At 33.1% G+C, this 138,389-nt stretch overlaps 21 protein-coding genes, 2 long non-coding RNA genes and 1 other non-coding gene across 42 annotated transcripts in view; 11 read left to right on the forward strand and 13 right to left on the reverse strand.

Moving 5' to 3' along the window:
• Positions 1-2,122: 2,122 nt before the first annotated feature.
• LOC106408839 lies at positions 2,123-6,723 on the reverse strand. Its single transcript, XM_022708204.2, has 3 exons — positions 3,491-6,723; positions 2,652-3,394; positions 2,123-2,562 (listed from the first exon to the last, which is right to left on the reverse strand). Exons 1-3 carry the CDS (start codon positions 3,524-3,526, stop codon positions 2,220-2,222), a joined length of 1,122 nt encoding a protein of 373 aa, XP_022563925.2. The 5' UTR covers positions 3,527-6,723; the 3' UTR covers positions 2,123-2,219.
• A 1,545-nt stretch (positions 6,724-8,268) lies between these two features.
• Positions 8,269-12,905, forward strand: LOC106383346 (crooked neck-like protein 1). Of its 8 annotated transcripts, XR_007321037.1 has the most exons (10): positions 8,272-9,081; positions 9,197-10,368; positions 10,626-10,679; positions 10,738-10,875; positions 10,961-11,187; positions 11,692-11,757; positions 11,931-12,012; positions 12,101-12,319; positions 12,417-12,638; positions 12,722-12,905. XR_007321037.1 is itself a non-coding variant. In XM_048751757.1 (7 exons), the coding sequence occupies exons 3-6, from the start codon at positions 11,118-11,120 to the stop codon at positions 12,305-12,307; spliced, it is 396 nt and encodes a 131-aa protein (XP_048607714.1). In that variant the 5' UTR covers positions 10,177-10,368; positions 10,626-10,679; positions 10,745-11,117; the 3' UTR covers positions 12,308-12,319; positions 12,417-12,905. The 8 variants fall into 8 exon arrangements, 4 of the variants coding, with proteins under 4 accessions (XP_048607714.1, XP_048607720.1, XP_048607718.1 ...); XR_007321038.1 differs by having other exon boundaries at positions 8,269-9,081; positions 11,960-12,012; positions 12,417-12,905; XR_007321036.1 differs by having other exon boundaries at positions 12,417-12,905.
• Positions 12,906-17,889: 4,984 nt separating this feature from the next.
• On the forward strand, positions 17,890-18,734 carry LOC106390697 (NDR1/HIN1-like protein 26). The gene has a single exon (XM_013831226.3). The coding sequence runs from the start codon at positions 17,955-17,957 to the stop codon at positions 18,594-18,596; it is 642 nt and encodes a 213-aa protein (XP_013686680.1). The 5' UTR covers positions 17,890-17,954; the 3' UTR covers positions 18,597-18,734.
• A 409-nt stretch (positions 18,735-19,143) lies between these two features.
• On the reverse strand, positions 19,144-20,257 carry LOC106390707 (RNA-binding protein 38). Its single transcript, XM_013831236.3, has 4 exons — positions 19,828-20,257; positions 19,609-19,741; positions 19,500-19,527; positions 19,144-19,351 (listed from the first exon to the last, which is right to left on the reverse strand). Exons 1-4 carry the CDS (start codon positions 19,987-19,989, stop codon positions 19,273-19,275), a joined length of 402 nt encoding a protein of 133 aa, XP_013686690.1. The 5' UTR covers positions 19,990-20,257; the 3' UTR covers positions 19,144-19,272.
• A 229-nt stretch (positions 20,258-20,486) lies between these two features.
• Positions 20,487-22,050, reverse strand: LOC106418874 (growth-regulating factor 7). The gene is made up of 2 exons (XM_013859616.3): positions 21,606-22,050; positions 20,487-21,519 (listed from the first exon to the last, which is right to left on the reverse strand). The coding sequence occupies exons 1-2, from the start codon at positions 21,730-21,732 to the stop codon at positions 20,603-20,605; spliced, it is 1,044 nt and encodes a 347-aa protein (XP_013715070.2). The 5' UTR covers positions 21,733-22,050; the 3' UTR covers positions 20,487-20,602.
• A 4,353-nt stretch (positions 22,051-26,403) lies between these two features.
• BNAA02G10160D lies at positions 26,404-27,165 on the reverse strand. Its single transcript, XM_048751784.1, has 2 exons — positions 26,956-27,165; positions 26,404-26,704 (listed from the first exon to the last, which is right to left on the reverse strand). The coding sequence occupies exons 1-2, from the start codon at positions 27,076-27,078 to the stop codon at positions 26,606-26,608; spliced, it is 222 nt and encodes a 73-aa protein (XP_048607741.1). The 5' UTR covers positions 27,079-27,165; the 3' UTR covers positions 26,404-26,605.
• Positions 27,166-29,192: 2,027 nt separating this feature from the next.
• Positions 29,193-31,952, forward strand: LOC106426494 (putative FBD-associated F-box protein At5g53635). The gene is made up of 4 exons (XM_048751786.1): positions 29,193-29,248; positions 29,519-30,498; positions 30,629-30,769; positions 30,875-31,952. Exons 2-4 carry the CDS (start codon positions 29,545-29,547, stop codon positions 31,154-31,156), a joined length of 1,377 nt encoding a protein of 458 aa, XP_048607743.1. The 5' UTR covers positions 29,193-29,248; positions 29,519-29,544; the 3' UTR covers positions 31,157-31,952.
• Positions 31,953-31,962: 10 nt separating this feature from the next.
• LOC111202556 lies at positions 31,963-36,992 on the forward strand. Its single transcript, XR_007321041.1, has 3 exons — positions 31,963-34,816; positions 34,926-34,978; positions 35,068-36,992. It is a non-coding gene; the product is annotated as an uncharacterized LOC111202556 (long non-coding RNA).
• Positions 36,993-37,762: 770 nt separating this feature from the next.
• On the reverse strand, positions 37,763-38,711 carry LOC106380960 (auxin-responsive protein SAUR32-like). The gene has a single exon (XM_013820808.3). It carries the CDS (start codon positions 38,436-38,438, stop codon positions 38,052-38,054), a length of 387 nt encoding a protein of 128 aa, XP_013676262.2. The 5' UTR covers positions 38,439-38,711; the 3' UTR covers positions 37,763-38,051.
• A 4,456-nt stretch (positions 38,712-43,167) lies between these two features.
• Positions 43,168-45,132, reverse strand: LOC111202416 (peptidyl-prolyl cis-trans isomerase-like). Its single transcript, XM_048761422.1, has 4 exons — positions 44,940-45,132; positions 43,543-43,682; positions 43,300-43,495; positions 43,168-43,235 (listed from the first exon to the last, which is right to left on the reverse strand). Exons 1-4 carry the CDS (start codon positions 45,130-45,132, stop codon positions 43,168-43,170), a joined length of 597 nt encoding a protein of 198 aa, XP_048617379.1.
• A 2,106-nt stretch (positions 45,133-47,238) lies between these two features.
• Positions 47,239-49,927, forward strand: LOC106390675 (rab GTPase-activating protein 22). 5 transcript variants are annotated; one of them, XM_013831207.3, is made up of 5 exons: positions 47,239-47,859; positions 48,000-48,132; positions 48,224-48,273; positions 48,350-48,403; positions 48,487-49,927. In XM_013831207.3, exons 1-5 carry the CDS (start codon positions 47,669-47,671, stop codon positions 49,613-49,615), a joined length of 1,557 nt encoding a protein of 518 aa, XP_013686661.2. In that variant the 5' UTR covers positions 47,239-47,668; the 3' UTR covers positions 49,616-49,927. The 5 variants fall into 5 exon arrangements, with proteins under 5 accessions (XP_013686661.2, XP_048607763.1, XP_048607757.1 ...); XM_048751806.1 differs by having other exon boundaries at positions 47,264-47,859; positions 47,997-48,132; positions 48,365-48,403; XM_048751800.1 differs by having other exon boundaries at positions 47,265-47,859; positions 47,997-48,132.
• Positions 49,928-50,314: 387 nt separating this feature from the next.
• Positions 50,315-51,481, reverse strand: LOC106390655 (cytochrome b5-like). Of its 2 annotated transcripts, none has more exons than XM_013831165.3 (4): positions 51,351-51,481; positions 51,127-51,225; positions 50,827-50,893; positions 50,315-50,743 (listed from the first exon to the last, which is right to left on the reverse strand). In XM_013831165.3, exons 2-4 carry the CDS (start codon positions 51,211-51,213, stop codon positions 50,493-50,495), a joined length of 405 nt encoding a protein of 134 aa, XP_013686619.1. In that variant the 5' UTR covers positions 51,214-51,225; positions 51,351-51,481; the 3' UTR covers positions 50,315-50,492. The 2 variants fall into 2 exon arrangements, with proteins under 2 accessions (XP_013686619.1, XP_048607765.1); XM_048751808.1 differs by having other exon boundaries at positions 51,329-51,389.
• A 2,267-nt stretch (positions 51,482-53,748) lies between these two features.
• LOC106390638 (vacuolar protein sorting-associated protein 26A) lies at positions 53,749-56,173 on the forward strand. 3 transcript variants are annotated; one of them, XM_013831149.3, is made up of 12 exons: positions 53,749-53,867; positions 54,112-54,147; positions 54,252-54,326; positions 54,409-54,483; positions 54,579-54,651; positions 54,739-54,783; positions 54,876-54,987; positions 55,066-55,132; positions 55,230-55,274; positions 55,398-55,453; positions 55,543-55,718; positions 55,801-56,173. In XM_013831149.3, exons 2-12 carry the CDS (start codon positions 54,145-54,147, stop codon positions 55,980-55,982), a joined length of 909 nt encoding a protein of 302 aa, XP_013686603.1. In that variant the 5' UTR covers positions 53,749-53,867; positions 54,112-54,144; the 3' UTR covers positions 55,983-56,173. The 3 variants fall into 3 exon arrangements, with proteins under 3 accessions (XP_013686603.1, XP_013686611.1, XP_048607773.1); XM_013831157.3 differs by having other exon boundaries at positions 53,798-53,854; positions 54,110-54,147; XM_048751816.1 differs by having other exon boundaries at positions 53,809-53,867; positions 54,042-54,147.
• A 65-nt stretch (positions 56,174-56,238) lies between these two features.
• LOC106418847 (oligopeptide transporter 8-like) lies at positions 56,239-59,463 on the reverse strand. The gene is made up of 5 exons (XM_048751810.1): positions 58,744-59,463; positions 58,553-58,650; positions 57,645-58,476; positions 57,391-57,573; positions 56,239-56,948 (listed from the first exon to the last, which is right to left on the reverse strand). The coding sequence occupies exons 1-5, from the start codon at positions 59,236-59,238 to the stop codon at positions 56,334-56,336; spliced, it is 2,223 nt and encodes a 740-aa protein (XP_048607767.1). The 5' UTR covers positions 59,239-59,463; the 3' UTR covers positions 56,239-56,333.
• An 8,954-nt stretch (positions 59,464-68,417) lies between these two features.
• On the forward strand, positions 68,418-69,582 carry LOC125584038. The gene is made up of 2 exons (XR_007321050.1): positions 68,418-68,994; positions 69,111-69,582. It is a non-coding gene; the product is annotated as an uncharacterized LOC125584038 (long non-coding RNA).
• A 2,829-nt stretch (positions 69,583-72,411) lies between these two features.
• LOC106390623 (WD repeat-containing protein 44) lies at positions 72,412-76,079 on the forward strand. Its single transcript, XM_013831131.3, has 6 exons — positions 72,412-72,743; positions 73,124-74,129; positions 74,199-74,289; positions 74,374-74,663; positions 74,758-74,851; positions 74,927-76,079. Exons 2-6 carry the CDS (start codon positions 73,197-73,199, stop codon positions 75,418-75,420), a joined length of 1,902 nt encoding a protein of 633 aa, XP_013686585.1. The 5' UTR covers positions 72,412-72,743; positions 73,124-73,196; the 3' UTR covers positions 75,421-76,079.
• A 650-nt stretch (positions 76,080-76,729) lies between these two features.
• On the forward strand, positions 76,730-76,800 carry TRNAG-CCC. The gene has a single exon. It is a non-coding gene; the product is annotated as a tRNA-Gly (tRNA).
• Positions 76,801-77,319: 519 nt separating this feature from the next.
• LOC106418837 lies at positions 77,320-78,399 on the reverse strand. The gene is made up of 3 exons (XM_013859587.3): positions 78,190-78,399; positions 77,779-77,837; positions 77,320-77,673 (listed from the first exon to the last, which is right to left on the reverse strand). Exons 1-3 carry the CDS (start codon positions 78,254-78,256, stop codon positions 77,545-77,547), a joined length of 255 nt encoding a protein of 84 aa, XP_013715041.2. The 5' UTR covers positions 78,257-78,399; the 3' UTR covers positions 77,320-77,544.
• A 5,778-nt stretch (positions 78,400-84,177) lies between these two features.
• Positions 84,178-86,394, reverse strand: LOC106390614 (acyl-CoA-binding domain-containing protein 1). The gene is made up of 6 exons (XM_013831120.3): positions 85,788-86,394; positions 85,299-85,401; positions 85,073-85,176; positions 84,824-84,915; positions 84,636-84,733; positions 84,178-84,564 (listed from the first exon to the last, which is right to left on the reverse strand). Exons 1-6 carry the CDS (start codon positions 86,237-86,239, stop codon positions 84,388-84,390), a joined length of 1,026 nt encoding a protein of 341 aa, XP_013686574.1. The 5' UTR covers positions 86,240-86,394; the 3' UTR covers positions 84,178-84,387.
• Positions 86,395-91,094: 4,700 nt separating this feature from the next.
• LOC106390599 (zinc finger protein CONSTANS-LIKE 10-like) lies at positions 91,095-93,323 on the reverse strand. 5 transcript variants are annotated; one of them, XM_013831103.3, is made up of 4 exons: positions 93,028-93,323; positions 91,792-92,298; positions 91,568-91,699; positions 91,095-91,478 (listed from the first exon to the last, which is right to left on the reverse strand). In XM_013831103.3, the coding sequence occupies exons 1-4, from the start codon at positions 93,205-93,207 to the stop codon at positions 91,401-91,403; spliced, it is 897 nt and encodes a 298-aa protein (XP_013686557.1). In that variant the 5' UTR covers positions 93,208-93,323; the 3' UTR covers positions 91,095-91,400. The 5 variants fall into 5 exon arrangements, with proteins under 5 accessions (XP_013686557.1, XP_013686562.1, XP_022557014.1 ...); XM_013831108.3 differs by lacking the exon at positions 93,028-93,323 and adding an exon at positions 92,459-92,666; XM_022701293.2 differs by lacking the exon at positions 93,028-93,323 and adding an exon at positions 92,389-92,659.
• Positions 93,324-99,133: 5,810 nt separating this feature from the next.
• On the reverse strand, positions 99,134-103,274 carry LOC125584049. Its single transcript, XM_048751846.1, has 5 exons — positions 101,587-103,274; positions 100,811-101,515; positions 100,220-100,605; positions 100,060-100,141; positions 99,134-99,977 (listed from the first exon to the last, which is right to left on the reverse strand). Exons 1-5 carry the CDS (start codon positions 102,463-102,465, stop codon positions 99,285-99,287), a joined length of 2,745 nt encoding a protein of 914 aa, XP_048607803.1. The 5' UTR covers positions 102,466-103,274; the 3' UTR covers positions 99,134-99,284.
• Positions 103,275-114,001: 10,727 nt separating this feature from the next.
• Positions 114,002-115,492, reverse strand: LOC106390591 (protein BOBBER 1). Its single transcript, XM_013831090.3, has 6 exons — positions 115,104-115,492; positions 114,851-115,023; positions 114,728-114,776; positions 114,481-114,647; positions 114,306-114,389; positions 114,002-114,214 (listed from the first exon to the last, which is right to left on the reverse strand). Exons 1-6 carry the CDS (start codon positions 115,408-115,410, stop codon positions 114,176-114,178), a joined length of 819 nt encoding a protein of 272 aa, XP_013686544.2. The 5' UTR covers positions 115,411-115,492; the 3' UTR covers positions 114,002-114,175.
• Positions 115,493-122,952: 7,460 nt separating this feature from the next.
• LOC106418823 (wax ester synthase/diacylglycerol acyltransferase 11-like) lies at positions 122,953-127,609 on the forward strand. The gene is made up of 7 exons (XM_013859576.3): positions 122,953-123,234; positions 123,904-124,494; positions 124,584-124,650; positions 124,748-124,842; positions 124,916-125,125; positions 125,231-125,368; positions 125,476-127,609. Exons 1-7 carry the CDS (start codon positions 123,031-123,033, stop codon positions 125,641-125,643), a joined length of 1,473 nt encoding a protein of 490 aa, XP_013715030.2. The 5' UTR covers positions 122,953-123,030; the 3' UTR covers positions 125,644-127,609.
• Positions 127,610-138,219: 10,610 nt separating this feature from the next.
• The window catches only part of LOC106390581 (probable pectinesterase/pectinesterase inhibitor 61), a 2,111-nt gene continuing 1,941 nt past the window's right edge, over positions 138,220-138,389 (forward strand). Inside the window, exon 1 of the mRNA XM_013831082.3 lies at positions 138,220-138,389. This exon is cut by the window's right edge and continues 1,041 nt beyond it. Coding sequence (XP_013686536.2) covers positions 138,368-138,389 — 22 coding nt within the window. The 5' untranslated portion in view covers positions 138,220-138,367.

Genomic DNA, 138,389 nt, shown 5'->3' on the forward strand with positions numbered 1-138,389 from the left:
CTCAAAAACTAAAGAAGCACATACAAGGCGTCCGAGTCAATGAAGAACCACAAAGCTCTAGATAGAAGAGACCAAAGCTCTAAAAGACTAACACCGCTCACATGTGCAAAGTGAAACATGGTAAAAAGAGAAACAACCTGAGAAAGAGATAATGGAAGCCAATCACCAAAAAAAACAGATCCCAAGCTTGAGACCCGAAACAACGATGAAAGCTGTAATGAGATGAGAGAATAGAGAGAATGAAGACAAAACAAAATCAGCAAACCGTGGAACCGTGCTTAAGCTATGAAAGAAAGCATAGAAGTTAAATCACCAAAAACCAGATCTTGAAAACCAAGACGAGCATGAACTATCAATGACAAGCCAACGACAAAAAAGACAATATCAAAGATTACTAACTCTGACCCAACCCAAGGAGATGCAGTCCTAACATCAACCAAAATCCAAGAAAGAAGAAGAGCAACCAATATTGAACAGAACAGCCTACAACGCCGTGAGAAACAATCACACAACTGGGAACTAATAAACACTATTTACAACAAATATCAAATAATTTCACAGGAGAAGAAGGTGAGGAAGAACAAGAGCACATACGTGAATCTTTTTTTGGTGATGGTGAGATGTACCACATACAGGAAAGGTAACAAAATACATAGATGATGACCGCTTAAAGTCAAAATATGTGGAGAGGACAAAAAACATCTTAAAAGAATAATGTTCAAAAAAATTAAAATATAAAATATAATTTTGGCGATGAAATCGTAAACCTTAGAACCAATAAATGCCTAAATGCAAAGTTATTGAAATACATGATACTTTACATTAGAGACTCATTTCACCATTAATAAGTACTACTATACACATAAAAATACATTATAAAAAAACAAACACATAATATATATGGGATAGTGGTGAAAAATATGCCAATTAAATGTATGTGTACACTGAACTGAAACCGGAATTTGGGTTTGGTAGTGGAATTGGAATTGAGATTGTAATTTGGTAGCAGATTATATGTCTAATACACTATTAATTTTTGGGTCAAATGCAAATCAATTTTGTGGTTAATTTGAATTTATTTAACTATTAAATAAATCATAAAATATGTTTTTACTAATGTCAAAATAAACATTATCATTAAGTGTCCCACAACTCTTCACTTACTCTCTCTCTTTCTCTCTCTCTCTCATGGTAGACGAAGCGAAACCGCTAATTCAGCAGTGACACATAAAAACTGCTTGGGAGACATTACCATGACAAACTAGGAAAGGTGGCTATAATTGGAGGTGGGCTTGAGAAGCCCCTCGAGTTGGCCTGGCCAGAGACAATCGCATGCCTATTGGGAAAAAATCTCTCGATCCATCTTCGAAGAAAAGATGCTTTCCATTCACTTCCAAACACATGCCTCTGACAACACGAAAATGGGACGGATCGATCTGGGCAGAAACACAGTTACACAGAAAGTATAGACACAGCGTCACCGAACGTAGCTGTCACTCTACCACCAATGAGTATAGGAACTGGATATGCTGATGGCCTGCAATTTGCTATTCGGTCCTTGAAGGATAAAATTACAAACAATTCTAAGCTACACGACGACATGTTCCTTTTATTTATTTTTTATCTTCATTTTCGTTACAAAATTCGTCATTGTACATACACTTCATCATAAAAGAAATCTCTGGTCCCCCTCTTTCAGTTATAATATCTTGTTATTATGTTGGAACCGATTTCCACCTTCAACAATATTCATGAGAAAACTTCATAGCCTTGGGTACTTGTCTAGAGATTATGGAAGAGCTGATGATCATAGAGTGTGGACTTCTTTTTCTTTTTGGTCAAAAGAGTGTGGACTTCTAAGTTTCTTTTGGTCGTCGGAATTATTACCTAGAGAAATTACTCATCCTCAAGCAAAGAATAAAAGTTTTCAAAAAACAAAAAAAGAATAAAAGTTTTCCTGTAAATCTCTCATTGTGTTGCCATTTCCTCTCCGCATACACTCAGATTGTTCAATCTTTGCCTTTTCAAGTCATGATCCTAAATTTATAATTGCAATGAAACTCTCATCTCCTATGATCTTTAGTTCAATGTAGTATATGAGCATTTAAAACATTGGTAAAGGCTTGAAAAGAAAAATCATACTAAACATCAAACACAATTTTATTATGATAATAATATAGTGACATAACTAGTGTTGGGAGATCACCATTTTATTTTAGCTAATGGAGAGGGGACAGAAATAAAGTTCTTCCTTGAATACAAGGAAAACCATTTAGATCATATTCACGGCTGCTTTTCTTACCAATATCGTAAACACCAAAGCCATAGCGAACATAATATATAGAGTTCGGCCTGAGTCCAGGAAACTTGCTTGCCTCTAAACAGAATGTCTCATTTTCTCCAATGAAAATGCAAAGATCCCCAATGTTTTCTGTGTAGTTAGCAATGATTCTTGTTCCTTGGTATAATTGACCACCGTCATCTTCTATCCTAAACACCATGAATCGCTTGGTACTTTCTTTTAATTTTTCTCTGTTCGAGAGTTTAACTGTCACAACATACCTGCAAAGCATAGTACTATAAACATATTTTTTTTGTTACTTAGCTAAAAAACATATCTAGTTATTACATGGATCATTTTTGGGTGTTACCATTGAACAATGAAACGTTCACCAGAAGACGACTCTGCAATATAACCACTCTGTAAACATGAAGCCAATATCTCCCACTCGTACTGTGGTATCAAAGGGAAGTTCTCAAACTGAAGCCTCATAAATTTGGGCTTCTTCTTATTGTTTTTGAGATCCAAGGCAGCCATGTAGGCACATCCTGTAGCGAGGAGGTAGAACATCTGATCTTTCTGAGAATAAATGACATTGGAGTCAATGTCGTAGGAGAAAGGAATGTCGATGGTGGCCCAGTCCGAATCTCGATTAGGCATACAATAACAAAGTTTAGATCCAAAGATGGTGAAACACACTATATAATCATCGTCCTGGTTGGGAAAATAAGTGGACAGCGAAACATTTCCATTCATTTCGACATGAGGAACAAGGTGATCAGTTAATGGAGGCAGAGTAATAGTTTTGGGAGACGACTCTGTGCACCAAGGATTAAACACTTGGCTGAGATGTATGGTGTAATCAGGGTAGCTCATGAAAATTGCCCAGCCACGTGATCCTCCCAGGAGTAAGCCTCCTCCCGACAACACTTTTGGGAATTTCTTTCCAGTAATATTGATAATTTTTTCACTCCTTGGATTGTATACCCAATAATCTGTAATTTTGTTTTCTTCATCGGTTGACGATTCGTCTTCTCCAACAGTAACATCAACCAGCATGTAGGGGGTTTTTCGTGGACATGTGAAGAAACGGTCCTTGTCCCCTTCTTGAACCTATGAATGATTGTGACAACGAAAAACATAGACATTTCAATTAGGTTGATAGCCAAACTTACAGATTAGAAAGGTTAAAAAAACACTTGAACTTACGAAGAGTTTTTCAACTATGTTGAAAAGCAGAGACATGTTTTACTCTAACGCTTTGTTTACAATCCCCACTGTATATTTTGTTATGTGAAATTCATATAATTGCTTGTAACGTAATTTTCAAAACCATGGACTATGAAATACTATGTGCTTGTTTAATTGTATCGTGACATATATACAGAAATATTTACAAAATATATATACTACATAAGGAATTTAAATATACAGTAGACTACACATCCAAAGAGAAAACTAAATGAGAAACAAATATTATGTAGTATATCCAAAACTTAACAAAATGAGATTTGATAACAAAACTTACCATGGACTATGAAATACTATGTGCTTGTTTAATTGTATTGTGACATATATAAATATTTACAAAATATATATACTACATAAGGAATTTAAATATACAGTAGACTACACATCCAAAGAGAAAACTAAATGAGAAACAAATATTATGTAGTATATCCAAAACTTAACAAAATGAGATTTGATAACAAAACTTACAAAGGGTTTGGCAACTAGTTTGAAAAGCAGAGACATTTCTTACTCTTAACGCTTTTTTTACACGCCTCATCATATATATTATATATGTTACATAAAAAATAATCGATATAACGTAATTTTAAAATCGTAGGAGTACAAATGTACGAAATACTATATGCTTGTTTAAATGTACTGTGACATACACATAAATACTAAAATAAAATAAAACATATATATTACATAAGGAACTTGAATATACCATAGAATATACATCCAAGAGAAAACAAAATGAGAAACAAATATTTATGCATTCAAAAGCAATTAATAAAATAACTAATAAGATTCATGTACTTGCTTGTGGTGTAATTTAAAAATCTTAGGACTATCAAAGATAAGTATGTGGGTCGTTTTTTTGGTTGGTTCGGAATTTAGTTAGTTCACTCGGTCAAAATCTCACACAAGTTAACCGAAAAGAAATTCAGTTTGGTACGGTTCGTTTTTTTATTAGTTCGGTTTCAAAATTTTCTATACAAATTTCTTTTGTTTTAATTAAATTTTAGGTTTAAATTGAAAACATTCAAAATATTTCTTTCGTTCAGTTATTTCGGTTTGTTTAGTTAGTTTGGTTTATAATTTGACTTTGGTTTGAAATTTTGGTTAAAACTGGTATTGTTTGGTAAAATTGTTTATAGAAAACTGAACTAACCTACTCCCAAACCGAACTTAACCAAAAAACCGGTTTTGTTTTATAGAGTGTTAATGGTTTGTATATTTTAATGAAATTTTACATTCAAACCAAATCTAGTGTTATTGGTTTTATGATTTGAAAATCTTTATTCACATCTAGTGTTACTTGTTTTATGATTTTAAAATCCATATTCAAATCTAATGTTATTGTTTTTTTACTTTAAAATGGATTTTGAAATCAAGTGTTATTCAATTGCAAGAATTTGTTTAATATAAAGGTGAATCTTGTTATTTTTATTGGATTTGTATTATTGGTTTATTATCTTCAAATTTCATAAAATAACAGATTACACGTGCACGAGAACAAACATGAACTACATCACCTAGAGCTACAACTTGAATCATCCAGATTTACCGTAACATTACAAATAGAAAGGACCAGAGCATCTTCACACTTTCCTACCACTTGTCACGGAAATTCCTCTCCACCTACTCTATGTTTACACTATCTCGTTATTTTCTTCAGAAACACTTCAATCCAATTCCATAACAATAAAAACAAAAGAAACTCAAATTCTCCTTTGTTTTTAGTGGCGCTCGAGGCTCTCAGCTCACTGAGACTAGATTCTCCGGTTCCCCCTCTGTTCGAAGACTCTTCAAGATTCCATGGCATCGAACGCTGGATCAAAGGTAAAAGATCGAAATGTTCAAGATCCGATTTTCACCATCAGAACCTCACTTAAGAAGAGTATCTCGATTTCTACCTTATGCTCCTAATTTGATAAAATTAATGATTTAAAAATAAATAAAGCTAAAGAACAAAAGATAAAATCCAACCAATTACTTATGATTGTGTGTTGTCTATGTAATTATCTATTATCTATTATACTGCATATAGACTTATAGTGTCCTCTATATTTTTTTTTGATGAAATGTTTAATTTATAGATAATTTAGAAAAGAATGTTTATATACATAAAAATGCTTAATGAAATGAAATAGCTTGCCCGAACTAGGCCTGACCAATATGACCTCCAAACCAACATTGCAGCAACCTCTTCAGCTTCAGTTTCTCAGTATAACCTGTTGGGATTTATTAAATTCATGTCCATCTTTTATTGTTTGATTAGTATGATATTGTCCACTTTGGGCCTTAGACAAGTCCGCATGGATTTACTTTTGGTTTCCTTCCCAAAAGGCCTCGTACTAATTAGAGTTAGACATTTTTTTATATATTAGACATTCTTTGTCTAATTCTCCAATGTGGGACTTAGTTTTATATCTCACATTCTTCCCCTCAAATTAAGGACCATATTCATCTCGTGTCCCACAACTGACTTTCAGGATCTTCTGACTTGTTCTCTACTACATACCTCACAATCCTAACTCGATGGATCTCGTTCCTACTTGAAGGGTATTTTGGTTTTCTTGCAGATTTCTTGTCAACCGCTTTGATACCAATTGTTGAGATTTATTAAATTCATGTCCAACTCTATATTGTTTGATTAATAGGATATCGTCCACTTTGGGCCTTAGGCAAGCCCACATGGATTTACTTTTGGTTTCCTTCCCAAAAGGCCTCGTACTAATTAGAGTTGGACATCTTTTTATATATTAGATATTCCTTGTCTAATTTTCCAATGTGTGATTTAGTTTGATATCTCACATAACCAGTAGATAAAATTATCTGCCTTATTGTTTTGTCTATGATCCTTGCTAGTTGACCAACCGGACGAGCAGTTTGAGAATGCCTTCTATCATTTCTCTGAGCAGTTTGAGAATGCCTTCCATCATTTCTCTCACGCCATGACATATGTAGTATACTGAAACTTGAAAAGATAGTCTCAGAAGAATTGAGGGTAACAGACCATGAGTGCCTGTCATAATAGCATGAACATTCTCCTCCCAATCTGGGGAAGGAGCAGGCTGCAGCAGAGTGCCTATCACCTGTAACCAAAGAGTATAGGTGTATGGACACTCGAAATATAGTGTCCTGTATTTTCTCTATTAATAAACTTTTCATAACTATAAAATTTGTATTTCTCCAATTTTATATTGAGTTTATGGAACTAACTAAGTCATGATTACTTTATAATTCTTTTAGGTAAATCTAAATTGTGGCACAATCATGATTACTTTATAATTCTTTGGACAGCTATTTGTTGAAAAGATAATGATCAGTGGCACAATCTTAAGATCTCCCAGATGAATTTTGTAGAACAAATTGGTATTTATTACTTGTTCGAGTCAAAACTTTGTTACTTTTATAACACCAGAGTATCTCTTACTGGAGTTGTAAATTTTGTTTTCTTTTTAAATGGTTTTTAAATATATGAAAGTTGTAAGATTTGCCAGAAACTCAAGATTTCAAAATATTAGTGTAGATTATAAAACCTAAAGCAAACATAATACATGGAACTCTTAATTGTGATTGTGACCTTGCATTCCTAGAGGAGACAGTTGGAGAAACCGGGAAAGCCAGAGAATTTACCATCTAATTCACTTCAAACGTAGATGGACCGTTCGGCTTAAATAAATGATTTTCTAACCAATTTTTGTTACAACGTAATGGAGAAATAAAGTTATATAGATGAGCTTTATACAAATGAACGGGCTTTCGTCCATAACCTATATCTGGTAAAAAATCTCGTGGATAACTCCCACATCAGTACATCACTGGTTTAGTTAAGAACCTTTTGTATATAATTCAGAGAAGGCAACGAGAATCACGACCTTACTTGAAAGGATCTGTTCTATAGGCTCAGACCCTAAATCCTGGTGGATGATGATTCATGTCCGTGCGATTAGAGAGTGGTTAACGGCCACGATCATTTCTAGATGTGTCTGGTTCTGTAGAGGATCGTTACTCGGCTCAGTTCTATCCTTCCCGGGGTGGTCGCACAGCGGCCTGATAGATTTCCTTTTTGTGCTGAACGAACAAAAATGAATTGAACATAGCCTGTTCGACGGAATATCCCAGCGAGAATAGTTCATTTATTAATGTACTTACCAACAGTCCTCGAGTGTTGGTTTACGTTCCCGATCAAAGACTACTACCAATATCTTCCGAGAGTTACACTTTTGACTTAAATTTTCTGAATATTTTTAATAGATACTAGTTTCAGTTATGTGAGGGAAGAGCTGCAGTGATGCTAGAGCAATCACGCTTGTAAAAAGAGGGAACAATGGATTCAAATGGGAACATTTATGGCCATCACTTTGTTTTCACATAAACGATATGCAGTGACCAAAATATTGTGAGATCAACATGAAAAAAACATGTAATTGTCAGTTCCTACTAAACAAGGTCAATTCTCCTGAAAACATACACAAAAAGTTTTTATCACAAAAATACCAGACAAAAAAAAAGATCAAAATAACATATATTAAAGAGTCAAAAGACTAATTTACTTTTAATACATAATATATTTAATGTACATAAATATTTTACAATATTTATTAAAAATATGATTATTAAAATTATATACTCTAAACATTTAATTATAGGGCTATTCAATCTGGATTTCGGTTTCATTTCGCTATTTATTATACATCTTTATATATATAAAAGGGTTTGAATCCCTCCTAGGGTGTCCACCTAGGATTCCACCTCACTAATTCGTGCATCCTGGAGCTGCCATGTGTCTCTCTCCTAAATACGCTGCGTTTCATTAATTGTTGCATGATATGACTGGGCTTAATTTGGTTTGTGGGCTTCATTTGTTGCTTAATCAACTTAGCCGATCGCGAGAAACCTAAGCCTCTCAATCCGGGTCGCATCAAATTTTAGGGGTTCACTGTATTCTTTCTTCTTCGTTATCTAAACCGCCATTGGAGTACCCAGGAGATTTCTGCGAAATGAATCTTTATGGCGACTCTCTGGATCGAGCAGATTTTGTGACGTTTAGTATGAGTTTCTTCTTCTCTAACCCGTTACGAACTTCAAAAGGGTTAATGGTCCGTAATAAACATTGCTTCATTCGTTTATTTTGTTTGAGGTGGCCTCCTTCACTAACCATCAATCTATAGTTGTAAACCCTATCTTTTCGCCAACTACCTACGGCCTTCGTCTACCTCTAACTTCTCGGTGTTGCTACCGATTCCGATTCTCTTATGCGTCAACTACTTCCCACCTCTAAAGAGTCATAAAGTTTATCTATTTACTGCAACAATCCAACGACATGAATTTATTTCAATGACATCACCTCCACCCTATATATATCATTCATTGTTGCTTCTCACCTTACCGAATCACGCTAAGCAAATTATCAGAGGAAACGATGGAAACCAGATCGGCAAAATCTCCCGGAAATGTACTTAAACCTCTGTTCTTCAGTGATGTTATGCTGGTTTGGGACCGTCTGAGCTACGCTTTTGATTGAAATATGTTCTGGGAAGCAAGGAAAACAACAAAAGGTGGCTTCCTAATAGAACTGGATCTGCTTCTTATAGATGAACAAATATTCGATTTTCTCTGTAACGAGAATTGTGTTCGTTAATATTCAATTTCGCTTAAACTATTCTACTACAGGTTGTGTTGTCCAGCGTTTCATTTCTTCAAACCGTGTAGCCCGTTACGAAGATCACTTAAAGCGTGGAAAGACCTACAGTCGTTGCTTCAGGGTGTATCAAGAAAGTTGTCTGGTGATATTTATATGATCGACGGTGAAGAGTTTTGGCTTGGATGATTTCTGCCCAGGTTTGACTCGGAACGAGTTTGATCTCTATATGAAGGAATAAGACAAATTTTATATCAATTTGAGTGGTGCTAATTATCTATAATATTAAAATATATTGGTGGGCTTGAATCAGCTGTTGAGATAACGCACTGAGACGAACTAGACACGAGGCTACGAAGGAGAAGGAGATGGCGGTTAAAAGGTGGGGTGGTGTGAGTTGTTCTACCGAGTCATGAGTCATCCCGATTGGAATTTGAGTTCAAGACTGAAATCTGTAAATGTAAATAAGGAGAAGAACATTTTGTCTGATGAAAAGAAAGATAATGTGAGCTGACTTTTTGACTCAAGAAAAAATGAAATTCATGGAATAATATAACTCATAATATATATATATATATATATATTTTTTCTATAAATAGTTAAAAAATAATAAGCAGAAAAATAGTGATATCTGCTATGATTTTTTAACGTATAACAAAGTCAACGAAAAAAACAAGGTCAATGAAAACTATGATACGCTTTGTTAAATATATAATTAATTAATCAAATATAAGAAAACTAATGTTAAATATATATATTAACAATCCCTACTATTTAAAATCTTTAATGGGTTATTCGGATAACATGATTATTTAGTATTAAATGTTATAACATCTAATTATATAAAAGAGAGTTTACTCTCTCCTGGGCGTGCCACGTCAGCATCCAGCTAGGAAATTCGTTGCACGAGAGGACGACACGTGTCCGACCAATGAAACACATCGTTTCATTTAATCCAATTCGGGATGGGCTTTCATTGTTTATTGCGTGTTGGGCTGTTAATTTGGATCCTGTAGCCGGCCCTGGTAAATGACGACCGTCTCTCTTCTTCGTGCGACGGAAAGACGATGTCTGAACTTCCTTACGCTATCTAAAACGGTCCGACTAATCGAATCGAAATCTCATCTTCTTCTTTTGTTTTCTCTTCTCTTCCCTCTACAGTTTCAGAAAATTTCTCTTTCGCCTCCCTTCGTCGCCTTAAGAGGTTCTCAGTTTGATTAATTTCAAAATTATTATCCCGAAATGTGTCTGTGCTGGGCATATCAATGTTATTTCTTCTCAATCATGTGATTTAACCTTTTAGGTTTACGATTCATAGAGCTTAATTAATATTTATTTCACTGGTAGATTGCCTTTGTTGAGTTTGTGTAATCTATCATTAATTGGGTTAACATTACTCTCTTTGCCGTTTCTTTCACTTAAAAATCTGAACTTTGAGAGCCTTTGTGACTGTTTGTGCAGGTTTTTAGTTGGGTTCAGAACATCAGATATTTTGGTTCTAGATGGATGATTAGGGTAAGATGTATACATTAACTGTTCTTTATATATATAGATACTGATTACTTTCGGTTAGTAATCAGCCCTCTTGGAGCGAGCAGTACGTGTACGAACGCCGCGCCACTGAGAAGCTTGCGGACGATGAAGAAGCCGAGACACTCTTTGTGGCGTTAGCTGAGTTTGAAGAGCGATGCAAGGAGCCGGAACGTGCTAGGTTTATCTACAAGTTTGCTTTTGATCATATTCCTACAGGGAGAGTTTAGGATTTTTATAAAAATTTTGTGGCGTTTGAGAAACAGTATGGTGATAAGGAAGGGATTGAGGACGCCATTGCTGGGAATAGGAGGTTTCAGTATGAAGATGAAGTGAGGAAGAACCCTTTGAACTATGATTCTTGGTTTGATTACGCTATGCTTGAAGAAACTGTGGGGAACAAATATAGGATAAGAGAGATCTATGAGATGGCTATTGCTAATATTCCATCTCCTGAAGAGAAACGATACTGGCAAACACACATCTATCTCTGGTGAGTTTATTCTTTTTCAGTTTGGTTTTGGAAATAATGCATAATTGATTTAGCTAGAATTAGAATGTTTACTTATTACGTAGTTATGTGAATCATGCGTTGAATAAGAAGGTTAATTCTTTAAACTGAGTTGTTAGAGTTTGATCATGGTTTGCATAATTAGTTTCTTTAACAGTGAAAGCTATTATTATTTGTCTTTTATTAGCATATTTGGTTCTGCGATTTTGACAATAATGCAGAATTATTTTAGAATGTTGGGTTCATGGTTTGCGTAAGATGTCGACCATGCTACGCATAAGAAGGTTAATATGGGGTTTGGGTTTGGTTGACTTAGTCAGTATTAGCTCTTATTGAGTTTTAAGCTGCACATTCATGTCACAATTAATCTTTTGAAATAGATTGTTGCACTATGTGGAAAGCTATTGTTGGTTGTTTGTCTTTTATTAGCATATTTTGATCTGCGATTTACTGAAACAGTGACACTGATATAACTAATTGGTGTAGGATTAACTATGCATTGTATAAAGAGATTAAGACGGAAGATGTGGAGCGTACACGAGATGTATACAGGTACGCCAAAGCCTACCTATTCTGAAACTTGTGAAGTTACTTTCATTTGTGTTTCACCCTAGCAGTTTAGTCTGGCTGTCTGTATTCATCTTACCAAACATTACATAGAATGTCTTAAGCTTATCCCACACTCCAAATTTTCCTTTGCCAAAATATGGTTGCTTGCTGCTCAGTTTGAAATCTGGCTATTGAATCTCGCCAGTGCTCGGCATATATGAGGAAACAAACGCTATTGGGAAAGCTCCAAAAGATAAAGTAAGCATGAAATGTGTTTGAACGTTATATGTTTCATTGCTTTCATTTAATGTACTTATTTTTGGTTATATTTTTCTTCCGTAAACAGATATTCAAGAACTACATTGAGATTGAGCTCCAGCTGGGAAACATAGATAGATGTAGAAAGCTTTATGAGCTTTATCTTGAGTGGTCTCCAGAGAATTGCTATGCTTGGAGCAAATACGCTGAGCTAGAGAGGTCTCTTGATGAGACTGAACTAGCTAGAACTACCTTTGAGCTTGCAATATCTCAGCCAGCACTTGACATGCCTTAACTGCTATGGATGGTAAAATATTCAGTCCAATAGATTCAAAAAAGTAAAATATTCCTCGGACTTGAATCGCTTGGATCATTGAAATTTTAATTTTTTTTTGGTGTGGAAGGCGTACATAGATTTTGAGATATCAGAAGGAGAATCAGAGAGGACACGAGCTTTATATGATCGACTATTGGACCGCACAAAGCATTACATGGTGTGGCGGTGTGGGTTAGTTTTGCAAAGTGTGAAGCTTCTGCTGCGGAACAAGAAGAAGACGAGGAAGAGGAAGACCAAGAAGAAATAGATGCTATTGAACTCAACAAAGAGTGCATCAGACGTACCTGAGGTTACTTTATAACTACATGTTATATGAATTTTGATTACAACCTTGAGACATGTATTAACTGTAAGAGGGAAGATTCAATGCAGAAAAATGTATCAATGGATCAGCTGCAATCACAAAATGAACAGGAGAGGAGCTTGATATTTTTTTGTAAACGATGGATAATCGGGGATGGTCTCTGAAGTGGTATATGGCTACACAATGTCTTTATAATTAATCCAACTCTCAGACCAGATTTTATTTTATCAATTTCAAAATTTTTATCATGTCTTTTTCTCTGTTTTCCAATAAATGTTGATAGCTCTGCACATCTGTCAAGAACACTTAGCAATTGTAAAGGAGAGTCCTCTTATTCACATTTGATATCGTGACAGCATTTTTATGTAACAACATAGTATGTAACCTACATCTATACGCATTAAGTTACAGAACGTAACCAATCTATATATGGCCAAATACTATCAAGTTTACAAACATCCAACTTGAATAGAAAACACTTAACCCAAGATTTGTAAACTTGAATACAAAACACTTAACTCAAGATTTGTATTTATACAAAAATGTAAATAATTTAAAAAGCTTCAATTTATAAACCACTTTCTGCTAATAAATTCATGATAAAGTACAAGATGTATCTTTTTTTTTTGACAACAAGACATTCACAAACTCATATTAACTCTGTAAACCAAATCGATAACTCAAGTACAAGATGTATCATGAATGATTATTCGATTTTTTCTTATAAACTTTGAGATCTGAGATTAATATGTAGTGTACAAAATAAATAGGATAATAGTAATAACTGTTTTGTTAAAATGTATGAAAAAAAAAAAAACATATAACTGTAGGATTCTATTGATGCTATGTTGAATGTATTATTAAAATTTCTAAAATGAATAATAAAATAAATAGATAAAATTGTTGTAAAATAATTATGAATCTTAATGCTATTTTTAGTTAAAATAAATTAAAAATTAATACATAATTTTTTTATTAGTTTATTCACACGCCCGCCCGTAGGGCGGGTTTGCTCTAGTAAGTACATATTAAAATCATATCTATTTTAGTTTGATTTGGTTTACATACTTTTAGTTTTTGGTTTATTCAATTATATACTGAAAATCATAAATAATAGAAATTGAGTTTATATAAATAGAAATTGAGTTTATATAAATAGAAATTGAATTTATTAAAACATATATATTTTTTCAGTATTCTATCTATTATAAAAATATTTTTTTCTAATTATTTAACTATTATTTAGTCATTTCATAAAATTCAAATAATAAAAAGTTAGTAATATCATAATATTATTAAATAACTAAAATTTAGCTTAAATATGTGTCACCAATATATATAATTGAATTAATAAAAATGAAAGAAAAATACTTTTATTTAAGGAAAGATAATAAATTATTAAAATTAGCATTTTAAATATTAAATTATTTCTATAAAATAAATCATATATATATGCTTATTTTATTCTGTAATTTACATATAACTATACTATTATATTATTTAATTGATTTTGGTTTACTCAGTTTGATCGAGTTATATACTAAGCATATACCGCCAGATTTTAAAAACAACATTTATTCTATTTATTCAGTTACCAAATCCAAACCACTTTTCAATTATGTTTGGTTTTCTCTTTTAATTTGTACCATAGGCTTAGACGATCATATAATGAAGGCTATATACATCCTATGAAGCTTATCATTTGCATGTAAAGATTTGATTTGGGCTATGAAGTACATGAAGACCATACAAATCACATAGGTATTTTTGTAATAAATTATTCTCAATTGATGGAGATGGTGTCGACACCAGAAGAATGACCAGCTTTTGCTACTCATATGGACGAATTTTGGCGATGTAAGAAATTTTTTCTTTAATTTCTCGATCAAGCATATATCAAGAGCAAATAATACAATGACAGACAATCTTGCACGCGGTTTTAAGAGTTATCTTTCTGTTATGCTATATGCTGATTTATTACCTCCGATTTGGTTATCTGAATCGGCGAATATGTCTACTTAGTTGTAGTTATTGTTGTAAAAAAATGCGTTCAGTTTTACTGGATTAAACACCTTACTAAATCTTCACCCCCAAAAATCTAAACTCTAATTTTTTACTTTATGTGCTAGTTTTATGATAAAAACTATTTTATGCTAGTATATGGTATTTCTCTTTAAAATCTCATACGAGATGTACTGTTTGTATTTATATCATTCGATGAGTACTACTGTTTGTTTTATTATCCTAAAAATATCTGTACTTTTTCCTTCTTCCATGAGGAATGGTTTAAGTAGAGCGATGCAATGAAGATTCTAAATCGCACAAACGTTCATTTAGCTTCGCAACATATTCACGCCGTTCACATCATGCTGCCCCATTCAGTTGGCTGCCAAAAGGGCGCATCCACAAATTATTTAAATATGGACAAACGAAACAAATATCTTAAGATTTTAAAACAATTATCGAAATATTTTAGCTAAGTTCAATACCTCAAATATATGACTAGGGAATTTAGTGTCTAATCTTCAAAACATATAAGGAATTTATGGTGACAACTCCTTCAACCTTTTTTATGGAAAACTATATTTGAATATTTATCAAAAAATAATAATATTAGAAACACATACTAATCGCAATTAAGCATGTCGAATATTACATATTGGCAAACACCGATCGAGCCAAGTTTATTTGTTTTCTTTCTTTAGTGTTCTTTTTTCGTTAACTTCAGTTAAAAAAGTGTTCTTTTTCGTAAACTGAAACCTGACGAATAAACAATGTGGAAACGGGCTGGTTATACTGATTTTTGAATGCGCGCAAGACTTACTTTTGTACTTTTGAAAATGTTCAGTTCAACTTGTCCCGGTGTTTAGGTTGCATTTAAGTCTTCTAAACAACCATACAGGAAATAACATTACTCTCATATATTTTTTCAGTTATTTAAAATACAAAAGGTTGAATCTGTGTGGGAAAAATCAACAAAAAGTGACTTTTAAATACCAAACGAAGAAAAAACATAGTCTCTTTTTCCAACTTCATTGTTTGATTAATTAAATCGTAATACACCAAAAGCTAGGTCCAAAGCAAGAATATCATGATGATAACAATGAGCAATTTTGAGAAAGTATTTCAAAAGAAGTGGAGAAAATTACAAATCGCACACCACCAAAGTCATATGGGGTCATTTCTTATAAGTTTATTTAATTTTTGCACCAAAAAGCATAGTATAATATAACCCGTAGATTGATCAAAAAAAAAAAATATAACCCGTAGATCAATTCACACAGTAATCTGAGCTGAGAATTGTCAATATAGATAACAGAAGATGCTAAAATTTAATACTGATTATATTTAGCCACTTAGGGCTAGTATGCATGAGAGAATCCTATATGGTTCCTCGAAGTTCCATTACTTTGAAATATACGTCTCTTCAATTTAGAGCATGATTAATCGGGAAAACCCTATTTAAAGTTTTTAGAGCATAATTTGATACTTTTCTGCTAAGATACATTTCTTATATGTTTTATAAAATTCTTAGTTAAAAAGTAAAAAACATATTTTATATTACATTAAAAACCTCGTTCTAAAAACATGCATCGATCGTGGTCTTAGTTCTACATAGAATTGTAATAACTTGGTGAACAATGTTTTCATAAGTATATGTCTAAGAGAGTAATAGAAACCTTTATTTAAAAACTAAAAGGTAACTGTGACATGACATCTAAAGAAATTTGGATGCATACACGAGTTGCTCTATCTTTCCTTAACGTAAAAGGCACGACTACATAAAGACACAGAAAGCCTCCATGAAATGATTGAGACTGTTTACAAAAAAAAAAAAATTAAATGATTGAGATGCTCCCACGGCTTTTATTTCCTTCCTTTTCTCTCTACAAATTAAAACTTTCTTCTCTTAAAAGGCCAATTATATATTTGATTCTTCATGTCGTCTATGACATTAACACATGTAGACAGTTTTTCTACTCTGCTTATCCAGTAGTAGTCTTTTATTACAACTCACAGACCACATTCTCCTAGTTTTTAATTTGAATGATGATACAGATTTATACCACTAAAACTTTGGTTAGTCTCCAATCTTTCACATAATAACCAAAAATATATATTTATAACACTCTATGAAACTTAAACTAAGAAATAAGTAAGGGATATTGTTCAATACATTCCTCTAGTTTGATGCTCTTTTTATTTATATAATAAAAGATGTCCAACTATTATAAAATAAATGTGGAAAAGCTGCTTTTGTGGAAGGAAAACAACTAAGCTTTTCAAAGGATTAAAGTTTATAAAGCAATTTGGAGGTGTTGATTCTTGTACTCGTACTAGTTTTATAGTATATAAATTTAAAATAAGAAAATAATACGTGGCGCCTGTTTCATGCAAATACTACAAACCGATTGGGCAAACAAAAAAACACTGCAAACCGAGCAGGATAAGTATATAACGGTTTATTCCAAGGAAAGGATCTTCGACGCGGTCATTCACATACTATAAATAAGTAACATAAGGCACGCTCTTCTTATGTGTATATTCATGTGAATAAGAATATTTAATAAAGAGTTCTTGTTTTATTAAATTAAAAAACGTTACTATTGTTTACAATATTGCCATGGAAGTTTGGACCAGATTTCTATAAGATTTCAAGGCGCTTTTTACCGGTTGTGGAGCTAAAGTCTAAATCACATTATTATTGTAGTGTACTGTAATTTTTCTTTTCTCTAAAGAAAGACTAAAACAAAGACATTTTAAAGATAATAAGTCAAATAAAAATAGATTTTATACTTTATGTACAGCTTAGCTAGGTCTTTTGGATTTATTATATATGTTTCTTATTTTTTCACGAGGCTTTTTCTTTTAACTTTGCATGATCTCACAAATTTTACCATTCATATATCCCAAAAAGAAGAAAAAAGTTACCATGCACTCACCCAAGTGTGCAAGAAAAAGAAAACGTTTTAAAGTCACAATGTGTTAGTGTGTTACCTTCATTGATAATTTGCTTGTTTGCCTTAACTAGTCCAGCATGTTTAATAATATAAGTAACTAAAACGTTCACGCAAATATATTAAAAAGGAAAAAGAAAACACAGTCCATTCATCTGTTACTCCAAAGGTTAATATTTTCACACCATCACAGGTCACAAGTAACCTCTCAAGTCAAAAAAGCATTTTAAAGACAAAGATAATTGCGGCTTAAGTGCTATAGCTTTCTATTCCATTACTTCTCTCTTTATTTAACACCTTCACCTCCTCTCTTTCTTTATTCTATCCCTCTCTCCCTCATAAAATGTCTAAAATATCTGAAACTTCTCCAAAACATTGCGCCAAGAAAGGAGGGATTAACATCAACAACCGTCGCAAGAAACTATTCTTCACGTTCTCTACTTTCTTCAGCGGCCTTCTCCTCATCATCTTCCTCATCTGGCTCATCCTCCATCCCGCGAAACCCGAGTTCTCCCTCACGGAAGCCGATATCTACACCCTCAATGTCTCCTCCTCCACCACTCATCCCCTTAACTCCTCAATCCAGCTCACTATCTTCTCCAAAAACCCTAACAAAAAAGTAGGAATATACTACGACAAGCTACTCGTATACGCAGCATATAGAGGACAACAAATAACATCGGAGGCTTCTCTACCGCCTTTCTATCAATCTCATGAGGAAATCAATCTTTTAACAGCGTTTCTCCAAGGGACTGAGCTTCCGGTTGCTCAGTCCTTTGGTTATCAAATGGTTCGTGATCGGTCAGCCGGTAGAGTAATCATCGGTATGAAGATGGACGGGAAGCTAAGGTGGAAGATTGGGACATTTGTCTCTGGCGCATACCGGTTTAATGTGAATTGTGTTGCACTAGTGGCTTTTGGACCGAACATGACCACTTCTCCATTAGGTTCAATACAGGGGACTCGTTGCTCTACAGATATATGAGATCTATATTGAATAATCAACCATAGATATACACTATAGTTTCTTTCACTGTATTTTGATGATATTTTTGTGCTGGTCATTAGTACTACTTGTAAAGATATATTAAACTGTTTATCTATAATTATATAAACTATACTCTTTTGATGCGTACTAACAAAAACAGAGCACATCTTTGGTTGAAATGTAATTGCCCAATTGACCAAGCAATTCACCTGATTAATTTCCCACTTTTCTTCAATAATGCATGGTGGTTGAATCTTTTTCGAGCTTGACGCATAGTTTTAAATATATCGACTCTACTTTCCCGAAGAATCTAATAAAGCGCTTTTCCCTCTTCTAGTCTATATTTTTTTAACAGATACGAGGAAGCCACGCAATAGATTCATGGATTCATCGAGACTCGAATAAAAGCATATTGCAGTTTAAGGAAGGCGTTCTTTTTTTTTTTTTTGCAACTTAAGGAAGGCGTTCTTGCAAGAATAAATTCTTTTATGCTCTTAAAAGAGTCTTTTTATGGCATAAATTATATTATGTTTCAGCTGAAAAAGAGGAGAAACAATTCTGCAGATGCATAATAAATAAATTTACCAATATAAAGTCAGAAAAATTAAACCAAATTGACTATGATAATGTAACAGAACAAGAAGCTCTATGTATCTCATGGTTGAGATTGCGTTTAATACGGATAGATGCTAAACCAAGGGTAATATTCGTAATACTGCTGATAATACTGCCAGTGGCAATGATACTGGTTCCTGAATATGGAAAAACCATAAACTTATATTAGTTTCATGTTAATACCACACAATATCATGCAAAAAATACACACAAATTCCTGAAATAATGATCAATTTTGGTTGTTAAAAGAACAATTTTGACAGATGAAGAAGAATGAGCAAATACCAGTAGGGTTCTACGCAAATAGCTAGACCTGCGGTTACGAGAACAACAATTATAACGTGAAAGTATCACCGTAAACAATTAATCAAATAGGGGAAAATTGAGACTAAACCGTTTTCGTTTGATTGGTTATTGTGAACCCTAGCACCAAGATAAGCAAGTTTGCAACTGGTCTTTCGTCCGTCTATAGTTGGATTCGGATCCTCGCAAGCTCTATTTGCAGATTCAGCTTCTTTAAATGTGATCTGAGAATATCAACTCAAACTCATGATTAAACAATAATTTCTAACAGTTAAATTACTCTACATGTTACATAATGTTTGATACTTACAAACCCGAAACCCTTTGATCGTTTGGTTGCTCTATCACAAACAACATTAGCATAAACAATTTCTCCAAATTGTTCAAAGTAATTCCGAAGGCTTTCAGTTTTTGTGATCCAAGGCAAACCTGCAACATATATCTTTGTCTCTATATCGTTTGGTAGAGACATGGCTAGAAAAAATAGTGGAGAGTCGTAGAAGAGATTAGAGAATGTGACAAGTTTTTGTAACACAAATCTCTTTATAAAAAGAAATAGGCAAAAATAATGATGCGGATAAGCATGTATGAAGAGATAGCAACATATTGTTAAATTACATGTATACCATACTATAAAATATATAAATATTGAAAAACTAAACTGAATAAGTTTTAAAAGTTTTTTGTTACTAAAATATATAACCTTGTTAGTTAACCAAAAGTCTGAATTTCAGAATAATATAATAGACTTTTGGGATTTATTTATATAGATAAAATAAAGATATATCATGATTATATCTTAATTTGACAGTTAGACAAATAAAACTTAATTTGATAATATAATAATCATAGAATTGTCGATATTAAATTCTTAATTTTATTCTTTTACTCTTTATTCAATAATATGGTAAATTCTAATTAAAAATAGCATTGACCGATTAAAGTCCATCTTTATTTTGGGATTAAAGGTCAAAGAAAGCCCATAATTAATTAAAAGTAACTGCTTGTTACAGTTTACAAGTACAAGATTTAAATAGTAAGAAAGAGGCAAACGAAGACAAAACAAAGTCGTCATCACCAAACTCCTAAATCTTGCTGCTATCATCAGACACTGAACCAGTCACTTTCTTCACCACTCTAGACGGCGACGAGCTCGGAGTAGGAGTCGCCGTCAAGCTATTCCCTTCCATTTCGCCAGAAAACGCTGAACTCGGGTTCGGCCTCAGTATCTCCGCTAATGGTCCCCCGGGCGTGGCGGAAGTGGAAGCAAGCCATCTCGACATCTCATCAAGTGAAGAAGACACGACACCGCCATATGGACCATACCCGTGAGGTTCATCACGGCCCGGCCCAATTACCCTTAAGCCCATTTCATCGTGGCCCATTAAGCTGTTTCCTCCCATGGAAAGATCAAGCGAGTAAAGAGAAGGATTGCCATTGGGAGAAGAAGAAGCAGGGGTGCTCTGTTTCTCAGATGATCTTACTCCATCGGACCAGACATCTATGAAGTTCAGATACTTGTTTTCTTGCTCGTTTGACGCCGATGCAGGAAAGATCTCGAGTCCTCTGTAGTTTGAGAGGGCTGATGAAACCTCCTTTGGCTCGACGACTGTTGTGTCTTTTATAGAACTAAGAACTCTGTTTTTCTCGGAACCACCACCGATGTTGATAGGGCGAGAGTAAGGAAGTTCCACATGCTTTCTTGAACGAGGACGGCCTCTGTGCAAGTGTCTCTCACAGTATTTGTGATTAGAGACTACTTCTTTCGAGCATCTCCATTTCTTCCCGTCTGTTCTCCGACATCTCCCCGGCTCTAAGTCTCCGACAGCGTTTTTATTATTACAGGGAGGTGCATAGGATGATGATGAGACAAGGAGATCGAAAGGAACGGGAATGGATGCGATCATGTACTTGTAGATCATAGCTTGTCTCTCGAGCTCCTTTAGTTGCGCGTTTGTGAAAGGGTAATAATAGTAACATCCCATAACTCCATTTCCTGCATCTGTTACAAATCATGAGAGGAACATTCGTTAGTCTATGTTTTGAGAATCAAATCAAATGAAGAGAACATAGAAGAGAGGTTGTTACGAGGAGTAATGACATGAGGATGAGGATGAGGATGAGGATGAATCTCCATGTGTTGTTGACTCAAACCAAATAGAGAGTTATTTCTATATGGAGTTGTTGTCTTGTCAGAAACTTTGAGAAAGTCCATGAGGATTTGAAGTTTAAAAGCTAATGTAAAGAGTATGGGAATATTTTCACTTTTCTATCTTGTTGGGAATAGACTGAAGGATCTGAAGGTTGTGAAGATCAGTTTATTTCAACATGTGGCTTTTTTCAAAAGAAAGAAAGTGAAGATTGCAGACTTGCAGGATGTGTGGGATATAAAAATTGGTGAGAAATGGAGATGATGATTAAATGTTCCTTGCCTTTACTCCTTATCATAGTAATGTAACATATATATACATTGAAGAGAGAGGGAGAGAGGGAATGGGTTGGATGCAATGGATGAGTAGTGATGGGTTGCCGCCAAGATTGTCCTATAGTATGCCTCCATGCTTCCGACATTTGGATCGATCCTTAAAAGACAGACCCATCTTGAGACCATTATCAATTAGGGGGATGTAACGATCTTACGGTGGAGAAGTTTTCTCTTGAATCTCTAGTATGTAGATGGATAAAAAGTTTAAAGATTAAAAAAGATAATTAAGATCATATAAAAATAATAAATGGTTGGTTATTAGGAACGTTTGGTCTCTAATGGATATGGTGGACTTTTAACTCATTGCATATGCTAAATTCTGAGATGTTGTGGTGGACCAAAACCCTGCGGACTGGTCCGGTCTAGTCTGAAAAAAATCGGTAAATAAATGACCCATCAAGCCAGGCCAAAAAAAACATCATATTTCTCATTTTTTGTGTTTGCATTTGGCTACTAAACGCAAACCAACCTGTAGATCCCATGGTCGACAAAGTTGATTAGTGTACTAGCTAGGGGAGCTCATAATCATGTTCAATATAAAGAGAAGATGAATTTGTCAACATCCTGAGCTTAATAGCGTATACAATATTAATTCTAATATACACTACCCGTCTGTATCAAATTGCTGAACTATCTTTTCTCTTTGTTGTAGTTTCTCAAAAGGAATCATGATACGTTGGATGATAAGAAAAATGGGCTTGAGATTGTGACAAGAGCACAGAAAGTGAAGTTGTTGGGTAGCCAAGTAATGTATTTCCGTTTGTCTCAAGCTTTGAATCCAAAGAAGCACAAAGCCACCAGACAAAATAAGATGGTAAAAGTTGATGTGTACACTCTCTTCTTCAGGACCCATGTCCCCATTTATTGTCTTTTTATTCTGACTTCTCAGTCTTTTCCCATTTCAATATTGATGTTCTGTCCTTTCACATCCAATTAAAAGTTGATCTTTTATTTTAAATGCATATGTTGTTGGCTCTGTGAAAGCAGACTTTTTTAAATAATTTTTTTTTTTGTTAACATGGGGTATTCCGTTTTATGAAAAGGTTCAGACTAATTCTTTAAAAGAGATGCAGCTCTCGAATGAATTTTTATCTGGATTTTCAAATGAAGTTCAAAATATGGTCTTATATCCGGGCAGCCACACAAATTTAGTGTCGTAAAAAACTTTCAAACCTAATTCTCTCCAAAACTAGACCATTCCCATCAGAGGCGAACCTATTAGTGAAATGGGATGTCATATAACACGTTTTAAATCTTGAAAAACTGATGTATGCTAGAACAATATGAAATTGGTAGCAGTTTTGGTAACATATACTAAGAACTTATATAGCAACTATTGCTCCATCAAAATAGTTCTTACCATATATTTAAGGTCTTCAAATTCATAATTTCTCATAGTATTTGAAATCAACTTTTAAATATTCCACCATCTATTTTAAAAGGGATTAAATATAATAATAAACAAAAACGGTCCTTTGTAAAATAGAACATATTAATAATATTATTGAAAAAGTAGTAATATAATATATCGTAAGTATTATTTAAAATTTTTCAAACAACCATTTAATTATTTTTTTATAAAAAAATTTTATTTTATTTTTGATATATTTTGTAGAAAATTTTATTTTTGATATAACATTCTATATTTTTTATTTCTGATAAAACATTTTTCTTTTGCTATATTTTGATTTTCTGGAAAATCAGTTGGACAATCCGTCATTCATTTTAAGCTACATTGGAATTTATTTAAAATGTAGCTTGAATTTTATATAAAATTATAAATATTCCGTTCAAACCAATTGCTATTGCTACTTAGTTGTGACTCTAACTTTTTCCTATAGTGAAATTTCTTTAGTTCAGTGATTTAACTATTAATAATTGTACACAAAAATCGAGTTTGAATTTTAGATAAAGCGAATGATATAAGATTAATGGATAAATTGTTTACATAAAAAATTGACGTAAAGAATACAGTTAGTAGAGCGATTCAAAATGGTACATATAAACATAAATTTCGTAAAACAGAATAAAAGGTTTTGTTTTTAAAATGGTTTACACAATATTTTGTAATTTATAATAGTACAATTAATTAGTATCAAAACAATATGAAGTGTTCGAATTTTTAATTCGAATCAAATAGATGGGTGCGATCCCAAAGTCTCATCAAACATTTACGTTTTCGATAATGTTTTATTTCAGGAAAATGATGGAACAACAAAACCATCCATCTTGAAGTGTCGTATATATCTGCATGACGAGATGTGTATATAGTTATGAAGAGGAGGTGTCGGGTGATAACGAAGCCACCTTACCACCGCCAAGGAGACAAAGGCATATTGCTCTCTCTCCCATATCATTATTTCTACTTTTCTTGGAATTTGTCACTAAGCGAAACACCATGTGCTCTCGACATGTCCTTCCATTATGATTTATTCGTTATTTTCTTTATTCATTGTGTTTCTTTAATCATGTGAGTGAAACTACTTTTAGTTTCTAAGCTGAATTGGTAATGAACCAAAAGATCTTTGTAATGTAGAAATGGCATTGAATTGAAATATAATTGTTGTTATATTTGCCTTAAGCTCAGTTTTTTTAAATCATCTATTAAATTGATATTATTTTGAATGTTACCTTACACAGAATCGAAAAGGATGAACAACCTTACCGAAACCATAAGCAGACGAGATAAGTTACCACCCGGATTCAAGGACTGGAGCAAACGCTTATCCCCATTAACTAATTTGGACTAAGGAAATAAAGATACATAACCAAAGCCAAAAAACAACAACAAATCCAAGGAAGACAGAGCCTACAGCTTGGTTTTACAATTGCGTTGTACACATATTAGTATTTACATATTTTTCTAAATAAAGCTACAGCCTCAAATGTTGAAAAAAAAATAAACAAACCACAAATTAAACATTTTAGGAAAAAAAATTTTTGTTCAAACATTTTAGGAACTTTGCATTTTGCAAACAATACTTTGAAAGTCATCTTGTTCCTTATGTATAAATGCATAAGTATATATGTAACAAGGTTTCAGATATGTGATTGCGGTACGAAGAGTCTTGGTAATATTTAAGTGTTTTTAACTATTAAATTTACTTATTTTGATCCAAAAAAGACTAATTAATTTATCAAGACTTTTCAAATTTTTTGTTTGGTGCAAAACCAGAAACTTCAAACTAAGTATGGGTATTTGGATCTTCTGGTCGGATTTGGACATGTTTTTTTCGGGTCTGGATCCTTTGGATCCTAAACATTTGGATCCAATAGGTACTTGTAAATTTTCGGTTCGGGTTTGGTTAGTTCCTCTTGGGGCCAGGTCGGTTCAGCTATATAATTAAAATACTTATAAAATACCCATAATTTCGGGTCCATATCAAATCGGATTCGGGTATTTAGACCATCTCCAATGGCTTATTCTATTTTTTACTCTAAAATAGAGTAACTCTATAATAGAATTTGATTTTGCTCCAAATGTACTTTATTTTAGAGTAGAAAATAGAGTGATGAACAAAGAAAAAACAAATTACTCTATATTTGGAGTAAACCTATTTTTCACTCTATTATAGAGTGAGAAATAGAATACCATTGGAGCATTTTTTACTCTAAACTCTATTTTAGAGTAAAAAATAGAGTGGGGTTGGAGATGCTCTGATCTAAAGAGAACATGGCATACCTAAACTCCATAAAAATTTAGTCGATATTTGTCATATATTAAAATTTTACAATTTTTTTTTTGAACACAACAAAATAACTTATATTAAACTATTAATAATTAAAATACAATATTTTTAAACTTTAAACTTCACATTTTAAATCTTCATATTATTTAAAAATATTACAAAATAATAACAAATATTGTAAAAAAAAGATATTTCAATTAAATCATAAAATTATATATATAAAATAGAACACAAATAATTATAGTTTTGGATATACATGTTTTTAAGTCGGGTACAAATCAGTTCTTATTAGGCTAGGTCTATCCGGATCGGTTTTTCGGGTTTAGGTCTATTCGGACCGGTTTCTTCGGGTTCTAGTTCTTTCGGGTAAAAAAATTTAGATCTAAAAAATACTTGTAAATTGTCGGTTCGATTTCGATCAGTTATTTTCGGGTTTTCAGATCCAGGTTAAAATGCGCAAGCCTACTCCAAACGCCATGAGTCTGAGATTGCGGAACTTCTGCTCAGGTTAATTGGGTCTTAACCCACCAAGATACTAGGCTCCTTGGTTCGGCCCATACTTGATTTTTCACGAGATACCAGATCAGTATTCTTATGGTCTTGCTTATTAAGGTACTACGGTACTACCTGTAGATCCAAGCTTAAAGGGTGGCCTCGATCAAATTTGATCTGACCAAAGATCAGGATTCCACCGACTTAAGATCGAAAACAATAAACTGAAACATAATTTTTTATAATGGCAAAAGTATTACAGCAAGTTTCAATCCATTGTAGACTACATTAACTTCATTGTTTGATAACAGTAGTCATACAGGAACTTTCAAGTTTATTCATAAACGCGAAAAAGATAAACGCGAAAAAGAGCAACTCAAGTAAACAACATCATCAGCACGACAGAGAGTACGAAACATATACTAATCAGTTGTTGTCTGAGGAAGCTGAGGAGCTTCACTTTGTCTCAAGCTCTCAAGAGTAGAGATCCTTGTATCCAGAGAGTCATGAAAAGCCTTTGCCTGTGAGAAACAGAGATCATATTATGAAATACTCAAGCATGTTCATGTATACAACCAAAAACCCTAATTCCTAATTCATATATGAATATCAAAATTAAGTGATTTACTAAAACAAAAAAGAATAAATATATATATATATATATATATATGAAACCTGGAAGCTATTCGCAGATAAAATCTAGGGAGGAATAACTTCTACGAAAGAAATGGATCCGAAATGAGTGAAACATAAATCGAATTCGATTGCAAACCTGGTGAGAAATCGATTCGTGAGCGACTTTGTAATCCTTGTACAGAACAGAGAAGCCGATCAAAGACGCGGTCGCAGCTCCGGCGAAGAAAGATGCCATTCTCACCCTCAACACGTACCCCATCTCCTTCTTCTTCTTCTTCCTCTTCCTTTCTCAAATCTCTCCGATTCTACAATTTTAATAAGCGACCAGCACAGACCCGAAACGACATCGTTCTATGCAGAAGTAATGATCCCTCAGCTACTACTAAAACGGCGTCGTTGAGTCGTTATAATCTTTCTACTTCATCGCCAGACTTACGAGTGTGTATTATGATCACGCTTCACGCATCAGAGTGTAACACAGTTTGGAGTCCAGTGCCAAGTTAGATCTCTTCTATTTGGTCCGTACGATGAAGCAAGTATTACAACTCTCTTCGAATGGTTAAAGCCATTGGCGTAGGCTTCATAAAAAAACAATGTAAAAACGGACGGTTATGAACTTCCATGGCCGTCTCTTACCAGGTCAAACCAAAACATTTATGAAAATTTTCTATGGTATAAAAACTCATTTGATTTTAGTTTATCGTATCCAGACATGACAAAGACAAATCTTCAAGTAGTAAACTAAATATCTGAAATTTTACCAAACGGATTGGTGGGTCCAAAATAGCCTCCATTCCACAACCGGCTTAAGAGAAACGGTATCGAACCAAAAAACTAGCATATAAAACGCTGTCGTTGATATCCTATTTTTACGCACCGATTAGTAGTATTTTAGAGCAACCTTAGAGCAACATTATCAAGACATTTGAACACTTCTTATGAGTGATCCTTACCCAATATTGGTCCAAAATTAAATATAAAGTCCAGTTAAATGAAGGAGACGATTTTTAGGTAAGAAGTTTTTTAACTTCGTTCTTCTGTCACGTGTCATTCAATGATACGTTTTGTGAAGCGGTAGAGGGTCTCGTCGTTTTGCTCTAGATCTATTCTCTCCGTCTCCATCTTCTCTCTCTCTCTCTCTCTCTCGATCCGTAGACGGCGATTCGCTGGAAGTGAAGAATCATCGGTCCACATCGATCGATCGTTTAATTTCGGCATCGAATCTGCACCAGGTTCATATTATACTCTCTCTCCGTCTCCCTCTTCTCTGTCTCTCTCTCTCGTATCGATTTTGTGGATATAATTCTGGGATTATCGATTATGTGTTTCTAATATTTTGCATGCTTTGGGTTTGATCAAGGTCCGCAGAGTTTGGGTTTAGGGTTTCATCGTCTCTTCCTTTTCTCGCTGTCGACGGGTACTTCCGCCGCCGTCGTCTATTCTCGTCCATCTCGCCTTTTTAACCTAAGAACCTTCGAAAAATTCTATTGATAATGTAGTATTTTAGTTAAGTATCTTACAAAATTTCTTAGACTAAAAATAGTCATTAAATATTCTAAGATGTTTGCTAAGAGTTGCCATTGATAATGTTGCTCTTAGATCAATGTTTAATGGAGTTTTTAGGGTGAGGTTCTTAGTAGAATATAAGAATCCGTGTTTTAACTTTTAACAAAAAAAAATAAGAATCGGTTCTTAAACATCCTAAGAACCTCCATTAAACATACTCTAATGAATAGTATCTTCGAATAGATATTTCAAATACAAAATAATATTATTTTAATACATCAGGCAATTCTCTCAAGTAATTCTTTTTAAATTTTATCACAAAAATAGTTTTTAAAAATGACCAAAATAACCATTTTTTATTTTTTATTTTTTAAAATTTAAAACTCTATCCTCAAAATTTCATTTCTTAACTCTAAACTTTTTGTATAGGTTAGTTAACCTACTAAAAATATATTTTTACATTTTAATAAAATTTATTTTTGTCAATTTCTTCTATATATTTTTGTGACAAATTGTTAAAAAAAAAAGGCTATCAAAAGGAATTTCTCTAATACATTTGTAAAACATAATTAGCTTTTTTAGTTGTCAAAAAAGTTAAGTTTTTTTCTAACATAATTAGTTTTTATTTTATATAAAACGATGCAATCAATTATATGTTGACTCATAGTTCAATTTTTGTTCAGAGAATATCTCAAAAGTTCTCATTGGATATATTCTACAAACAAAAAAATATTCTCTTTCATTCTTTTTCATTTTATTTACTTTTTGAGATATCTTCACAATTTTACCATTGGAATTAATTTATCTTATAAATACAGCCTCGATTACTTTGATTAGCTCTAGTAGCAAAAAGACAATCAATCGCACACGACGAAGTCGATTCGTTCGTGGTAGTCAGATTCCACCCCTTCGGGAAAATCACGGTTAGTTCGTGTTCTTCTTCTTTGCCGTCTTCTTTTACCGTTGGTTTCGTTCTAAATAACCACATCAGAAAACATAAAACATCGAAAACCCTAGCTCCTTATTATTATGTATTCAACCGAATATTTGATGTATGTTATAAGTTTGATCTGGTTCGATGGAGCTTTAAAAACCTCTCTTCACTTGTTAGAGATTTTTTTTATTACGTTAGGTTAGTTAAGTCAAACTAATACTCTCTCTGAAACTTGTATTTTCAATATTTTGTTATGCAGAATAGTTTTGTTTAGATCGAAAAAACATGGTTCGTAAACTGAAAGCGAGTCAGGCTCGTCCCACGTTGACAAAAGATGCGATAAGCCAATTACCTAATGATTTGACATGCCAGATACTTTCTCTTCTCTCCACAAAGGAAGCTGTTAAGACTAGTGTTTTGTCTACTAGATGGAGACATCTTTGGCTTTCGCTTCCTTGTTTGGAGTTAAAATCCAGGGAGTTTTTAGATCTCAAAAACTTTACGAGTTTCGGCGACAGATTCTTCGATTCCACTAGGGTTTCATGCATACAGGAAGTCAAGTTAACGATTCATAAAAAAGACGTTAGTGATGGTTATTTTCTCACGTCATGGTTTGATGCTGCGGTTAAGCGTAAGATCCAACATCTACATGTTGGTTCTTACTCTTACGCAGACCGTCGGTTTAACAAGATGCCGCAGAGAGTTTATAACTGTGAAACACTGGTATGCTTAAAGCTTTTTCAAGTGACCTTGTCTGATGCTGAGTTTGTTTCCTTACCTAGCCTGAAGACTATGCATTTAGAATATATCGAGTTTCCTAATGAGGCAACTTTTGAGACGCTTGTCTTATGCTCCCCCGTGCTGGAATGTTTAAAGATTGTCGTGGCTAGTGACGATGAAAAAGTATTTCGGGTGCACTCTCGGTCATTGAAGAGGCTCACTTTCGAACGAGTTTCTCCTTTCCTGTTTGATTCAGCAGGAGTTGTTATTGATGCTCCTCGTCTATGCTTTTTGAACATCAACGATAACATATCAAAAAGTGTCATAATACACAAATTGGAGTCAAACGCCGTCTTACAAATATCTCTCCTCGGTATCGTCCGTTTGGAAGAATTTGATGATGAGTTTTTCGACGATATTTATGAAGTAATCGTTTCATCGAAGATAAGTAACATCCACAAGTTTCTTCATGGGATCTCGATGGCTAGGAGTATGAAAATATGTAGAGGCACCTTAAAGGTATACACAATTTTTTTTTTGTTACTGAGGTATACACTGATACACATATGTTAAATGTTGGTATAGGACATGTGCATTTTCTATCATGAAATCTTCTCACCCACGTTATTTTTATTCATTTTGGTTCCAGATTATGTGTCACTACTCGAAACTCGAACCGTTTCCTCAGTTTAGTAACATGTCCTACCTGGATATCACTCTTTATCCACGCGAATTTAAATGGTTACCAGCCTTTCTTGAGAGCTTCCCAAACTTGAAGTACCTCGCCTTGGTGATGGTTTGCTAAACCCTATGTTATTTTTTTTGGAGGAAAATCTCTATAAAACTTGCGCATATTTCTTAAGTTTTAACCCTCTCTTTTTTTTTCTCTCTCTAGGTATGCGATGACAGAAAGGGTGGTTTTAGTGAGGACATTGATCAAGTGAGTTTCTCATCTGTGCCTGAGTGTTTGCTATCGTCTCTCGAGTTTGTTGAGTTGATAGCACCAGTCCAGTATGATGTTGAATTGAAGCTGGTGAAGTACTTGTTAAAGAATTCGGCTGTCCTCGAGAAACTCATTCTACGTTTGGCTTCTTATAATTCAAGAAGAGACTATATGTTGAAGAAACTACTCAAAATACCAAGAGTCTCTACCAAATGTAAAGTCGTCATCCTCTGATTTGTAGTGAGAGTATCGTGAGGTTTGTCTCTGACATGGTTATTTTTTAATTTTTTTGAAACATGCTACATGGTTATTCAACCATCAATAAGACACCTAAAGAACATTTGCCAAACAAATTTCTTTTGTATGACAAAGCTTTATGAGTTCTTTTCTTTTGTATTTGTAATTTCTATTTCACTAGACGCATGAGTTCTAATTTATTCTGGTTTTGAGATTGCTTGATTACATAGAGAGGAATACTTTGTAGGTTGTATATGTGGAATACTTTGTAGGTTGTAGGAAAAAAAAAGAGGAAGACCATCTAAAGAGAAGCAGCAACCAGCAAAGAAAGCTGGCAGTTCTGCTCCTAAGAAACCAAAACTCAAGAAATGAGGTAATGATTTCGATTCTGTTTTTTTTTAAACACGTTAAGACAACAATTACATATATGAAACAGAGTAGTTTTGCTTATACGAGTTGGGTAATGTAAGGCCTTTGATAAATAGATTTCAGGATCTCTAGGAAGACACTAAACATGGCCTGGTTACTACTTCCTTCTTCACAGTTATGTATAAACTCTCATTAGAAAATATAAATAGAATAATGATGATTCATGTTGTGCATGATTTGCCTTTAAGCAGTTATGCTGAAACAGAGTAAAATTATAGTCAAGACTGAAGAAGACTGAAGAAGATATCAAACATCAAGACTGAAGAAGAAGAAGAAGTAGAAGCAAGTTCCTTACTCTGTTTTACGTAAATGCGAAAGCATTAAGATCATTAAGATCAAGAACAGAGCAGTAAAATTATAGTCTCTTAACCCCCCGTTTCCCCGGGAAACATAATTATCTACTTATCTGCTTCAGAGGTAAAATCGTCACTTTAACAAAAGTGGAGAGGGGCAGGGGGGGTATAGTATAATATGTCCACCAGTCTCTCTTTGATTTATAATCTCATCTCTGAGACTCTGACCAAAAGCGTGTCACATTTCTAACAAAGGTAAAATGTTACCAATATGCGAGCAAGGGTCCAAGTATACTTCATGCAAATGTGTAACCGGACTAGTAAATGCATCCTTAGAAGGAAGAGTGACCAATGGCTTTTTGGAAGTTGGCTCTGGATGATCTACAGTGTAGATTCTACACGAGATGTGGACGAATTTTGCAGCAGCTTAATAATGTCCACCATTGGGATCTCTCGTTTGTGACATGAGGCTCTTTTGTAATAGGAACAGAATCTTGTGCCTGAGGTGGTAATAAGCACCTCTTCTCCTTGTGACCAAGTGCACCGTACCTTTCACATGCACTAGGAATCTAAGAGTACTCAACTTCTACCAAATAGATATTAACTTGCTTGTCATCAAGTGCAATGAACTTCGAAAATGGTATATCCAATTCCACCTGAACTAGTATTTTTTGCTTCTCTCATGTTTGTTGGATCTAAACGGGGCTTGTGTGTAAGCATAGGCTCTTCCAAACCCGATGCTATGTGGCTGATTCCTAATCTAAAGAAGCAAGAAGCAAGAATCTTGAATATTCTTTAGAATTTTTTTTTTTTTGAATTGAATGTTAAATTTAATTCAAAAGAAAAAACCTTATTACAACTATGTGTGTCCTTTCCTAATTTTATATACACATTTGGGAATTTAAACAAAAAGAAACTCTTTCTTCAACTCATTCTACCTCCTCCACCATTGTCAACCTTCTCAATTCTACCTAGCTCTCACTCCTACTAGGCAGCCAGCTCTCACTCCTACTGGATAGTCAGCTCTCACTCCTACTGGATAGCTAACTCTTACTGCAGTCCTATCTTGTAGAAAACCAAAATTACATCCCATTTCCAATTACTTTATCTCCCTTCCTCTGTATCAATGTGAGTTTGTTCCTCATATTTTTATCAAGCAATTTGATCAACAATTCTGCTGGCGCAGTAGCCTCCCGATGCCTTTGTCTATTACGCTCTCGCCATAACATATAGACTGTAGCTTGAAACATATATTTTACGAGGAAACTCTGCATCTTACATCCCATTGAGCCTCTCATGAGTCTTTTTATTTCCTCCCATCTCACCGTAAATTGCCCCCTCAAGATACCCTTCATTAGAGCTTCCCATACCCGAGTAGAGTAACTGCACTCAAAGAATAAATGTTCAAGAGTTTCCAATGGCGCATTACACAAGATACAATCCTCCCTTGCACTACACTGCCAAGCTCTCATCCTGTCCCCAGTTGCAAGTCTCCCCCTCATAGCCAACCATAAGATAAATGAGTATTTAGGGGTTGAGTACTTAAACCACACAATATCTGCCCAGTCAATAAGGATCTTCCTTTCTCTAATAAACTCCCAAGTTTCTGTAGAGGAGAAACTTCTCTTGCACACCCCCTTACCATTTAGCCATAGCGAAACATCCTCATCATCAACTCTATTACCTCGACTTTTTTCAATTTCTTCCTCCACTTTGTTTAGGAGCAATTTCGATTATTCTTTAGAATTACCCACACCGGCAGGATTCTAAGGAGTCACAAAGAGTAAACAATCATCAACATGCCACACGCTTCTTTGAATAACCCCTTTACGAGTATTTTCATGGGGATATGGAATAAATATGACGAATTTCCCAACTTTCGGCAGGAAATTTACATTTACGACCCCATAACCTATTCAAAACTGCATGGATAAGACCTCCATGCGGATTTGAACACATATGAAACTGTCCAACTACATATTCTTCTTTGTTCTCCGGTCCTAAACTAAGTACCTTTGCGGGAATTGTGTCACTTGAGGTGTACCGTCCAGACGATAAGTTGGTTCAGTAGCACGGAAAAGGTTTCTAGAAAACTGGTTCATGCATGCAGCCCATGAGAAACGAAGACTACCATCTTCCTTAAGAGCTGGAGGCGGAATTGTTTTTACCGGTATTTAAGGCTTTGCTTGCTCAGGAAACAACATTTGTCCTTTCTTGGTCTTGGGACCATTTACGATAGCCTCACCCATCGTCCAGAGATAATTGAGGCAAGGCCAAGTAGGATCTTGAGTCGTAGCTTGTTTTTCATCAGTCAACTACGTTGCGAGAGCTAGGTGGTATGTTTGCATCAACTCTTGTCGTCGAAGCTTCAATGGTCGTCTCCATGGTTGAAACAACTGAGCTTAGAGACGACACAAAAGTTCTGGAGTAGAGCACAGAACTAGCCGGCTATGATATCTCGACGCCGATTGAGATCGGGATATAAATGAAATATTAAAATATTAGCCAATTTCAATTTAAAGTTCATTAAAAAAAAACAGGAGTTGAAGATTATAAACATCGCTTTAGGCCCAAATCACTTGTATATACACACGCAGCTAAGGTTTCAACATTGCAACACCGTGAAAAGTTTTTGGGAGGAGGCAGAGCGATGTTTAACGAGAGGAATATATGGAGTCGACGTCGTCCCAGTACTACTCGGCCTGAAAAGTATAAGAAGCTGCGTGATATGGAGCGCGTGCCCGACAAGCCCGATTTAACAGAAGTTGGAGGAAGGTTATTATTATATACTTTTAATATATTTTCATATAGTATATCTCTGTAAAACGCGATTGAGAAAATTTCGGCTTTTGATTTTGATTCTCAATTACAGAAAAAGTCATCACTTGCTACTACCAATTCCACCATGCCCTGTCTGGATGCTCCTTTGGTGAAGGTTATTTACTTTAGTATTTGAGAAATTTATATGTCATCTACGGCTTTTGTTATTCACTGATTTTGATTCTTAAATTATTGTTATTCATTGATTTGATTCTTAATTACAGAAAATGTCATCACTTACTACTACTTCCACCATGCCTGTCTTGATGCTCCTTTGGTAAAGTTTATTTACTTTAGTATTCAGAAAATTTATATGGCATCTTAAAGGCCTTTGTTGTTATTCATGGATTTGACTCTTAATTACAGAAAATGTCATCACCTCACGATGTCACTACTACTACCACCACCATGCCTCGGTCGCCATCAAGGTATATATATATACATTCATGTTATCATCTCTCTAATATTGTGCGTCTTATATATCAATTAATTAGCAGTAGTTATGTGGATTGTTGCCTTGCTCATATATATATACGCTGTAATGTTTTTGCACCTGACACACCGTAGCTGAGCTCAGCTCCGATCAAGTTTAAAGATGTGATTCCTCCATAAGCGGCATCGTGATGATCAACTCAACCGCAAAGCCTTTATCCACCACCTAAGTCCGTATAACTATATTATATTCCAATGTTTTAAAACTATATTATATTCCATAACTTTTGAGCTTTATCTGGACTTGAAAAAATTAAATGTAGTGTAAACCCTTTTCCTAAGTGATATTGAGAAATCGTTTGCCATGATTTAAGTCGTTTTCTTGTATTACATTATATAATCTGTTGGCTATTTTGCATCGTAATCAAAACATAAAGCAAGATAGGCGGTTCTTCTAATTAACACATGGTACAATGGAAATGAAGTAAGCTAACCATCAACAGGACTCATGAGTAAGTGGTGCTTTTGAAATGTTTGTAAACAATACCTACCTACGATTAAAACATTCTCATCACACTAAATTTTAAAAACTGTTGGCCTATAAAATGCAGCTCCTTCTTGCACTGTTTAATGGCAATTCTACTATCCAGCTCTGAAGGAAGGAGGTATGTACCTGAGAAGCCCACCAAAGGTCCTAGGCAACAATTTGCTTGAAGCCCCTGTCTATTAGCTTCTGTAATCTATCTTCTGATACCATTACACTCTAGTTCCAGATCACAATATTCTAACAAACTCCATGTCTAGTTCCCACTATTTGCTCATACGGACACCACACACATACCTAACGCATATATCAGCATGCAGATGAGAATTGGCTATACACATAATAAGATCAGGATGCACCATTTTAGATGAGATTCAGTAACTAAATTCTTGTTTCCATATATGTATATATTTCATCTGTAATATATAGAGAGAGGCATCAACTGAGGTTTGCAGAGACCTAAATTACATAGACAACAACAAGTAAACCAAGCGTTACTTCGAAATTTGACATTACCAATGATAAGACCTTCTTGAACAATGAAGTTTTTTTCTTCCAATAAAATGAAATATTCAAACTAAAACGCCAATTCCTCGAAGTCCCTTCAATGTTCCAACGCGAATTTGAGGATAGAGCCAGACAAACCATTAGACTGTGTCGACTACACCATTGTCATGTTTACTAAATCGTATCTAGTCATTTGTATAATTGTAAATGAAAAGAACTATCATTAGTAAGCCTTACAAGGGGGCTGGTAATGTTGATGTATCGATCATCTGATGGATGGAAGGAATACTCTAATCAGCTCTTTTGCAGTCACCTTTTTCCTACAAGTAGAACATTTGTTTTTGCGAGATATTGCCATCTTTATACATCCCTTCCAGAAGATGTGATGGTTGGCATCTCCTCAGTAAACGGGCATGAAACTTTTGCATTTACTTTTTGAGACATGATCTTGTTCTTGATCAAAACAAGGTAGTCTTCTTGAACAAAAAAAAACGTTGGATTTGAGGGCGGGTAGGGTTATGCTTTGTCTCATCTCGGGATTATAGATTAACATTTTTCTGCAAACAATGTATAAAAACCCAGCCCCGAAGAATAACCATTCTGCGTCCTCCCATCCATGACAGACCCAATCCAAGTATTTTATGAGCCTTGTACTGAGATAGAAAAAAAACTTTTTTGTATATTGTAGTTATATTAGTGTAAATTTGAAAGCGTATATTTTTAGCAATTCAAGACCATATTTTCTTAAAGAAAGTTATCAAAAAGGAAAAAAGATACAATGCAAATGTATCACGAGCACCTGTTCTAAGCTGGTCCATGGCTTTGGACGAATACAACAAGATACTGTGAAACTCCGATGAAACCCTGATGTACCTGCAGTTAGAGTAAAAAAAAAATAGTTTCTCAGATTGTAGTAAATCTTTGGATGCTCAGTCCCACAAACTTCATGGTTTATAAGTTTTGAGATTGTTTATTACATGGTAGTTTAAATATTTGAATTTCTCGGTTGTAGTCTATCTTTGGATGTTCAGTCCAGTTTATATGTCTAATCATGAAAATGAAGGGTGTATTAAATTTTGACTTCGAAAGTTAAACGCAAATAGCAATAAATATATATAAGTGTATGTATAAAATCTTCGGCTGTTAAACTAGCTTTTGAGTGTTTAAAATTACTCCCTCTTTATCACTTTAATGATGTTTTAAGAGAAAAAAATTGTTTCAGATGTTTCCAAAATAGTGTCTGCTATTTATTATATTTTGATTTTCGTCAGTTATTATTTTGGGGTCAATAAATGCAAAATCAATATAGATACGCAATTATGTAAGTATCACAATGATTAGCCGTGGTAAGCGCACTAATTAGTTGACTAAATTAAATGTAAATATAATTTATGAGGATCCCAATCAAAGTTACCATACAATGCTTTTTTTTCTTCTAATTCTAGGATTTTGTTGAATTTGTCACTTTTGAAATAATAAAAAAGTAGAATATATTCGGGACACTTGGCGTGGTGGATGTAATCCTAACGAACAAAGCAATTTCTATAAGAAAAAGAACAACAAAAGCAACATGGTCCATGGCCAAACGCGTTAGAATCAATTACATAATTAAAAAATATTCCAAATAATAAATACAAATGGAACGTTATTCCAATCAGGCAATAACACATTGAAATTCCTTATTCCTCACGATTACATTAGTAAAAGATGAGAGAAGCATTCACATTCAATTGCACTCTGTATTTTTCATCATCATCACTAAGCAAACTAAACCAATCTCAAAAGAGAAGTCAAACCAAACCAAACCAATCAATTACATGTCAAACCAAACCAAACCAAACCAAACCAATGCCAAACACAGAGATCTTCAGAAACATCGCAGATGGTTGTTGTGGTGGTGGTGGCTATGGTTGTTGTGTCCGTTACCGTGACTATGACGGCGATGAATCTCCTCATCGATAATCTCCTGAACATGCTTAAACTTATCGACACGGCAAGGAATCGTAATCGGACCAGCGTGTTTGAAACCGTACTCTTCTTCAGCTTCTTTCAAGAGCCTCAAGAACAGAGGATGGTTCAAGAACATCAACGGAACAATGAATCTGTGTAGACCTTCTGTATCTCCTTCGTGGCCCACCATGATCGCAACACAGCCTTTAGGAACATGATGATGGTTATGATGATGGAGTATGTGGAGATGAGGAAAGTGAAACTTGAACACCATCTGTTTATGCACGTGTTCTTCAAAACCCATCAAAGAGATAGAGTCTCTCTTACCAAAACACTTATCGAGAAACACGAAGATTGATTGAAAAACGATTAACGACGGAGAAGAGCAGCTGGTGTTAAAAGACGGTGATAGAAAAGGGCCAAGGATCGACGGCAGAAGAGATAGTGAGAAGAAATATAGAGAGAGATGAGTCGGTGAGAGATCTAGGGATGTTACTCATGATAGGCTAAGCATACATGTATAGGTTTGATAAAATGTTTTTTTTTTGTGAGGAAGTTGCGAGGATAATGGAGATGTAAGCTTGTATATATATACATATTACCCATCGGTTTAGGGCTTTGCTTTCACGCGCACACCGCTAAGGCTTTTTCTCCTATTTTGTTTTTTCTTTTTTGTGTGTGTTTTTAATTGATTAATGAGCTGGAAATTGACGTGGTAAAAGTTGCAGCGTAGTTAGGAAGGATTAGGGTTTACCGACTAAGCAGGCTTGTTAATTGTTTTAATGGTCAAAAACGTTTTTCCTTTTATTTTTTTATCTAGTAAAAGATTATCTTGGGTGGAAACATAATATTCATTTTAGTGAGAAATTTAACATTAGAATTGAATGGTGCTTTTTTGATCAACTAGATTTAAACTGAATGATGTTATAAAATAAACAGTATAAAATTATATTTTTTGAAACACTTTGATGATAAATTATATACTTATAACTTATTTTTGAAATTAAGGTTCTTAATTTACTTTTTATAAAAATGATTAGGTTCATTTATTTTACGATGTGGTGAGATTTGTAATAAATATTAGATTTACATACAAAGTTAAATTGTTTTGTCAAATAACATAATTAACTTATTAGATAAATATAATATTATTTGTAAATATTTATTTTCAACCAGTCATCAAAAGAAAACAATCAATCATTTACGTTTGGCGGATGCATAACGTTACTTTATATAGTAAAGCTATAACTTGGAATATATCTCCAAAAATATTGTAAATATAATTGTTCAAAAAAAATATTGTAAATATAATTTAATGTGTCACATATTCATTGCCCTCAACTTTCTAAATAAAATCATTGTTATCTAAGGATTGGGGATAACGATTTTAACATTATTACCTTCTAAGCTAAGTTCAAATCGTAATAATTAATCAAATATTGGTCGCTACTCTAATCTGTTCAGTTGGCTCAACAATGCCCTTTTGACACATCAAAAAGCCAACGACCCGGTAATTTCAATTGATAAAGTAGCATATACTTCAATACGAAAATATTTCGGGGTTTTCTCGAACGTTAAGGAAAATCGGAATTGAGATCGAAATTAACTAATGTTTATTAGTTGCAAAAAAAAAATTAACTAATGTTTATTTTACTAGTTCATTGCTCTCACCGTGATTGAAGGTAAATGGATAAACATGATTACATGTCAAACTAATCCGATATTAGTAGTGATAAAACAACCTTTTCGTCTCCGATGACTACACGCTCTGACGACACAAAAAAGGATAACTACGATCTATCTAAATTCGCTTCCGTCATTCCAAGAGGTGCATGGATGGGAAATTACATCCCTCGTCATTTTTTATGTATACGTAATCATCTTCGTTCCTTTTTGTATAATATATTTGACTTTTAAAAATTTAAGAAGTCGTACGGGATCAAACAACACAAACCCGTATACCTAACGTGTTAGATATATATACGATCCGTTATTCTGTTCGAGAATATGCTTTATAGATCATTCACATTCTTTTTTTTTACTCAGATCATTCACATTCACCCAAAATTCATTCGATAGGCAGTTATATAAATATATATATTTGAAAAGGGTCATGTTCTTTTTCTTTTTCAAAAAAAAAAAGAAAAGGGTCATGTTTGAGTGACCAATGGGACTAAAGTGCTTTCGGGCCCGGGGATTAGGGGTTCGGTGACTTCGGTCAGAACCTCCTCATGTAATTCAAAAAGAAAAAAAATATGTATATATATATATTTATGTGCCATATATAAGAATTATATATATAAAACAGTATAAATCATATATATATATATATATATATATACATTTCAAAAAATAAATTCATATCTAGGATTTATAAACAAAAGTATGGGTTCTGATTATATACTATTTTGTATATAAGTGTTATGGTATTATTTTATAGAATCCTAATTAATTAAACAAAAAAATGGAATTATGTTAAAAGAAAAGAAAAATTGATTCCAAGTTTCTATGGCCCTGGAAAATCCTGGCTTGCTTTTAACCACAAGCAAGAAACATGTGGCCTGGAGGTTTGAGATGAGAATGCGAGGTGGAAGGGCAATATTCATTGGAACATGCCCCTCGTGAAAATTTCAAATTCCATCTTAGTGGGAGATGTTTGAAGCTTAGTGGTTATAAGGACAATGCCACATCAGCAAACATGGGCCCAAGACTATTCATGAACTGGCTGTCATTACACGTCAGCAAAACCCACAGGATGACGCGCAAATGATAAAAATGTCCTTTTGCCCGAGTAAGCGGCGGATGAAAGGGCGCCGATCAATCATATGTCCAGTTACTAGATGACACGTGTTGATTACTTGGTTTATTTGGGATCACTTTGGTTTGCCTCTTATCCCGGTTCATTTGGTTTTTATACTATTATAATTAGGTTTAATAAATTTAAACAAGATTTGTTCAATTTTATCACGGTTTGAGTTTCTTCATACAGTTGAAGTGATGAATTTTAATTCAATAAGCCAAAATCTGAGACCGGGTTTGGTATGTTTACGTTTGCTCGGTTTAGTTTGGTTGTGTTGCATTGTAATTGTATAAGAAGGTTCGAAAGTTTTGCGGACCAACCATCAATATCATGTTGGCACGACATCATAGTGGACCTTACGGATGACTAAGAGCCGTTGGATTACCAAGAAAGTTGGAATCATGTGCTCTTCTAGTCTGTTTTTCTTAATACAAAAGCGAACGACTTTTTTTCAAAGAGACCATATACGCCAGAGAGGACATCGCTAAATGCAATTTAAAAATCCAAGTATCGTTAGATTTAAGATTATATAAAGACTAGTTTACTTGTTAAATACGGATTGACCTTTGAATAGAATCAAATTTAAATAAAACCGCAGCAATGTTCACAATAAACCAAACCTTTTTTTTGGTAAAATGTAATAAACCTAACTTGTCTTGGATTGTAATGAAAACGAACAAAAAAATACATCAAACTGTACTTGATAAAACTGGATTAATATCTCTAATCAAAACCGAATAACAGATTAGCTATCCCTACTTTTATAATAAAAAGGAGGGTGTTTTTGGTTATCATAACAAATCCATATGAATTAGAAAACAAGAGAAAATTACAAAGGTCGAATCATATTCGTACTGTAGTTAATAGAATATGATCAAAGCGTCCTCAAGGTTTATGGGCCACAGCATCCCACAAGTTTTTAAAATTTGTCCTTCGAGTGGCTCAAAGTGTCAAACTCTCATCCAAACATATATATTCTTAAAGTTATCTGACTCAAAAATCTATGTCAAATAGTTAACTAAATGGCATGTGTATGTTTCTACAAAGAGAGGTTTTCCACTCGTACACTCCAAAGCTCTCTAGTTTCAAGTTTTCAACTACTATGAAAATAGTAAGCGACCAACATTTTATATTTCTGTGCATCCTCGAGTCGCCAATAAAATTATATATATTATTTTTTGAATAGGAATATCTTCTATATATTACAAGTTTACAGTATGTTAAACCAAGTGGTATTTGTCTAGTTGTAAAAGGTATACAACTTTGATTATCGTCATGGGTTCAATTTCTTTTGGTCACACCGGACACTTTAAGTGGAAAGATAACGCGGATCATGCATGACTTCTGATGATTAGTATTTGGGGCAAGAAAATATTTGAGATCACAATGGTTATAATAATAAAAACTAATTTAATTACAATATATACACAAAAAAAGAAAGTTCACAATATGGAAACTCCTTTTTTATGACCTGAAAGTGAAACCTAAATCTAAATTGAATGTAGATGTCGTTTATTAAAGTTCACAATATAACGCATGAGCTCGTCATGTTAAATTTCTGAACTTTTTTTTTTATTTTGTTCATACTATGCGTTTTGTTTTATGATAACATCCTTTTGACTATGCGTTAAGAGCACCAGCATTAATGAATCCCCGGTTGGGGTTCATAATTTGAATTTTTTATTATTTCTTTTATTATTTTTCGTTTGATTTTTTTTTCTAAAAAAAAAAAATTGATCAATAGCGGGCCGCCACGTGCCATGGAGCCCGCTGAACAGTAACGATTCGGGTTCATCCAGAAGGAACGTGGCGAGACAGGGTCATTACTGTAGCATATTATAATTTTTTTTTTCGGGACGCGTGTGAACTCCTCTTATGATTTCCTGATGCGCATGGTCTAAAGTCTTATGGAAAAGTAATACACTGTGGTGAAAACGACCAGCACGTAGCTAAACTAATGCAAAAAATAAGCGACGTCGATGGAAATACGACTGTTATCGGTTTTGACCCACGATCTATGCTTAGCATTATTTAATGGTATCACTTTAAAACTAGAACGCAAACATACAAAACTACGATCCAACAAGGAAAAAAAACGAAGAAACGACACAACAAATATTAAAAGCTAGTTAACGTGACGAGGGCTTTGTACTTTAATTTATATGTGCCACCGAGTACTCTGCTACGTAGCCATGGCCAGCGCCTCAGTGCCTCGGCTCTGTCATCTTCACTTTCATATGCAATCTTTTGCTTTGCCTATGCTATCTCCGTCTCCCCCATCTTCAGTTGCGCAGCTCGCAACTGATTCAACAAACTTCTCATAGATTACCCGGATAGAGTCTGAAATGAACCCGGACTAACCTACCATTGTCGACACACACATACTCGGGAAAAGAATCTGACCGCAGACAACGATTGACACTGGCAAAGAAGGGAACAAATTCATTTCCGACCATCCGCTCAACGAGCCTGATCACATCAAACCCACTCACAACTTGTCCGAACGCAAAGTGCGGCGGTTCTTCGTCGTAATCCGGGGCCTCCTTCGTGTGGGGGAGGAACTGAGATCTGTTTGGTTGTTCAACATGATTGCCCATTGAGAGGATACCTGGATCCGGTCGTGCTTCCTCATGCATTCCTCGTCCGGGAACTCATCGCCGTAGATCCATTCGCCTCCAAAACCGTTTCCCTGAGTCATATACCCGCCAAACCAAACGTGATCTGGATCAATGCCGTGGATGATGGATCCTGTAGATGTATGTCATCCAATCTACTGAGAATGCTCAAGTAAATGAAGACTCTCATTCAAAGGGAAGGTTTCACTCAAGCTCATACGACTTTCACCTGAGCTGGATTCTTTGGAAATAAGGAAGTGATGTCAGAAGAGTAATTAACTAGAGGAGCTGAAGATATTTTATCAACATTCGTCATCTTCTTCAACGTAACAACTAACAAGACGTAAGGTCTGTAACAGAATCTGAGAGAGAGAGTGACCTAGCTTGAGACGAAGAGAGAGAGCTCGAGACTGAGATCTCAAAGCAGAGAGTGAGAGAGCTAGTAAGAGAAGGAGATTCTCTGTGTATCTAGGCTCAGTCTCTTGTAGTTTCTTCCTCTATTCCATTTGTATCTTGAGTTGATTGTAACCAAGAGAGGAAGAATGCAAGTATAACCTCCGGTCATTGTAGTCTTCTCAGTTCATCTATTGGAAAGGTTGAGAGACCTAAATCTCTCCGCTTCTCCACATCGTGCGGTGAATACCGGGTTACCAAAATTCTTGTGTCTAAGAGCGTTCTTGGACAAAACACATGAAACCTAGGCCTTGGGCCCCCATTTTAAAAAAAAACTAAGCAGTTAATGTTTTTTTTATCACAATTTACAGTTACATACTTACATATAAGGGAAATGTGCAAATGAAGAACCAAAAAAGATAACAACAACACAAAATTAAAATGGGACCTACAATTAATATTAAAAACAAAATTTATTCTTTTAATTTTTTTCATTGACTCTGGCTCTCTTTTTCTTTTTCCATTACTCTTAGGGTCTGACTGGTGACCATTCGGTAAACAAGAAAAACGAATAAAAAAAAATATACGGAAATAAAATAGCAGGAATGAAAAAAAATTGTTGTTCCTTATCAAATTTAAAAAGAAATAATCTTATTCTTTAATCCTCTACAAAAAGAGGAATGAAAGGGAATGAGAAATGAGAAGAACTATTATTCCTTGTAAATGGTGATTTTTTTTTAAGGAACGTTAGGGAATGCATTATTCCTAGCCGTTCCCTGGTCACAATTCTTAAGCTTTTTTTTTTAAATCTCCTAAGCATTTTTATGTTCTACAATAATGTGTAGGCCCCCTTTTTTTTTTTCTTGCCTATGGTCTCACGTATTACAGGGACGCCTCTGCTTGTGTCGTTTACTCTCTCACTTGATTCGATTCCACACTGAAATTGATTGTTTGCGATTAGATTGCGATTTGAGGTACATTGAAGCTTGCAGGAAACTGATAGAATCCTCAACAGATCCTTTATAGTGGAGTGGTATATCAGACTCCCCTATGCCTTTCTCGCCGGTACAAAGAGCTCGGAAGTTCTCCACCGTCAAAGGGTTCGTGTAGGCGAAGTGTTCTATCACGATCTGACCAACCGCTATAGAGCTAACGGCAATATCGAGGAAAACTCTTGGGTTATTCGCCATCGGAGATTGATCACAGGTTTAGGGTTCTGCTACGATACGACGCGAGGCGTATGGAACCACATTTTTTTTATTTTCCACTCGTCGGTATTTATAGTTAACGGCTTAATGTTATGTAATTTGGGCCTTTTTGGGCCGACAAAAATAGTTAAAAATAAACTCGTACCATAACGATTTGTAGTTTCTTAAAGGCATTCTACTCTTCGTCGGCGACCACTAGCCAAATGAGTTAATATTGTGCAGTAGCATATTCGAATTTTACCAAATTTGTTTGATTTTGTGTTTTGACGATCAAACATAGAAGTGGACTGACTTCTAAGTTGGGATTATAGCCCGACCTTTATGACAACGCACAACAGTCACATAACCCAAATGCTTGATATATTATTTTGTGATTTTAAGATGTTTATTTTTTTTAGTACCTTATTTTTCCTTTTTGGTTAAGTTGCTCAATAAAAAGATGTTTATTGTTTCCCTTTTTGGTTAATGTGTTGTTAAACCTTATTTTACGGACTACTTTGTTGTTCATTGAAGATCAAGTTTTTTTTTTTTCCTCTCAATGAAGATCAAGTTTTAAAATGACAAAAATGTACGAAATGCTTATCATAAACTGTACATGTCATGGAACTTAGCATAAAGATCTAAAATCATTGTGTTTCTCATGAGTGATTTTTTTTGGGCCACGCACTGAGAAATGAGGGTTCAGAGCCTTTCTTCTCCACTCTCTTACTATATAATGGTCTTCTTCTACTTAGGATTTTTTTTTTGGCTTTCTATAATGATCTTTTGCAATGCAGCAATTAAATTTGAAACTATAATATTCCTATCTACGTCGATGGATATGGACATCATCGATATTGTTTTGAGGGAAACATGAACAAGGTTATCGGTAGTTGTGTTTTCTGCTCTTTTAATCTCCCTATCCGTATAGTGACCATACTTTTTTTTTTGAACTACAAAATCTGTTGTTTGTCTCTATTATTGCAATTAAAATATGTATTTACGTAGACATAGCTTGTCTTTCAAGCAATCAAATGTTTGTTTGTCCCTAATAATAATGTTATTTTACACCTGCAACTTGCCTATCCACTAGTCTTGCAGTCTTCTCTATTCAACGAACTTAAACACCTCTTTTAAATCTCATTAACTTCTCTTCTTTGTTTAATCCGAATTATTCCAAGAACATGCAAGTATATTTCATAATCATTTAAATAAAATACTACTAGTATACTGTGAGAATAATTCCTTTGCATATGCTTTGTAATTTAATACCAACTATATATTCCATATCTGCTTAATGACATACGCGGCTACAATAACTTTAATCAACATTAACATATCTTCCGCGCCCTTTATGCCAGTCAAAAAAGTATAGCTATTTTCTCTTTATTCCGTTCACTTTAGCGACTCACAAGTCACAGCAAAATACACAATAAACATCATATTAGCTTAGATCAAAGGTTTGATTTGACTTGGTCCATAGATATATTTACTAACCAATTTTAACTTGATCCATATTATATGAGAAATATATATATCATATGAAAATTTTGTCTTCTTTAATCGTCAAATGATTTATTTGAGACTGTATTTTAGCTCAAATTTGATGTTAGACAAGTCTGAAGCATCAGCATGTAACAAGGCATATTATTAAGTTAGAGCTAACTTGCTAATTGCTATTATAAAGTTGCGACATATTTTCAACATCCACCAAACAAAAACTATTTAGAAATAGAATATTTTGTATAACACACCACCATACATAGTCATGGTGCTAATCTGAAGATTACGATTTAGTAAACGTAGGTCCATCAGGTCAAACATTCTATGATTACATTTGTTTTCAGCAAGAGATAGATAGATGTTTACTTTGAAGATCTACAAATTACTAATCATGATTATGTTCCATTCAAAGCCGCGGTAAAGCTGAGAGACGCAATGAAATCTTTAGCTTTTGACTTTGTTTTACAACAGTCGAGACGTGTTCGGTTTTCATTGGTCACTCTTGATTTTGATATATTTATTGTTATCGCGTAAAAAATCCACGAACGAAGACTAAAACGAAAACGACGCCGTTATATCACTTACAAGCACCAACCATGATATCGCGTGAAATTTAAAGCGAACGCGCTAGTCCACGCGCCGAAAGTAAAAAAAAAAAAAAAAGACAAGAACTGAAAAGAAAAAGAAAGATCAAAGTGGTTAAGATGGGCTTCAGTTGTTTTATGCTTTAGCTTTTGTTCTTCTGCTCTTCTTCAGTTTCGGCGTGGTGAAGAAAACGCTCGAGTGATAGATAGATAGAGATCGTTTGGGGGAAAACCGTTAAACTCTCATGCCGGATTCCCACTGCCGTTTCTCACACGGCGGAATCCTTCTTTCCGTTAACCACCGGCGGAGTTACGATTCGCCGTCGCTGATGCTTTGTATCGAAGAATGACGTTCGTAGATCTCTTATGAAAGACGGAGGAGACTATTCGATTTTTGTCTATTTGATTGGTGTTTACGGGATTTAGATTTTAAGCTTTTGTCGGAGAATCAGATGAAGTCGTTACGGCGAAGCCATACTTCAACTTCGTCGGCAAATTCGTCTTCCACTTCGTTACCATCTTCTTCATCTTCTTCTACGACTTCTACTTCACCTCCTTCGTCTTCGTCCTCGTGGATCCATCTCCGATCGGTTCTCTTTGTGGCTAATCCTTCATCTCCATCTTCTGTAACTTCTTCCGATCGGTGAGTGTCCTAAAGCTCTTAGATTTGGAATATGCCAATGGGATCTTTAGATTCTCTTCTTCAGATCAAAAAATGTTTCTTAATCTGTTCGCTATTACCTTGTAAAATCTTTTGATTTTGAGTTTAAATTGTAGAAGCAGCCGACGGAAGTCACCGTGGTCTCGCCGGAAAAGAAAACGGCCCTTGACGCCGCATCAGTGGAGGAGTTTATTTACTACGGAAGGGAAACTTCGTGATGGCGGGGTTAGGTTTCTGAAGAGAGTTAGAAGCCGAGTGAGTCTTTTAGAACGAGCAAGCAACTATGTCTTTGATTCTTACTTGACCCTTTTATGGTTCTGACATGCTTTTAATTGTGTTCTTGTAGGGTGTTGATCCAAGTATTCGTGGAGAAGTGTGGCTCTTCTTGCTCGGAGTGTGAGTTTTCTTTTTTTGTTATTGTTTCGTCTTTGTTTCTTCTTCTTTCTCAACTTTTTTTCCTCTTATATTGCAGCTATGATTTGAATAGTACTAGTGAAGAAAGGGAAGCTGTTAAAACTCAAAAAAGGTTAGCAAAGATGGTTATAGTTTTGATGTACATATATAGTCGTATTTGTATGTAGATACTGACAAGTATATATCTGAATATAGAAACGCGTATGAGAAACTACAGAGACGGTGCAAGTTGCTTCTCAAGCGTAGCGATGATCTTGAGGAGGAAGTAACTTCCGAGGAGGCAGACGATCAGTGTGTTAGATTTATGGATGATTACAAGACTACCAAACAAATAATAAACCAACAAGTGGTCTCTGCTGTGAACACTGATTCTTCTGATACTGACTCTTGCGAAGACGACGATGAAGATGTCCAGCTGCTTCCTTCTGATGTATACAGTAATAACTCTGAAGAGAATACTACTTCTCTTTTTGGTGAGATTCAAGTCGAAGACACTGTACACGAAGACTTCTCTACATGGCAACGTATCATCCGTCTCGATGCTTTACGTGCTGATTCAGACTGGGCCACTTACTCCTCATCCTCGACCACAATCACAGAAACCAAAGCTCGCGGTCTAGCCGAGTCCGTCGCCTTAAAAGACTACGACCACTTAGAAACCTGCCGGCTCCACCACGCCGCGCGCCTCGTATCCATTCTCGAAGCCTACGCTCTCTACGACCCCGAGATAGGCTACTGCCAAGGAATGAGCGACCTCTTATCCCCCATCCTCGCCGTCATCTCCGAAGACCACGAGGCCTTCTGGTCCTTCGTCGGTTTCATGAAGAAAGCTCGCCACAACTTCAGGCTCGACGAGGCAGGGATCCAGAGACAGCTCCGCATCGTGTCCAAGATCATCAAATCCAAAGACTCTCAGCTCTACAAACACTTGGAGAATCTCCAGGCGGAGGATTGTAGCTTCGTCTACAGGATGGTGCTTGTGATGTTTAGGAGGGAGTTGAGCTTTGAGCAGACGCTTTGTCTGTGGGAAGTCATGTGGGCTGATCAGGCTGCTATTAGAGCTGGCGTTGGGAAGTCGCCGTGGAGTAGGATCAGGCAGCAAGCTCCTCCGACGGATGATCTGTTGCTGTACGCGATCGCGGCGCTAGTGCTGAGGAGGAAGCTGATCATACAGAGGTACAGTAGTATGGATGAGATTGTGGAGGAGTGTAATAGCATGGCGGGTCAGCTTGATGTGTGGAAGCTTCTGGATGATGCGCATCACCTTGTGGTGACGCTTCATGATAAGATTGAAACTCTTTCTTCTCGGTCTCTCAGTGTTTGATGAAAGTGATAAGCCAGAAACGAAGTGTTCTTTACTACACAAAAAGCCCTTGCACTCGTTTGGCTGCGTTTTGTCAAAAGGTTTGGTTCTTACCGTTTTACTTTGTCCCTCAGGTTTTTCTTTCCTTTTTTGTTTTGCTCATATCACACAAACAACAACACTATACTATCTATATATCATGTTTATTATAGTACTAATGAAAGAACAAGACATTATTACCCTGTTGAAGAAACATGTAAGGGATGAGTCTACTGTCTTTTTTCCACAGTTGTATGAATCATATATGTTCGATTATATCAATTCAGTTTCTTATTTCTAAGTAGACACCTGCGAGTTTGGTTTATACATTTAGTTTGGTTAATTCGGTTTGGTTTGATTTAAAATTTCTACCAAAATGAATTGAAATTCTAAATTTTTGATTTGATTCTAGTGTAATTTGGTTAAGCATTCGGGTAATTTTGGTTAAATTCGATTAGTTTGATGCGAAATTTGGATATGGTTTTGGTTTGGTATAAATTGGTATGATTTATTTACAATTTTTCTACCAAACTAAACCGAACCTGAACCTAATTTCCACATGCTTATTCTAAGTTTAGACTTTAGAGTAGCTGAAAAACAGAAGCACCCTTTTTATTTGATCATCAGAGTTGAAAACATCTCAATCAACACAAAGAAAGAAACCAAACATACGATCACAAAGAGACTAGCAAACAAATTGATTATTGGTTCGTAGTAGTTTCAACAAGAATCATTAAAAAGGACATAGATGAAGTCTTAGGACCAACCAACAGTAACTGTTTTTTTTTTTTTGCAAATACAGAGAGAAATCAGAAAGAGTTATCCAGTGGCAAGCAAAAAATGCAAAAGCCTCTGTTTTCTACTCTTTCTTGGTATATTGACGGACAACAAGAGCGAGACCCAAGATCAAGATCGGGACAAGGAACTGCAGAATCTTGATGATGAACTCTGGTGTCTTGTCTTGGTTGTAAGCGGGTTGAGCAGGTGCAACGTATGTCCTTGTTTTTGGAACGCTAGACGAATCGATCTCGCCGATGTAGTACTTCTCCATCATGTCCCTTGCGGTGTCGCTGTGTCCAACGTCTTCAAAGTCATTCGTAGCATCTTTCCCTGTTACAACAACAGAAACATATCACTGGAGGGATTCAACTGGATCAGAGAGAAACTCATTAAGATTAATTTTGTTGAAAAACCTGTTGAGGACAACAAGACTTCATCGCCTCCAGGATGATCATCCATGAACGGGGTCACATCATACACCTAACGATATGCTCAAGTAATTGTAAAAATCACTAAACCAATATCTGTTTCGCTTATAACAAACCTAAAAACACTGAAGATTGAGATTCTAAATCCAGAGTGATGTCATAAAAGCTTCTAAGCTGTAAAGACCCTATGTTCATCTAACTCTTCAATTTGTGGATAATCCATTTAGAGTTTAGACCGAGATTTCTCAGACAAAGTCACAAAAAGACACAAGAGATCTAGCTAACCTTGCCGGAGATAATAAGCCAACAGTCTTTGGTTTTGTTGTGTTGTGAAACTTCTTCGAAACCTAGAACCTTCTTGTCTGAAGCCATCTCTCCTTAAATCTACAAACAAGAACATATCAGAGCGAATCAAAATCTACGATAAGCAAGATTAGTAGATACAAAATGAATATGATAGATTCAAATCGAAGAAAAGGAAACAGACGATGATGATCGTAATAGTTTACTTTTAGATTCAGTTTCGATAGCTTCGAGGGGCTCTGTAATCAGCAAAAGACGGAAGAAACAGGTGTTCCTCACCTACTTAATTGTGTTCTACTTCTGAGCGTAGTTACTAAACTACCCTTGATTTTTGCTTAAGGGTTTGGCTTGTTTTAGATTTGACCAGGGGTAGTATTGGTCAATTTGGGCTTTGACTTTTTAAGCAAACCAATTTGGAATTTGATTTTACTTCTTTGGCGAGATCTTGTTTTACGGTACAGTTTATGACGGGGAAAACGGCTAATTCATACATCAACACAGTCCAGCGGTCCCGATCAGTACATAAACACATAAGCTGTACAAATACATACATGAACACGTAGTTAATTCAAATTTCATACACGAATTAACAAAATTTGGTTTTTGTATACGTTGACCAATTATCCGTTAGTCAAACGTAACGGAATCTGAGTTGTCCGTTATATATTGCTTACGTGGCTTTTTACAGTTTTAAATAATGAATAAATTAATAAAAAAATTAAAAGATGGTTAGAGGGGGGAATCGAACCTGGGTCTAAGCAATATCCAACACATGCTAAACTACTGTGCCAAGGCAGACTTATTATTTGTACTCCCAATGATTTCCTATTTATACCTAATGAATATTTCATTCACATATATATATATATATATATATTTTTGTGGTAGACCTTATCATCCAAATTGTTCAGAAAATAGACTTATCATCCAAACAAAATGAAAAAATATTCAAATATTTTTTTGTTTTTTGTGTGGAAGAAATAACCTTTTTATATATTCAAAAAAATAAAATAATAATATATATTATTAAAAAGGGGTCACATACATTGAAGTTATTTCTAGCTTTACTATATTTTTGTGAGAAAGAGATCGAAAGATCGTTCTCTTGCTGAAATTTTTTTATTTCCTCTTGTTTGAATTTGAGTTTATTTGCAAACCCTTATGTTTCTAACGTTCTCTTACAATTACTGGAAACTGAAAAAAAATTTACTCAAAATTTAAACAAAAGCAAATTAAAGATTTCAACAAGAGAATGAACTAGTTCAAAAAGGGAATTGATTTTACTAAGGATTATAGATCGGTTTAGCGGAACGCGCCGGTGTGGTAGTTGAACGAAATTAGACGTGCAATATTTGAATTAGTTTTGTTTTGTTCAAGTTAAGCTTGTAATGGACATTTGAAATTTTGTTTATCGGGTTGATTATTAAAAGTAAATATTATCTTTTAAAAATAGAAATTCACAAAGAGATAATAAAGGTAGAAGACAATTCCAACATACGTAATCCTTTTTAATAATATATATTATTTTATTTTATTGTTTTGAATATACAAAAAATGATTTTTTCCACAAGAAAAGGAAAAAGAGAACAAAAAAGTATTTGAATTTGTTTTGGAACAATTTGGATGATAAGTCAAACATGGAAAGAAAAAAAAAAGAAATATGTGAATGAAATATTTGTATAAATACGAAACAAGTGGGACTATAAACAGTAGGTTGGGTCTGGCACTAGGGCACAATGGTTTCTTCTTGTGATGGGTATATCTCAAACCAGGGTTCGACTCCCCCTTGTAACCATCTTTTATTTTATTTTTATTAATTTATTCATTATTTAAAAACGTAAAAAGCCACGTAATGGTATATAACGGACAGCTCAGATTCCGTTACGTTTGACTAACGGATAATTGGTCAATGTATGCAAAAACCGAATTTTGTTAGTTCGTGTATGATATTTGAATTAACTACGTGTTCATGTATGTATTTGCACAGCTTATGTGTTTATGTACTGATCGGGACCGCTGGACTGTGTTGATGTAGGAATTAGCCGATTTCCCGTTTATGACGTGTGGTTTCAGTGCGCTGTTTCCAAAATTTTGACGACAAAAAAGAAATAAAAGTTTTGCGAATTTGAGGAAATGGCGAAACAGATCATAATTTGCCAACATACTCGTATAGTCGTATATATGAAATTTTAATAAAATTTTAAATGAAAATATATATTTAGTTAAGCTATATGTATATATAATTAATATTTTTATGTATTCGAGTATCCGATTGATTCTCAGTTCGGTTTTGGCTCGATTTGGTTATTTCAGATATAGAAATATAGAAACCATTTAGATATTTAAAAATTTTGGTTACTTCAGTTTGGTTCTGATTCGGTTCTTCTGTTCCGGTTCTTTGGCCTCGACCTATTGAAGGGTTTCTTCTTCTTTTCGTATAAAAATGGCATATTTAGAATAATGTTAGTCTCGTCGCACAAAAAAAAAAAGAATAATGTTAGTCTCATAATGTTAACCAGGTTGTATTGTTCATATCAATGTCACATCTGGCCTTTGATGAGTAATAATACCACTGGGCTTTCTGGCCCAACGTGAGATAAAAGCCTTTTTTTTAATAGAATTTTTTTTTTGGTTCGTTTTGTTCCGTGACTCTGTCTGTCTGTCAGTCGTCTTCAACCCCCAAACAACTGTCAGAATCTTCGCCGGCTTGATCGATTCTTAAGGTACGTGATTCCTAAGCTTTCAATCGAATCTAATTTCTTGAATCAAGTCTCGCTCTCATCATTGTAGCATCACATGTGATCTGGTCTGCCTTCCCATTTGATTGCTTTCGTACGAATTGAGATTAGGGTTTATCTCTATCCTCCATTGATCTTAACTTAATCGTGACCCTAAAGCTCGAGCTTCAAAAAGCTAAGCTCTTTCGAGTTTACTCTTGTGTGATTGGATTCTTATGCTCCTGAACAGGGTCATTGTGATTGGAATCGAATCTTCTGAATCATGGTTAGTGCTCGTTAATAGTTTTCTCGACCCTTGTTTGATTTCTCTAGCCGCCTTAGTAAAATCAACTCAAGTTTAGCACTTTGTTTTTGTGATTAAAATCACAGAATTATCTTCGTGGAGCTTTCAAGCCTGCTTGTAATATCTCAATCACGTTTACTGATGGCAAAAATCGTAAACAGGTACACACTTCCCTCTTTTTAAGTTTATCTATTTTGCTTCTCTTTTTTTTTGTCTTACTTGATCTATCTTGTGCTATTATAGGTTCCGGTTAAGAAAGATAATGGACAAATGGTTATGAACCCACTTTTCCATAGTCAAGAAACTATTGCTGGCAATGTAATTTATTATCTTGTCATCTCTAGTCATCATCAGGATGTTTAGTTATTCAGGGTTTATGGAATTGGTTTAATTTAGTTTTTTTTTTCCTTTAGGTTTGTATTGAACCATATCAAGGGAAGAAAGTGGAGCACAATGGTGTTAAAGTCGAGCTTCTTGGTCAAATAGGTCTGCAATTATTCTGTCAGTTATCTCGGTTCTGTTATATGTTTCTAACTTAGTCTGTACTGACGACATTCATATTGTTTTTGACAGAAATGTACTTTGACAGAGGGAACTTCTATGACTTCACTTCCCTGGGTGAGTTACTCTTAGGGTTCTATTATGATATGGTTATGTTATTATGTGAAATAGTCTATTAACTATTAGTAGCTGACTCCTTCTCGTATCAGTGCGTGAGCTTGATGTACCTGGAGAAATATATGAAAACAAGGCGTACCCTTTTGAATTTCCTACCGTTGAGATGCCATATGAGACATACAATGGCGTGAATGTGCGGCTAAGGTATTTAATCATGTTCGTATTTGGCATCATATCAGAAACAATTTTAAATTTTGCATCATTTGTTTTTGTTATCTTCAGGTATGTCCTGAAAGTAACAGTTACTCGTGGTTATGCTGGAAGCATCGTGGAGTACCAGGACTTTGTGGTATGCTTCTTCAAAATTTCTGCTATGTCTTTGACTTGTGACGCATAGTATTTAAGATAAAACTTATAGCTTGTTCTCTCGTATGAATGTGAAACAGGTGCGTAACTATTCCCCATTACCACCAATCAATAACAGCATCAAGGTGAGGTCCAAACTCTCTCAGTTTCCTGGTTCTTTATCGCTGTTCATACTGAATCCATTTGCTCTTAAACCCTTATTAGCATCAGATATGCTTAATTCCTTTGGACCCTTACTCGATGTACAGATGGAAGTTGGAATCGAGGACTGCCTGCATATCGAGTTTGAGTACAATAAAAGCAAGTAAGACAGTCTCATATTCATTTATTTCAAGCTCTACTTATAAGGAAAAAACTTAAAAACAATATTTAATTCCTATGCTATGGATGCAGGTATCACCTGAAAGATGTTATCCTCGGGAAAGTATACTTTCTTCTGGTGAGAATCAAGATAAAGAATATGGATCTTGAGATCAGACGGCGAGAATCAACAGGAGCAGGAGCTAATACTCACGTCGAGACAGAAACATTAGCCAAGTTTGAGTTAATGGATGGTGCTCCCGTTAGAGGTATATGCCTAAATAATTTCCTCACATGTTCTCAAATTCATTGCTAGTTTCATAACCAAGAAAGTGTTGAGTCATTGTGCAGGCGAGTCGATACCTGTAAGACTGTTCTTGACACCTTACGATCTGACGCCAACGCATAAGAACATAAACAACAAATTCAGTGTCAAGTATTATCTGAATCTTGTGCTGGTTGACGAAGAGGATCGCCGTTACTTCAAGCAGCAAGAAATCACCTTGTACAGGCTCAAGGATGAGTCATCTTGATGTTTACAAAAGGAAAGAAAAGAGAGCAATGAGATTTTTTTTCAGAACTTTGTAAAGCCTTTTTCTAACACTTTCTGTATGCAATTGGTTGGGGACTTGGTGGAGTTATGAAGTTAAGTCATGTAAGTTTGTTCATTGACCCATTAATGTTGTTTGGATTCCATGTAAGAAAACTAGCAACTCTTTTCCAATCTATCATCCACAAATAAGCAATTTTATTTATAGAAACAATACAGAAATATAAAAAAACATATAACCAACACTGTAATGGAAAATGTATTAAAAAGAATACTTTAACAAAACATAACCAAATTAAACTTAAGACTGCACTTAAGTACAAACCTAAATGGTCTAGAAAACAGGACACCCATGAACAACCACACCTTTAGCAGTTGGGCATTTAGCAACAGGACAGCCTTCACCAGTGTTTCCCCACCAATCAAGCATTATGTCACTACGCTGCAACGCAAGAAACAAAAGCACAGACATGAACCCAGTCCCTGCATCCATCCCTCCAGACAGAACATAGTTGTACCTCTGCCACCATTCTGTTTTGTACTTGAACAAAAAGTGTCCAAACACAAACGCCATAACGAGCCAGCTAGTGAAGTTAACCGCAGTAGCTGGTGGCATAATAGCAGTAGCTCCAATCAGAACTGGCATGTGAATGCTTGAGATCCATTTCTTGTTTGGGAAGACTCTAGTGGCTAGGTAGACCAGTGTTGGAGCTATTGCACCTCCTAGGAAGAACCAGTTTATGCTTGAATATTCTCCAAGATCACCAAACATTCTTCTTGGTCCTACAAGTCCCCATATTACTGATGCGTCGAAGAAGACTCTATCCGTTGGGCACGTCCATTGACTTTCTGGTGGAAGGAGAGATGTGTCGCAGAGGTTTGGGATCTCGGCCATTAGCCACCATGCTGTCAATGCGTAGACGAACACTGCTACTAAAGTTCCTACAACCTGTGAAACACAACAGCAATAAATTTGTCAAAATGTTATGCTTTTGAGAAAACCAATCCATGGCCTGGACCGTTTGGCCCTGAAATTAATGGGGGCTAGAAACAATACTAATAAATGTTTTTCATTTGACCAAAATAAAATAAAATATATATATGCTTTTCTTAATCATTCCGAGATCTAAAGATATATACATATTAATTACTAATATTTTAGAGGTCATAGGCGAATGTTTTATCTCGCTATGACTACGGCCCCTGCCGTGGGCTAAACTAAACCCACCACTGTACAGACCGTTCGAACTCGTCAGGCCTCGCCACTTTTATTTGGTTAGATTATATTTATACCACAGGTTCGTTTATGGACAAGGCTTAAACCCTAAAGATCAAAAGTGACAGTTCTAGTAAGATTACAACATATTGTATGTTGGAATATTAAAACTAACCTGTGCCATAAACATGGTTCTTGGTGGGATCTTCATGTAAGAACCAAGCTTCAAATCAGCGAGGAACGTCAAAGACTGGGACATGCTGATGTATCCGTAAGTCTTGAAGCATATGTTAGCAACAGGTCTCTCTGGATATGCATACCCAATGATGTATTCAGTAATAATATTCAAACCTGGAGCCTACAACAAAAGAAAAACTCCGGTTTAATATCACCATAACCGGTTGTTAAAAATAAAGATAAAAACCTTACCTGGTTAGTAGTGGCCATGATCACACCAACAAGAGGAGTGAAGAATAAAGCTATCAAACAAGCCAAGAAAGCTCCCCACCAGGGAAGCTGAATCTGTTTCTCATAGAAAACACATATGAAGACAATCACAGCAATATTCACTACGAAAATCGACAGAAACCACCATAGCGGAACCTCCTTGTAGTTTCTCTTCATGATCTTTGTATGTATATCCATTTTCTTGTCCTTACGTAGAGCTCCTTTGGTTTGGTTCCAAAGATCTTTTCCGTAGAAAAGAAAAACATGGACAACACTAGCAGTCAAGGTAGCGAAACCTAACCCGTAGGTAACAGCAAAGAAAGTGCTCATGTGGACTGGTCCTGTCTCCGCGTAAGCCTTGTGATCAAGGCGGAACTCGTCATTGATGATGCTCGTCACGTTGTATTCTTGCCCGTTTGCTACAAAGAGTTTACCTGAGTAGATTGGGAAGGTCTTGGCGTCGAAGAAGTCCAGATAGTAGCATAGAGGTGTGATTACGTACATCACAATAAAGTATCCGACCGCGATGTTTGCTGTGGCAAAGAACGGGCTAGCGAGTGGACTTCCAAGGTAAGAAGCGATGGTTGACCAGTCTAAACCAAAGGAACCGATACCAAGACCAGCTGACCCTGAACCGAGCTGGTTTACTAAAATAGATTTAGGGCTAATCCAACATAACCAAGAGATGGTGGTCAAGAGAGTGAAGAGATAGCCTGGGAGAAGATAGTAGGAGAAGCTGGCGATTAGTGTGATAACGAAGAACTGGTTTCTAGTAACTCCCCATTCTGATCTCTTCTCCTTCTCATGCAAGGCTCTGCATATGATCAAAGTTAAATTCTGATGCTTATATATAAAAGATAGCGTGATTGACAAGGAATCATTATCGCTACCTGAAGAGAGACACTTGAACGAGATTGCTTGGCCACCACATCTCACCAGGTTCAACTAGATGCTTCCTATACAAACCAGCCCAACCAAATCCCAATACCTTGCACGTCAAGAAACATAATAAACACTTAGTTGTTTTTTCTTCAGATCATTAAATTTTAAAACATAGAAATTAATTATTAATTTTTTTTACCTGAGTTGTGATCATAACGAGTAAAGCAGGAATGAAATCAAGCCGTCTCTTGTAATAAAGCTTAACAGCACTAAGAATGTGACTGGCGTAAACAGCTCCTGAGCCTGAGTTTGCGAACACGGTTATAAGAACATGTTCTTTTGTACTAAACGGGCCAGGATTCATAGTGAAAGACCACCGCGTCCCTTCGAAGAATATCCTTGTCGGAAGAACCCTAGCCATGAGATGACCAATGGGAACAACAGCAATCTGAGCCGACACAGATGAGATGGTCAAAGGATTGGTTCTGTACCAAAAGAACTGGTTGAGAAATGACAAGAGGACACAAGCGGTTATGCCCAAAACCCACATCCTGAATGTAACCGTCGGTGAAGTTGGATCGTCTGTTTTAGGCACCGTTAGTTCCACTTGTGGAACTATACTCATCTCATCGTCGCCGTAAGGATCATAGTCCGATTCAGAATCAGATCTCATCTCTGTGATGTTGTCTCTCATTGGTCTTCAAGAACAGAAAAACTAGTATGCTGGTTTGTCTATCTGCTATGCATAAGATAAGATAAAGCGGAAGTTAAGTGGTTGTGTGATTGTGTTTATTTATGTAACTGTTCTTGAGGTTCTCTTTTAAATATGCAAATACGTACACACACGCTCACATTCATGAATATCATCATATACATAGAGGAGATACCTATAAATTAGTTAATGAAACATATTCACATACAGAAGAGCTGTCTTCCTCAAGTTGTGTCTGATTTGGGATCCTGATTGAGTTAGAGATTTGTTTGAAATTAATGTTTTGCATTAACTTTGGTATTATATCTTTAGTGATATTTCCACTAAAGGAAGTATGATTCGGAATTAGGATTACATTCCAATTTGGCCTTTGATTATCATTGACTATAACATAAAATATAAGGAAATATATCCCTGAATTTGCTGAGGGAAAATGTTTAGTTTTGGTTAAAAAGTCTTAAATTATATGTTTCATATGTGCCAAATTATTAAATAAGCTGCAGAGATAGACGTATAAAAGCTTAGTTTTAGTTCGAAAATTTGTGATGATCCAAATATTGATTTACATGTAGCTTTCATCGAATCTTAAATATTGATTCATTTTATTGAACTAAATATTTGAATTTTTATCATATTAAATATTTAATTCTTTGTATAGAATCATAAATGTTTGATTCTTTGTAAGAGAATCTTAAAATTTTGATCCAGTGACTCTTTAGGACAAGTACATGTTTCTAGGAGATGAGGTCTTGGACGAATGTGAGAGCCTGAGGCCCCGAGTCATGCTGATGCATCCGGGAGTATGGCTTATTCGTTTCCGCATTATAGGTCACTGAGAAAATGAATGCACAAACTATATCAACCTAATACCTAGTACCTACTAAAACATTTATACACTAATAAGTAATCTTTTTTCGAACAACCAGATATATTTTAATAAATAATCTAAATTGCATAACCAGATATATTTTAAATGTGGAAGAGCTGTAATCTACTGTTAAAGTTTAAATGTTTTTACACCCATGTTTGGAGTTTGAATTCTAGATTATACAATTTTTTGCAGATGATATAATGCGAAGCTTATCGTAGGTTGCAGAGGCCGTTCGTTGTGGTCATTTGCTGCAAAGAGAGCATGTTCATCGAGGATGTCGTACATACAAGTGTTTCAGGTAGAGCTTTATCGTAGAATCTTTATTTGTGGAGTTGTTCATCAATATCGCATATGTTGCAGGTAATTGATCATCAACGTGAACGCGTAATTAAAGATTATATAATAATGTAATGTGTTACCTAGTATTAAAGAAAAGAGATATTTAAATATTTTTAACATGCTTTGAACCGAAATGGTGTCAGTTAACAGTGAAATTTACCAATGACATGTTCAGATGGACTGATTAGTTCTTAAAATTATATTTTTCACGTTGTTTTCTATGGACAATTTCTTCAGAAAAAATAATTCACGGCGAATTTCTGACAAAAATATTTGTCAATTTTAACAAGTTGGGAATTTTTTTGTCAAGATTTCGTCGGACCATTATACGAACTTCAACTGACACATCCTCGTGAAATACCGACGAAAACAGTTGTCAAAAATATATTTCAATGAAATTTTGGGATATTATTTCTACAAATGAAGTGTATGTTAGGGCTGGGCAAATAAACCGAACCCGAAAATCCGAACCGAACCCGATCCGATAAAAATGAATCCGAACCGATCCGAACCCGACATAAATACCGAATGGATCCTGTTTTTTGGTATTTTGGGTTATGGGTATTATCCGAACCGAACCCGGACCTAAATGGATATCCGATAGAACCCGAAACATTTAAAATCACAAAAAAACTTCTACCAAATATGATCTTAATTCTTAATATGTATCCAAAATACTTTAAGATATTATTGAACTTCTAAAATAATTATCTGTTACATCAAATGAAGGTTGATGGTGGAATGTGGCGGTTGATGCCTGAAGTTTTTAGATTTTGGTTTTGTTTTTATTGAATAATGTTTCTCATTTCATGAGAACTTATTTTTTGTTTTATGATTTCATTTATATGGTTTTCTTTATATCACTAACTATGTTTATCTTTCGCTTGATTTTGAATGATCACGTTTGATGTTTTTTCTTATTTTTGAATCAATTTTACTTATGTTTTGGCTATTAAAATATGTACAAATCATGTATTTTAAATTCGAAAAACCGATTTTATTTATGTTTTAGTTACAAAATAGGTACAAATCAGGTATTTTTAAACCGAAGAACCGATTGGGACCCGAACCCGAAAGTACAATGGGTTATACCGGTTCTTTGAAGATTTACTAACCCCGACCCGAACCCGATAGAACCCGAACCGGTCCCGAACCGAACTTTTATATAACCCGAATGGGGTTGATTTTGATAAACCCAAAAAACCGAAACCCGAATGGATAAAACCGAAACCCGATTGGGACCCCGAATGCCCATGCCTAGTGTATGTCAAAAAAATTCCTAACAAACAGTTTTCATTGGTAAAAAATGTTCCGACAGGTAAAATTTGCCAGGAATTTTCCAATGTATGTTTAAAAAAAAATAGAAACCTAAAATAATTTTTTTTTAAAAAAATCTAAACTTGAAATTAATATTATAAATTTAAAATACTACATAAAGTTTTATAAAAGAAAAAAAATATTTAAAAGTTTTAAAAGTTAGAAAAACCTAAAGTTATTTGGAAACAATTGCTTCATCTTGCCCATCATAATCTGGTTCATCTTCTTAATTTTTGCCACTTGAACCTGATTTGCCGCCATTTGAACTTGGGCTTCCCATTTAGGGTCTCCAAATCTGCAATCCTCTCATCCTTGTTCCTCAATTACTTCACAATCTTGAGATCAACATACGAAGCTGTGAAGAAGAAGAGTTGGATGGATGGGCTAACCCGACCAAATGACATTTTTTTTTTAACTGGGGCTTCTAGCTCTAGTGGTAAAGGGTTTACAGCTGTGAGTACCGTCACCTGGGTTCGAATCCCGGTCACTGGGGAATTAACATTTCGGCATCGCCAGGGACAGAGGACCGACACGTGGCAACACAAAAAAAAGACATTTGTTTTTTTGATACCGCCCCACAAAAGTTAATCAAAATGTTAATAAAATTAATAAATTTAAATTTATCCCAAAGACAAGATTGTTAATTCGTTCTTGGATCAAGCTGTTGGAAGCTGAATAAATCATCTTCAATGATTCCGTCTGAATTTCTACCAAGTGAATGATCTTTCTCTTAAAAGAATCTTTAGTTTCATCTGTTCTTTTCTTGGTATATGGCTATATGCCGCTTTCACCAGAATAAGATTATCGATGGTCCATGATGGACATATACAATCATACGTAAATTTTTGACCCAATTTTCCGGGTAAGGGTCGCATATTATCTTATATATTAAAACAGAAGTCACAACCTTGATTCATGTGTGATTTTTTAAAAAAATGGACCTAATGGACCTATTCATAAAAATTCATACTATATTTTAATTCAGACTAATAATAAATATAATTTTTAAAATATTTTAATCATAGTATCTTTTGATATCTTTTCATTTTAAATATAAATATATTTATTTTAAAATTCTAACAAATCTGTTTAAAAAGATTTTTACAAGATCTTCATTTTCGAAATTATATTTAAATATTTTCACTAATTTCGAAATTAGTTTAAAATATTATTATACATTAATATATTCAGTTATATAAAATGAAAAATAAAAAAAACTATAATATTTTAGTTATTATATAATCATAATCAATCATATTAAAATAAAATTACTATATTGAGCTGAATATAATAAAATTGTATTAAATTTATATATTTATATATTTTATTTTCGTAATTATAAAATATTTATGTTCCAAAATAAAATCTAATATGTTGGTAAGATGGGTTAACATTATCAAACTATATAATACATGTATAAAAATTAACATGTATTTCTTTAAAGTTAATAATATAAAATCTTTGTAACTACTTTAATCATAATATATTTTCATTTTAAATATAATATGTATTTATATATTATATTTTAAAAATTCTAATAAATCTATGTAATATTTAAACAATAACTTAATGTATTTTAAGTTATCGTTTAGAACTGAAAATAAATAAATTATATCATATTTTATCTACTTTTATAGTCATTATCATGTTAAAATATAATTAATATACTAAAATAAATATGAAAAAATTATATTCAATTGATAAATTTATAAATTTTATTTTCATAAATATAAACTATTTATTTAAAATATAATATGATGATAGAACGGCTTAAAATTAACAAACTATATAATACATGTCTAAAATTAACATATCTTACACTTTTATATATACAATAATAATTATCTAAAATGAATAAGCATAAAAATATTGGTAAAAAGAAATCCAGTTTTGAAATACGGGTCAGAATTTAGCATAAATTAAATACAAAATATTTTTTAAATATATTTTCTCATGAATATATTAATTTGCTTAATAACTAAATGCAAATACAATAAGATAAATATATAATAAGAAGTGGCAAATACATAAGGTTTAAACAATTAATTAATTATAACATATAAATTATAAAATTATTGTATTTGAAATAGTTATATAAATATTTAAGTATATGATTAACATTAAAATATATACCACTTATGTTCTAAAACAATAATTTATGTATAGAAAAGTGAAAACAAACACCCGTGCGGTTGCACGGGTCAAAATCTAGTTTTATAATTAATTATGTTCACACAACAAGAGAATATATTAATTAATTTATAATTACGTACTAATAACATAATTTGCCTAACTATCTCTAGATAATTTAAAATATTATTTTCTAGTTTGAAAGAATATACATCTTGTTTATAAACAAGTATAAAAACATTAATATAAAGCGGTGGCCAGATAATTAAGCATATCACTTAATATTTTATTAGTTTTATTAAAATGTCGGCAGAGTGAATTACGGTTAATCACCCCTAGACTCATTTCGTTTATAAGATTTTAAAGACAGAAACTCCGAACTACAGTTTCATTACATCTTTGATCGCAACATTACGCTTCCTTCTATATATATTTGCTATGATAAACATATATATAGATCTCTATATCTATATCTGCTTGACTATTAGATCATGCATCTCGTACATATTAATTGAAAAACATTACAACTTTTTTTTTTGTCACGTGTCATCATTAGGTTAATTCTTAAATCACTAGAGAAATACATTGGTACATCTAATTATATAATAAACTTATATAATAAACTTTTTATTAAACTAACCATAAATTCATTATTAATGTTCTTTCTTATTTTTTTAAATAAAAGTTATGAAATTACCTAATATAGTTAAAGTATATATATTGCAATTAATAATTTTGAATAATAAATAATTTAATAAAAATTAGTTTATCTTCTATCATATTTGTTTAATTTTATACTATTAAAATAAATTAAACAACCACATTAACCATATAATAAAAATTAGATTTTTCTATATATGTTATATTTTAAATTTTTTTAAATCACAATAAATTACTAAAACTGTTAAAAGTCTCACATTCAAATTTTGTGATCCATGGTTTAAAATTTGTGTTATGATAAAATAAAAATGATTACAAAATCATATAAGTTAAAAGTCTAATTTAATTAATTATTAAGAGTAATATATATATATATAATTTTAAATTAAACTATATACCATATAAAATACATAAATATTTAAATTCCAAAATTTACTTTTTATTTTGTTTTTGATAAAAGCTTTGAACAAACATTGACAACTTAATTTGTAAAAAAAAATATAAATTACTAAAACTGTTAATCCCACAATAAACTTTTTGTTATCAGTAATTTAAAATTTTTGTTATAAAAGATACAAATGATCAAAAAATCATTGAATAGAAAAAATTATTTAATAAACATTAATATTAAAAATATACTATGTATGCTAATATCATTTAAATTTAATTATATATCCTATCAAATAAAAATAATTATTGTTTGGATTAATAAAATTAATTTATATGTTTGCATCAATTTAATTATCTGTAATAGTTACTGACTTTTAGTTATTGATATATATTTATTATTTCATAATATGTAAAAATATATAATACATACAAATTTTTTTATATATAATGTTAATCCCGCGGAAGACGCAGATATTAATCTAGTACACTATGATTCTTGTATCTCTATTAAACGCTGCAATGAAGGTTCATCTGAACTATCAAAATGCCACTTAAAATCACTGACCATTAAATGCCACACTTCCGACAAGTATTAAATTGTTACTCATTGTACCAAAAGAAAATAAAAAGCATTAAGTTATTACTTAATTCGTTTCAATTTAATTGTCATTGTAAATTATGTTTTTCCTTCAAAATAAGTGTCGTTCTCTATTTTTGATGCAAATTTATTAACTTAATATTTGAACTTATTTTAATATTGGTTGAAATGTGGTTATATATATAGGTAATAATGTTTCTATTTAGAAATATATAAAATTAAATATATATATTTTTTAGTATGTGTGTACAAGTCTAAAACGACAACTAAAATAAAACAGAGGGAGTAGTTACTAGCTACAGTTAAACCACAATGCTATTTTTTCTTGTCTATAAAAACTAAATTTGTCACCAACAAAAAATACTTAGACATGATCTTTCTTAGAAATAGAAGACAAATTGGAAACTATATATTGTTTAAAAATTTATTTGAAATACCATAAGTTAGCTATCGCTTTTTAAAAATATTCAATCAAAAAATATAATTTAGATTTAGAGTTTAGTGATTATCGTTTAGGGTTTAATATTTAAAGGGTGGGTTGGATTATAGACTTTTATAAATGATTATTAAATATTTATAAATGATTTAAAATGTTACTTGAATTTGCTTTCATCACAAATTTATTGTATTTATGAAAATGATTGTTTTTAAGGTAAATCTGAAAAAATGATATCAAATTTGTGGTATAATTAGAATTATCCGATATTGTTTTATAAATTACTCACGTTGATAAATCATATGCCATGATCTTAACTAAAAATATTTTAGTCGTTCTAGCGAAATAAATAAAATTTTAAATTGGAAGTGAAACTAATTAGATTAGACAGAACTATGATGAGGTAATAATGAAGCTGGTAAGATTAGGAGAATCTGGTTGGGTTTGACGAACATGTTCGAAAAATATCAACGTTTCAACAACCAAAGCAATGAAGTGCGTCCACTCTATGAAAGCTTTTGGACCAAAAAGAAGAAGAAGATTCTTAACCAAAAAAAAAGATTCTTAACTCGATATACCTATATAAAAAGGTAGTATCATGAGTATATAATTCCTATGATTATAGATGACAAAAAGTCCTATGATTATAAATATAAATATACGATCACTGGTCGTGCGTTATTAACATATAATTTAACCTGTTGTTTTTTTTGCAAAAAGAAAAAAAAACATGACTCCTTATTTGCAATTGAATTAATTATTTATAGTATACCTATCTGTCAAGCCACCTCTGCACATTATAGATGCTACATCTTGTTAATTATTACTTTTGATGAAATAGTTATGTTGAAAAACTTCCACTACGGATATCTTAAGAAGTAAAAACAATGGTTTAGAGTATCTCGAAATATATATTTGGTTTGGGCCGGGTTGACGAACCAAACCGCGTCAACAATTGAAATGATGAAAACTAACATGTCAACTATTTAAGATGATACGCCAACATGACCGATCATGCTGATTTGTTAATGGTGATCGATCTGCTCCACAGCTCATTTGTTCTGGCCAGGTTAAATTCTTGATCTTGGATCACTAATTGGTTCAGATAACCGATCAATATATCTTACTTATCCTCCATATTTGATGCTTCTTTGTTTTCTCATTGGTTCAATCATCGTGCCAACTGCCAGATATCAAGTGCATTGACTCAACATGAAAAAGAACTACTAGGAAAACAAAACTATTCAAACTACAAAACATATACTATATAATAAGGTACTTGCAACTTGTCCCTTCGGGACCTATAGCAAAGCCTTTGCTCAAAGATGACACGCACAAATTGAAAAATAGTTCAATTTTTCTAAACCCTTTAACAAAAAGGTACTTGCAAGGAAAAATCAATATATATGTTTTAGGTCAGAAATTTTTATTATATTTAATACAGTAATCCCGGAAGAGCTCTGCTTGGAGGACGATGAAGGAGAAAACCAAGTTGCCCATATGGCCCTATGTGTATTATAATATATTGATGCATGTATAATAACATCATTATTATCAAAAAATCTTGAAGATCTCTTGTTTAACCAAGATAAGTAACAATAACAACAACAACAACAATAATAAAAATAATAACAATAATAATAATAATAATAATAGTTTACCAAAAAAAACAATAATAATAGTAATAAGAGTTGAAATAAATAATTACAAAATATGTAAACGGGACAACAGACCTGCTTGAACCCAGGTAACCTGCCTTTGCAACTATATAGGTAGTACGTTTCCAAATAAAAAGAAAAACTTTATAGGTAGTATTTTATCACAGTACTACTATTAATTATTGCATTAATACTCATTTCTACTTGTTTGCTTTTGCTTAAACATGAAGACATGCATGCTTTGCTCAGCCATGACGGCCTTCAGTAGCCAATCATGTTGATGATATTACTATGATCTTTTTATTTAATAAAAAGAAAACCTTAATTGAAAACTTAAATATATTTTGGTTAATCTGTAGTACAATTCGTTTCAATCTTGTCGGCCTATAGGATGTTATCCTAGTAAAAAGGTATCCTATAGGATGGATCAACATGTAAGTTGGAGTTTGTTTAGTTCTTCTCTTGAAATTGCGATTATCGGCAGTAGCGGAGCCTGCTCAACTTTTTACAGGGGTTAAATGCATAATAAACATATGTTATACAAGTCAATAAATTAATTTTTCAGTAACTGTTCTGTAAAATACAATAAAGTTATTATTTTGATATTCATATGGATTATATGACAATTCCCACCAAGCGGCAGCTCCGCCACTGAATATCGGTGCCGGATTCACGAAATTGAAGTCTAAGACCACCTCCATCGGAGGTTTTAGGAAAGGGTTCTAAAAAAAAAACAAAATAAAAATAAATAAAAAATGAGTTAAACACATAGAACCGGTGTTAAATATGGCATTTGTAGAACTGATTAGAACCCCTACGTGTCACTTTAATATTGGGTAATAAATTTTCCTGTCTCTCTCTCTTCGGGGATCTCGTCGTTGATGTTTCTCACGAAATTAATTAACAGTTGGAGATGGAGGAAGAAGCTCGGGAGATGGAGGCTGCCGTTCTATTGAAAGCGTCTCTACGACGTTCTCCACGAGAAGGAGAAAGTCTGTGTCTTCCACGACAACGAAGGCATGGAACGAGGGGAAGAGATCAATCCAAGCCTCGTCACACGGATAGAAGACTCTGCGGCCTCCTTAGTCGTCTTCTCACCTCGTCACGCTGACTCTCACTGGTGCCTTGAGGAGTTAGCTAAGCTCTGTGATCTGAGCTCATTGCTTGATCGTTCCATGATACCAATCTTTTACAAGGTGGATCCCTCTCACGTACTCAAACAGAACGGTCATCTCGTTGTGGACTTTGAAACACACGCCAAAAGATTTTAGGACAAGGAGATACAGCCATGGAGAGGAGCTATGAAGAAAGTTGGAAACCTCCCTGGATATGTTTACAGGTACAAGACTCCATATCTCCACATATATATAGCACAGCCTCTGTATTTTATGAATCATGTAATTAAATATAGAAGAAGAACTGAAGTTAGATTCTTGAAATTTTGGAACTTGGCAGAGAAGGAGAAGATGACGATGAGATGATAGGGCTTGTGGTGAAGATAGTTTTAGCTGAAGCCAACAATACACCAGAGCAAGTTGGAGAATACACGGTTGGCTTGGAGTCGCGTGTTGATGATTTGGAGAAAGTTGGAGAATACACGGTTGGCTTGGTTGCGCCAGAACTCTAGTGGCGACACTACTGCATTGGTTTTCTGCTGCTTCTTCGAATCTTTCTCCGGTGTTACCTTCGCATTACAATAACAAAGGAGGCAATTCAACTACTATAAACCAACAACATGATCACCACAGGATCATTGGTTACAAGGTATCATTATGATTCACATTTGAATAATCTCAGGGAACATAGTCTACCTCCTGATCATAGCTTTGTTGTTGTTGTTGACTTGGTATATGAATAGGGTTTATCTACAATTGGTCAAAATTGCTAGTTGATCTATCATTGTGATTCAAAGGTTTGTTTTTTATGAGAACATGTTTCATTTTTCTCATAAGCATTGAAGAAGAGAAGTTAAAAAAAAATGAAGAACTTCAATGGGGTTCTCCCATTGGACCTTCTCAAAACTAATTATATCCATAAGGGTTCTTAACTTCATAAAGTACACATTTAACAATTAAACTAATGGTTAGAACCCATCAAAAGTTCTAACCAATGGACATGCTCTAAGTATTCTCTTCCATATTCTCTGTGTTTTTAGGCTTTGTCCGTAATGCGTTGTTTAGTGTTCATTTGTTTTTTTTTTCTCTGTTTGGTTTTGGGAGAAATATGTTCTTTACCGGTTTATGGATTTGGAAGAATTTCAACTTGTCGGCTTTTGGTTCTGAAAAGACTATTATGATCATTGCTGGTTTAAGTTAAGTTAAGATCACCTAAAATTACAGCGACCAGAGTTGTAAAATTTAATAATAAAATAAGATTTATAATTAAACCGTGACCAAAACTCTCTTGTATACCATTTATTTTAATCTTAGATTTCTATGATTACGGCCTGAAGAGTAACAAATATTCCATGTGCGCTGCCAAGCAATCAGAGAGTATTAAAGCCAGATAAAAATAAAAAGATGTGAAAAAGAATACATACTATAAAGCGAATTATTAAGGGATCAAACAACTGGAGATTAAGTAGTTAATGTGACAGATAATTAAGATCAAAGGACTACAGTTCGAATCTGATCAAAGGGAAAGCGAACAGGGAACATGCCGCGTAGTCATCATGCAGGTATGTGGGCTCCAACAAAGCATGTACCACAAATGTTTTTAAACTACAAAATTAAAGAGACATCTACGCATAAAAAATATGATTATTATTATTATTATTAACATATATCTATATTATTATGATTTTGTTTTTGTTTACTGTTCTTCATAATTTTTGGTTATTTTACTTATTTATCATGTTATTTTACTTATTTTTCATGTTTATTATATTTAGAAGTTTATTTGTCATATATTCCATGATGTTAGATTGAGTTTTAATAAATAAAACTTTGAATTGTTAGTTTTTATATTCTCCAAAATTTTATGTTATTTTTTTATTTGCCATGTTATTTACATATTTGTCATATTTTATTAATTTTTAGAAACTTATTTGTCACATTCCATGATTTTAGGTTAAATCATTAGTTTTAATAAATAAAATTTTAATTTTTAGTTTTTAAATAATTTTAGTGATTATTTAATAAATATTGTATTTATATTCATGATAATTATTACCTAAGTTTCATTGTAATAAAAAGACAAATTATATTTTCTGATTAATTTTTTAAATTAATTAAATAACTTAAAATGAAATAAAAATATGTTAAAATTAGAATTGTTTGGATATATATTAATTCACACAAGGTACAGACTATCATCTAGTTATTATTATTTTGAACGCAACTGATTATTATTTGATTGAAAGTAAAATCAGAAGACGAGGCTGATAGAAAATAAACAATCAGAAGACAAATGTAATTATTTGATGATTTGTATCTACCCCTCAGTAATCCTTGCTGGTGTAAAGAAATAAGAAAAAAAAGTCGATTTCAACCAAAAAAAAGTCGAGTGCAGATGAATACGACTAAAGTTAAGAACAATATGTTGACAACAAAAATAGTTAAGAACAATACATATATCATCATTATCCTTTTTTTTTTTTGTATCGCATACAACTTTGTTGTATTTGGTTATAGATAATCTTTACATATATTACAACAACTTCAAATTTCAGTCAATATAAAACTTTCTTTCTTGAAAAACCAATTCAAAAACAGATTCTTTATATATAGTTTCAGGTTAAAATATATTAAAATGATTCGAAATATATTATTTTATATTTAATTATTTATAATATATATATATACACACATATATATATAAGTTTAATTAATCGATAAGAAATGAATAGAAATGTGAAAAAAATATTTTTAAATTTGTAACAGTGATCTTTCAAAAATCCTAGTTAAAACTATATAATTGAAACATTAGTGTAAAACATTAAAACAAAACTAACTACAGTACATAAGTAATAAAATAAACGTGTTGTTTTAATGTGAATAAGTGATATTATTTTTAGTTCAAAAGAATATAATTTTATATTTTCAGTGTGATTTTACATATATAATCTTTATTTTATCCTTTTAAATAATCAATAATTTTACTTAATTTATTATTTTAATTAATCATATATTAAATTATAATATATTAATATATTTTTAATATAACAAAATATATGTGTTTTCAAATACTCTTTTATAGGTATCTCACCAAAATTTGAAAGAAATAATTATAAGAAAATGAATGAGTACCTCAAATATTGAGAATTCTAACCAAAAATATTTTATTGAAGTATATTTATGAACATTTGAGTACTTATTTATCTTTATATTATTACTTTTTTTTTGTGCAAGGTACTTACATTAGAAAAATTTTCAATGAAGTTGCTATGAGGAAGTACTTCCTCCCTTATAGCTAGTAATTTATGTTTCTGTTAATTATGAGGTGTTTAAGTTTTCGGTTCAAATAACTTTTAGATGGAAAATATGGTTTTTTTTATGCTGAGACATTGTATAAACTCTCCTCTAATCGAGTTTCAACCAATGCTTATGCTTAAACCACCAGCGTGTCCGATTGTAATCTGTTTTCGAATCTGAATGATTCGGTAACTAATTTATTACCCCAAACACGTAAAATAAACGTGCTGTCAAATATATTACTACAAAATATGCCCGTGTGGGTTAACAGATTAATTAACGAATAATTAACGGTACGAAAAAGACAGAGAAGTTAAATAAAGGCAAAATCAAAATCAAACGGTCACACACAAAGATTCGTGTCTCTCTCTCGAAAACTCCTTTCCCTTCTTCGGACAAATCCATCTTCTTCCTTACTGTCTCTTTCTTTTTTGTAACTTAGGCTTACTGTCTCTTTCTTCGCATAGTTCAATAAAAAAACCTTTGATCCTTCCTTCACATAAATAATTAAATAAATAAATATAATTGTACTTTTTCTCTTTTCTCTCTGTTCTGGTCTCTTCACCAATCACCATAGAAATACTTCACATAGTCTTTATGTCTACCATCGCTGCTGCTTCTTCGGAGTGTGTTTGTTCCAGTTTCGAAGTAACCTAGTCAAGACGAACCAACCCACGTACGCAATTTTTTTAAATCATTTTTAGTTGCTTCGATCGATGAAGCTCGTGCTGACGCATTTTTCTCGTTGTGGATTTGTTTCTTAGGATCTAAAAATGAGATCTTTCACTTTCCACTGCTTATTCAACTTCTCTGTGTGCTTTTAAAAACTTGTTCTTTTGATGGTTTTGTGGTTTGACTACGTAAGCTGTTTGTTGAAATGCCTAAGAGAGAGAAAGAGAGGAGAGGACTAGATTCAATGGGTTTTGGATTGAGTTTGTTTTTTAGCTCTTTTGATTTATTTCTAAACTCATTTTCTGGAACTCTGTGATTGCCTATTTTATAAAATTCTTTTCTTTATTATTTTATTTCTAAATTTGTGTTGTGTGTATATAAAAGCCATTGCAGGTTTGATTGGTTGGAAGCAAAACTGGCAGGTGAGGATTGAACAAACGTTCAAGGAGAAAACTTGATGGATTACTTGTCTGAAGAGGAAGATTTGCAGTTCTTTGATGCCAAGGAAGAAGAGATGATGATGGCATCGAATCCAAGTGGTTTTGATGTATGGAGTGATTCACCTGGAAGTGTTGTGGAGCGGCGGAGGAAGTTCTTGCAGTGGATGGGAGTCCAAGAAGATCTTTCTCAACCTATCAAGTTTGAGTCTGATGGAGCTTCAGAGAATTGTGTTGAAGCTGAGCAGAGTTCTGGAGGATTCAGCTCTTCTTCTAGTCAGGTCTCTTCCTCTGAGGAATTATCTCTGAGAGTGGACAAAAGTTTTGGTGGATGCGATGTAACGAGAAGGGAAAGCTCTTCAATGGCATCATCTTCTGGTTCCAGGTGTTGCCCATTGAAGGAAACAGAGAAGCAGCGGAATATCAAGAAGGGATGGTTCACCAGGCTGCGCTCTTTTGGATGTTCCGCGGATTATACAAAGATCAGAGCTTCTTCTTCATCTAACTATGGCGATGTGATCTCAAGAGTTAAGGTCAAGCATTGTAAGAAACAGACCAAAGAGCTTTCAGCTCTTTATCAGAGCCAAGACATTAAAGCTCACAACGGTTACATCTCGGCTATGAAATTTAGCAGCGATGGGAAGTATCTCGCAAGCTCTGGTGAAGATGGGATTGTGCGCGTTTGGAAAGTCATTGAGGATAAGAGATCTAGACCACCAAGGGATTGCCTTAACCCTTCTTGTATCTACTTCGAGGTAAACGATCATTCCCAGTTGAAACCTGTTTTGTTAGATGAAGAGAAACCAAACAAGACGACAGAAAGCTTCAAGAAAACATCAGATTCAGCCTGTGTCGTCTTCCCTCCTAAAGCTTTCCGGATAATGGAGAAGCCTTTACATGAGTTCCGCGGCCACACTGGTGAAGTCTTGGACATCTCATGGTCAATGGATAACGTAAGCTTTCAAAAACACTTTGCATTTATCTTTTATTATTAAAGAAACTGAGGCATTTTGTTACTGTAGTGTCTTCTCTCAGCGTCAATGGATAAAACTGTTCGTCTATGGCAAGTTGGTAGCAACGATTGTCTTGGAGTTTTCACTCACAATAGTTATGGTATGCTTCTTCTTCTTGGTGAATACAGAATCTCAGTTAATTACTACATTGATCTGACATTATCTTCTTCTTCTTCTTTTGCAGTGACGTCTGTTCAGTTCAACCCGGTTAATGAGAACTACTTCATGAGTGGTTCAGTTGATGGGAAAGTTCGAATATGGGACATTTCTGGTTGCAGTGTTGTTGATTGGGTTGATCTCAAAGACATTATATCCGCAGTGTGTTATCGTCCGGATGGAAAGGGAGGAATCATTGGTTCTCTGAGTGGAAGCTGCAGATTCTTTAACATGTCTGGAGACTATTTAGAATTGGACTCTCAGATACATTTGCTTAGCAAAAAGAAGTCTTCTAATAAACGTATAACTGGTTTTCAGGTAATGTTCTCTCTTTATTTGTCTTGATGATTTGTTTACTTCTCTTGATGGTTGTGTGGTCTTAACAAATCTATATGCATGTTTGTTTCTCCAGTTTTTACCACAAGATCAGAGCAAAGTCCTGGTTGTTTCTGCAGATTCCAAAGTCAGAATTCTCCAAGGCAACGATGTTGTCAGAAAATACAAAGGTATGTTGTGTACCTTACAACGTTCATGTTCTTTTGAATATCTCTGTGATTGATACTAAATTAATCTCTGTTTAGGTGTTTGCAAGACGAGAAGCCTCACATCAGCGTCTCTTACGTCTGATGGAAAGCACATTGTGTCAGCTTGTGAGGACTCCAATGTATATATATGGAGCAATGGAGATGAATCAGATTCTTCTTCTTCTTCTCAAACCAAAAAGATTCGATCCTTTGAACGTTTCTCCACCAATGCATCAGTTGCAGCAACCTGGTGTGGATTCTCAGACCACAACGCAACTCTCCCGTTTTCTTCACCCTCTTGCTTATCTATCAATGAAGGATTTGTCCCTGGATCAATCCCCAAAGGAAGCGCGACGTGGCCAGAGGAAAACTTACCTGCAAATCCTCTTTCCTCGTCCACAATGAGTGCATCTCACTACAAGTTTCTCAAGTCCTCGTACCAGAGAGCAACGAATAGCTCTCTAGCTTGGGGTATGGTCATTGTCACAGGTGGTTGGGACGGACGGATCAGAACATTTCAGAACTACGGCTTGCCTGTGAATACAGCTTGAGAAAACAAAACCAGATGCCATTGTTCCTTATGCACATGGTTCTGGCAGGTTTTTGGGGGCTATGGTAGGTCCGAAAGAAACCTAGATCCACTTTCTCAGACTTATGCTGTTGCTCAATAGTAAAGAAAGAGATTCAAAAGCAAGTGCATCCAGATTATGATCCTGTAGAAGATCTTTCAAGAAGGGGTCAGTGGGAGATTTTTCCATCGGTTGATATAGACACATGAGATGACAAGGAACATATGTTTCTTTTTCTTTGGCAGTAAGTGGCGGTTGGAGATGGTTTCAAAGAGTACGGTTCTGTCACACGATTGTGGGGTCCAAAGTAATCATGGTAAAGGAGTGGTTGAAGGTGAAAGATGTTGATGTTACTTCCACAGAAAAAATCCTCCTCCATGGAAGAGATATCTCCTTGATATCCCTTTTGATATGAAACTTCTAACGGTAGTTAAGGTTTTGTTTGTTACCCATTTGTTGATTCAGTGTATTTAATTCTAGTGAGTAGTTGAGTTTATTTTAGCTTCATACAGATTTGATTAGAGAAGAATTAATTGATTGTTAGTTCCCTCCACCTCGAGAGGCTCAGGTTTTTATATTTGTAAATGATTGTATACATCACAACTTCTTTAAAAAGTTAATATGATTTCAACTTTTACCGATTCAGATATTTTCCAAAATGTTCACTACCTAGATATATGGTCTTAGTAATATAAATAATTGAAGAATTATATAAGTATACAAACTAAAATAATTTACAGAATTATACGTCTACTGTAATTTTGATAATCAAAGCTCAGTTGATTTATTTGCATTAAAAATTGTGATGTTGTATAGTTACATAACAGTAAAGGCTTGAATAGTATGTAAACAATGTGAAAGTTTGGAAGAGGAGTCCACAACTCCAAGTCAGTTGGAAAATCACCATCTTATGGACCCTTCAAACTGTAAGTATAACACATATGCTATTCCGAGAGTAGATTCTAATGCTTTCGGTATTTGTGGTTGGATTCTGAAAGACTGTCAGAGGATAATGAAGTGTATATGGAGCTAAGGCTTACTACGAAAGATTTGTAATTAGTAATGACTTATGTAACAAATTTATGTAGAAGCTACTGCTTTGACATAGGCTATGACATGTATTAATATTTTGTCTTATGGAGCAGTCTTTGAGAGGGATGCAGCGGAGCTAGTGAAGAGAGTTCACAAATCAACAAGATTGGTTGTGTATCATCATCATCCATCATAGGCTTTACAAGAAAGATTCTAAGTAAGAAAAAGAATATTTAGCAAGGAAATGAATCAATCAAACGCGCATCTGGTGTAGTGGTATCATAGTACCCTCCCACGGTACTGACCAGGGTTCGATTCCCTGGATGCGCATATTTATTTTATTTTGTTATTGATCTGTTCTTTTAGTTTTATGTTTGGTTTTGTGACATAGACAGTACTCACAGCTATTACAATCTTTCTCCATTTTACTGTTAGTACATATATATATATATGTCAATGCGAAGAAATAACATGATAAACAAAATATGTAAAATACGAAAGTCTTATATTACAATTCCGGATTACCTCGCTAATAGCTATTATAGTACTGTGAATATTATTATTATTCCGAAATCCTAATGCATCAGAATAATTAATTAAGAAGTTAAGTAAATTAGTGTCTGTAATTTAGTAAAGCGTTCAATTAATTTGTTAGAAATCCTACTAATCGGCTAGATATCTGAGTGTACATAACATTAAACTAACTCACTTTTAAACATTGTAATTTAGTGAACTTTTGGTTTTACTGGTCATCTCATGGATCACTTCAATAAAATTCCTTTGTGTTTTTAACAAAGCCGCACCAATGTTTAATTAATATCCGATATAACAGAAAATAAGAACCATATATGTCAATAAAATAAGATGATAATCATAATAGTTCATTCATGGTTTATCTATGTAATGAAAACTAGTCCCCCTTTCACGAAGCGTTTCCGAAGGGTATTGTACAACGATCTCATCCAAACAAAATGTCAGAATAGGATACACACACTCATATATATAGATACTAGTGCATGTGTATATAGGCTAATTTATATATAGAGAGCGAGAGAGAATCATGTGTTGAATAATTCAAGGCTTGCCTCCGGGCCTCCTTCTTGGGTCGTGCTTAGGGTTGGCTCCTGCGTCGTCGTAGTCCGTAGTCGAGTGGAACATTAACTTCCTGTGGCTCGAGATCTTCTTCACTTCCATCTCCTCACTCTTTATAAAAATATAAAATATGAGATATATATATGTGTGTGTGTTATTATCAATCTCTGGACACAAAACAGTATTAATAAATATTTGCATATAAAAATACAGCACCTTGTAAAGCATGAAACTCTCATGCATCTTTGCGCCTTCAAGCTGGAGAGAGCCTTTCACTATTGCGAAAAGAAAACTTTGTATCAGCGGACTCCATTCTTATTCAATAATCAAAACAGATTGAGATATTGCAACACAAACAAGTTAAGTAAGATGTGTTTTACTATTCTACATATTCACCACCAATCCAATATAGTAATTTGGTAACGATAGTATTAAGGCTAGTATTCTACAGTAGTTAGGCTTCCGATTCCACAATGAAGAAGGGAGGAAATGTACGACAAGATAATATCAAATGCTGATCTCAGACTAGGCGATGGATTAAATTGAGCCGCAAGGCCGATAAGCATACCTTTACACAAAGTAAAAAGACTAAAAATGGAAGAAAATATGAAATAGGGATACATTTACCTAATGATGAAGAGCAAACAATGAGCATGAGGAAGAGGAAAGATAAGGGTCTGATCCTAAGAGGCATATTATATGGTTAATTACTCTTTGTTCGTTTAGGGGAGAATGTAATTAATTAAATGAAAATGAGGAGAAATGGGTTTTGGTATGGAGAAGAGTGGAGAAGCCTAGTTTCCATTTTATAAACTGTCAGTTTTATGTGGTGGAAACTGTTTTGGTCCATATAGAATATGGTCGTGCTAGTGATGATGATGACCATGACTAAGATGGTTGCTTCTGTGTATGATAATGAAAACATGTAAAGCCCTTATCAAAATTAATAAGTTTATAAAATAAAAGAATATCACGTAAACATCGACATTGTTTATTGTGAAACAACCACACAAAAAGTTGAAAACAGCGGCACACTAACATCAAGATGATGATGACGATATAGTAGCAAGAACTTTTATTTTTTAAAGAAGAGAACAATGACATGAAATCAGATGATATTGGGATAATGCAATGAACCCACAAACCCTAGAAAAGCTAAAGAAAGTCAACTCAGCTGTTGATTGTGTTACGTCTCCTAAAAAGGACACTTAACGCTTGCCTATTTATATGCTTGTGGACAAACAAGCCCCACGTTTTTGCATGACATTGCTCACAATTTCGATGTTTAACATTTAATTATCTTCTAATTGTATGAATTAGACAATACTAAATGTACCGTATAGAAATACTTCGAGGTATACCGGTTATCAACATGGCTTGTTTTATTTTTGATACAGAACATCTATGGACTATGGCCAACAACTCCATCAATAACGTTTGAAATACAATGCATATGAATATGGGCCCTGTTCGTTAGTGGAACGCTGCGACTGAATTCAGCGACCAGAAATTGTTCATGATTTAATGCTTCGCTAATCACTTGACCGAGAAAAGGAGACGCAGCGACATAAATTATCAAAGCTCTACGGTGCTTCCGGTGACGCCATAAAAACCAGCGTTGCTATTTTTCTTTTCATTCTCTCCTCAGCGACATAAAACAGAAATTTCTTTCACTTCTTCTTCTCTCCTTTCCTTTAAATTCTCTCTCTTTCCTTGTTAATTCTGATCGCAAGTTGCAACCAAGTGAAATGCGAACATCGATTATTTGAATGTAAGCTGTGCAAAGCCAAACGATAAAAGGTTATTTATTGTGGCTCGAATTCGTAATGAGAAAATGCTATGATTGACGCAAGAAACGTAACATAATTCATCAGTTTAAAGTGGTCTACATTCGAAAATACAAATACAAATACAAATATTCACTCGAAAATACATATATTCACTTCAGTATAAGAAATATATATATACACATTAGTACGTCTTTTCATGTGAATCTCGTGAAAAAAGACAGATTTTTTCATATGCATATTGAAAACATTAACTCAACATCTCTGTCTACAAAAATGAAAATTTGTAAATCAAACAGAATCGTAATGAGTTTGTTTTGTGGTCACTAAACGTTTAGTGATAAAAAAAAGTGATAAAAAACTATTAATAAGCATTTATATTCCAAATAATTTTAGAAACCGCTATAAATGCGCATAGTGTAATGTTATCATAGTACCCTCCCACGGTACAGACCAGGGTTTGAGATCTTGGATGCGCAACTTTCATTTGAAAATAAATTAATATAATAAATTTTTGAAAGCAACTTTCGACGTTTTTGTTCCTACTTCCTCGTAGATTCCTTCCGTCAAAACAGATGTTAATCTTAAGCCGTTCGCAAGTTGGATCTCTTTCAGAAAACTTTTATTTAAAAAAGTTTGAGTATCTCCTTATTTTGATTGTGTTATATCAAATTTCAAGCTATTTAGTATTTACCTCCTCAGTTTTTACTCTCTTCTTTTTGTCAACGTCCTCCTCAGTTTTGACAAATATTAGTTTTCTCTTCTTCTTTTTTAATTTATTTTACCTTTTGAAATTGATTTTGACTAATCAAATAAGTTTCTTCCGTATATCAAAGTGATATTTGTTCTACAGGATATAAACTATTTTAGTCAGAAACAATATCTTTCTCTAAAGGAAACGAGTTAATCATTTGGTATCATCGATTATTACCTATGTTTTTAACTCTTATGCCCACTGCTTTCACCACTTTCTTCCATACAGCTGTATTGTATTTTAGGTTGTGCTCATAAGTCAAGTTCACTTACCAACGCAATTGCATTCTGCTGCTAATTAGATAATTGGGTCCATTATCAAAAAGTAAGATGGGGAATATGGGATCATACCAAACTCGTACGTGATTATTCTTAGTTTTATTGCAGTTGATGATTCATAACGAACGTGAAATTATATACCGAGAGGTACACTACTTTTCAAGTAAAGACCCTACAAGTACTAAAATCTGAACACACTATTAATAAAATAATTTGATTTACATGTTCCTTTATCAATATATAACTGAAAATATTCGCAAATTAAATGATAATGCGAAAATTCAAACTACTTATTAAATCTGTATAGCAGCGAATGTAAATTTTATAATGAATATGTATAAAAATTATTTAGTCAAAAAGTAAAACCGAAAACATATAAACATGGTAGGCAATTGCTAGGCAGAAAAATAAATTGTTTTAAAATTGAATTTAGGTAAGTAATTATGGATTCATAAAATGTTTAGGGGCAGATTAATCCGTGGTACCAAACAATTGATAGTTACATATAAATAAAGAGAATAGTGGAATTAATCCATCCATTTCGGCCTTTACAGCTTTATAAGAAGTCAACTAAGATTGAGACAGACATAGCGAGTGGCCTACAAATGTATAAGAGAAGTGCATCTTTTTAAGTGACCCATTATAGTGAGAGACCACTATCCCCAAAATCTTATTTTTAATTTAAGATCTTGTCTCCATAATACTATGTATTTTGACCTAATATCCACACAGTTCTAAAAAAAATAGTGGGTTGCCCATTTCCCCTGAGAGAGAATGTGAATGCTCCGGTCACCAGCATGAATCGAATCCAGGTGACTTCCGTATTAGGGCCGAAACTTCCTCAAGTAATCATCATTGGGCCAGCGCGCACTGATTTCCACACATTTCTACTCTTTATGCTTGAAAGTTTTAAGATCTAAACATATCTTAAAACTTTTGATTGCCATAAGAAAAACAAACACATAACCATATACGCTTAATGCTTGACTTGCTATGACTAATTGGTTAAACTTGCTCGAGGATATGGGACGGAAGCTGGTCTCCCATGTGTTACCGCACGCGGTTAGCCAAAATCCGAGCTAAGAATGCCATGAGCGTCTTGACATGCGGTGGTGAATCTAATTGGTTAAACTTACAACCAATGTTTTCTTTTTAACCGCCTGGTCAATGTTTGTAATACTTAATAATTCTCTTGACTAGTTATAGCTCTTATGTCCACATCCACACAGATTATGCAACAATTCAAAGGTTATGTATGACTTTACAAATGAAAAAATGAAATTGAAATAAGGGAAAACATGAGTAGGAAATAAAATCAGTGTATAGCCGCGCGGTACGTAGTGATATGTCGGCAAAAATGTTGTGTTTAAATGTAGTGACGAATATTGTCATACGAAAAAGAGAAAACAATGTTCTTATTGAGCTACAGCATCAACGTAAGTGTCTTAAGAGTTAAATCTTACCATCTGCTGTGTCCAATGTCCACTACATATGTTATCATGGTTTAGTGATAAAGTTGGTTTAGACTTCGTTGGAAATCTGACGAAAAGGTCGAGTACAAAATCACAAACATAAATAAACCATTTATCACCGTTTTATTGCCTTTCTGATTGATTATTACAGGCTGACTTTAACATTTTTTGTAACACCGTATCTAAAATTTTCTCAATCACTCAATGCCTCAATGGTGTTATAATATGTCTAATCGCTGATTAAATTCTCTCAGCAATACATTTTTGGTTGCAGAGAGAGAACAGAAGTTGCAGCAATAGTGGAGTTGGTGGGAACAATAACTTGCCACGATTCAGTATGCTGCATGCATACACACTAACCATAACGTAAACGAACACACCCAAAATTAATATTTTCATACATATTCACGACGAATAGTGTCAGTATTTATATACTTTCAAAGTATTTCCCTTTGGAATTTCGGTAAGTTAGTCTCTTAACATAAAGTACAGACGCAGACATTTAAAATTAATTGAGTACGAAAAAAATCGTCGCGGACCACATTAAATGTGTTATAGACTTTGAGTGTGCTGGACAGTGATATTTTTCAACTCCACTTCTATCCTCAGAGTGGCTTGTCCTATTCCTCTCCCATGTTTTAGCTTATTTTCTATGATTTTTATTCAAACTTCCTCTTTTGTTTTTGGTAATGGAAGGAAAGACATGAGTATGCCATCACAATAGCTATTAACGGTAACAACAGATTTGTTCAATGACTGACATTACTTATTAATTATTATAATTATGTTTCTAATTGTTTTAAGAAAAATGTTTTAAAAATAAAAATTTAAAGTTTATATATTTTATCAGTTAATAATGATAAATTACAAATTAAAAAACTTAAGTTGTCAAATTGATACTAGATCTCATCACCAAAAATAATTTTTGTTTAGTATGTATAAGAAATTGAAAGTATGTCATCTGATAATGTATGATGTCAGAGAATGGTTTAGGACATATACTTACAGAAACTCGGTAGAGGATTCTACCAATAATACTAGTAGTTCTGTAAAATATAGAACTTAAACATATTAAAAATGTATGATAATGGGTTCAATCTCGCTGTATCAGTTGAACTTGGTGTTTGTTTGAAAACGTATCATTTCTGATAAGAATACAAATGCAAACAAAAAAATCAAAATCTGTGTATCGTTTACGTTTCAAAGGAGAGTGAGTTGAGACGTTCTTCCCCTTAACTTGGCTCTTTGGTAAAAGAGTAAGGCATGTGATCTTTACATCTGACGGGCCGAAACCCAATAACTAGTTCTCTGGGATCTGACCACCGGTACTAGTCAAACCCAGTTGCTCGCAAGAGAAATTAGATATTCATGTCGTGGTCACATGGATAGTAAATCTGAGTTGGCAAGGATTCGAACCCAAGTCCCTTAGGGTATTTCCATCCCAACTCCATTTTTTCCTCTAAAATGGAGTAAAAGTGGATATGAAGTAAGGAATACTCCAACCCAACTCCATATCTCACTCTATAATGAAATTTACTCCATAAATGGAGTAGTTTATTTTTTGTTTGTTCATCACTCTATAATGGAGTGGGAAATGAAGTAGGGTTGAAGCAATTTTACTATATTTTCACTTTTACTCCATTTTAGAGGAAAAAATGGAGTTGGAATGGAGATGCCCTTAGGGACACCGTACGCCATGCGCTATCCGACCACCCATGTGGTTACCTTAGAGCAAGAGCATTAGTGAACCCCTCTTTGGGATTCAACTTTTCAATTTTTTTATTACTAATTTTTTTCTTTTTTTTTCGATTTAAAAAAAAAAAAAAAAAATTTAGACCAATCGCGGGCCGCCACGTGTCGTGGAGCCCGCGCTACAGTGATGAACTTTAGGAGAGATGGTATCATGGAGAAGAGGCGACAGGAGCTGAGCTCATCGATTTTGCTTTTTTTAATATATTTTTTTTTTCGTAAAGCGTGTGATCCCCTTCTCTGAACCTCTAATGCGGATGCTCTTATAGTTTGAGCCAATCAAAATAATTATGTAATCTAAACGAGTAATACAGTTCCCTTATTAAACCGACATGAACCTCTTTTTTTGACCCTAAAGACATTATCACCATATAATATTCCTGTAAACAAAGGGTAAGTTAATAAAACTAACAATGATCATTGCAAAGAAAACGTAATTAAACGCGCATCTGGTGTGGTGGTATCATAGTTCTTTAATTAATAGAGAAGATATAACAGAAATTAACCCAATTATATATGTCAATCAAAAAAGATGATAATAGTGAATTCATGGTTTAGTATACTACAAGGCAAACTAGTCTCTAGCTGGTTTTAACAGCATTTTTGAGCTTTATTGGGATGATGATCTCTCTCTCTGGTTCGATATAGTAACAAACAAAACCGTTACTTCTACGCAAAATGCTTTGAGGTAGCCTAAAACCGTTACAGAAGCAAAGTAGCAAGAAAGGTATACGAAACATCTCTGTTTTAAGACATTGAACACACAGTTCAAAGAGTACAAAATCTCAATCAGAATCCTTCTTCTCTCGCATCCAAGACCACTCTGATTCACAGAGATCAAGAGGCGAGTTCCCATCTTCATCTTTAATGCTTGTATCAGCTTTCTGCTTCACTAGAAACTCTGCAAGAGCCTCTCTTTCGCACACAACAGCGTAGTGCAGAGCGGTTTGGCCTTCATTGTCCTACACAAAAACAAAAGTTAAAGTCATCCAAAGAAACACACAAATCTTATAGTTAAGGGTTTTGAATTTACCTTAGCATTAACATCGGCCTTGTTATCAACTAGAGCTTTAGCAACATTCAAGTGGCCACGGTCTATAGCCCAATGCAGCGGTGTCCGACCTTCACTATCTGAAATTTCACAGACATTTAAAGACATTTAAACTTCAAAGCAAATCGAAAACGTTTGCGAGAATGGTATATAAAGAGAGACTAAGTAACCTCTTGCATTTACTGGTATGCCACTTTCTATGCATTTCAATAGATTCTCCACTTCTCCTTCTCTAGCAAAGGCGTGGACTGCATCAATCTTCCTGTAACATTGACAAAGAAACACAAGAATGAACAGAGATTCCTCTAAAACTAAATGACATTGATGGCTAACTAAATGACTCTTCAACTACAAATGGATACATTCATGTGACTGGTATGATATCAGAATGCGTAAGATAAAATTGCTTAGAACCTTACAACTCATTTTCGGATTCTTCTTCGTAAACCAATGAGCTAAACACTGGTCCCATGGGTGCTCTAGAGCTGGATCCTGCAGCATCACCACTACGATTCCTTCCTTTCTAAACATCAGAACAAAACAAACAATCAAGTTAGTAGAGATTCTAAGAAAAGAAACGAATCATCCTTAAAACAATCCAGAGAAACGAGAAATTAAGAGAAGCGGTAAAAGGAAAATAACTACCGAGCCACCTTCAACCCAAGCTGGGTACAAGTGAGTCACAAGGTCGATGTACTTCTCCATCGCTTCCTCAGCTGGCATTGCACCCATCTTCTGCCATGCTTGCCTAAACCAAGAAAAAACATCATGACAAGTCTCAGTCAAGTCAATCAACTAAACAATCAAGTCTACAGCATCAACCATAACATACTGACAGAGAACGCAACCAAAGCAATCAACATTCGATATTTTCACAATGCAAGATGTGAACTTGGTGCTACAGACAACGTGAAGATACCTCAACTAAACATATGATTAAGCAATCAAGTTTCGATACTCAATGCAAGCTGCTAACTTTGTGATACCCACATGAAGATACCTCAACTATCTCAACTAAACATTAACAAGCAATCATCATCACAGATTCACAGTCAAAAACATCGGAATCAGATTATCAATCATGGCACAGAAACAGAGTAAAGAATCAAGAAAGAGAGAGAGAGAGGCACAAACCACTTAGCACGAGCAGTCATTTTGAGAGCTGAAGGCTGAGGAGCAGTACAAGCTCCTTCGGTAGCAATCTTATACAACCCATAAAGCTGAAGCTGCAACTCGCTCGACACTTTCTGCGAAAGCCTGTCCGAAGCAGCAGCCGCCACAAAAGCCGTCGCGGCACTGAATGCTTCATCAAGCTCCGTGCTTTCCACACCTTCCCAATCGTCTTCATCATCGTCTTCATCGCCTCTCAAGCTTCCTTGCTCCGCCACAAGAGAATCCGTCTCGCCGGCTGAAGAATCGACCTTCCGGTAGTATTCATTCTCCGATTGGGCGGCGTCGTGGCTGCGAGTGAGGGAGAGGTTGTCGTCTTTAAACGCGACGAGGATGGAGATCAGCTTGGCGAGAAGGTAAGCGAAGATCAAACCGAAGATTAGAGACTGAGCGAGCTGAAACCAATCAACACCCATTTCTCTCAAATCGGCGAGAGATTCAGAGTGAAGAAGAAAGACCTAAACTTTTCAGTGAAGGGTCACAAGAACGAATCTCCAGAAACAAAAAGGAACCATCTTTTTTCTTGTTTTCGCCGCTTCACTCAAGACAAGACAGAGGGATATTAGAAAATAGACCAACAAAACCAACACTTTTTCAACGTGGTTTTGTTCAAATCCGGTTTAGATCCAATTTTCTTTATGTCTAGACATATATCAGAACCACCCAAACAATATTTGAAACTAATCAGTATAATCGAATTCAAATATTTTAATTTGGAGTATTTAAATTACTATAATAATTAACTAATATTTTAACTATATATTTTTATTTTGAATATTAATAATTTTTGGATCCGATCGATAATAAAAAAAATTAGGTCTATTTAGATATTATGCTAGATTTAGATCATGTTCGCTTTTGTATTCATACATTGAATCTAGATGCAAATTAATATTCAAAATATTGTTCATTTGGATACTATTGAATCAAGCTAGATATCATATCCGGATTCAAATAATAATTGTAAAACGAAAAATGTCTTAGATATAATATACTCTCTCTGTTCCTAGCCTTTTAACCTTTCAAGACCTGTAAGAACATCCTAAATTCATCCGCGTTCTCAGCAGAGATGGTGAGATCTTTCTCCAGCTTAAAACTTTGAGCAAGTAAGTGATCCGCACGGTAACATGTTCTAGTTTTCATATCCTTGACCGCAAAAATATTGAATTTATCAACATTCCTTGAGAACAATTTCTGGTGTCATACATGAGGATCTAACTTCCGGATATTAATTTATGTTTTATTTTATTTAACTTATGACTTGATTAATTTGTCTAATCTAAACATTCCTCAGTCATAAGTTAATAACTTTTTTCTAGATCAACCATAAATTCTAACCAAGTATTTTTCAGATTTAAATTATCAAGAAGCGATTAGAAAATACAAAAGTTGATCTTTTGCAATGTTACTTTGTTATTGGGCTGGATTGAGCTAAATTTTAGTATTGGTTAAGTATATTAGTAATTTTAACAAACAACTTCTTCTCTTTTAACAAATATATTCTTTTCAATACGAGTTAGACTGAATTTTAGTAAGGTTTAAAGGTATCTTAGTAATTTAACAAGTACTTTCTTCCTTGCATCTTCTTCTTTTTAATGTCGTTATTTCTCGTTTCCATCTCTTAGGAAAAAATGATTTCTTTCGTAAAAAATCTTCTCTCCAAACCTAAGAATGTCCTTGTTGGTGTTGGTGTAGAGAACATACAAGAAAGTCCTTTTATTAAATAATTTTTATTAAGTGAACCAATAGTATAGATATATATGTACAACTCAAGCATGAAGGAATCCTTGTGTGGAATTGTTTAGTCAAATCTACACTCTTTGTTTAGCTAGCAAATGTAGCTAAACCTTATGCACAAGTATTGTTCGAATATTTTTTCCTTTTTCTCTTTAACATCTCCATCTTTCTCTCATTGTTTGTCATCAACAAAAAAACTCTTGATGTTTATAACATCCAAAATTATTATGGTTGTCAGTTTTAAGTTTTTTCTTAAATAACCTTAAACATCCGAGGAAGAGGCTCCGGTGGCGATGAAGAAGAAGGAGGTGGAAGAGGAGGCTCCAGCGGTGGTGACGAAGAAGAAGGAGGTGGAAGAGGAGGCTCCGGCGGTGGTGACGAAGGAGGAAGAGGCTCCGACAGCGACTTCGACGGTGAGTGAGTTAGGCGGTGATTCCGGCGGCGGACAGATAGTCCTTAGACTTTGACGGTGACGAAGGTCTTTTTATTAGTAATTATTAATAAGTGATCGTACAATATGCCGCGTCTCATCAGAGACTGTGTCAGGTGATTTCAGCATTTCCCTTTTTAACTTATTATCTCTCTTTCTTAATTAAGTGTGTTTATTTGCATGGTTTATTTTAATATTTGGTTTAATGTTTGAATACTTATGCTTAAACTTTATATTTGTGTGAGGATTTTATGACTACTTGGTTGCTTCTTCTAAAACTCTATAATAACTTCTTCATTAAACATACTAATAACTTATCTTCTAAAACTCTATAATAAATATTTATTCTTGACTACTCTTAAATGACAAAATCCTTTTTTGTATTTTTTGAGGATATGAATATGCATTTTCTAGTATTTATAAATACTATAATAAATACTGTGCAATCATGACAAAATAGGAGAAGAGAACCGTAGTTTGTTAGTTTGTAACTCAGAAAAAGAAAAGAAAAAATCGAGAGGGAGTAGCTGTTAAAAAATACTGTGCAATCATGACTAATGCATTGTGAGCGAGAGAGAGGCGTTTTGGCAAAGTACTGTACAATCAAATTACCCCTTTGTCAAGATATTGATATTGCTACAAATGATATTGCCCCTGGTGATGTTGTGTGCTTAGAGAATTATGGATTGTTGTCAACGGTAGGCAAAGCATATTCGTAATTATATAAACCAGTAACAACAAGACAAATAAGCTTTCTAGTAAAATAATGAAGCTAACTCTACAGCTTCAAGCACATTATTTTGATCTGTGTATACCTCTGTTTTCACTTTGTGTATCTTCATTGTTGCAACTGCTCTCTTGATAATACTTTATAAAATAATTAGCAGAAAGAGAGATGGTAGCTAGCAAATAGCCAAATAATGTGAAGAAAATGAAATTCTTGTAAATAATTAAAATTATGAAGAATCGAATATTAAGAAAATAAAAAAATATGAAGAGGAGAAAAAGGGTAAATGATCCATTTGCTACCTTCATTGAACTGCATGATGCATAGCAACGTTGCATCTGCTTGCTTTATCTCTGTTTTCTCTTTGTGTCTCTTCAACTCTTAATTGGGTTTTATGGAATAGACTAATCCCGGTGTGTACAAGATTCACTAGTGATGATATTTGACATCTTACACTGATCTCTTGATATAGTTTATAAATAATCAGGGGAAAGAGAGATAAATGGTAGCAATTTTTTCTTCAAGAGAATATCCATATCAATCATACAGAGAGTACTGATGGACAGACACAGAATCCAAAACTAAGACTCGACAATATTTTGAGGTGGAATGTGATAGGTCCCAATCACGGACGGATCCAGAAAATAAATTAACGTGGGGCATAATATATAAATTTATTTTTGTTAAATATAATTTAATAAATTAAATTATAGTTTTTACAAGACATTATTCATTAATTTTTCACAAAATAAATAACATAATTTTTTTTTGCAATTTTAAATATTCATTTTCAACCATATCATAAAATTGTATATACATATAGTAATTTCATTATAAATTTTATTTCTTTTAGTTTTTATTTTTTCTTTAAGTATTGAAAAATAAACTTAATAAAATAATTGTTAAATTTAAATTTTTAATAAATTATGAATTTTATTTTGAAAAAAATAATATTTAAAATTGATTGAAATATAATAAGATTGCTATAATTTAAAAAAATATACTTTCAATAAAAATACTTTAACATTTGAATTTATGTATTATTGTTTAAAGTTTAGTATGTAAAGAAGGGTGGGGTTGAGTTTATTTTTATAAATGATTTAGTAGAGTTAGTTTAGTCATTTTTCATCACATATTTAAGGTTTATGAAATTATTCATCTCTTAAAAATAAATTTAGAAAGTGATTTCAAGTGTGTGGTAAAATTACATTTTTCTCTTTAAAAAAGTAAATAAACGAGTGATAAAAAGAATAGTTTTAGGTAGTAAAATCAACAGAATATATTTTATGAAATATAGTAATTAAAAATGTAGAAAAATTTAAAAGAAGACATGCACCACATGGATTCAAACCTAGAGTGGATGTGGCACGTTCTAAACTTCAGGACCATATTAGCTACACAATGCCCTTTGTACTCAGTTTCATAAGAAATATATGTATAGTAGTATGTGGCAGGTGCCACACTCACTTCCTACGTGGATCCGCCCCTGGCCCCAGTTATAAGAGTATCTATTATTGATCTAGAAACATGTGATTTGATACCAATTAAGGTCACTCTTCAAATCAAAGAGAATTTGCCAAGAACAAACTAAGAACACATGTTTCTTTGGGTAGTTAAGACTACCTCTTTTTGTTGTTTTCATTGATTTAAGTAGAAAAGATACATGAAGCAAACTCCCACAAGACATGAAAGGGAAAGTGGATCACTCTTCTCCTACATAACATGAAGGGAAGTCGTGATCTCTTTATTTGCATAAACATAAGAAATAACTTGAAGACTAAGTCATTATACTATGTCCTTAATTGAACCTTTGGTTTAGCGTAGTCTCATCAGAATGTAGTAAGGCGCAAGGATGTAGAGGCTAAACTCCAGACATCAGAGGAACTCAGTTCGACAAAACCTGTTTCTTCGAAATCTCTGAAATGGACATAGTTAGGGTCCATTCCAGGAAACGAAGTAGCAGGGACACAGAAAGGTTCAGAGTTTGAGAGGAACACGACGAGGTTCCCCATGTCTTGAGTGTAAACAGTGTTCCCTTCATCGTCTAATTTGAACACCATTAAAGCTTTGGTTCTCATTCTAGCAAATACCACCCTTGGCGATCTTGGTTGTCTTCTTGTACTGCTTGACCAAGAAAGTTTCACCGGTGGGTCGTGACTCCACCTAGTGCTCGCACCTGATGCACGAATCCAAAAGATTCTCCAAATCAGTGCACTTAAGTTCATTAATATACAAAACCACATGTTTTTCGGAGATCCGCACCACAACCCCAGCTAGGACGATTTCACAAGGAGGGGTTTGCAACAAAGAAGCTGAGAATCCTTTAGAGAGAAGAAGAAGAAGAATAACAACAACAAGTTGTTATTATTAGCAAAAAAAACATCAATCACTTTTTCATTTCACATATATATATAATAAATATATTTAGAATTTTACACATACATACATTTTTACATATTTCACCTCCATTACATGACACTTCTGTAGCTACATTTCTTTCCATAAAAAGCTTATTCAGAGAAACCATGTATATACAAAAAAAACTAACTAAAGGCTTATAACATTTTAATTCTAAACATATATTAGATATTAAACAAAACTAGTTTCTAATGCAGGAGAGGCTTTATCTCCTTATGTTTTCAAGTTCTTCCTTTTGCCTCAGCCCCATTCATTTGAAACCATTTTACTTCCTCTCCTCTGTTTTCGCAAACCTTCCTCGGATCCTCGGTTGGTTATCTGCAAGAGCTTTCCTACAAGCATACTGAAACCAAACCAAAACAGTCTTTGACTAACTTTGAACCAAAAAGATTACTTCTCAAGTCATCTGTTATAGGGTATTGCGTTGTATACCTTGATTTTACGCCCGAAATTTCGCCTGCTCTTCTTGTTCCTGTATCTAGAAAGCTTCTCACGTCGATCCTCCGAAGTACAGCTCACAATAATCCTATCCAGTGGAGATTGAAAATGACCAGTCCCTAGTTTCTACTCATCAAAAAAACAGAAAACTCTAGTCAGCACTGTTTTTTTCATATTATTGATGATTCAACAAACAAATGTTTCACAAATACTCAAACCTGTATGTCGCCTTCACTAAAGGCTCGTCGCATCCCATAATCAGAACTAAAATCCAAGTGAGAAAAATCAGGAAAATTCTGAACCACAACAGCCTCTTGATGTGCATGTGACCGATCCATAGAGCTCAAGTTCCCCGAGCTTACGGTCTTCTGCGTATCGTGGCTCTCATCGATCCCCGTTGTCACGAGAGAGATGTTCTTTACGTCTAAAACATCAGCGAGTGGAGACTCCATCATAGCTGATTTCATCGTGAGACCTTGCTCGCATTCATAAAAGGCTTTGTCAAGAAGCTGCTGACCACTCTGAAACAACCCAAGATCGAGATCAGGAAGATCACAAAGCCCTTGGGAAGAGTCTTCCCCGCAAGAGATCATCGTTAAGGCAGCTGAGAGTGGATCAACGGTTAAGATTGACTCTTCAAGAATTGAATCAGGAGCTTTGAATAGATCTCCTTCTTCTCCAGTATCATACTCAGGGATGTTTGATGGCCCAGCAAAAGCGTTTCTCTGCAAAAAAAATAAATATCACATGAGAATCAGAGACCACAAACAAAACAGAACATAGTTCGAGACATTTGAGACAATAAAAGTACAGACTACAGATCTTTAAAAATCTTGTTACGAGTAGTCGGGTAGATACGTTCAAGAATCTTTAGTGAAGGATTACTTTGTGAGATGAAAGAACCAATAAAACAAGACAATCCACTAGTAGTGAATAAATGGAAAAAAACAAGTCTTGAAGAACATGGAATCTCATGTGAAAAGAAACGTTTGGCTTTTTTTTCTGAAGTAGAAGATTCTGTTTTATCAAAAAGATTATGTTTTTCTTATAAAAGAAAAAAGAACTATATTTTTTTCCTACTCAACTTTCTCAGCAACCAAAAAACACTTGTGGTCAGGTCAGTGGAACAAAAATATCTCATCAAGTGGCCACTTAAAACAGTTCACACCACTAGTTAATCAACTTCACCAGTAAACAATTTGGCTTTTCTCATCTAAACACTCCCAACCTTTAACTCCATAAACCAAAATAGAGGAAGGAAGAATATTAGTTTCATCAAAAGACAAAAAACCCTATCAGAATCTTCCAAGGGAAACCTATAACTTAGAAAATCAGTGACCAAAAAAGGAAGAAGAATCATCACAAGTAATTAGAAAAAAGGAAAAGATGATCTTCAAATATTCAAATGCAGTAAGAAAAAGAGTCAAAATGAAAAGAAGAAGAGAAATTCAAACCATTTCATCATCTGAGAGCTTGTATGATTTGAAGAGGTCTTCAAATTGGTGAATATCTGGAGAACAAGTTTGCATGTAACGGAGCATTAACCCTGAATCTGCATACATTTTTTGTTCGTCCTCTTTGTGAGAGAAAAGTTTAGAAGTACGAAATGAAGAAATGGAGGAGAAAGTGGACATAGAAGAAAGCAAACAATAATACAGAGGCCAAGTTGTGAATTTGAGAGGAAAAAGTTTGGTACTTTGCTCCTGCTCTTGCCCTTTTTATGACAGAAAGACGCTTTGTTATGTTTATTTATTTATTGGTGCTATTGTGGACACTATAGAGAGAAAAAAGCCATTACTAAAAATTTTATACAAAATATTTAATTTTTCAGTATAATATAAAAAAGGGTATTTAATAGTTGTATATTCATATATACATATAATGATCAGAACCTTTTGTATTTTAGTGTTGTATCTCAATTACTTTTAAGTTTTAAGTTTTTTTATTATAGAGAATAAGCAATGACTTGGTCAGTAGTAAACAATGGTTTATGTAACGTTTTTATTGCTTTCATCAATATAACAAAATTTTTGGTTCATTTTTATCTTGTGTCTGATGTTTACTGTTTCGAAAAATTCGCAGATTACCACGAATATTTGTTTTACATGTTTTGTCTTTATCTTCATCTTCATCTTCTTAGATATTTATGTTCTTCAAAATAATGCATACAAATTATAAAGTTGCATAATATCGACTATACTCCTACTTTTGATTAATTAAGAAAAAAAACATACTTGTATAATAAAAATGCAAGACATGAGTAAGAATAAAATGTGTTTACAATTAATCAAATTTGCTATATGTTGATCTTACTTGCATATTTTCTTCCTTTTTAGTCGAAAGAATTTTAATCTGATTTGAATTTGAATAACATAGATGTTTTATAAGGAGTAAAATATATATAAACAATTACAACAGTTAAATCTGTGTCTGAAACTTTGTGCTCAAGTGGTAATGAGAAGGATTTGGAACACTAAATATTATGAATCCTAAATTACTAATATATCCGGTATATTGGTAACTTAGGATTCAAAAACTGCATAGAAAATATATAAATTTGTTATGTTGCAAGAAAAAAAATATTTTTTGAAATTTTTTTAAAATATTATTTATATATTTTCTATGCAGTTTTTATTAGTAATAATAATATATTATAAAATTTAAAAATTCTTTTTAATAAATTAACATTAGTTTAAAATTGTGAAAATAATCATATAAGATGATGTATTTGTAATTAAAATTTATATATATATATATATATTCATATAAATAATAATTATTAGAACACCAAACAATGAAACAGATGAGGTATGGAAGTATATAATTATACTTTCAAACGCGCTTACATATTTACATGCCAACAACATCAGCTTTTTGAGTTAAGAATTTTGGTAAAAGAGTAAGTCATTGTGGTTACTGGTATATTGGTAACTCAGAATTCAAAATTGACCAAAGTTTTTTTGTTTTCTTTAAAACCATGAAAATAGTTAAAACTGTAGAACTGATTATAAAAAACTAAAAATTCAGGGAAATTTTCACTCAGAAAAAGTGATCCATGCAACAAAGAAAGTTTAATTAACTGATATGGAAATAATACGTTAAATTAAGATTATGGTCGTAAATGGAGACATAATTTCCATGTTCCGCAATCATACTTGAAGTTACCATTCAGAAAAATAAAATAAAATTTTGACAAGAAAAATAAAATAAAATCATATGCATTAGAAATAGAAAGAAAACCGCATGCAAAAACACACATGAATTAGTGTCTTTTTTTCTATAAAAGGCCTTCACATGAATTAGTGTCTAATATACATTTACTTGCTTTTCATTTTTTAAGAATCAGAAATTTTGAAAAATGGATATACGATATTCTTATTGAATAATACAATTATAAAAATAAAATCCATTGGTTACTCACAGAATTAAAAATAATCAAAATTTTATTAATTTTTACTTTGGGATTATTAGACTTTAAATTGTTTGTTTTGTAAACTAAGTAATAAGAGTAAATTAGACCCCAAAGAAAAGTAATAAGAGTATGATTAAAAATTAGTGTAGCCTATATTATTATTACGGTGTCGGTGGGACGGCTGCGACTTCCATAACCTGACTGTTACACAATATACAGTTTAGTAGTTTACACATAGCACATGCTTTTGTGAGCCCTACTTAGCTATGTTCTTCAGCCACTTCCTCATTTACTTTTCCACCCTTGAGATTGTTACACGTGAAGAATAATTAGTTTCTCGCCGAAAAAAATATTTTTTCTTTACTTATTAAATAATGGTTTACTAATTGAGTTTTTATAGTAACAAAACATACATCAATCAACCAAAAGACAAACGGTCCCGAGAGAGAAAAAGGCGAGCGAGAGAGACTTAACGCGTGAGTTCCGTCGACCGGCGCGTGGTGGCTCGTTCAGCACCGCCGCCGGTCACAACCTCGGTATTTCTTCCTCTGTGTGTGGTTCTAGTTTGGTTTGTGACTGTGACTCAATTTTGAGAGATGTGCTTCGATCAAATCAATGAAACCCTAGATCTGTTGTAGATTTTTGATAAAAGCTCCGGATCTGATGATTCACGGTGTGGTTTAGCCACAAGGCTTTTGTTTAGAAATCTGTGCTTGGATTTGGTGAATTTTGTTGTGTTGCATATCTCTGGATTTCTTGTGTGGCTCTCTCCTTTTCAGTTTTAATCTAAGTGGGTGGAGTTTGTCGTGGATTCCTCTGATCCGTCTTTATGCCGTTCGTGGCCTGTGCTCTTGGTGCTCCGGATTAGGTGGGCTTGGCTCCTAGTTGCTGGTTCAGATCTTGTGGAGATTTGATTTTGGTGTGGCTTCATTACTTGGCGTTTCTCAGTCTTGTACGACTCATCTGTTTCCGGAGGTTGATTGAATCTGAAGGTTCTCCCTTACCGGTTTGTGAAGCTTGTGTTACTTGGTTCTTGAGGTGTATCCTCGTTGTACTAGGAGGGAGTGGTTTTACGGTGGTTTGGCCAGGGGCATTCCCGTTTAACAATTTTCATAGACTCTCTATCATTTAGATTTCTCTGTTTTGTTGAGTGTGCTATCAGTGGTCCATGAGTCTTGTTACTCAGCTTAAAATGTTGGTCTGTAAGTGCCCTGGTTTGTTATTGTTTGGGCTTCTGTTGTCCTTTATGGGTTCTAGGTTCCGGAGACATTGTGTTGTCTGTCGGATTAGCTAACCACGGCATATCTTAGTCCGTTGGTCATGTATGTTTCATCGTTTGATAATATAATCACTTGAAGGGAAAAAAAAAAAATAGTAACATTTTCAGTGACAAATTATTTTAGTTGAGTTTGTTACGAACGATTAGCTTCTCGCCGAAAACATATTATTAAATAATGGTTTAATAATTGAATTTTTATAGTAACATTTTCATTGATAAATTATTTTAGGATAATACTGGTTTTTTGAAGCGATAAAGAGTTCACTGCTTTGGAGTTCCATTGATTATTTTATACTGTAAACAAAATTAGCTGTAAAAGAGAATAAAAAGTATTTACAGAGTAATAGAAAAATATAGAAGAGAATGGTAGAAGAAGGTGATACAAAAAAAAGATGGGAAAACTGTTTTTTTAGAGCAAAAAAATAGTAACTATGTCCCTTTAGACTAATCTATATTTTGTGTCATATTTTCCTATAATACCCTTTAATATTTATGAAAATAATTTTAATAAATAGTTTTACAAACAAAAAAAATTTGGAAAAATAGTAACATTTGTTAAAATACATATATGAACTTAATGGTATATTTTCCAGTTATAAAAAAGTTATAATTATAAATTTCAGATTATGTTCTAAAAAAAGTAGAAATGACATTCTACGAAGTAGAAAACGAAATCTACTTTTTTCATTGAATCTACAATATTTAGAATACGTGATCTACGTAAATAGGAGTATTCTACAAATATGTAGAATACACATTCCGCGCTTAACCTAGCATTCTACAATTCTTAGAAATCAAAATCTACACATTAATCTAATTCTAAAACATGTAGAAACCGACTTCTACAGATTTACTATAAATCTAAAACATGTAGAAATCAAATTCTAAACATTACTATAATTCTAAAAAACTGTAGAAATTGATTTCTACATATTAGTTGTATTCTACGGATAAGAAATCAGTTCCTAAAAATATGGAAACAAAATATTTGAGAATATTCACTTTTATTTTTTTAAAAAAAATCGATTTTTAAAAAAAAAAAAAAAAAACGAAAAAGAACAAAAAAAAAACGACAAAAAATACCTTGGCAACCTTCTTAGCCGTCTTCTATATTCCATTGATTGTTCACAAAATTTTCACAAAATTTTCACATTATTTCTACCATGATTCATGTCTATGCTTCATGTGGTGTTTGGGAATTGGTTGTATCTTCAGGTTGGAGTTTTAATGTTGATAAAAAGAAAGGGGGAAGGTTACTTGCTTTGGAATTGAAGTCTTCTCTGGAAGAGTTACAGAAAATTGTTATAGAGGATTTTGGTTTTGAAGAAACAGATGCTGATTTGGAGTTGAGTTACCTTCCTATTGGATTGATCAATTCATCAAATTGTCCACCAGTGATCATTGGAAACTCAAGGCAAGTTCAAAATTTTCTAGGGTTTTGTAAGAAGCATCAGTCAACTCAATTGTGTGTCAGCTATAAAGCAAAGCAAGGAAATCCAAATAAGATCGACATTGATCTTAATAAGATGCCAACTGATGCAAGCACTAGTGAAGAGAACAAGCGAAATCCTTGTGACATTGGGACCGCTTCAAATACTGTTAAGGGGGCTAAGCATAACGAGAAGAAGAAAGGGAAGATGAAGCAAAGTGAAGTTGATGGAGATGATTATGATGCTGACAAGCATAACGAGAAGAAGAAAGGAAAAATGAAGCAAGACGAGGTTGAAAGAGATGATGATGATGCTGAGAAGATCAATGCTGAAAAAGAAAACAGAGAAAAATTGGCAAAGAGTCAGGTGGTCGAATTGGTTAAGACGGGAGATCTTTTCCTCAACAAAACAGTTTTGAAAGCGAGGTTTGAGTTATGTGCAATGAAGCATAACTTTCACTACACAGTTACCAACTCCAATAAATCAGTTTGGTGTATTAGATGCGCTGATAAGGTGTGCTTTTGGGGTGCTCGAGCTGAGTGTTTGAAGGGCTCCACATATTTTATTATTAAGAAGTATGTCGGTGTACATTCCTGCGCACCTTCAAACAAAACCAGTGCCGGAAGGACAGCTTCAGCGAAAACGATAGGCAATCTGATAATGCATAAATATGAAGGTATCAAGGAAGGGCCTAAAGCGAAAGATATTGTTCAGATTATGCGCAATGATTATGGATGTGAGATTTGTCGGTTACGAATTGTAGGGAGTTTAGAGAATGGAGTCAATGGGTCACGAGGCCAAGGGGCTGCTTCCCGAGGCTCATCACTTTCGGGCTGCGCCGAGGTCGAAGCAGCTGTTTCCTTGGTCTTTTTCGGTAGTCACGATTTTATGAGTAAAATCGTGTTTTTCGGTAGTAGGATTTGTGAAGGGGGTTTTGATTCCATTCTCTCAAGAAAAATTGGGGAAGAAGATAAAAGTGAGGTTTTGATCTCACAATCACGATTTTATGAGTAAAATCGTGTTATTCCGGTTCAATTTAAGTGGGTATTAAACCGGATTTAACCGATGAAAACCATAAAATAGACTTATCAGGGTCCGGGATCGATCGATCCGAAATACAGATCGATCGATCTGAAAGCGATCGAGCTTTGCCGAACGAGCGTACTGGAACAGGTCGATCAAAAGATGCTGCGCGTTTTCTGTTTGTTCTGCATAATGCTCAGGGTACGGGATCGATCGATCCGAAAGACAGATCGATCGATCTGAAAGCGATCGAGCTTTGCCGAACGACCGTACTGGAACAGGTCGATCAAAAGATGCTGCGCGTTTTGTGTTTGTTCTGCATAATGCTCAGGGTTCGGGATCGATCGATCCGAAAGACAGATCGATCGATCCCGAACCCTGATCAAGCTTTGCCAAACGAGCGTAATGGAACAGATCGATCGATATACTTAGATTTACCGGATTCGCAATTGTTAATGTTGTCTTTTATTTTGTAAGATCAAGTACTGTATATAGAAAAAAACCATTAAAACACAAACTCCTAAAATCATTACAAAATAAGTTTAAAAAAGCATAACCAACAATAAATCATAAATCATCAATCTCAACATACTCGGCAGGCTTACTACACTTAATAGGTTCATACTTTGACATTCTCTCAATCAGTTCTAGATCATTAGCTGCTTCCCATAGATCCCACATAATCTTTATCCGAGCTCCCCAGATGTTCTCATCATTCACCATAAATATGTCCAACCCAAGCACGTGGCATTCGATGTGTTTTATAGTGTACACACCACAATGACATTGAAGTCGGTTAAGACCACTCATAGGTACATAGGAAACATTGTACGGAGTGATGTGGAGATGCTTCTGTATTGTCAATGACTGCACGGCCTTGACAATCCGAGGAATAAGCTGCGCGAAAGCTTCCACTTCCTTGATTTTTTTTTTACCCCCGCAGTCAAACACCTGGATATTCCTAGTCACAAAACTGATGCATAAAGCAATCCAATGGTTGCAATTGACCCAGACAGGAACGTACATCCGATCCACATCGACATTCCACAACATTTGTGTTCTTCCATGGGAAGGCAGTTCACCTTTACCGTATTGCAGTAGTAATGGATCCATAGTGTATTTTTTAATTCCCTTACAGAAATTCTGGTAATCCTTAGCAATGAGGTCGCTGAAGACGCATGTCATGAAAGCAACACGATCTACGTTCCATCGTTTCAATGTTGTTCTTTCCCGGAAAACATACATTATAGCATCAATTTCCTGCAAAAACGAAGACAAATCTGTAATGTATACAGTAATATAATAGGTAACATTTTATAGAAATAACCAGTCGAATGCTTACGTAGTTTTTAAGCCAACTGCTGGCAGACATAATACGTCCGGCTAGATCACCGTCTAACATAGAAGGACCAATCTGTATAGCTCTGTAAACAAAATACAATGGTAGAGATGTCAATTATTAAGAAAATCAACCGAATGATATATACAAAGGAATAACATACGTTCGTGTATCTTGCCAGTCCTGCATCTTCTTAAAATCTGTAGGATGCACAAACACCAAGCAGCGATCAGGGAAATTTTCGCCGTCTAGCTCTATATCTCGGTCATCTAATCGGACCGCTGGCTTCTTCAATGATTTTTGAAGTTCCAATGAATCTGTTGGCTTCTTCAATGATTTAGGAAGTTCCAACCAATCCAATGAATCTTCGACTTTAGCTTGAGAAGGATTCAAACCTTTCACAAATGTGTCTAATGGAAGGTTCTTCATGCAACTTTCCAAAAACTCTTGTGTACCCATACGAAGATCACTAGCTGATGATTGAGTAACTTTTGCACGAGGTAAATTGACACACGAATCAGCAGTCTTTAACTCTTGGTTTTTTACAGCCTGTTGACAAACACGTACAATTACAAATTACACATACAAGTTTCATGTTCAAAATAGAGAATAGACATAAACGCCAAGTTCGAAATCCATAATAAACATACAAACTTCCAAATACATATTACATCAAACCTAGCTTCAAAGACCTACATTCCATCGCCTAGTTCCAAGCTTTCAACATCTTTTAACTCTTTCTCTTAGTAGTTACCTTTTTCTTTGTTGGAGCAGTTCCTTTTTTGCTGGTGCTAGGACCACTGTTGATTTTGGTCAAGCTAGGACCGCTTGCTTGATCACTCTTTCCCACCAATTCAGTCACCACTAAACTTGTCCTGAGCTGTGTAACCTCAGCCTCAATTTTCCCCAATCTGTCGGTTACAACGGTCTCAAATTGCTCAGTTCTCTCTGAAGCTGTCCTGAGTTGTGTAACCTCAGTCTCAATCTTACCCAACCTGTCCGAGAACTGCTGACAGAATTTCTCCCCAAAAGCAGTAAAAGAAGCTTGTACCAGATCCTCCAAGAAATTTTTCATATCTGTGTCAATATTTCCTTTTGATGAAGCAGCTAGGTGGCACAAAACATTCTTTTTCCTTGACTCTGCTCCTCGGTCTGCATGCTTTCTCTTGTTTCTTCCCGAAACATCAGCTGTGCCATCCACATTCCCTGCAACATGACTATTTTCACCTCTCTCAGTATCAGCTGTTTGATCCTCTCCTTTCTCTTCGCCAGATTCCTCAAATTCAGAGTTCGTACCTTCTTTTACTCCCCAAACATGATTGTTCCAATCATGTTTACTATTGATCATATCTAAAATACGATCTACTCTTTCATCTTTCTTCTCATCCTTCTGTACAAAATCAGTTGCCAAAAGGACCACTCCATCTATGTGGGATTCCATGAATGAATGCAAAATTCCCTACATCAATCAAATCATTAGTAAAGTGAACAAAACAATAAATATTTTAATTTGAAAATAAATTTGCATACGTTTTCTGGGAATAAGTTCTCAACGCCAATGATATCTTCATAAGAACATTTTGCACATCCTCTCCAATTACCACACAGTGGACCTGTAAAATCTTTACTGACTTTTGTGCCACAAATCTCTCCTAAAGCAGGAACAGCTTCCATTATCCAAATTTGGAAACCAAACAAGAATCCTTCCATCAGATACCCCTCTTTCTGCTCTAATTTATGCCTTGTTTTATCAATTTGCTTCAGAAGGAAATCAAACGAATACAGACCCCATGGATAATTCCGAAGCTTCTCCAAATCCATCGCCAACTTCATGTACAGATGCGGGATATTCACCTTCTCATCCTTTCCCATCACCACACCCATAATAACGCAAAGATATATCAGTCTCACCCTATCAACCCAAGTCCAGGTATTGCTCTCTTCCAAATGCTTCTTTTTTATGATCTGCAAATTTATTTTTCCATTTGTCTTTATCTGCTTGCTCCAAAAACCATTATCGTCTTTCCATGTCACTAGCCCACTGTTATTCTCTCGCTTCACTTTCAGACCAGTGACAGCATGATACTCTTGCAATCCAAAACGCAGAGGTCTCCTAGCGAAAGTGAACCACTTCTCATGTCTCTTGCTTGTCATCAACTCCTTACACAAAAAAGAGTGTACCAACCTCGCCGAAAACTTCAGATCATTCTTCTGGATAACCATAATCTGTGAAAAAATGGGATCTTTCATAACTTCATCGAATTCTGGTTCCATTTTTTCTTTTAGCAACTCGAGAAGTTTTAGTCGGCAGCTGTTATTAATCTTCTTAACCTGAGGTTCCAATCCCTCACCGTATAAACGATTAGGCAACTCCAACTCCATACCTGAAATTTGAAAACAATACAACATATATCTATTAATAACAAAAACCTAAAATCCCTAAATCTATCCCGAAAATATGATTTAAACCATGATTGTGTACAAAATCTTCTCTAATCATCACCTTAACACATGATTGAAGTCTAAATATCTTAACTAACTCAAAAATCTACCTTTTACCTTTCTAATTTCAAACTCTAAAAAGAAGTGGAGATAGAGTTTCATACCTTTGCAGAACGAACTAAAGAGTGATAGATTCGTAAAAAGCTCACGAAATTGTATGAGTTAGGCCAAATAATCGTCCAAATCAGAGAATTGAGTGAGTTAGGGTTAATGAACTTTGGGTGAGAATTTGATTTTCTCTCCCTTTGTTCGTGAATGGGAAATTAAGGGTTTTGTCCCAGAGAAATCGAGCTTAAAAAGTTGAAATCATGCTTGGTCGGTTCAAATCAAGTGGGAATCAACCCGGATATAATCATACAAAACCAAAAAAATCGATTTGGGATTCTTTCCTGGGCACGGGATCGATCGATCTATTCTTAGTGGATCGGTCGATCTGTAAGGAATCGACCTTCGCCGATCGAGTGAAATGGACCAGGTCGATCAGTATATATTTCGCGTTTTTTTTTGTTCTGAATAATTATCGGGATCGAGCGATCCACTGTAACTTGTAAATCTGGATCGATCGATCCCGCTTGTCGAACTCATTATTTATCTTTTTCAAAAAATTACAATTTTAAGGGCATTACTGCCATTTTCGAAAAAATTAGTCTAATAGGACATAAAGTAGTACAGATTAGTCTAAAGGGACATAGTTACCTTTTTTTTGCTCTAAAAAAACAGATTTCCCAAAAAAGAAACAGAATAGAACAACTAAGAACTTTGTCCCTTTAAAATCATTTCAACTTTGATAACTTCTAACCAATTAAAAAAAAAACATGATGATAAAAAATGACCATTTTTAAACAATTGAAAATGAGTTTATACACTAAATGCACAATTAATCACATATCAAAACAACCGTAATTTAAAACACGCACGTACCCTCACTTTAAAACGGAATATGTTGTTCAACGCAAACAATTTGTCAAATGATGTTAAAAGTCACTAATATAAAATAAAGCAGACTAGGACTATCTATAGGAGTAAAAATAAATTTGCAATTATTTAATTGGATAGGCAGCCACTGTATCAGACTATCAGTGTATCTTCGAATAGAGATACTTTATAGAGTAATTTTGTTAAATAGTCTTTTTAAGTTTTTATCACAAAAATAATATTCAAAAAAAAAAATACCAATAACCAGGAACGGACGTAGGTTTATGGGTACGGAAGCACGTGCCTCCAACTCTTTTTTTATTTTCTTCTAAACAATTTAAGCTAATTTGATTTAAATATCTTAGTTTAGTGAATAAACAAAATTGTGCCCGCAATTCATAATGTTTTTGCTTTGCTTTTAGTATTGTGCTCCCAACTATAAATGGTTCTAGATCCGTCACTGCCAATAACCCATTTTTATTTTGAAATTTTTAATTTTGATTTTTTATTTTTTAAAATTTGAAACCTTATCCTACAGGTTATTTAATTTTAGGATAAAAATATATTTTTACTTTTTAATAAAACTTATTTTAATTATTTTATTCATTAAAAACTATTTTTTGTGACAATAAGAGCTATCCTATATAATTTTTCTACTATTTATAAGACATAAATCACTGAATATAAATAAAAGATGGCAGAGATATTTTCGTCGTTGTTTTCTAATTTCCCGATGAAGGCCAAATTGTTTTGTTGTTCTTTCGTCATGATCTTATTCATCACAGCCAAATGTGATGATAATTCACAATCAGTCACTTAAATATTATTTTTGTAAAATTTAAACAATAAAAGATAACTTTAAGGCATGTGCGAGTACGTACATGATGTATAACAATAATGCTAATTATGTATTGTTTCGTTCGTTAAGAAAGTCGTAGTAATCCATATGATTGTAGTTTTGGAGCCTACGCTTAATGCTATCAGGTTTCAAGGATTGAAAACTGAAAATCTGTTTAACTTATGAGCTATCATTTTAATGATTATGAATTTATATACATAACTAAAGTGAAATCCAAATTAACTATATAATTTGATACTTCTGTAAGAAAAGACGACCTTTTCTAATATGCATTCATATGACTTGAAAAGATCTTATGTTTTCGGTGATTAATTAACTTAACCACTAAATTAACTTGGGTTATGAGCATCATTTCTATCTATTAACATGAGTTTTACCAATGATGTAACATTAAGAGACGATGGAAAACTGATAGTCCATTAATTCTTTGAAATAACAAAACGAAATACTTTATCCATTAATCATCCGATATTTTCCACTTTCTAAATCTATCTCAAAATCATTAACAAAAATAGATATTTCAATTTCTAAGACTATTAGTTATAACTTACAACAAAGCTAAAACTCTTTAAAACAAAATATCAATTAACTAATAAGAATAAATATTCATATAACTAATTGATATAAATATTAAAAAAAAAATTGAAGGTAGTCCTTTCTCGTTGCATTCATTATGTATTAGTCACCCTAGAATTGTAAAATTTGAATTGATATATTTTTTTACATTAATAATTAATTTATGTTTAGTTTAATGAAAAATATAGTATATATCTAGATGGACTAACATATTTTCTAAACATTTTAAGAATCATTGTAATGATGACATATGGTATAAGTTAAATGTTGTAATGTTTTTAAAATAATATATAACTAGATCTCGACCCGCGCAACTGCACGGGTGTTTGTTTTCATTTATTTTTATATAAATATTTTGTTTTCAATTCTAGATTGGTAGTATTTTTGACCAGCGCTTAGAAAGCGCGAGAGTATTTTTATTGATAATTTATTAATTCACATTTTATTTTTAGGTATGGACATTTGATTTTCGGTTCAGTACCAAATTTGTTTTTTTTTTGGCTTCCGTTCAGTTGTGGTTTTGGTTTTTCAGTCTTTCAGTTCAAAAGATATAAAAAGAGTTTGGTTTTATTTGGGTTGGTTTTAAATTGGCAATTTTGGTTTTTGGCTTGGTTCAAATAAAAATGTTAGGAACCTGATAAATTTTTAAGTTCAATTTCGTTCTGGTTCGGTTTTTATTTTTAGGATAATTTTGAATAATTTAAATTAGTACCTATGGTTTTAATAAATATAGATTCTAAAAAATAGTTTTGTACCATTTGTTAAGATCAGAATCTAGAAAATACATTGATTTACAAATATTTAGAATAAATAATTCATGATCATAAAAAATTCTCAACGGGTATTATTAAAAAAAAATCTTTTTCTTTTGTAAAACAGAAAAAAGGTTTTCAGATATTAAAATAAGCAAACATCATCAAAGGTTGTTTAGATATGAACATTTTTGTCTAGAATAAGATCCTGCTGATAACAATTTTTTTGACTAAAGATATAGTTTGAAATGAAATCTTAAATATGCTTTATATAGACGTACAATCATGAATTTTTGGTTTATTATATGTTTTTTTTAATTTTTAGTTAAAGAGTTGTTAAATATGAAATAATTTGCGTCTAGCATATATAGTTTTGCAGCTTTTGCTATTGTATATTTTCTATGTAAGCTAGAAAATAAAAAAAAAGTTTAAGAATGAACCCATCCTCATAAAATATATATGCTAGAATCTAGTACAAAAAATATCATGACGGTGTATAATTTATTTAATTCTTGATTTATAGAGTCAAGTTCAAGTTCGGAATCTTAAACTTCAATTTCGTATGATAACTTAGTCCGGCTTAGGTTGTTAGTAAAAGTGTCACTAACAATATACATACAAATAAATACATTGACTATCTATTTTGAGTGGATATTTTAATACACAAAATGAAAAGTTAATAAGAATAATGAAAGAGATTTATAGTTACGAAAATTCTGCATCATTAATTATTCAACAATAGTTGTTAGGCAACATGAATAGGTCCAAAAATAGTTTTCAAAAACGTTTAATATGAAAATATTTTTTTGCTTAACCTAAATAAATTATATCACAATTTTAATTAAATGGTAATGACCTACTTGTAATATTAAAAGAAAATCAATGGGATGTCAAAAATGTACTTTTATCACTCTTCTTTAATATCGCCTTTTTAAACTTCCTTGATATCCTTATATTGTTAGAATTTATTGGATAAGGAAAGTACTAATGTGAGTGAATCACGTAATTAAGTTTTTTGGAAGATACATGAGTTTATTAGGATGCCTATATCAGTTGGAATTAATGTGAGTAGATTTCGGTTTTGTTAACCTTAGATTTTGTCAAGTAATATATCTTGATTTAATAAAATACTAGATTTTGACCCGCGCAGGCGCGCGGGTGTATATTTTGAAAAATATGTTGATATTTGTTTTTCATGTAATTATTAGGATTTGGAAAAATGAATCCGAGGAACATAACCGATACCGATCCAAAGATATAGTACCAAACTCAAACATAAATTGATTAAATATTCTAATTATTCAAAATTTTGTTATTTAGAGAACCGAATCTGATCCGAACCGAAGTATTTGGGTATCCGAATTTATCTAAAAATAGATTTATATACTTATATATATTAATTATTTTTAGATTTAACGTATATAAAACATCAAAAATGATACTTTTAAATTGGTTTAAATACTTGAAAATATATATAGATAGTCAAAAGTAAATATCTGAAATAGTTAAAGTATACTCAAATCTCCAAAAATACTTAAAATAATTATTGATTTCGTATCCAAAATTTTAAATCAAGCCAATTGATATGTTAAGCTTAAGTATTATGACATATGTTATTCAAATTTATACGTAATATATTATTTTATTTATACATTTTGAGAAATTTAAAATATATAATGATTTAAGACTTTAAAAATAATTTAAATTAGTTATCCAAACCCAAACCAAACCCGCAAAGATCCAAATCGAACTCAAACAAAATTTAGAAACATTTTAATAAGGCTGAAATCTTTGACCCCGAAAACTCAAAATACAAACCGATCAGAACTAAACCCGTATGGGTATCCAAAAGCCCATCCCTAGTCATTATTATATATCGTATTTTATCATCATATAATTAATCGTATTTTATATGTACCATCATATAAGTAATCATATAATTAATAGTATTTTATACATACCATCATATAAATAATTACATATATTATATTTTTAAAACTTAATATGAAATATGAAAACCATAATTTGAGTTGGTATTTCAAATTGGGCTTTGTATTATATTTTTCTTATATATATTGACAATATTTTTTTATAATGGTTATTGAAAAATAGTTTAGTAAAAATCCATTTTTGAATATATGTATATTTTTGAATCAATTTTTGATATAAATCAAATTTGAATTATTATTTTGATTTGAAATATGTATATAAAGTTTAAATTTTGTTTTATGGTTAGTTTAGAAAAATTTTTTTTAGGGAATTAGAATGACCCATTTTGGTATATTTTAAAAGTGGCCTAGATAACTTTCAATTTTTTAAAAAAACATAAGTCCATTACTTTTTTTTCTTAATACTACTATCCTTGTTTTCAAACAAAAATATTTTTTTTTAAAAGACTGCAATCCATGTTACCAAACACTCCAAATTTTTAAAAGTCCTATTCAAGTCTCCAAACACTCCAATTTTGTACTTGAGTTTTAATAAGATAGATAGATATTTATTTATTAGATTTCGATTTTGAGAAGATGACTCTGGTTTATTGATTTTGGTTATTGGAAAAACAATTAATTTAGAGGGGAGCAAACCAATCTATTGTCTTCTTCATCTATAGAGAAATTTTGCCATAAAGAGAAATACCAAAATTTCATTAATGTGTTATGAAACTTTGTTATAATCAATAAATTTGCTGATGCATTGTGATGATAATCGGTATGATTAAAAAAAATGATCAAGTTCTGTATTTTATTGTTGAACTTTAGTGCTCAAAAAGAAAATCAAGAAAAGGTTTTATTTTTTAGGATGCTTTGGTACGAAGCTCTGACTTGAGTCAGATGAGGAAGATGACCAAATAACGTTAATAAATTAAATGTGGTGTGAAAAATCGATAGAAGTGGTACTGAGTTTAGTAAATTAATTAATGTCTTTAAATTTATTTAAAAATAGAAAATATTATTCACAATGGCATTTGGGTGTAAATATTGTGAAAGATTAAAGGGAAGTTCAAATGTGTATCGATTAGTTAGGCATAATAATAATGATAAGATTAGAGATTAAGTAATATAATTTTCTAGGAATAGGTCCATTAAGTCTATTTTTTTAAAAATCACACATGAATCAAGGTTGTGACTTCTGTTTTAATATATAAGATAGATAATCATATATGTATGCTCAAAGAATTTTACACAATTTTGATGTGTGCTTGTGTGTGCGCATTTGTAGGTATCCACGCGCATACACGTTCGCCCAAAAGTAGTTCCTATAATAGATTCGTTCGAAATGGCCTTTACATGTACTTTACAAAATACTAGTATACAGTTAGTCAAGGATATTTTGTTTAGGTAAGTGATGGATTAAAAAATCTAACTAAGCATATATTCAGAGACGGGCATGAGAATTATGACCCCTTTATATATAAACTCAGTTAAAACTAGAAACATATGTTGGATGTGTTTCTACTCAAGGCCAGCTCGGCATATACTCTCTTTGTTTCAAGTTAATAAATATATTTGATTGTGTACATATTTTAAAAAGAAAAAATAAGATTTGATTATAAATTCATTATTGGTTGGATTAGCAATTTTCAATAAAATAGTTGGTACTAAATTAAAAAGAATGCAATTTATATGGGAATCAGTACTACTATATAACAAATTTTACCATAGGCTATATTAGTACTAACAGCTTTATGGAATCATTTCTGTTCAATATTTGTCTCTAACCAATGCATTTTTTTTTGACAAAGGGCTTCTAACCAATGCAATTACGAGGTAATGGAAGAGAGATCCAATAGCTTTCGGTCAAGGTATGGGGAGAATCTCAACGCTAAAGTTGATTGACTGAAATATTTAACAATCAAAATTTGCAGCTGCAAAGATAAAGTTATCTACCCCTTTTTGCCAGCTCAACAAATTGTTCTTTTAAACGCAAAAATATTTAGAGTCAATTAGCTAAAAAACCACAAAGAAGTTAGAAATTAAGTAAATGCACATGATGTGATAAGTTATGTGTCTATGAACAAAGATACCATAGTGTGGGGTTTAGGGTATTGAGTTAATTATGGGAAAAGTTGTGTATATGGGATGCAATTTCACAAATATTTAACTTATTTAAACATTTGAATATAAACAAAAAAAAAACAACTTTTTTCTGTTCTTCGCAATCAAGAGATGTCCTAGTTTTACTGCTTCCCTTGGAAAAAAGAAAAAACAAATCATAAAAAGCTGAAATTTGGGTTAAGAAAGGTAAAGTGCGCAACACTATAACCTTAACATTCCCTATTCAGGAAATAAAACTATAAAGAATAGAAAATAAACAAGTATCAAACTACTTCCTTCATGCCTAGCCACCCACTTTTCCAGTTTCCAACCTTTTCCGTGTTCATATTGTAAGTATCAAACTGATCTATAGAATATTGATGGTCCAAATTTCTCGAGTGTATTTGTAAAGTGCATTTTATTTCTTTTAGTTAAGTTGCAAGTGGGTGCTTTTTTGTTTCTTTGCTTTTTGGTTTACATATTTTGCCTCATATTTTGAATTTGAGCCCCCATCATGTTGGGGTCTTTTAGCTTCTTCTTAACATCGACACTTTCATCATTTTCCTGCTTCTTTTTATTTATTTATTATATATTTATCGATATCTTGTCTTTTCTTCATCTCATGAAAGTGAAGATTGTTACATTTGGCTTTTCATATACAACCAACCAATGGTTGTTTATTCCACTACCTCCTGTGAGACTAATCAAACCACTCGGTACTTGAATAGTGTTTTGCACTGTGTTTCTTGGAAACTCAGTTGAAAGTTTATTTTCGAAAACGTTTTGGAATCGAAATCTCTCGGAAACTCGTGAAAACAAATTAAAAACTCGTTTTTTAATCTCAGTTTGGAAACTTAATGGAAACTTGTGTTTCTATTTGGAAAACTTGCGTTATTTTAAACTTTTTATATGAGTTTGATGTTTAATGATGACTTATTTTATTTTTGTATGATTAAATAAAATTGTTATTTGTTTATTTGTATTGTAAGATATACTAAACATAATAAAAATGAAAATATTAATCAGTTATATATATAGATGTTTTTAAAACGTTTCCGAAGCAAAAAAAATAGTCAAAAACCATGTTTCTATGTTTCAAAATATTTTGTTTTTGCATATCTGTTTCTGTTTCCATGCAACTTAGGTTTTGCATCGGTTACATAAGTTGATATTTTTGGTAAGAAAAATGAAAGTCTCTGCAACGGTAGAATCTAGAATTTGTGTCACTTCTGTCTAGCGACAAAACAGTATTGTATATATACAAAATTACATAGTAAAGAGCAATTTAAAATATAACCAATCGAGAATGGTTGGATGGTTGAACCGATTATATTTTACGTATAATTTTTAACTATGAAATATTTTGAACTAATTCATTAACTTTTATTCTTATTCAGTTATATTAATATATATTTTTAGAAAATATGTATATTTACAATGAACAACATATTTGTTTTCTTTTACGTTTATTTTATTTTCTATTCGACCACCACAAATGTCACCAAAACAAGAATGCGATAAAGATGTTGTCATTATGTCAAACCACATTGACCAATGTCCTCGTCCGCAATCGTATTTACTAGATTGATGAAAATTGCGAAAACATATTGTAACAAGAACTTTAAAATTAAAAACTATCTGTTAAAGATAAATATTATAGAATAATGCTGATCGACAAAAAAAAAGGAACGAGATTGACCTATGTACTTAAAAATTGAAAATGTTAATTTCCTAAATATGCATTGAGATTGGTTATTACGAAATTTTGACATGTCTAGTTGTGCATGTTACATAAGTTTATATGAAGACGCGATCTTTATATTGATAGAACAAATATATTAAGGAAAAATTGTGTTCTAAATTATGTTAGGCAGATAGTGGCATACCATAGACGGGTATATATAATACACATATACTTATGTGGAGTATATATGGTAAATGTTTTACAGATATATATATATAATCGTAATGTCTCCAATGCCATAATGGTAATAAGTTATGAAAAAAGACGACTCAAGAATACATTTTAGTTTTGTTGACCTATTCGAGAGCGATTAGATAGCTACTAATTGACGAAAAAAATAAAGAAAGATTTAGGCGAATACCCATAAATGGAGTCGATATTAGAAAATTACCCATGAGTTGATTTAAAGGCATATAATTATAGTTTTTGTAGCTTATATTTCCTAAATTACCTCTATTTTCATCTTTCATTACTCACCGCTCATCTTTGATCTCTCATGTTTTTTTTTCATTCACTATTTGTTTTCCTCTCATTTTTCTTTTTGAACAATCTCCTCTTATTTTCTTAACAATTTTTTTCTCATCTAAATTTTAAAACGATTTTCAGTAAATAAATCAATCACCATAATCATTCTAAATTCAAGTCAATTATATGAGAAATCACATCTTCTACATAAAGCGTAGATCTATGGTAGTGAACTTATGAGCCTGATAATACTCTTTTCTGGGTTTATGGTATTTTATTAGTTTACTCAAAAAAAAAAATCATTTTCTGGATTTTCCTATTTCTAAATATATTTCTTAAAAAAAAAGCTAGAGCTGACAAAAAAAAAGCTAGTTGATTTAATGTATATATATATTAATTAGATTTAGAAATTCGACTTTCTTATTTTTTTAAAAATTTATATTTTATGCATATTAAATATTTTTCATAAATTTAGGTGTAGTTTTAGATATAACTTTACTAAATACTATATATATTGAAGTATTAAAAAAATATAGAGATAATAAATAAAAAAATAATAATACAATGTTATGTTTATACTTATATATATATATGTATATATATATTATTAATTTAATATTTTTATGGGATTATATATTTACAGAGGATTTATAAAAATTATTTTATCGATTTATTTTATATCTTGAATCAGCCCAACTTTAGAACTATATAAATTTATAAATTTATTATGTTTATAATTTTATCGAATATTAATTTAAAGATTTTTTACCATATAGTTCTTATAGAGACTTAGTCTTTCGTGGTCATCTAAATGTCACAGAAATAAATAAAAAATTAAAATTAAAAATGATCTGTAATGAAGTTAAGCCTACTAGTTAGATGAGTTGGATCACTTATGTCAGATTCAAATTCGAATATAGCTCAAGACATGGGAAAAAATTATTTACGTTATATGAAAGTATAAAACCATTACATGCGTTTACACTCAATCCTTTCTGTTCAAAGAGAATAGAGTTTGACGCAAATAAATGAAATTTTCTATATAAAAAGAAAATTTATTAATGTTTTCGGTATAAGTATGATGTGATTACAGATCGTAACCAACTTGTAAATATATGAAATATGTTTTACTTCGTTTGGTCTCATTGTACATTAGTGTCAACTGTGTCATCATCAATATTGGTGATTGCTAAAATTCACATGGCACATCGACTTTGTCTCTATGCACCCCTTTGGTTATATCTCCAACAAAAGAGTTAAAGGAGATGAAGATTGATGGATCTAACTAATGGGAGAGTTATAACATATCTGATGGTGAAATTGATAATTAACAACAAGATTCATTTAGTGTATACTGCGTTTGTCTCTTTCAAATAATTGATGAATATCGACAAAACAATATGTAGCCAATCAGCCTCCAGCCCACTAAATTCATGCCTACACTAAAATGATATGAAATGTCTCCCATTTGAACCAGTAGAAAAGTTATATCCACGGTTAAACTTATGAATGGTTTGCGGAAACAAATTGTACATAATAAACGTACCATACTAACAAATGTGATTAGTACGAAACAAATAGGATACAATACATAATAAACACAAGGTTAAAAATACCGAATAATAACTTATCAATCATTTTATGTTTCTTCAATCATTTTTTTTTTGTTTAATCTAAAAAAGATGGTTACATCGCCCACGAGGACCACAAACACATACTCTTGCGAATAACGGTCTAAGTGAGGTTGCTACGACTGTACCGCTCCAGACAATGAGAGGAGAAAATCATTTGCTTCCAAAGTGAATGTATTTACACAAATGAGCTTGCATTCACGTAAGTAAAATATATGTAATTTATGATTCCTTATGTGAAGTTGAAGAAAGAAAGTTGTAGAGCAGCAACAACACAAGAGTGGACAGTGGACCACATTCCCAACTTAAACCGGACTGGACCACAAAAGTGTCACATGCTCCCGGTTTTATCATTTTACCGAAAAGGGCAGCTTCATGACAAATCGTAGAAGCTGCCATGTGTCACAAGATAGATAAGTACAATGATACCAAATTATGCCCGGTTTAAGAGAGAGCTCATATATGAATTAAAAAAAAAACAGATTGTCAAAGTTTATTCAACAAAAACCAACCATAAACCGGATTATCAAACTATTCCTTCAAGTAGACAAAACAAAAGCAAGAACAACAAAGTTTGTAAGGATGCAACTACAAAAACAAGCTGGTGAAGATGCAAAGCTGGCAGACAGACAACACGAGCATCAGTTAATCTTTGCGTTTGAGAAGTCCATCTCTGGATGCTGCGAGTAAACAATCCAAAAGAAGAAAGCCGTTTAAATGTAACAGAAAAAAAAACAATGTAATAAGAATCAAAGATACAGATTTTTTTACCTGAGACATGAATTTCTTGAGGATGTCTTGCTTCTGTAGCTCGTCGCTTGTTGGAAGTCCCATCTGCTTTTGCCTTTGATCAAACTATATAGATAACAAAGAACAAACAAAAGAAAACACTTCAATGTCACAAAATGAAAAAAAGCTCATTGGAGAAACATAAAACGACAAGTACCATCATCTTCTCAACAGTGGAGCGAGTCTCAGGGTCAAGGTCAGCTAATTTACTGTTCTCTGGCTCAACCTTCTGCGTATCGATCTCAGGTTCGCCTTTCACACAGCATTTCCACCACTCCATCTGATCTTGCTTAGTCAACAGAATCGAAATCATCTTTTGGTCCTCTGCAAGAAAAGAATAAACCAACCAAGAAGTTAAAAAAAAATCTCTTGCGCATTTGTTCACTAGAGATTTAGGCATTTACCGATGTTCCAGTAACAGTCATCAGGCTTCACAGATCGGTACAGCTCTCCCTATAACCATTTAAAAGTTTGCAAACTTAGCATATGAATAGTTTATAAGCTACACAACAGAAGAGGGAGCTTACATCAATGATAGGATCCTGGCCTTTGAGACCAAGCTTAAGACGGTTCTTCTTGATCTCGCATACAACAGACCGTGCTTTAGTGCCACTAGGCACAGGAACATTGACAGTGACCTCCTGTAGAGTCTGGACCCATGAGTAGTTCTCAAGATCATAACCATTTCCTTTGTTAGGAGCTACAAATAAAAACAGACTAACTCAAGATCATAACCAATCCTAAGAGAGCCTAGACCAATCAAAAGATTTGAAATTTTACCAATGGGAGCAGCTTCCTCCACTTCCATGGGCTCTGAGCTTGAAGCAGCCACACTCTCCTTCTCCACAGGCTTCTTCTCAACACTCTTCTTCTCGGCTTTCCTCAACTTCTCCTTCGCCGCCCTAACCGCGGCGGCGATCTCAGCCTCCGCGGAGGGTTTACTGAGAAAATCGCTCTGTTGGGAGAGAAAGTCGAACACTTTCTCCAAGAAACCTAATGGGTTCGAAGAATCAAAGGTAGCCCTAAAGGGCAAGGTCGAGGGTTGGCTGCTGCTGGTTTCCTCTTCAACCTCGGAGATGATCGCCATAAGGGTTTAGCTTTACTTGTCGGAGAGAAGAACAAGGTTTCGAGAGGACTCGAGAAGTAGCTAAAGGGAGAAATGTACAGTAAGAAAATCATTTTATATTTAGCTATAAAATTTAATCTGAGATGATTTTTTTATTCTTTTACAATATGCATGATTGTATTTGATTTTCGTTATTAAATTTATGAAAATCATTAAAAATATCAAAAATATATAAACTAACCAGATGAACAAAGAATAATTTATATGTATAATGTTTTATATTTGATATCTATTTATATTTGGGCAATTGTCAATAATAACACATTTTAAAGTTTATGTCTGAAAAATAGCAGTAGAGGGAGAAAGTCACAAAAATGACATTCATTAAAGATTAAAATATCCCTAATACCTTTGATTTAAAATTAAATAAACAAACAAAAATAAATAAATAAAATAAAATAAAAAGAATTTTTTTATATAGTTTCAGACTATATGTTTTCAGATTCGAAATTTTTATAACTTTTTTTGAAATTTTTTTTTTTCAAAATTTTCTTTTTATAATTTAAAAATACTTTTTGAAACTGTTTTTAAAATTTTTATTTTTTATTTTAGTATTTGTTTTTTATAAAATTTTAAACCCTAATTCCAAAACCCCACCCTTTAACTCTAAACCCTAAGGTTTGAATTAATTACTCCAGGAAGTATAAGTGTATATTTACCTCTTTAATGAAACCTATTTTTGTGACTTTGGGCCTTGAGTGCTACTTTGAGAACAAAAACTTGGTTTAGTGCTATCCTATTCTTTTTCTCTTTATATTTTGATTATGTATATTTGCTAACATTACTTTTAAATTTTATTATTAAAAAATTTATTGAACCATATTATTGAACCAAGTTTGATCTGGTAGAATCATATTGAATCATAGTTCAATAATTATCTTGTTCAGTTTTAAAAACATTGTTTATAATATAGTAGAAATGAATAAAGGTTACTAGTTTAGTTTGCATTTTAGCTAAATGTATCGTTAAATTTTTTTCCTTTAACCTCTCGATGAAACAACTTCTCCCAAGTTTCGTATTCGGTTCTCCATCGTCGTCACCACCGACTTTTTTTAAATCTTTTTGGATGTAATATATTATGGTCTCATGACCGATTCTCCTTTCTTGTTATTGGAATTTTCTTTCCCTAGACGAATTTTACTCTTTTGCTGTGTTTATCAGTTTCAAACAGGATTGGTCATCATGATATTTTTTTGTCCCTGCTTTGGATTGATTAATAACCATCTGTTCTTCATGATTGGCAGGGCCGTCTAATAGCACGTGCATGTGGAGCGGTCGAACAGGGTCCGAATATAAAAATAAAATTTTTAAAGAAATTTTCAACAATATATACATAAATTATAGTCTAAAACTTCAAAATTGAAATACAATACTGAGTAATTTAGAGTTTATAATTTATAAAAAACGTTAAACATATATAAATAAAACTACTAATTTTTAAAGCTATTTCATTATGTTTTAAATATATCGTTAATATTTTTGAACAGGGTCCAAAAAATAATTGAGACGGTCCTGATGATTGGATTATGTTATACTCGCTTTTTACTTTGTGCTTAAATTCATCATGTTGAATACACTACTAAACACCTTTTTCATTCGTTACTCTAATTTTTTATATGAGAACCAGTCTATCTACGTTGTTTATTTTAGTTCTTCATGGCGTTCACGTGGAGCATTTTAACATGAAAAATGAAGAGTTTGATGGTTAACTTGAATCACTTATGAAGTGGATTCAAGAGAGTATGTGTTGTCTCAACAGTCCGATAAATGGTCTTACTTTGATTTGATTTCAGTTTCTTTGGAATTTAATTATGGTGGATTCGATACCTCTTTGCTTGAGTGTTTGCAGTTAAAGTGAAAAGCGTGAAAAATTGGTATCGGGTTTGCGATGAGGCTTTAGACGCTACAATGGAGTGGCGAACAAAGGAAGATCGGAAATAGTGAAGATGAAGTTTTCATGGTGGAGAAGATTTCCGGCAGCCAAGATTGTCGTTTCCGGCAGCCAAGATTGTCGTTTCTAGCTTCTTGTGAAAAATAAAAATTTAAGAGAGAGGAGAGAGAGTATTCTCTCTAATCTCTCTTCCTCCAAACCCTACTTTCCTAGCCGCCGCCTCATCTGCTTCTAGATTCGGTGGCCGACGACGCCTGCTCAGTCGTCGGTCGCCACCCCCTCTTCTGTCTACTTTCTGCTCGCCTCCTCCTCTGTAGCCAGGCGTCTCTCCCCCGTCCTCTTTGCTTCAACGTCTCTGGATTCTCGTTAGATAGCGGCCGGATCTAACGATTCTAATCGGAAGTTGCGTGTGTGCTCACCTTCTCTGGAGTGTTGGCGAGGCTGAGGTAGGTCGTTTGCTTGCAGAAAGCTCCGCTCTGAAGCTCGATCTGGTTCAAGATCTGGTCGGTTCTGGGTCAGTTCCACCTACGAGGTATCGCTGGATTCGCAGAGCGTCGCTGCCTCTGTTTTTCTAGCTTGTCGATGCCTTCTATTGTCTCTGGATTTTCTTTCAGTCTGGTGCTCAGTCAGAACTTCCCCATCCAGATCTGTCGATCTGAGATGCAAAGACGAGTTGAGGCTCTCGTTGGGGACTTCTTTCCAGTCAGATTTTCTCATCAACAAAGCATTGGCGGCTCTCCTATGTCGTCTGATTTGGGAGCCCTCGGCTCCTCTGCTCTTTAAGTTCTAGAAGGAGGTTTTGACAGTCGTTGTACCCTGCCTTTTCCGTGTTTGAAGCTGGTTATCTTTGAGTGGTTTGCTCGTGCGAAGGGACCGGAGTCAAGAGCCAAAACAACCTCCGCTTGCTTCCGCCTGCGACCCTCCGCGCTTCATCTACTGGCCCCTCACTATGAGAAAAGGGTTCTCAGGGAACCTCAGTGTTGGCCTCTGGAGTTGTTTCGACGTCTGGAGTAGACTTCATTGGATGTTGGCCGGACCAGGACCTAGTCAACCCTGCTTCGCCTAAATGCCCTTTCGAAGTCGCCTTCGGGACAAGCCTCGGATCCTAGGCTTGTTCTCCGGTTGATTTACTCTTATGTGTGATGCTCTTGCTGCAGGTTCCGGCTCCAAGATTCAGCATCGTACTACTAGAACATTACTGTTGTTCTGATATCATTTTAGCTAAGCTTCGATTATCTTTAGGGAATATCGAACCTTCATGTCTCTGGATGTCTTTTTTATCTTTTTTTGGGGCTTCCACAGACCCTTGCTTGTTAGCTATCTTAGATACATAGGTTTTGGTTATTCAAAGCCATTTGTATCTCATGTATCATTATTTGCTTAATGAAATTCACATACTTATCCAAAAAAAAAGATTGTCGTTTCTACGTGAAGGACACATGTCATGAAGCTTCTTCAATTGATGTGTGGAGGATGATGTAGTAGGAACCGCTTCGATTTGGACTTTATTGTAAATTTTGGATTTTTTTTGTTTTAATCTAATATTATTATGTAAACGTGTCACTGATGCTAAATCTAATGAAATGAAAGTTGACAAAAAGAAGTTAAAAGTATTGTTTTTTTAATATATAAAATTGTAATATAGGAAATCTTATGTTTCTTAAGTCATGTTTTGGCATATTATAGTTTTTAAAAATTATTACTAAGTTTTACCCCTTCAGCTACAAAAATCAGTTTCAGAAAATATATCAATTTACAATTTCTCATATTTTTAATTTGTAAATATAATCTACTAGCATATGCCAAGTTTGGGCTACAGTTTGGCATGGGTCAAATATTTATACAACAACCAAACTAGAAAGGCCCAATAAGACCCAATTAACTTAAATTTATTTTTGGAAAAAAGTTTCTCAGCTACACCATGTTTAGTATAATATGGTGCAAACCATCCAGAGTTTAGAAATGTGTCGAAACCTACACGAAATATATGATAATACATGTCACATATACGACGTTAATAAAAATATGGTGCCAACATCATAACGAGGTTTAATTGATTTTAGCTTAAATAATTGGGGTCAGAGCGTAATTTCTTAAAGTTAAACTCCAATTAACAAAACCCGACCCGACCCGTTCGATAAACCCGACCCACACTTAACCATTTCCCCCAAATCGATTTCATTAGGGTTCTAAACAAGAAAAAAATTGGGAATTTTGAAAAGAGAGTGAGAGATTCGTCAGAGACAAAGAGAGATTGCAGAGACAGAGAGAGAGATCGATTCAGTTTCCATGGGTCGTAAGACTTCTTCATTGTCCAGACTTGGTTTGATTTTGATGGTCTTGTATATACATCTCGGCTAAGGCAGCAAACACTGCAGATCCAATGGGAAGAACATTTTCATCAAGGAAGAAATAAGGTGAATGAACCGAATGCACAGAACCGACTTGTTCGTTTCTGATACCGATTCCTAGATAGTAACCAGGTATTTTCTGTTGATAGAAGGCAAAATCTTCGCCCGCCATTATCTTCTCACCTGGTGAGACCTTCAATTACCACATCCGGATTCGTCGCCGAAACTGAATCGATCTCTCTCTATGTCTCTGCAATCTCTCTTTGTCTCTGACGAATCTCTCACTCTCTTTTCGAAATTCCGAATTTTTTCTTGTTTAGAACCCTAATGAAATCGATTTGGGGGAAATGGTTAAGTGTGGGTCGGGTTTATCGAACGGGTCGGGTCGGGTTTTGTTAATTGGAGTTTAACTTTAAGAAATTACGCTCTGACCCCAATTATTTAAGCTAAAATCAATTAAACCTCGTTATGATGTTGGCACCATGTTTTTATTAACGTCGTATATGTGGCATGTATTATCATATACATCGTGTAGGTTTCGACACATTTCTAAACTCTGGATGGTTTGCACCATATTATACTAAACATGGTGTAGCTGAGAAACTTTTTTCCTTTATTTTTTCGTATATTGTCAAAGTCAACAATCGATATCCATCCAGATACTAACTCTACTTCCGTGAGTGGAATAACAAAAAAAAAGTCATTTTCAAAAAAAGTCTATCATGGTATAAAAGGTTTAAAACATCTCTAATCCTATTTCATTTTCTACTCAAAATTCAACGTTAATTAAAAAAATTCTTCAATCCAATTTCATTCTCAACTTTATAATGAGATTAGTCCAAAATAGAATACTTATATAAATTCATTACTTCATTTTTACTTACTAGTCCAGTTAAAAATGAAGATAAATTTAGAATTGAAATATATCTCGACTCCATTGTGTAGTTATTCTATACTAAAATGAAAAAAAATGAAATCATACAGTAAAAATGCTTTAAAACAACGGATGTGTCTGTCATTGTTCACTACCTAAAAATTGTGACTAAGAGCATTTACAATATACATCTTTATATTTTTCTGCAAAATAGATAATTCTATTATATAATGGTTTTTCACAATATAGAATCTTACTTTATCTCTATCCTTAGATCATTTCCAATTTATATTGCTATTTGTTTCTAAAATATAGTGTCTCTATAGTAGAGATGGAGTTTTCTCTAGTATATTTTTCTATAATAGAATTACTCTAATAAAGAGAATAAATAGTAATTGTTAGAGTCAATGTACTTTTAAATGATATTATTCTAAAAGAAAAAAACTAGTAGTTAGAAATACTCTTAGAAACAGAAGAATTATGTTATGAAGTTATATATCCATAAGAAGTTAGAACAAACACACTTCTATAATAAAATTTCTTTATTTTAAAAGAAAATACAAAAATGATTACAGAGGTGATCGAAGATGGTTACAACTCTTTGAAACGATAAGATTAGGCCTTCTTTGTACGTAAATATCACCCGGTAACATAAAAGTTACATATCTCATCTATTAAGCACTACGTTTGTAATTTTTTTTAGAAATATATAAAATGAGAATTTTGTTTTTGAAACAAAAAAATAATATAAAATGAGAAACTTTGATACAAAAAGATATTTTACAAAAAGTCATACATTAGTTAGAAGTTAGAATTTGGAGGTAAATAAATAAAAAAAAAACGAGGCAATAGGCCCACCAAGACCATATACAGAAAAAAAACAAGTGCAATTGATATTCAATGCTTTGGAATAAGAATGACTAATAATCAAGACGCAACTACCAAATCAATCTTTCGTACGATCTTACACGGTGACCAAAGATGAGAATGGCATTGAGAGCCATCAATGTTTATTCTATCCAACGGAGATTCTTTACCCATAGAACAGATTCTGTAATTAGTTGCGTAACTAACCGTATAGATTTTGTTTCCGCCATGCAAAGATTATCGTCGGTCAAATTGCTCAGTGATTTGAGTTTTTAAGCATAAAAAGGTTATGAACCATAGATTTGAAACATGGTTTTAACATGAAAAAGATGATATTGTGACAATATAACATATTTTCCATATCATGTCATTAAAGTGGTCAATCTCCAACCGTCCGTAGTGGTTGGTCGTTGCCAATAACTTATTCATTGAACGATGAAGGCAGCTTTGTGGTTCCCATAAAACAGGCAAGTAAAAGCGCACACCATGCATTAATTCAACTAAAGTAGTTGTCTGAAATTTCAAAGTTAAATGTGTAATAGTATTTTATAGTTGCAAATAATATTTTTTTAATGAAAACATAACTAACTTAAATTAAACAAAGCATTGATCTTTTTAGAAGAAGTAGAAGAAAATGTTTTGTTCAGTTCAAAAAAATTTTTTTTTGTCCGTTTATGCATATATCTACGAGCAATATATTGTTCTATATAATATTGATTGACTTTAACTCCACTTTCCGTATTTTTGTAACATAAAAGAGGCTTATTATTTGAATCAATGACCAAGACGATGGTCAGATCAGTTTCTATGTTTAGTAATCTAATAATTTAATAGGATTTTACGTAAAAAAGGGAACATTAAATGAACTATTACAAAGAAAAGTTTCAAATAAAATTTGATCTGCATATGAAATCAGTTATGGATCTCTGGTCGATATGGTTGGCCCAAATAAATTAATCACTACCTACTCATGCATTCGTGGCATTCAAGAGATCAATGGTTTTTTTCTTTTTGGAAACTGTGAATTTTATTAGTAAGTATTATCTTGGCTTTGATTGATAAATAGAGATCAATGATTAATATACGTTCATGCACGGATACAAAAATGGTGAATCATACAATTAAGGAAATAAAACCAACGAGGAAATATTCAAGGAAAGTAATAACAATTAAGGAAATAAATGGTGAACGAAGCTAGTATAGTGGGGGGGAAGAGTATTCATTAAAGTTCTCGTATTCCTAGGGTTTCATTTTAATCATCTGATCCGAGCACTACAGTTTTTGCATAACAACATATAACAAGTTTTGAGAATTTGTTTTTGTCTGAAAATCTTATTTAGTGAAAACAGGTTGTATACATAACAAAATGAAGTATATTATGTATCCACCTGATGTTGTCATAAAATTAAAACTCATAAAATATACGGACATGATTTCACAGCTAGGTTAGGTAGCCTAGGTTAACTAAAGCCAAAGGGACCATGAGTCCACATCTAAAGTCTTGCAACTCGCTTATATATATAGAGGATAAAGTGACTTTCAGTGAGAAAAGAAAAAAATCCACAAAACTTAGATAGAGTGACAAATAAGTCAAATAAATGGGTGGAGAAAAGAACAAGACAAGGGATATGGTGGAGGAGGAGGAGGAGCCGCTCAGCCCATGCTCACGGCTGTTCAATTCACCGGATTTCAACTGTGCTATAATCGTCACAATGGGATGTAAAGTCAAAGGAAATCCACCTGCAATCATCGAGGGCCTTAAACACACACTCGCTAATCACCCTCGCTTCTCCAGCATTTTAGTAAGTAACAACACATGTATATTATTTATATGAGCACCAATATATTTCGTTACTGTTTTTTTGTGAAAAAGGGTTTACTATTTTACAACATAGTAAAACTGATATAAGATCATTAGTTTAATTCGGACAAAAAAGAGAAAAAACAACGAAAATTCATACATAGCTACATGGTTAATAATATTGCAACATTAAACACCATTTCTCTTACCATGTTTGTATCATTAAGAGCATTTACAATGTAAAATTTCTTTTTTTTCTTTTAAAATAGAATAAAAATGGATATGGAATAAATATGATCTAACCCTACTTCATTTCTCCCTCCATAATGGAGCAATGAACAAAAAAAAAAAATTACTACATCAATGGAGTAAATTTTATTATGGAGTGAGATATGGAGTTGGGTTAGAGCATTTCTTACTCCATATCCACTTTCACTTCATTTTAGAGTAAAAAATGAAATTGAGTTGGAGATGCCCTAAAGTACATTATCTTAATTAAGAGTCATTAGTTACCGTAATCAAACCGAAATGGTCAAACAAGCCTTTTTTGGTCAAAAACAAGCCTCTATATATTTTTAATATATATATCAGAAAAGGAACAATCATGGATTTATTTATATATGAAAATCATAGTTTTATTTATATATGATTTTTTTGGGTAATAATTCAGGATATGAAGAATGGGAAGAAAGGGAAACCAAGATGGGTTAGGACAAAAGTTAGAGTAGAAGAGCATGTGATTGTTCCTGATATAGAACCCAACACTGAAAATCCTGATCAGTATCTTGAAGACTATATCTCTAAGTTAACGACCGTTCCTCTAGATTTGTCTAAACCATTATGGGAAATTCACGTGCTCTGCCTCAAGACATCAAACGCTGAATCCATTGGCATTCTCAAAATCCATCATTCTTTGGGTGATGGAATGTCACTCATGTCTCTTTTCCTCGCTTGCACCCGTAAAACATCAGACCCCGAGGCTTTGCCTACTGTGGCGGTTCAGAAAAAACAGTTTGGACCGAGCTGCTACACTGGTTTTTTCAACAAGATTTGGTGGTTATTTGTAGGGCTTTGGTTTATCCTAAGACTGGTCTTCAACACTTTTATTGATGTCTTAATGTTTGCTCTAACAATTTGTTTCTTGAGGGATACGGAGACTCCTCTCTTGGCAAAACCCGGTAGCGAACTTAAACCAAAGAAGTTTGTCTATCGGATTATCAGTTTTGACGATGTGAAGCTGGTGAAAAATGCAATGAACATGGTAGATTTGTTGTTTTTTTCTAATCTAAAGAATCTCTTGATGAATTATGAATAATCACTGACATATTAGCTTTTAATCTATTTTGTTAGACGGTAAATGATGTTCTTCTTGGAGTAACCCAGGCCGGACTTTCACGGTATCTTAGTAGGAGATATGGTAAAAGTTCGATTTTGTTACATTATTATGTCATACATAGTAGTTTGGTTTTCACACTCATCTAAAGAAGCTCTTGTCATATATGTTAATGAAATAGATCAAGAAGCGACACCGAAGTCCAAAGATTTGATGAGGAGAATCCGACTTCGTTCAGCCATTATGATTAACTTGAGACCAAACACAGGAATAGAGGTACATAAATATTTGATCTTGGAATCTTTAAAATTAAATACATAAAAGCTGATTGTGTAATGATGCAATATAGGCTCTGGCGGATATGATGGCCAAGAAATCGAAATGCAAATGGGGAAATCTCTTCGGTTACATCCTCCTACCATTCTCCCTCGGGCTAGAGACTGATCCTCTAGAATACCTGCGCCGAGCAAAAGTTACGGTCGACCGCAAGAAACAATCTCTTGAGGCTGTATTCTCCATGGCGTTCTTTAAATTGATACTTAAAGTTATGGGGCTCAAGGTGAAGTTTAAGTTGCTAATATATATCTTCGATCATTTATACATTTAATTTTGTTTGTCTAAGTAAGTTAATACTATCTAATGGTGAACCAAATTGAAAATACAGGCAAGTGTGGTCCTTGTTAGGAAAGTGATCCATAGTACAACATTGTCATTCTCAAACGTCGTCGGTCCAAAAGAAGAAATAACTTTTCATGGCCACCCGTTATCTTATATCGCGCCTAGTGTTTTTGGCCACCCACATGTAAGTGTATGCATATATATAGACAATTCATTATATACATTTATAGACATTTTTTTGTTTAATTATCTTGCTTTCCTAATTATATATATATTCTTATGTGTGTGGAGGCTCTTACTCTACATTTCCAGAGTTATGAGAACAAGGTGATAATATCAGTAACGGCCGATCCAACAGTCATTCCAGACCCTCACAAGATGTGTGACGATTTGGTGGAGTCTCTCAAGTTGATTAAATCTTCTGTCCTAGAAAGAGGGTTATATGAGATGGAGGTTTAATTAAAGCTCTTCTATTGATTGTGTTACAATATCATAACATCCGTTTCTTATATGTACTACGGTTCCTCTGTTGTTTACCTTACTAAGCTATAGCAAACTATAAATGTCGATGTAAGAACCTCTAAGATATCGATCAAGTTTATATTAACCAAAATGTCGATTTTGGTTAAAAATGAAATTTTAGTTACTTTTAGTTTGCTTAGGAGGTTATCAATCTAATAGAAGCTAAATCATATCATAATCCTCCCTTTTTAAGTTACTTTCATCTCATTCAGTATAAAAATAAGATGTGAAAAGAATATAGAATATTTGTCACAGGCTTGTAAAGAAAACATTTCTTTCCGCCAAACAAAGACTACTTAATTCAACCGTAAGGATACTTGTTTGTTAATCAGTAACACACTATCTAAATGATCGATTTTCATTTTAATCAAAGATTCCGGTCCATTTCATCACATAGCTTGTGAGGATTATGATTGTTGGGTCAACCGCTATCTAGATTACCATCTTATCCTCATGGCTTTAGAAATTGATAATTTATATCAGAAGAGCGTCCTTTAGATCTTTCAAAGAGTCTTCGATTTCATCAAAAATAATCTGAGGATCTTGTATGACCGATGGATCAACGGCCATCGATATAGTCATCTTGGCCGCATAACTTATGAAATGTATCAACAATGCCTACCAAAAAACTAAAAAAATAATATATGTATATATATAACATATGAGAAGAAACGGTCGAGAGGATCTGTTCATGATTGCTATTATAAACTTCTCATTTCAAAATTTCCACCACAAAAATAAAACGTACTTGTGAGAGTTCATTTTTTGAAAGCGCTTAGAGCGATGTAAGAAAAAGACTTTGCATTACCTTATTATCAATAAAAGCAAAAGCTTCATCAAACATAGCTAGATAATAGATATACTAGTTTGGTAAAGCTCAAACTTTATGCACCAAAGGTAAATATTTAAAGGGAAACATATAATAATAAAATATCTATGGTAGTAGTAATAGTAGTGGTAGAAACTACTTAATATCATGTAGAGCAAAGGTTCGATACACTTTTTGACAATTCTCCAATTTTAAAGATGCTACATTAAATAGTTAAAGTATTTGGGCTTTAGGCGTCATATAGTAACAGATCGGCCCTGCTAGTACATATCTGTCTGTGGACGTAAACATAGTTCTGAGCAAAGAAACATGTCCACATGCTATATATGTCCCGGAGCTCAAACGTAATATAACTTGATCCAAAACTCGAAGCCACAAATAGAATTGCCCTTTTTATCTTCTGAAAGATTAGGTAGATTTTTTTTTGTCTAAAAACATTAGGTAGATTAACAGGAACATTACAACTGATTTGATACACAAAGCCGGCGAGAATAAAATCTCCCGCAAATAGAGCCGTCGGAATGAGAAAGCAATCCCTGAAGATTTAAGCCGGAGGATAACAGCCCATCCCCGGAAACAAAACAAACACTAGCGAGAAGCTAAGATTTTACAAATATCTAATCAAGGTCATACCAGAACAAACACTGAACAACGAAGCTAGCTCGAGCATAGATGGAGAAGAAGAACAGAACCATCAGAGATCGATCTTTGTTAAGGACGACCAAGCCACACTTTTTATTAGATGCTCCAACACACACCACTTCATACCATTTAGGAGCCAGAGTAAGACAACTTGATACCATCCTAGAATACGAGAGGGAAGAGAACGGTTTGCCATACGCTTCTTACGGCTTGATGAGAAGAGAGCCGAAGCTCCAAAATCCTTCGAGACAAGCCGAATATACTTGCATGCAAGCAGACCGAGATGATCAAAACTAGAGTAAACTCAAAACCAATATACAACCTAGAAAGGAAACAATTGAGAAAACAATATAAAAATTCTAACCGACGCCGTGGCTGAGGAATGAGGAAGCCAACCGACGTCGGTCGGGTACAACGCACTAAACTGGAGAAGATGAAAGAAAACGAGAGGGAAGAAAAGAGAGAGAGAAGAGAAGGACAAGATTATTACCTTTTTTTTACTCCTCTCTATTTTTTTTACCAAACCTTTAAGCCGACAATATGTAATCCATAAAAAGAAAATTAGAGGTGGAGATACATAAAGCAGCACTTTGATGTATTTAGTAAAATCAAACTAATAATAATTTGAAACGTAACGTTCTTTCATGCTAGTTAGTTATCTCTAATCAATACATCTTTTGACTTTAGTTTCTTCTCTCCAGTGGTTGAATATAAGTTATTCAATGAGATTTTCACAGCGCATTACCAACAATTAATAGTATTAACTATTAACACTGATGCCGAATTCATCAAGCATTAGGACTGAATTATTATATGGCATCCATATTCGCTTCGAAAATAAATATTCGGAATATCTTAATTCAGATCTAGATAATAAAATGACAGATTCGTCAAAATCGAATCCGGATATCTTGATTTTTAAATATCAAGATCCAGATTTTTAAATATATTAATTTTTTTTTAATTTTATTAATACTTATATTCTATATATTAATATTTATACATTAAAATAGTTTTAATATTATATTAAAATTTTAAATATTATATATATATATATTGTATAAATATTTAATTTAGGTACTAATTAATTTTAGAATTTTAGTATTTAAAAAGAAAAATTTATTGTTTACTGATTCGGATACAAATCGAAATACTCACCGACATTACAATATCTAGACGGATATCCGAAATTCAGATATCTAAGAGGCATGAATCTGAATACAAATGCTTAAATCACGGATCCAACTAATTCGAATCCGGATATCTTCAATTTTTCAGATATCTAGATTGATCTCACCCTTATCAAGCAATATGTTTAAATGACGTCATATGTCAGAAAAGTAGTCTTCTATAATTAAGATGGTGGTTCATATATCGTTAATTCGTTATTAATATATTAATATCTAAATCCTTTTTTGTTCAACAACTAATATCTCAATCTATAGAAATGAAAACTACACTTTGGCTACAGTTAACATAAACATATAGTATATTTTTTGTGTGACTATTTTTTTTTGGTCGAAGTATGACTATTTATTAATGAAATTTGATACTCATGTGGTTTTATGATCATTTTTATATTTATTTATAAAAAGAAATTAAATCATTGATGATAAAATATTCAATATGAGACTTTTATTAGTTATAGTAACTTATAAAAAAATTTAAAATTCAATAAAGTTTTTGAAATTAAGGTATTAAATTCACAATTCTTGTTCAATGTAAAATTTAAATTTAAATTTAAGTATTTATGTATTTATATATTATATAGTTTATTTTAAAGGACATTAAAATATATATATATGTATATATATATATTTAGATATGTTTATCTATTAAATAAGACATCTTACTTCATATCTATTAAATGAGACATCTTACTAATATGGTTTTATGATAAATTGTATCTTGCTATAATCATTGATCAAAAAATGTCAAATGTGCGATTTTTAACAGTTATATTAATTTATAGTCGTTTTTAAAATTCAAATATAAGATATACAGAAAATATTAATATTTATTTTATGTTTAATGTGATTGTTTAAAAAGAAAGTAATATAAAATTAAACAAAAATTATAGAGGATACACAAATTGTTATCAAATATTGATTATTCGAAACCATTAGTTGTCATCTATATTTTAATCAAACTAGACAATTCCGTAATTTTTACTTAAAACAGTACAAAAAAATATTTTTTATACATCAATATTTAATTCTATAATTAGTTTAATGAAAAATATAGTATATATTTAGATAAACCAACATATATTATAAGAATTCTAAGAATCCTTTTATTTGTTGAACCAAAAAAAAAATTAATCCTTTTATTCATAACACATGCCACATGGTGTAGCTCAAATGATGTATTGTTTCTCAAATAATTAATATATAAAGGATTATAAATATTGGATCCTCAACCAATTGATCATCATGATATATATATTTCACTACTTAAGTATCGAAATGTTTATCGTACAGGCTTCAAAAGTTTATATAATACCTAGATACCGTAATGTGAGAAATACAGCCGATAAGCATAAACCACATGAGACCTTTTCGTTCAAACTAGTTGAGCCAACAAAAATCATTCAGTGATCCAAATGTGAGTGGTTTCATGAAATAGAAAATTGTGAAACAGACAAAACACAAAAGGCTAAGAAAAGAAAATAGAAAAAAAAAGAGAGGTTAAGGGACATACCAGTTATGTAAAACAAGATTTACTAAATATTTAATATCCCTAACTGGTCAAGGATCCGAAATTGTCAGGCCAGGCCAGGGAGCCATCAGATAATTAAACCATCCATATGTAAAACAAGATTTACTAAAAATCTAATATCTAAATCCATAACACAAAGATTTTTGTTTATAGAAGGTTAAAACTACCTTATTAGGATCCTTGAATCCAAAGTCGAGTCGTTTTCAATTTTCAACTTTTCTAAGAATCCGGAATCCTTTAGATGCAGCACGCCTATGTGTTTATGTTTGTGGCTGACATCCAATTTTTGGTTTTTAGTGCGTTGTTATTTTATCACATCAAACCATAAAAAATCATATCACTACAAAAAACATGATATTTCCCAACGGAATTCCTGATGAAAAAGTCATCGGAAATTTCCGAAGAAATTCTGACAAACCTCTGACAGAATAGCATATGTAGAAAGTTGTCGGGATTTTCGACGGAATTCTTTTTGGTTTACATCGTACATCCGTCGAATACCAATTTAGGATCTTGAAAATACAATATTTTAGGGGTTAACGGTCTCAAAGAGATTATTGGATCATATGATAAGTGAAAAAACAGTGGGCATAGTAAACACTCAATTTTTTGAAAATAATATCACTTAATGTCATTCGTTTGAATCATAAACTTCAAGATAATATCATGTATACTTATACAAACGATTAAAAGAATTCTTCAATACTCTAAAAATATCTATATATATTTGATAGTTTGTGAGGAAATAAACTTTTGTATACCAATTGTGGATCTTAAAACCCACACTAGGAATTTGATAGTGATTGTTTGTAAAAGATTGGAAAAGAAAATAACGTGGACAACGATATTCTCAGAACATAACAATGTAACCAAATTCCGGTTGACAAAAATAGACTTTATTAATAGAGATTGATCGAATACAATGGTTACAATGAGATAGAATCACAATGGCTAAGAAATAAGAACAAATCTTGAAAGTGAGAGCTGAGGTTGAGGTCGTGTGTGTGTGTATAGTGTCTAGGGTTTCAAATATATATCTTTTCCTTTATAGTCCCTCTATTCTCCTTGTTTGTTAACGCGATCTTTTCATGTTGTTAGCAACTCCGAGATCTTTGGTCTTATTGTTTGGGAGAATATTCCTCTGAGATCGATTTCTTCTTCTGTGCACGGGCTACCGACCTTGCATCCTTCCTGCGACCTTATGATGGTTTCTCGACTATCGTATATGAACTTCGCGTTGTTGATAATGGGCCAGGTCTTATCTAAGCGGGTTGTCTTGTTGGGATTTGGGCCAATACCAATGTTATAACATAATTGGATATTCTCGATAGTTTTTTTTCATTTTTTGACTCGAAATTACAATCCTTCAGTAATTACTGGCATATACTAATTTAGGGTTTTGAAATATAAAATTGTAGGGATTAACAGTCTCACAAAGATTACATGGCCACATGCTAAGTGTAAAAAAAGTTTGGGCATTGTAAACACTAAATATGTTTTTAAATAACATCAGTTACATGTAACTAAATTGGATCATAAACTCCAAGGTAGTATTATGTATTCTTATAAAAATTATTAACGAAATTCATCTAAAAAATCAAAAAAAAAATTAAGTGTTTTTGCTAGTGTGTGAGTATAATAAATGTTTCCATACCAATGGTATAACGTAATCGGATATTCTCGATAACGTTTTTCATTTTTCTTGACATGAAACCACAATCCGTCGGATTCCCTACAGCTAACAATTTAAGGTTTTGAGTCGTATCGGATATACTAGTGGATCCTATATCTTTAGAAGCAAAAAATCAAAACCGAACCGAGAACCGAATGGTAACCCAAATTTCTATAATATAGTTTATATTCTTATAAAAATTAACTATATTTTAATTTTAAAATAGTCAAATAGTTTAAAAATAATATTTATAACTTAAAATACTCAAAAAATGAATTACGAGAATACTTTTTATCCAAAATATATAAAATTATCTGAATTATCCAAAAACTTTTAATTGAAAACCTAATAAATCTGATATTTAATCCAAAAACTTGAATCTTAAATATTTTAACCCTAATTAATCGGAACCGAATGGGATTCAAAATTAATATGGATATAAGTCGTGCCTAACTTTATACCCAAACTAAATCGAAAACTGAAAAAACAAAATCGAAACCAAACCAAATTTTCTAAATATCCGAACAGATCCTAAACTTCTAAAACCTAAAAACCAAAAGAACCGAACCGGAACTGAATCTAGAACCGAATGCCCATGGCTAGTTTGCGCTGTCGGTACTAACCGATAATATATTATAGTCTCATCCCTTAACCGGAAAATTGAACCGGAGTTCTTAAAATGACCGAACCACGGCCAAAAAGTAGTTCTTAGCCATTTCTTCAGTTTTGCATATATAATCTACGTAAAAATATTAATGGATGTAGGTGTAGCGTTTTTTCTTATCTTTTATTATTGTGTAGTGTGGATATTTTTGGTACGTAGAACTTTATTTCATTGACTATTCCATTTTAATTCTTTGGTGACTTGAGTTGGTGGGGGATGTAGATTTGTCCTATCAAACCTTCGCTTTTCGTAAAAAAGAAAGCTTCACTTTTCGACCTTGTATGAGCGCGTGACCTTTTTACTCTACCAATACTCATTATATTTTATATTCATACACTTGTGTGTATATTACAAAAAAAAACTTGTGTGTATTCGTCCATGGGAGGGGTAGGATCCACATGAGGGACAATGGCGGATCTAGAAATGAATGTTATGGGGGGGGGGGGGGGGGCATTATCAAAATTGTTTAAGGAACCAATCGGAGGCATCTGCCCCACCCTTTGACCACATGGCTCCGCCACTGATGAAGGATGGATCACATAAAAGTGATCTATAAAAGTTGACTTTTATTGTAATAATCCGCTCGGTGGACCCAAACTGGCTCTACAGAATACCGACCATAATCTTTCACCTGTGAATCCTAAATTCTCTCCAATTAGTTGTTGGTGTGCTTGGCATTCCTCGAACCCAATACTTCAACCTATAACAACTCTAACATATGATAAGATGTCATCAAATGATTTGTACCGGATGGATTTTTACAGTATTATCAGTGAATGTGATAGATTATTGAGTTTTGGCTCCATAAAATATCGCTAACGCATCAGTCAACTCTGGTTTACTTGAATTACAACAGGGAAGAATTTGGAGACCTTACACAATTTATTTTTTTAAAACTAACAAAACTTTTCCATAACAATTTAGGAGTTAAGGGTTTATATATATTAACTCTTAAATATTTAGAGATTTAAAGTCATTGTTTCACTTATAACAGGATTTCGTTACAACTTGTTTTTAGGTTTCTTTAGATAGGCATCTTGTACATTGATTAAAATCATAATGTGAAACTACTTGTCTTCATTGGATAAGATAGGCCACCAGGCTCACTCATCGGCTTTGTCTTTCTATTATGTTTTTCACTTTTTTACCATTGAAGTTTGTTTTCCTAAGGGTCACTACTATGTCACATTCTAATTATCATTCTAAATAATATTAACGTTCTTAGAAAGAAAGAAAAACTTGTTCAGTTTGGCTTTAATCCACTTTCAAGAACATATGTATTTGATCATATGTGTCTAGCTAAATATACTTGATAGGCCAGCTAATTTAAGCTTCTTTGTTAGTGTTGTTGTGCATCTAGTTCAAATTTCGCAGGAAAAAGCACTTTACACCATAAATGATATCAGTAAAAGCTAGCTCCAAACCATTGAAAAGATTAGCGCCTAAACCTCAAACTCATAAAAATATATTTACATACACACACACACACACATATATATATATATATATATACACAATATAACCTCTTTAAATTAATACTCTACAAATTAACATACACTAAAAATCTTAATAAAATAATATAATTTTATAGTCTCAAATTGAGTTTTTGGTTCAATTAGTATATCGATAAATTAATATCTCTATAAATTAATAAAAAAAATTATAGTTTTGGTGTAGTCCCAACATTATTAATTTATAGAGGTTTCACTGTATGAAAGTATATAGATTTTTATGAATATAAATAGATGACCAAGGCATATTATGTGAATTCAATCACATAATTAGTACTTTTATGTTTTTAAATATTATTTTCTTAAAAACATTATACCTATTAAAAATAATATTTTTATTTTCATTAATTATTGTTTTTTTTATTTTTAATTAAGTGTAATACATTTGTTTCTTAATAAATATTTCATCATTCATATTTTTATATTATGTTATATTTTAATATGGTGCATTAATACAAATTTAGAAAATCTAAAATTTAAAATATTTTAAAATAATATTTTAAAACAGAGAGAAGAAGATTCTAACATGTTAGAACTCTCTTATTATAAATAAAGCTAGAGCTTGATATTTGCGTCCGCACATGTGTTGTGTTTTACATTTTTATAAATTGATTAATATAATTTTAAATACATAGGTTATTTGAGTATTTTTTTAAAAATTTTACCCATCATAACTAAAGTCTCACCTGAATCGAGGATGACCTTATTTGAACTCCGTCCAAAAATATATAATATCCAAACATAGCCAAATTTTAAAACCCAAAAATCTTTATACATGAATGAACTGATTCGTACTCGAACAGAATGATAAAAACTGTTAATCAGTTTGAGTTCTTTTCAGAAATAGAATAACTACATTCTAACTTGTGGAATTTTTATGTCCGCACGTAAATAAATGATATTGAATTATTATGATAATGACAATTACTGAAGTATTTATGAAGCGTGAAAAAATATAATAAAACACTTAAAATAGGTAAATTTTATTTTATAATTAATGTTGTATATTTAGAAAAGACAATAAATAAAATGGTTAAAAATAATCTAAATAGAATGAAATTTTTTAAAAATATTATTTTTAATAGGTATAGATATAATGGTACCTAAACTAATATTACATATAAATGAAATTTTCTAAAATAATACACTCTTATGTTTTATTTTCAAATTTATTACCACTACTTTATATTTTCAATATTTTAATATCAAAATGAGTCATATCAATCCGTTTATCTTCAACGGATTTTGACACTTTGTAATCTATGTGACACAGTTTAATATCTATATTATTAAAGTAGAAGTGTCTTAAGCTTTTGTTTGAAAACATGGATAGTAATAAAAAATAAATATAATGCTTCTTGGAAACATGGTTAGTAATAAATTAAAAAAAAAGTAATGGGTTTATGCTATTAAAAAAATTGGAAGTCCATTACATTATATTAAAAAGTAATGGACTTATTTTACTTGATATACATATTCAAATCAAAATAATAATTTAAAATTGATTTATATCAAAAATTCATTCAAAAATATACATATATTCAAAAATTGATTTTTTACTAACATATTTTCCAATAACCATTATAAAAATGTTTTCAATATATATAAGAAAAATACAATACAAAGCCAAATTTTAAACACCAACTTAAATTATGGTTTTTATATTTCACATTGAAATATATAATGGATATATGTGATAATTTATATGATTGTACGTGTAGAATATTATTAATTATAAGATTACTTATTTGATGGTACGTATAAAATACAATTAGTTATATGATAATACATATTTTTGTAACCTATGATGACACTTATAGGATATATAATAGTGATTAGGGATGGGCGTTCAGGTTCGTTTTCGGGTCTGTTTGGGAATTCGTATTCGGTTCAGATCTTTGAGGATTCGGTTCAGATTTGGATAACCAATTTAAATTTAAAAAAATTTAAAATTTATTATATGCTTTAGTTTTTAAAAAATCTATAAACAATAGAATATATTACATATAAATTTGAATAACATATGTCAGAGTACCTAACTTAACATATAAATTGGCTTGGTTTAAACATTTGGATAGAGAATTAATAATTATTTAAGTATTTTTGAGTATATTTTAACTATTTTAGATATTTACGTTTGATTATTTGTATATATTTTTAAGTACTTAAACGAACTTAAAAGTATCATATATATTCTGGATGTTTTTATATAATCTAAAAATAATTAATATATATAAGTATATAAATCTATTTTGGATATCCAAAATACTTCGGTTGGGAACGGATTAGGTTTCAGTTCTTCAAATACCAAAGTTTTGAATAATTAGGAATATTTATTCAATTTCGGTTCGGATTTGGTACTGCTTATTCGGATTGGGATCGGTTCGGTTCTTCGAATTCGGGTTTTTTGCCTAACCCTAAATAGTGACATAAAAAAACAAATAGCATCATATTTTTTAAAAAAAATACACTCGCGCGGGCACGCGGATCAAAATTTAGTTATATTATTATATTTAATTGAGACTAAATATGCTATAGGCAAAAGTATAAAAACAAAACGCTAAACCTAATAATGCAAACAGTTAAATTAAGTATATATAATATAGACTGTTTACTTAGGGCCTGAGTGGTTTAACCGCAGCGGTTGCGGTTGCGGTTGCGGAAGTTTGCGGATGCGGATGGTTGCGGTTTCTAGCGGTTTTAAGAGATTTGTACGACTGGTTATGCGGTTAGAAATTTGTGCGTTTGCGGGATACTTATGACTGGTTAACTACCAAATGCAGCAGCTGTTAAATAATAAATTAATAATATTTATATTTTATACAATTATAAAAATATCAAAAATAATAATATTATAATAAATATAAAATTTATATTTAGAAAGTTATAGTTTAAATTTTTTAAAAATATAGAAAATATTTTTATTTTAAAGTTTTATAATATTAATTAAAATTTAATTGATATATTTTAGCATTTTTATAATTTCACTTTAATTTTTTTATTGAATTTTTTTATTTTTGTATTTATATTGTTTTGGAAAAAAAAAAAATTTATCCTCCCGCAAACGCCCGCAACCGCAAACGCTAGCTGGAACCAGCTTTTGAATTTATGAGGTTCAGAGTGATTTGGAGCGATTTGGAGCGGTTTAGAGCGCTTTGAGCGATTGTTGCAAAACGCCAGCAACCGCTACTAACTGCAAAAGCTGCGTTTGCGGGTGGTAGCGGGAAAACCAGTCATACCCTTAATCTTTGTTGTCAAGTTCTGTAATTTTGTTAAGCAAAACATGATAAAGAAAACAGACTATATTAATTTTTGATTTTACGAAAAATGTTCACTCTCTCCGGGAATTATGTCTAAATAGCATTCGAAAATCACCAAATTGTTCATAATATATGATGCATGTATAAGTTTTGTATATATATTGAGAAATCATTTATTTTTTATTGACGTCATTTTTTATTTATCTAAATACAGGTTAACCAGATGAAAAATGGTATGTATAATATAACTAGATCAAAAAAATTTAAATTAATACAAGAGTAAAGAAAGATCTATTTAATTGGGCAAATACCAGAGTCTACTATAATGTTCAAGCTGTAGCTCATTCTAGTCAAGATGTTTGTTCCTTTGCCGAATTTCCAAGTGATCATTGTGCATTCATTCATGATCAGATTGGATGAAAGCTACATACCAATGACGTATGAGGAAGCATGGAAGATGAAGAATGGAAGAACTCAGTTGCGGATGAGGCTGATGCTATGATCAAGAATGCAACATGGTATGAAAGTGAGTTGTCTAAGGGAAATAAGGCAGTGTCTTGTAAATGAATATTGATAAGAAGATTGATAGGAAGAAGACCAGACTTGTGGCTAGCGGGTTTACTCAAACTTATGGAAATGATTACATTGATACATTTGCACCAGTTGCTAAGCTTCACACCATTCGGATTATATTGTCAATTGCAACAATTTTGGATGGGACTTATGACAAATGAATGTGAAGAATGTTTTTCTACAAAGAAAGTTTGAAGATGAAATATATATGTATCCTTCTCCTGGTTTTAAAAGTCTGGTGAAGTCAGAGAATGTTCTAAGGTTGAAGAAGGCTATATGGACTGAAACAATCTAGAGCATAGGTATCAAACAATTATTAAAATATTACTTATAATAATATGAAACCAAGAGTATAATTTGTTGTAATGGTTTTTTATGAAACAAACAAAAAAATAGAAAATTTTAGCGATGCGGTCGTTAGGGATGCTGCCGGATAATTTATAAAGTATCACACTCAAATAACAGTTGTACAATGTACATATTTATCATATTTATTACTAATACAAATCACTAAACATACTTATACTTAGAGCAATCGACAAAAGAAGTGTTGGTTAGTGGTCCTTTTGAATACTACATTTCAATTAACACCACTAAAATATTACAGCTATAAAGCATAACTCATATCTCTATTTACACAATACATATTTATATATAATATATAATTCATATGATATAATATAACGCATGTCATCTTATGCTATTATAATATTTATAGAGCCTTCCTCATCATCTTTGTCCCCTTAACAAACCTTAACTTTGATCTAAACCAAAACCAAAAAAACTAGCACAATGGGTTACGGTAGGCTCGGAC

The sequence above is a fragment of the Brassica napus genome, chromosome A2 (genome assembly GCF_020379485.1).
Source record: "Brassica napus cultivar Da-Ae chromosome A2, Da-Ae, whole genome shotgun sequence".
Classification (NCBI taxonomy): Eukaryota; Viridiplantae; Streptophyta; class Magnoliopsida; order Brassicales; family Brassicaceae; genus Brassica; species Brassica napus.

Bases quoted from the DNA above. Each gene is read 5' to 3' on its own strand.
- LOC106408839 (XM_022708204.2), bottom strand. From the start codon at position 3,526: ATGTCTCTGCTTTTCAACATAGTTGAAAAACTCTTC. The intron at 3,395-3,490 runs GTAAGTTCAAGT...AATCATTCATAG, and splicing joins ACATAGTTGAAAAACTCTTC to GTTCAAGAAGGGGACAAGGA. The intron at 2,563-2,651 runs GTAACACCCAAA...TATGCTTTGCAG, and splicing joins GAACGTTTCATTGTTCAATG to GTATGTTGTGACAGTTAAAC.
- LOC106383346 (XM_048751757.1), top strand. From the start codon at position 11,118: ATGAGATGGCTATTGCTAATATTCCATCTCCTGAAGAGAAACGATACT. The intron at 11,188-11,691 runs GTGAGTTTATTC...TAATTGGTGTAG, and splicing joins CAAACACACATCTATCTCTG to GATTAACTATGCATTGTATA. The intron at 12,013-12,100 runs GTAAGCATGAAA...TTCCGTAAACAG, and splicing joins GGAAAGCTCCAAAAGATAAA to ATATTCAAGAACTACATTGA.
- LOC106390697 (XM_013831226.3), top strand. From the start codon at position 17,955: ATGTCTAAAATATCTGAAACTTCTCCAAAACATTGCGCCAAGAAAGGA.
- LOC106390707 (XM_013831236.3), bottom strand. From the start codon at position 19,989: ATGTCTCTACCAAACGATATAGAGACAAAGATATATGTTGCAGGTTTG. The intron at 19,742-19,827 runs GTAAGTATCAAA...TGATATTCTCAG, and splicing joins GATCAAAGGGTTTCGGGTTT to ATCACATTTAAAGAAGCTGA. The intron at 19,352-19,499 runs GTATTTGCTCAT...TTCCATATTCAG, and splicing joins ATTTGCGTAGAACCCTACTG to GAACCAGTATCATTGCCACT.
- LOC106418874 (XM_013859616.3), bottom strand. From the start codon at position 21,732: ATGGACTTTCTCAAAGTTTCTGACAAGACAACAACTCCATATAGAAAT. The intron at 21,520-21,605 runs GTAACAACCTCT...GATTTGTAACAG, and splicing joins TCCTCATGTCATTACTCCTC to ATGCAGGAAATGGAGTTATG.
- BNAA02G10160D (XM_048751784.1), bottom strand. From the start codon at position 27,078: ATGGGGTACGTGTTGAGGGTGAGAATGGCATCTTTCTTCGCCGGAGCT. The intron at 26,705-26,955 runs GTTTGCAATCGA...TGTTTCTCACAG, and splicing joins ACGAATCGATTTCTCACCAG to GCAAAGGCTTTTCATGACTC.
- LOC106426494 (XM_048751786.1), top strand. From the start codon at position 29,545: ATGGTTCGTAAACTGAAAGCGAGTCAGGCTCGTCCCACGTTGACAAAA. The intron at 30,499-30,628 runs GTATACACAATT...TTTTGGTTCCAG, and splicing joins TATGTAGAGGCACCTTAAAG to ATTATGTGTCACTACTCGAA. The intron at 30,770-30,874 runs GTGATGGTTTGC...TTCTCTCTCTAG, and splicing joins ACTTGAAGTACCTCGCCTTG to GTATGCGATGACAGAAAGGG.
- LOC106380960 (XM_013820808.3), bottom strand. From the start codon at position 38,438: ATGGGTTTTGAAGAACACGTGCATAAACAGATGGTGTTCAAGTTTCAC.
- LOC111202416 (XM_048761422.1), bottom strand. From the start codon at position 45,132: ATGGCGAATAACCCAAGAGTTTTCCTCGATATTGCCGTTAGCTCTATA. The intron at 43,683-44,939 runs GTTTCCTGCAAG...ATACATCTACAG, and splicing joins ATCTGTTGAGGATTCTATCA to GATCCATCATCCACGGCATT. The intron at 43,236-43,299 runs GTAGGTTAGTCC...TTGTTGAATCAG, and splicing joins GTATGTGTGTGTCGACAATG to TTGCGAGCTGCGCAACTGAA.
- LOC106390675 (XM_013831199.3), top strand. From the start codon at position 47,669: ATGAAGTCGTTACGGCGAAGCCATACTTCAACTTCGTCGGCAAATTCG. The intron at 47,860-47,993 runs GTGAGTGTCCTA...TTTAAATTGTAG, and splicing joins TCTGTAACTTCTTCCGATCG to AAGCAGCCGACGGAAGTCAC. The intron at 48,404-48,486 runs GTTAGCAAAGAT...ATCTGAATATAG, and splicing joins GCTGTTAAAACTCAAAAAAG to AAACGCGTATGAGAAACTAC.
- LOC106390655 (XM_013831165.3), bottom strand. From the start codon at position 51,213: ATGGCTTCAGACAAGAAGGTTCTAGGTTTCGAAGAAGTTTCACAACAC. The intron at 50,894-51,126 runs GTTAGCTAGATC...GCATATCGTTAG, and splicing joins GGCTTATTATCTCCGGCAAG to GTGTATGATGTGACCCCGTT. The intron at 50,744-50,826 runs GTTTTTCAACAA...TTGTTGTAACAG, and splicing joins AGTCTTGTTGTCCTCAACAG to GGAAAGATGCTACGAATGAC.
- LOC106390638 (XM_013831149.3), top strand. The intron at 55,454-55,542 runs GTAAGACAGTCT...CTATGGATGCAG, and splicing joins TTTGAGTACAATAAAAGCAA to GTATCACCTGAAAGATGTTA. The intron at 55,719-55,800 runs GTATATGCCTAA...GTCATTGTGCAG, and splicing joins GGATGGTGCTCCCGTTAGAG to GCGAGTCGATACCTGTAAGA.
- LOC106418847 (XM_048751810.1), bottom strand. From the start codon at position 59,238: ATGAGAGACAACATCACAGAGATGAGATCTGATTCTGAATCGGACTAT. The intron at 58,651-58,743 runs GTAAAAAAAATT...TTGACGTGCAAG, and splicing joins TCGTTATGATCACAACTCAG to GTATTGGGATTTGGTTGGGC. The intron at 58,477-58,552 runs GTAGCGATAATG...GATCATATGCAG, and splicing joins GTTCAAGTGTCTCTCTTCAG to AGCCTTGCATGAGAAGGAGA.
- LOC106390623 (XM_013831131.3), top strand. From the start codon at position 73,197: ATGGATTACTTGTCTGAAGAGGAAGATTTGCAGTTCTTTGATGCCAAG. The intron at 74,664-74,757 runs GTAATGTTCTCT...TTGTTTCTCCAG, and splicing joins AACGTATAACTGGTTTTCAG to TTTTTACCACAAGATCAGAG. The intron at 74,852-74,926 runs GTATGTTGTGTA...ATCTCTGTTTAG, and splicing joins TGTTGTCAGAAAATACAAAG to GTGTTTGCAAGACGAGAAGC.
- LOC106418837 (XM_013859587.3), bottom strand. From the start codon at position 78,256: ATGCCTCTTAGGATCAGACCCTTATCTTTCCTCTTCCTCATGCTCATT. The intron at 77,838-78,189 runs GTAAATGTATCC...TTTTCGCAATAG, and splicing joins TGTTTGCTCTTCATCATTAG to TGAAAGGCTCTCTCCAGCTT. The intron at 77,674-77,778 runs GTGCTGTATTTT...ATTTTTATAAAG, and splicing joins AGAGTTTCATGCTTTACAAG to AGTGAGGAGATGGAAGTGAA.
- LOC106390614 (XM_013831120.3), bottom strand. From the start codon at position 86,239: ATGGGTGTTGATTGGTTTCAGCTCGCTCAGTCTCTAATCTTCGGTTTG. The intron at 85,402-85,787 runs GTTTGTGCCTCT...TTCTTGGTTTAG, and splicing joins ATGACTGCTCGTGCTAAGTG to GCAAGCATGGCAGAAGATGG. The intron at 84,916-85,072 runs GTAAGGTTCTAA...TCAATGTTACAG, and splicing joins GAAGAATCCGAAAATGAGTT to GAAGATTGATGCAGTCCACG.
- LOC106390599 (XM_013831103.3), bottom strand. From the start codon at position 93,207: ATGTCCACTTTCTCCTCCATTTCTTCATTTCGTACTTCTAAACTTTTC. The intron at 92,299-93,027 runs GTTTGAATTTCT...TTTTTTTTGCAG, and splicing joins AGCTCTCAGATGATGAAATG to AGAAACGCTTTTGCTGGGCC. The intron at 91,479-91,567 runs GTATACAACGCA...GTTTGGTTTCAG, and splicing joins ATTTCGGGCGTAAAATCAAG to TATGCTTGTAGGAAAGCTCT.
- LOC125584049 (XM_048751846.1), bottom strand. From the start codon at position 102,465: ATGTTGTATTGTTTTCAAATTTCAGGTATGGAGTTGGAGTTGCCTAAT. The intron at 100,142-100,219 runs GTATGTTATTCC...TTTTGTTTACAG, and splicing joins GACTGGCAAGATACACGAAC to AGCTATACAGATTGGTCCTT. The intron at 99,978-100,059 runs GTAAGCATTCGA...TCGTTTTTGCAG, and splicing joins GCAGTTGGCTTAAAAACTAC to GAAATTGATGCTATAATGTA.
- LOC106390591 (XM_013831090.3), bottom strand. From the start codon at position 115,410: ATGGCGATCATCTCCGAGGTTGAAGAGGAAACCAGCAGCAGCCAACCC. The intron at 114,390-114,480 runs GTACTTGTCGTT...TTATCTATATAG, and splicing joins CCACTGTTGAGAAGATGATG to TTTGATCAAAGGCAAAAGCA. The intron at 114,215-114,305 runs GTAAAAAAATCT...GTTTACTCGCAG, and splicing joins TCAAGAAATTCATGTCTCAG to CATCCAGAGATGGACTTCTC.
- LOC106418823 (XM_013859576.3), top strand. From the start codon at position 123,031: ATGGGTGGAGAAAAGAACAAGACAAGGGATATGGTGGAGGAGGAGGAG. The intron at 123,235-123,903 runs GTAAGTAACAAC...GTAATAATTCAG, and splicing joins CTCGCTTCTCCAGCATTTTA to GATATGAAGAATGGGAAGAA. The intron at 125,369-125,475 runs GTAAGTGTATGC...ATGTGTGTGGAG, and splicing joins GTGTTTTTGGCCACCCACAT to GCTCTTACTCTACATTTCCA.